The 144,179-nt window shown below is 39.9% G+C and overlaps 1 protein-coding gene across 2 annotated transcripts; it reads left to right on the plus strand.

Annotated features, from left to right (window-relative positions):
• Positions 1-28,951: 28,951 nt before the first annotated feature.
• Positions 28,952-94,707, plus strand: flrt2 (fibronectin leucine rich transmembrane protein 2). 2 transcript variants are annotated; one of them, XM_034161658.1, is made up of 4 exons: positions 63,563-63,586; positions 83,584-83,587; positions 86,394-86,600; positions 90,211-94,707. In XM_034161658.1, the coding sequence occupies exon 4, from the start codon at positions 90,663-90,665 to the stop codon at positions 92,634-92,636; it is 1,974 nt and encodes a 657-aa protein (XP_034017549.1). In that variant the 5' UTR covers positions 63,563-63,586; positions 83,584-83,587; positions 86,394-86,600; positions 90,211-90,662; the 3' UTR covers positions 92,637-94,707. The 2 variants fall into 2 exon arrangements, with proteins under 2 accessions (XP_034017550.1, XP_034017549.1); XM_034161659.1 differs by lacking the exons at positions 63,563-63,586; positions 83,584-83,587; positions 86,394-86,600 and adding an exon at positions 28,952-29,275.
• Positions 94,708-144,179: the final 49,472 nt, after the last annotated feature.

The following is a 144,179-nucleotide window of genomic DNA, read 5'->3' on the forward strand; positions in this document are numbered from 1 at the left end:
AATAACATTGGGGATTCATTTTTAGGGTTTAATTGTACATAAGTCTTACAATGGTCCTACAATGTTTGTACCATCATCTTGCAATAAATTTAATCTTTACAGCTCTTAGAAAATGTTGAGCATGATCAACAGTGGCCTTAAGATGATAAGATGACTCTAGGACCACTCTAGGAACAAATTATCCTGGGATGATTGTACAATCATTGTAGGATTTGGCAAAAAAAAAAAAAAAGGTCTTAGACCAGTCTTAGAAGCTCTTAGGATGGGTTGTGACTGAAGCGTTAAGCAGTTTTTATTTGTTAAGTTAAGATACGTTTTCTCTGTAAAAGGTCCCCGAAGCCCATTGGTGCCTGTATTTACCCCTAAATTCTGAGGATTGTCCGTTCTACACAGATTTACAGCTGTTATAGTCTTAATGATTACGTTAGTGATTAGATTTGATTCTTTGATCAGTTCCCTAGGTTGTACTTAATCACCTCTTCAGAAAGTAGACCATCCTGTTTGTTCTGTCACCACGCTGCAAACTTTGCCACAGTATGGACCATGCCAAGTTGGACCATTAAGACGATTGAAAACCATAAGAAAACACATCCGATCTTAGTTTCACTATTTCTGTGGCTTGTACTGCCTATAGAAGTGATGATTAGTTGAGTTATATTAACAGGTTCACTGAAAATATAAGCTGTTGGATTTAAACAATTTAAATGTGTACTCCAGTTGAATTTTTTAAGTTTCAGGGGGTTTTGGTGATGCTGATAGCTTTGTAGAAGAATGAAGTTCCAAATCTTGCAGGTGCCGTGCTTCCTGTCTTACTTTATGAATGTATGACTTGGATTCAAACCAGTGACCTAAGGCAATGACCAGATGTTTTCGATCCTCTGTCTCTTCAGAGGATCCTTGGATACAGCCAGAATGACTTGTGTCAAACAGCAGGGAGACTCAGACGAGGAGTATCACTTGCTTGTGAGAGAGCATCAGCTAAGACAGTTTGTCCATGTGGTGTATTTCTCAGTTTATGGTCCAGCACGCAGGTGCCTCAGTGTTGAGGACCTCAGCAGCTGGAGAAGGTTAAAGGGACTCGTCATGTTTCATGGCTGCAGAAGATAGATGGTTTAGTTAGGAGGAGGTGGAGATAGACTGGGTGTTTGCCTGGGTGGTTGCCAGCCAGAGCCCTATGTGCCTCCATAGTGTGGTGGTATTGTTTTTTTGGATTGACATTTTGAAGAGCATAAAATGAAGTAGGAATAACTTCAACTTTTCCTGCAGACATCATAGTAGATGTTACCCAACCTTGTTACACTTCTCAGAAACTGGACTGTCCACCCAAATGCCGGACATAGTAGTTCCACCCAAGTTGGCCTTTGCTGTGCTTGTAGTGCAAGCTTGGGTCTGTCAAACCAGGTTGTGCTGTTTTGGTCGATTTGCACGTTTCCAAACTGACAGCCAATGCTCAGTATGAGAATGTGTAGACAGAAAACCCTGCAGAGATTTTTTTTTTTTTTTTTAAATCATCCCCCGATGAGCTCTGCTGTGACTAAGACAGAAGATGGCGGGTGGAACACAAGATGGAAACTTGTCAGGACTCACGCTGAAAGGAAATCCAGAGTGGAGGAGGTGGAAAGCAAGTACTTGAATTAAGTACATCCAAAAGAAATACGGGGCGGACGTGAACCTGTATTATGAGGTCAAGGCAGTGAAAACAAAATACATTTTCAACACTCTTCTTCTGCACATAAGAACGGCTGAAGTGTAACAACAAGGCAATTACACCCTTATGTCCTTTACCACCCACCACGTAATGTCATTTGTCCAAATTTAACAAGTCATGTTAAACACGTTAAAACCAACAGATTTTGACCTCGGGGCTGTCTTACTCAAAAAGTACTGGTGTATTCTTTTTTAAAATGAACAAGAACACCTCCATTATTCCCCTGGAGCTGTTGAAATCATCTCCAGAAGGTTCACCTACTCCATTCAACTGGACGTCCTCTATGCTGCTGGATGGCTTCTTGTACAAATACCTGTTCTGAAAGCATAAATCGTATACATGAACCTCATTAATTAGCACTGAGCACCACAGAAGAGATTAATATTCGATAAACTGTAACCATGACGTTGATGTGAAATAATCCGCTGAGGGGAAACGTCTGAGTTAATTACAGTGTCGACGATTCCACTGAGCTGCCTTTCGTGCAGGAGTTTACACAATCACTGAGAAATGCAAAAGGTGAGCTTCCCTGAGGCTGAGTGACAGCTTCAACTCTCACTGCTATCAAAATACATCGCTTTTTGTGTGTGTGTGTGAGTGAGTGTGTGTGTGTGTGCCTGAGTGTAGGCTGACGGCTAAACACAAGGTAAAGCCGCCTGGCTCCGGCATGAAACACTATACAATAGCCAATAAATTTTGAACCTAAGCCTTGGCCTTAAAGCCTTAACGCATAAATGTAAAACGACCTTGCCTGTCAGGAAACACCCTTTTAGCGCTGCGAGTGGGTGGGTTGGTGGGAAGGGGTTGTTGAAGTCAGTCAAACATTTGATTGACTTCAGCTCATGAAATTTCCAGGTTCTTGGGAGTAAAACAGCTCGTACACCAAGGGTTCAATCGCACGTGGGTCAGGTCAGTCTGTGTCGTATTTATGTACCTGTCCAGTGAACGAGGAAAACCAAAAGAGACCAGAGGCCTGAATCAGTCGGGGCGTCCGAGTCTGTTCGTGCCACATGTGCCGTGAACTAGACATCAATGTGTGCTTTATTAGACACAGTTGGATTTACATGTGGCACGTGCAACAGTATCCTGCTACGCGCAGTGGTGAAGAGCGGTGTGGCTGCAGCTCCTACATGGATAATGCAGTAATTTAGTTAAACCCGTTGAATTAGAGCTAAAAAATGACACAACAAGCAGTTCTTGTGGTGTTGCACAGAGGCGACTCTCCAAACACCGTCACTGTCCAAATCCTGATGGACCCGACTGTATCTATCGACAAATATTTCAATTAGTCTTGTAAGATAGATAGGAGATTACAACATTACTGTTTGGATTATAAACTCAACATGGTTTGTGATTATGTTACAAGGGGAGCTATGACCACTACCTTTGCACCCCCTCCCCCCCCCCCCTCCCCAGGACTAAACCAAACCAATTGTTTTAGGTTCCTTAGATGACCCCAAAACACAATCAGGATGTTCCCAAAAATAAAAACTGGCCCCAAGACAGTTATCCAAGATGGCCGCCAAAATAAGTTTTTTTCACTTAAACACCAATGATTTCTGTCATTATTAAGTCTATTGTTTGTTATTCCTGCTATGTATTTTAATAAGGGTCTATTGGTGGCCATTTTGGACGCCATTTTGAATCTTAAACCCATGAATGAATTTAGTTTAGGCACAAATGAGTTTGCTGTGACCAGCAATGGTCTTCCCATTGAATCTCTGTGATATTTAAGTTGCTTATATGTTGTGTAAAGGTGTTTTAGTGAAAAAATAAAAAAAATAACTATTTTGGCAGCCATCTTGGATAACTAGTTTAAGGCCAGTTTTTATTTTTGGGAACATCCTGATTGTATTTTGGGGTTATCTAAGGAACCTAAAACAGTTGGTTTGGTTTAGTCCTGGGGGTGGGGGTGGGGGGGGGGGGGGTGCAAAGGCAGTGGTCATAGCTCCCCTAGTATGTTCTCATCAGATTAAGATTTTAATCCAGATTCAGACCACATTACATGTGGACAGTTGTCATCTGTCCATCTATCATATGCTTTTGACAAATGGAAAGAAGAATTATACATACTAGTTTGATCTTGATTGATCAATACTGTTATCAGGTTAACATTAGGAGTTTTTAAAATATGCAAATGCATGAAATTAGATTTGTAAATTAATGAATTAATTCAAATTGTATTGTAATTGTAGCCTTTGCCCTCTTTTGTTCCCTTGTCTTCCTTGTCCTTCTTGTTCTTCCCAGTCCTCCTCGGTTCTTTTTGTCCTCTTCTTGTCTCTTGCCCAGTCTTGTGTCTTGTTGCTGTAGTACTTAGTGACCCCTAGGTAGTCTGTTGTATTGTAAGTTCCTGAGACGTCCATGTGTTTTTATTGTTAATTGTTTGATAACTTTTAATTCAGCCTGTCAGGGACTACAGATGGAAATTAAATCTGACATATTTACATATTGTATATGTTCATTAATATGCACTGTCCCACTGAAATAAGGAGCTAATGTTGGGTAATGTTTGGACATTGCCAACAGGAAGAAGAAAGGAAGTACAGATGGAAGGGTTACATAACCCCCCGCAGGCTAGAAAATCACTAAAGGCCTTGGGCAAGGTCCTTAATCCCCAAGTTGCTCCCAGTGTGCAGTTAAACACTTTGCATGGCAGCACTCTGCCATCGTTGTGTGAGTGGGTGAATGTGAGGCATCACTGTAAAGCACTTTGAGCTCTGATTCAGATGGAAAAAGCACGATATAAATGCAGTTCATTCACCATTTACCATATTACTCTACATATTACTTTGATCTTACTTGATCAAAGTCCTACTTGAAACCCAAAATTCAGTAGAAAAAAAGGCATTTATAAATGACAGAATTGAATGTTTTTGGGGTTTTTTTTTGACACACAGAGCTTTGACCTCCCAGTATTAATTTATAAAATTTAGATTTTGAGAGTTTTAAGATACGAAGGTTTGCTACCAGATGTACAGAAGGGCTACCACTGCTTATAGTTTTTGGTGTGTGTGTAAATAACTTTTATTATATGTTGTGTGATGTACTCGTGACCTTGAGTCTAATCCTTGGTGTATGCAGATAATGTGGCTTTGATGAACACAGTAATACAGATAAAATCACAGTGGACATAAACACTACTGAGCCTGAATAATCATGCTACACACTGTTTCAGCATGTAACAGTTATAAATTTGTTGTGACAGTGGCCTGACCCCCATTTCAGCTGAGCAGCTGCTCAGTCTGTCAGGCTGTTCTCTGTGTGCCACAGCAGCAGCTGAGAGGCCATTTCGGGGACCGGTGCCTTCAACAGCTGGTGGTACAAGCCCAGGATGGGTGGCGGCGGAGGGGGCGTCTGTCTACTGAGCTGTGGAAACATGGGACGCGGAGCATGTCGGACGACAGGCGCGCAGCCAAACAGCAAAACAATGTTTACGGGAGGAGCAGCCACTTTGCGTTGCGTTTCCCAGACTGAGAGCTGACCTGCAGTAAAATCACATTTAAACAGCAGCTGTGCGCGTGTGCCGTCTGTCCGAATCCCGCTGCACGGATCTGACCCATATTAGGCTGGTTATGGGGGCAAAAAAAGAGGTATGCCTTGTTTCTTACAACGCCCCAATGTGTTACAGAAAGCCATGTCAGGTAAAAGAAAAACCTCTGCCAGTGCGAATGTTTCCAGAATATTTTAACGGATGACCTTCGTGTGGAAAGAAAGAAATCAAACTTCTTGCTTCACTTTAGTCCGTCTCTCCCTGGCAGAACCCGATGCTGTGTCAGGTGGTCTTGTGTGCACGGAGCATCAGAATGAAGTCGAAGATGTTTCATGTAAAGTTGTATTTTCAGATGTAAACTGCCGCGTGTCTTTGAAGCTGCACACAGAGAATCTCATCCAGCCTTTATGTTCCTCTCGGTGCCACCGAGCGCACATAGTCATGTCTTTCCGGCCTCCTCGCTCACATTCTGATTCATTCTGTTTTCTTTTGTGCAGCAAGAACATTTTATTTATTCTGCGAAATCAGAATTTTACAAAATATATTTCTGGGTGTCATCTTTGACTATTGTCATCAGCATGATTGAATTCTTTGACAAACTTAAGAGCAAACACATAAAAAAAGCCTGGCAAAGTACTGTAGTGTTCAGAATAATAGTAGTGCTATGTGACTAAAAGATTAATCTAGGTTTTGAGTATATTTGTTATTGTTACACGGGAAACAAGGTACCAGTAGATTCAGTAGATTCTCACAAATCCAACAAGACCAAGCATTCATGATATGCACACTCTTAAGGCTATGAAATTGGGCTATTAGTAAAAAAAAGTAGAAAAGGGGATGTTCACAATAATAGTAGTGTGGCATTCAGTCAGTGAGTTCATCAATTTTGTGGAACAAACAGGTGTTAATCAGGTGTCACCTGTGTAAGGATGAAGCCAGCACCTGTTGAACATCCTTTTCTCTTGAAAGCCTGAGGAAAATGGGACGTTCAAGACACTGTTCAGAAGAACAGCGTAGTTTGATTAAAAAGTTGATTGGAGAGGGGAAAACTTATACGCAGGTGCAAAACAATTATAGGCTGTTCATCTACAATGATCTCCAATGCTTTAAAATGGACAAAAAAAAACAGAGACGCGTGGAAGAAAATGGAAAACAACCATCAAAATGGATAGAAGAATAACCAGAATGGCAAAGGCTCACCCATAGATCAGCTCCAGGATGATCAAAGACAGTCCGGAGTTACCTGTAAGTGCTGTGACAGTTAGAAGACGCCTGTGTGAAGCTAATTTATTTGCAAGAATCCCCCGCAAAGTCCCTCTGTTAAATAAAAGACATGTGCAGAAGAGGTTACAATTTGCCAAAGAACACATCAACTGGCCTAAAGAGAAATGGAGGAATATTTTGTGGACTGATGAGAGTAAAATTGTTCTTTTTGGGTCCAAGGGCCGCAGACAGTTTGTGAGACGACCCCCAAACTCTGAATTCAAGCCACAGTTCACAGTGAAGACAGTGAAGCATGGTGGTGCAAGCAACATGATATGGGCATGTTTCTCCTACTATGGTGTTGGACCTATATATCGCATACCAGGTATCATGGATCAGTTTGGATATGTCAAAATACTTGAAGAGGTCATGTTGCCTTATGCTGAAGAGGAGATGCCCTTGAAATGGTGTTTCAAGAAGACAATGACCCCAAGCACACTAGTAAACGAGCAAAATCTTGGTTCCAAACCAACAAATGAATGCCTCGCAGATGTGAAGAAATCATGAAAAACTGTGGTTATACAACTAAATACTAGTTTCGTGATTCACAGGATTGCTAAAAAAGCAGTTTGAACATAATAGTTTTGAGTTTGTAGCATCAACAGCAGATGCTACTATTATTTACTAATAACCCAATTTCGTAGCCTTAAGAGTGTGCATATCATGAATGCTTGGTCTTGTTGGATTTGTGAGAATCTACTGAATCTACTGGTACCTTGTTTCCCATGTAACAATAAGAAATATACTCAAAACCTGGATTAATCTTTTTAGTCACATAGCACTACTATTATTCTGAACACTACTGTAATTTAACATTTATAGCAAATGTGTGGTTTTTTTTCGTTTTGGTGGAAATTATTGTGCTCTTCGAGGAATCTAATCTCTGAAACTCTGCAAGAATCAGAGCAGTATCAAAGTTCCTGTCAGTGTTGGCCAATCATGTGAACACTCCATCCTGCAAACATCCAAAGTAAAGTTCAAGTTACATAAGCAGGAGGTTGGGGGAACTTAAAACCGGTAGTGCACGTAAACCATACAAAATTATGTCTGTTTGTTCCCTTCTTTTCTCAGGTTCTTTGGCTGATTTCCACCAAATGTGATGTGTGGATGGCAATCAACTGCAAAATTGCCCTGAAAGAGTTTGTTTTTGGGAAATATCAAGATTATAGGTCATAACTCGGACTTCCACCAAACACACATGTACATACGTTGTGAAATCGCCCAGGTGAGGTCAAGTTTGCCAAAGTCCGATCACTTGGGTCAAGGTCATTAGATCCAAAGTTCAAAATTGAACATTTTCACTGCCTTGCACACATATGGAGGTGGGTTCTGCGATGGCTCAATGTCAGATTTACCAAAGGTCAATCATTGATCACTGATTTCTAACAAATTTGGTTGAACTCAAGAGCTCATTTTGGCAATGGTCATGGTTAAAGAAATTGATTTTCAACCCAATTCAGACCAAATCTAGGTCACATTTAGGTGGATTCAAGAACTGCCCTGACAAAATCAGCTAAAGGGCAACTGGGTGAAGGTCAAGGTCACTAAGATCAAATGTCAGGTTGCTGCAGCTCTTACTGTCTTCATGCCTTCAGGTACTATTATCTAGTGCATATTAAACAGAGCACCACATTGACCTCATGGATGATATGAATGGATGTTGTGCGTCAGATGACCTTGAGGTTGTAACTATGAATAAATAATAAAACACAAATGAAGCGACTGATGCAGATCAGTTAGCAGTCTTACATTTCAGTACTCTGCCTGAACTGAGATGTTTAATATGTTAAATATATTCTGCTTCATAGGGCAAAAATGTGTATGAAGTGGGTGTGTTGTTCAGTCTATCCTTTCTTCTTCTTTTGGCTGCTCCCGTCAGGGGGCCCCACAGCAGATCAATCTCATTCCTGTCCTCTATATCTTCCTCTGTCACACCAACCACCTGCATGTCCTCCCTCAGCACATCCATAAACTTCCTCTTTGTCCTCCCTCTTCTCCTCCTGCCTGGTTGGCTCCATCCTCAGCATCCTTCTCCTATATACCCTGGGTCCCTCCTCTGCACATGTCCAAACCATCTCAATCTCACCTCTCTGACTTTGTCTCCAAACCATCCCACCAGAGCTGTCCCTCTGATATGTTCATTCCTAATCCTGTCCATTTTCGTCACTCCCAAAGAAAATCTCAACATCTTCAGCTCTGCCACCTGTCTTTTTGTTAGTGCCACTGTCTCTAAGCTGTACAACATAGCTGGTCTTGTAAACTTTCCCCTTCACTCTTGCTGATATTCTTCTGCCACATTTCTCCACCCACTCCATCCTGCCTGCACTCTCTTCTCTGCCTGCACTCACGTCTCTACCACACTCTCCATTACTTTGGACAGTTGATCCCAAGTAGTTAAACTCATCTGCTTTCACCACTTCTACTCCTTGTGACTGCACTATTCCACCGGGGTCCTTCTCATTCACACACATGTACTCAGTCTTGCTCCTACTGACTTTCATTCCCCTTCTCTCCAGAGCACGTCTCCATATTTCCAGGCTAAACTCAACCTGCTCTCTACTCTCACTGCAGATCAGAATGTCATCTGCAAAAATTATAGTCAATGGAGACTCCTGTCTGATCTCATCAGTCCTTGTCCATCATCATTCCAAACAAGAAAGGACTCAAGAGCTAATCCTTGGTGTAATCCCACCTCCACCTTGAATGAATCTGTCATTCCTACTGTGCATCTCACCGTTGTCACACTATACTTATACATATCCTGCACTACCCTCACATGTTTCTCTGCCACTCCAGACATCCTCATAAGATACCATTACTCTTTCCTTGGCACCCTGTCATAAGCTTTTTCTAAATCCACAAACACACAATTTAACTCCTTCTGGCTTTCTCTGTACTTTTCATCAGTACTCTCAGAGCAAACATTGCATCTGTAGTGCTCTTTCTTGGCATGAAACCATATTGCTGCTCACAGATCTTCACCTGTTTTCTAAGCAACCTGCACAACAGTGACACTGAAAAACAGTTAAGGAAGGTGCATCCATATCAAATTGTAAATTTAATGTTTAAAGGCTACAGACAGTGCACGGTTTGTATGTGCACCCTGTTAATATTCATACTGAAATTGAATTAAAAACAACTATTAAATTAAATAAAGGCAATCAATCACAACACTTCACCTCAGGGAGCTTTGGTGGCCTCTCTCTGCTGTGACAGGTTAGTGCAGATCCATTAAGTCACTAGAAACATCAGTATTAGAGTTTTGTGCACTTCTTGAGTTGGACAGCTGTTAAATCCACCTGTCTTTTATATTTTATGCAAAGAGTCATGGATCCCAAAAATACGGCTACAACTCATTCAACTCAGTTCTTGTTGATTTTGTTCTTTGTGCAGTTAATTCGATTTTTGGTTCACTCCTGTTTCCATCACTTCAGCAGCCCCATACCACCTTCAAATGAACAGATCTTAGACGGGAAGACTTGTAACTTTTTGTTTAATTAAAATGATACCTGTGTGTGATCCTTCCAGTCCTGAACAATAAGTCATCTGCACATCTGTATTTGATGCAAAGTACTTTTTATGTAACTGACTGAAACATATGGAATCCTCCCTCATGGAGTGTTGTATCATACTGTGTGACAGTTCTAGATGTTTTTATTACTGCACCTTTCAGTAAAAGAGAAAATAATAAGTTCAACAAAAATAATGTAGATCCAATTTCTGCTGTTCAGCAAGTCCAATCAAATGGCAGATGTTGGCATTATGCCAGGAGAGACGGTTGCAGGCCTGCATGTGAGTCATGCAACACCACCAAAAGGACGCGATGAAATGCTAAATGCTGTGAATTTTCTAATCAGTTTATGCAACATGAACAAATTCCTTCCCATGTTTCTGTTTGAAGTGATACATTCAGAGCTTGGTTTGATAATTATTCACTGTGATTTGTGTTTATTACCAGCAGGTTACATAAACACTGCTGCCACATGCTTATTTGATGGTCTGGTTTTACCAAAGTGTGCCCGTAAATTTTTCAGCAGGTCCAAAAAGATATTGTTCTTGAGTTGGACATGTGCGGCATTTGTACCAGCAGTACACTGAGTGGCAGTCAGATTTTGCATTTTTAAAGAGTTAGACACAGTTCCTGTGGATTTCTGGCACTCAAACAATACGGCTCCTTTTGCAGACCTTACCGGATGGATCCAACAGAATAATTTTGGTGCTTCATTAACTCTGCTAATTGTTCTTTTCCATTAGAATTGTGAAGTTTCTCATATTTTCATAATAAGTGCCAAAACAAACAACCCCTGGTATGGAACACCGCTTCAGAATTATTGATGTACGTCTTTATTTCAAAATGATGGTTGATAGTTTAAATAAGTTTCGATTTTTCCTGAAATGCTTTGTGTTTGTAGCTGGTTATGATTCATAAAATATTTAAAATCATTATTTTTAAATTACTAATGATTAGTAAAATGAATTATTAGTAAATATGAAATAATCATTAAGTGTGTCTGGTCTTGGGCAAATGTTTTGTTATTTCAAATCTTATAAAAACATTTTGATTTTGCATACACTGAAAAAACTAAATTTTATGAAGTAGACTTGTCTAATTTCTAATCAAAATATCAAATTACAGTTAATATAAGACAAGATCACTGAACAGGTAAATTGTCGGTAAGATATAGGCACTTACTTTTAGACAACTTTTCTTAAATATTAGCGCCTGATGTTTTATGGACACTGTATCGGACCGTTGTGGTGATGAAGGAACTGATCCAGAAGGTGACACTCTCAATTCACCAGATGATCTGCACTCTCATCCTCATCTATGGTCAAGAACTTTGGGTCATGACTGAAAGAACAAGGTCACAGATAGAGATCCTGTGATGGGCATCTGGGTCTAAACCTGGACAGGGTGACAAGCTTGACTATCTGAGAAGGACTTGGAGTAGAACCGCCGCTTCTTCACATCAAAAGGAGCCACATCAGGTAGTTTGAGCATCTGGTGAGAATACCCCCTGGTATTCTCCCTAGGGAGGTCTTTCAGACATGACCAACTGGGAGGACACACTGAAGAAAGAACCAGGAACACCTCTGGATCCCCATGACAGGGATACAGGACTTTGTTGAGTAATAGGGAAGTGTGGGAGGAGCCGATTTTTTTCCGTACCTGGATAAGAGGTAGAAAATGAATTCATGAATGAAGGAATCTTAAATGTCTTGAATTTTCACTTGTTTCCCACTTGTTCCTTTGCAAAGTCTTGATTTTTATTCTTTACTCACTACAAGTGTTTTTAATTTGCAACAACAACAAAAAAAGTCTCTCTTTGGTGGCCTTGAATTGGTGAACTTCTCAGTTGGAGGCGTGTACACTAAGTGCTTGAGCCGCTGCACTTCTTGTATAGATTTGGGTTTGTCTTCATTATATGCTCTTTTAAGTTGGTTAAAGACTAAAATAGCGTATGTAGCACATGCTGCTGCATATTTAAACTTTGATTAAGGGTTACTAGGTTTCATTGTGCCCTATAGACGGGTTTAGGTAATAGTTTCCTCACATGGCTTATCAAACGATAAGCTCCACTTACAATTCTTGGTTTTCAGCTGGACGCCGTCGACCCACAATTACATAGTAGAGCTGAAGACTTGCCTTTAAGCAGCCACTGTACAAACACTTTGACGTAAACTACGCATGAAAGCGCTGACTTCATCCCCCAGCAGTGTTTAATGAAAGAGAATGCACAAAGAGGAAATGTGACACTGCACTTTCATAAAAACCCCTAAACCCTTAAACTCTATACAGGCTTAAAAAATGATAACAGTAGAATTGTTAAAGTGTGCAGCCAAGATCTTACAAGGATGTGCAAAACACAGCAGCTATTATTTGGACGTGAGCAGCACATCATCTTTGGCCTCTGATTTTGGAGAAAGCACCACTGATGACTTCCACTCGTATTCATGACAATACATCTTATCGTTGAATATCCATCGCTCTTCATGTCTCTCCCAGTGGACCAAACCGGTGTCATAAGTTCTCAGCCATGCATCATCTGTGGTTCTGCCAATTTATTTTCCATAACACTGTCAGCCGGGCACAAAAGTAATAAGCCAGCACGGTTGGTAAAGACATTTGCAAAGTAAATAAGGCTGCCTTTCTGAAACTGCAAATGTGCGCCTGACTGCTGTCGCCATGGCAGCCTCTGTCAGCATCGTCGTCCCTGGTGTCGTCACGGCAGGCGGCACTGATACTAATCATTTCTGCGTTTGTGGCTCAGTCAATTCGGGAACTCCAGGAGCAGCTACTGTGCAGGCAGACGGCCACCATGAAAAGTGAGGACAGAACTGAGAGAGGGGAGATGGGGACTATTGTTACAATTTGCTTCTGCACTGGTAACTTAAAATGTTGCTTGACCCCCCCCCCCCCCCCCCCCCCCCCCCCAAACACACACTTTTATTTTTTTATTTATTTATTTATTTTTTTTTGCAGTTGTAAAATAAAAAATAACGCAATGCTAAAATACCCTCAGCCTATGAGCATCGTGTTCGGTATAATTTGCAGTTGTTTAAGTAATTATTAGGTTCCAAAAACTGAGTTTGCAGTGAGCAACCAGAGTGTGACATCACGGTGCAACTCTACTCTGATTGGCTGTCACTCGCGTCACTCAAAAACTAAACTGAATGCTAACGTCTGCTAAATGAGAGGTATTAGTAGGTTCTAAAAACAGCGTATTCAGTTTTAGAAGTGTTTATTTCTTGCTAGCTGTGACATAATATATGACAAAGAGGTTGTATTTACACACAAACTAAACAATTTCCACCTAGCTAGCAGCACGTGACGTCACCACACTAACATCCGCGAGGTCATGCCGCAAAATTAGGTGCAGAATGTGACTTTTTAACCTCTTAAAATACCTCCTTAAAATAGGTCAAGGTTAGACTTCTTCGAACTTATCCAAAGTTTGTGTCCCAAGAATGTTCCCTGTGAATTTGAAGACTGTGGCGGTAACAGAACTGGACTTATGAATGTGCACAGACAGACGGATGGACGGACACCAGGTCTTTGCAATACCGATGGCCATATGTTGGCCTCGGGTAAAAATCAAACAAAAACAATGAATTCAACCAGAATCAAAAATGACTTTTTATAAACTGATGTCAAACATTGTCTCTTCCTCCAAGCCATGCTAATATAATACGCGGGTTGTAGCAATTGTTTGGAAAAAAAGAAAAATGGTTGCCATTTGTTGATCTTGAAATTGATGATCTTGATGTGAGCTGCATTTTTTGAAAAGTGCTATACAAATAAAGCATCATTATTATTATGTTACAACAGGACCCAGTCTCCCACACTCTTGATGAATATCTAATTTTGAGACATTTAATATATATTTTTTTTTTTTGTCAAATTTGCAATCCCCCTCCCATTTTTTTCTCCTTTCACATTGAAGGAGTCTTGATCTGTAGATGTTCATGTTGAGATCAAGTGGAATGCAGTATGTTTCTTCTCTCCATTGTCTTATTTCTTCTTCAGTTTAGTCTGTCTCTCTGTGGGGGAATCGAGCCACGTGTAGAACACATCTGGATCTGGCCTGAGCTGGTCTGGAAGTGTGACTTTGTGTTTGGTGGGGGGCCTACCTGCTGCAGACTGGGTATTGCAGGGTATCCCCTCTGTTTGCTTTCCCAGCAGCGCACGGAGCAGGTTGGCCATATGTTCTGCCCAGGAAACGGGCTTTATTAATACATTTGAGAGCACGCCGGTGACTTATGAGCCGTGTAAGCCAATGTGAAGGTGTATTGTCGGCAAACCTTTTGCAAATAAAAATGGAGGAAAAGGGTGGGGGGTGGAAACACAAAGAAAACATTCTCTGAGCGTTCCGTGTGGAGGAAGGGGACCAACCGGGCTTCAACCCTGTCACAGGCTGATTTAGCCCAGCCTGCGTGTTCCAGGTGTTGCTGTTTAATTGGCAATTCCGTGAGCAATAAAGCATTTCACTTACTTTCACTTGTAAAATGCTTTCATTCCATTTCTAAATGATGTAATTACGTGGCTTTCCCAGGCGATGGTGCGGCCGTCAGCGGAGGCATTTGTTCCTGGTGCAGCTCGTTCTCTCAGCACGAAGCCTGGCCGAGTGTTTCCTGGAGTATGTTTTCATTTAGGAATCAAAACACCATGAAGTGAGCCGGTCGTTTGCACAATAAACCTACAGTTTGATTTCATTTCTTCAGCTCTCATGCTCAATGTGTGTGTGTGTGTGTGTGTGTGTGTGTTTGTGGAAAAAAAAAATCCATTAAAAATATTTTCAAAAATGTAGATGCTTGAGCTTGGTTTGATGTATGAAAGGGGGGAGGGACATTTGTTCCACAACACAGATGGCAGCTGATTTTGTTTGTCCACCATTTGTCTTTTATTGGTTTTCATAAACTGGGATGAACATTTCCGCTCTACAGTTTACGTTTACGGTTTACTTCATTGCTCATATATTTAAAAGGGCCACACTGACCATTTTGGATGTTTTAGCCCCCCAAAAATTACAATCTGCATGCACATTAGTTTGCTGCCAACCGTTTTCTAACACATAACACATTATGTTCAGTTTATACCCGTACACCATTAAAACCAACTCGTCCTCCACTGGACAACAGGACTGAATCCAGGTGGGGGTTATTAAAACTAGTTAACAAATGGAGAAAAGCAACAGACCAAATGACAGCTTTAAAAGTGCAAAAAAAATAAATAAATAACAACAAAAAAGGGAAAGTAATTTGTAGGATTTTATGGTACAATTGGATAGGGTTTGAGGGTGAGGTTGGGGAGGGTTTCCCTGACAGGAAATGAAGCTGCTTATCATTGTGGCGATTCCCAGATGGGATTCTGCATCCAGGGTCAGTCTAGAGATGCCCATGCGTGGGATTGTTTAACATGGGAATGTCGTTGCATGCTATAAATACACGGTCCTTGACAGATCCTGGTCTGATGGCTGGGAAATCCCAGATGATTGGTGTGTGAAGACCTGCTGTCGCCTTCATCTGCCTTCACAGTTGTTGGGATAGAACCCATCACCTCCTCCACCTGATCTGCCATTGAGGACATCTTGTTTCACCAGAGCCCTGTTAGCCGTCTCGTCTTCAGGGTTCCTGTTGGGCCTTTGTGGCTACCGTAGCAGCCATGGAGCACACAGGGTCCCCACCATATTTCACCCCAACTGGGCAATCGCCTACTTTATGTGTTACCCAGGTGTAACGACACAGGAGAGGGGTTGGATTTTGACACCCCAGTTGATGACATCATAAACACACAAGTCCCGGTGTTGGCGTGATGTGTTGCATCCTGTTGAGTCGTGCCGTGTTGCACCAGCTTTCTGTAACTCAGATTTTGCAACCAGTCAGTCAACTCCTTCATATCTCTGTCTCCTGTGATATATGTTGCTGGGATGTATAAGGTTGTGTACAAAGTCCAGGGGAAGATGGAAGTAGAAACGCTGTAAAATTGGAAGTCCTGTTGTTTCCAGTAAGTTGTTAAATCCATTATTAAAGACATGAATATATGTGATGGTTGTGGTTTGATCAGGTTAATGTTCCCTTTATAATATAAGTTATGACTTTTAATTTTATCTCTTACATTTTTCTTTTGTTTTGTAAGAATCATTAGAACCCCTGCCGTTCTTTTGCTCCGTCCGTCGGCGCTCAGATCTCAGCAGATGCTCTGCAGATTTGGTTTGGTTCCTTGTTTTGATCCACCTCACAACAAATTTAGCATCACTGACTCAATATTATAAACAACAGACTGACTTCTTCCAGCTGTTTGAGTAATCATCAGCAGCGGTCTTTGTGTTGCGTTAATAAACTGTCAAAGTATTTTATTTGTGTGTCCTCTGTGGCCTCTGCTGAGAAGGTGATCGGCTGTAGCCTTCCATCTCGCCATGACCTGCACGTCTCCAGGACTCTGGGCTGAGCAGGTCGGATCACAGCTGACCCTTCTCACCCTGCACACGGTCTGTTCAAACCACTCCCCTCGGGCAGGAGGCTACGGTCCATCCGGACCAGAACCTCCCGCCATAAGAACAGTTTCTTCCCCTCTGCCGTTAGACTCATGAACTCCTCATAACTCAGTCACCTTAAGCTTAACTCTGTCACTTTATCATTTTATCACGGGTCACTTTAGACAATGTACTTTGGTTTTTAATTGCACTCCTCCCACTGCACTGTTTTTTCTGTTTCTCTGTTTTTCTGTTGCACACAGCCTTTCATATTTCATATTTCTTTTTTTTTATCTTATATTTTATCTTATTTTGACACATATGTTATATTTTATCCTAGCATTTTATCTCTTCTTAATGTTGCACCATTGTACTGAAACCGAAGCAAATTCCTAGTCTGTGAATCCTGTTCACTGGCAATGGCAATAAACTTCTTCTGATTCTGATTCTGATTCTGATTATTTATTTTTTTTATCAGAAAATTACTTTGGTAATTTGATCACTGATTAGTTTCTTTAATTAATTTTGATTACACTCCCACTCCACAGCCCGCCCACCCACCCCCACAATAGAAAGGTTTTGCGGTGCTTCTACCTTTTACGACATTTACACATGCGTTTATGTCAGCCAAATATTAAAGGTCAACACCTTGGCATCAACCAAGGCCCTGATTGGCTGCCGCCCACCAGTTACAGCCATCTATCTGCTGCACCTACATGAAGCGTGGGCGTCCTTCTCCGCTTGCTGAGGTTCGTTATATCACATTAGTGCAATAAACACTGCAAAGCGATTGGTCTGATGATGCATCCTGATGATAGCCATTTTATGAAGCTTATAGTAGTGTTCAGAATATTAGTAGTGCTGTGTGAATTAAAAGATTAATCCAGGTTTTGAGTGTATTTCTTATTGTTACATGGGAAACAAGGTACCAGTAGATTCAGTAGATTCTCACAAATCCAACAAGACCAAGTATTCATGATATACACACTCTTAAGGCTATGAAATTGCGCTATTAGTAAAAAAAAAGTAGAAAAGGGGGTGTTCACAATAATAGTAGTGTGGCATTCAATCAGTGACTTCATCAATTTTGTGGAACAAACAGGTGTGAATCAGGTGTCCCCTATTTAAGGATGAAGCCGCACCTGTTGAACATGCTTTTCTCTTTGAAAGCCTGAGGAAAATGGGACGTTCAAGACATTGTTCAGAAGAACAGCGTAGTTTGATTAAAAAGTTGATTGGAGAGGGGAAAACTTATACGCAGGTGCAAAAAATTATAGGCTGTTCATCTACAATGATCTCCAATGCTTTAAAATGGACAAAAAACCAGAGACGCATGGAAGAAAATGGAAAACAACCATCAAAATGGATAGAAGAATAACCAGAATGGCAAAGGCTCACCCATTGATCAGCTCCAGGATGATCAAAGACAGTCTGGAGTTACCTGTAAGTGCTGTGACAGTTAGAAGACGCCTGTGTGAAGCTAATTTATTTGCAAGAATCCCCCGCAAAGTCCCTCTGTTAAATAAAAGACATGTGCAGAAGAGGTTACAATTTCCCAAAGAACACATCAACTGGCCTAAAGAGAAATGGAGGAATATTTTGTGGACTGATGAGAGAAAATTGTTCTTTTTGGGTCCAAGGGCCACAGACAGTTTGTGAGACGACCCCCAAACTCTGAATTCAAGCCACAGTTCACAGTGAGACAGTGAAGCATGGTGGTGCAAGCATCATGATATGGGCATGTTTCTCCTACTATGGTGTTGGGCCTATATATTACATACTAGGTATCATGGATCAGTTTGGATATGTCAAAATACTTGAAGAGGTCATGTTGCCTTATGCTGAAGAGGAGATGCCCTTGAAATGGGTGTTTCAATAGACAATGACCCCAAGCACACTAGTAAACAAGCAAAATCTTAGTTCCAAACCAACAAAATTAATGCCTCGCAGATGTGAAGAAATCATGAAAAACTGTGGTTATACAAGTAAATACTAGTTTAGTGATTCACAGGATTGCTAAAAAAGCAGTTTGAACACAATAGTTTTGAGTTTGTAGTGTCAACAGCACATGCTGCTATTATTGTGAACACCCCTTTTCTACTTTTTTTTACTAATAGCCCAATTTCATAGCCTTAAGAGTGTGCATATCATGAATGCTTGGTCTTGTTGGATTTGTAAGAATCTACTGAATCTACTGGTACCTTGTTCCCCATGTAACAATAAGAAATATACTCAAAACCTGGATGAATCTTTTTAGTCACATAGCACTACCATTATTCGGAACACTACTGTACAAAAATAAACTATCAAACATGAATTAATTTGGCCAAATCAAAATAGATTTATTTGGCTCATTCCATGTTGGAACTATTCATCTTCTGTGTTTAATTATCCAACAGTGAAGCTGAATGTAAAATTCTGTTGTCTATTTTTTTAACCACAGCACATGAATGCATCATCAGGAAGTCATTCTCAGCTTGTTCTGCACATTTTCTTGCACTAAATACTGCAATTACCCAATTTAGAAAACCAACTTTAACACAGGAATTACTACTCCAAGAACATTTTAAATGTCAACAATTTGTAGAGTTTACCTACAGGAAGGGAATCCAACGGAATTCAGGAAACTGTATTAACTTATCAAAAAGACATTGCATATGCAAATTGGACATACTGGACTAAACCTTGTGATGTGGTCCTTAAATTTCTACTGTATTTACATCTATGCTATATTTACACTATAAACCAAATTCTGTGCAATAGTAGTTTTTAAGTTAGTTTTCTTTGCTTTTTTCCTCGTTGCCTCCAAAAAGGATGAAAGGGCTCCAATTACAGCTATGCAAATGAAGTCAGCAAACCTGCAAAGCGATGTTATCATTTGACGTTTTACAGGGAGGGGGATTTTAAAAAGTAATTTTCCTGTTTATGTAGTGTGGAATTCCCTCCGAGATACAGAAAGGTCAACGCGAAAGCCAAGCTCTTGTCAGCCAAGCGTGTGGAGACGTGTAACACTAACCTGAAGGTATTTGGCTAAAACAGATTTTCATGAACCACCTGAAGATTATGAACCCTAAAAAACAAGTTCAGCCTGTCGGCATGTGGCACGGACAGAGCACTGACAGAAAGTCCATTTGATCAACTTTACCCACCGATAAGTGAAAAACCCCGAATTTCACTGACGCCATGTGACCACATGACTCAGGGTGGATGTAGAAATGCAGATGGGAAAGTCAAAGGGAGAAGGCGAGGGAAAACATTCTTTGTGCATAAGACCTACCTGGCAAGATTCTTAGCATATCAGACCTCCCCAGTACCTGTCACCATTCCAGCACCAGCAACACTGCCAGGAAACACAAAAACAAGCTGTTCGCTACCATTGGCATTCCCATGGGAATAAGCCCATAGAGGGTGTGTGCCCGCGTCAACGCTCATTTGCACAAACAGTATGCAAGCCCACTCCCAGCATGCCACACAAACGGTGAGGGTGTGTGAGAGAGAGAAAGCCAAGCACACTTCAACACCCCACCCCAACCCCCTTTCTTCATGAAGCGGGGCCTCTTGCTACCTGCTATCAGCGTGAGCGATTAGCCGGCCCCGCTGCTGAAGAGTGCCATGAGGGGGGAAAAGGATCAAGATTCCTGAGATGTCGGGCCTGGAGTGCTCATTCGCACGCTTCCTCTCCTTAACAAAGACCACACATTCCCAGCAGCGGGAGCGGCGGTGAAGTGGTAGAACTGTAGTTCAAGGCTAGCTGAAGCGGTATTTCAAAAGTAGTGGGGGGAACAAACAAACTGCTCAAACAGGGTTTTGTTTCCGTTTAGTATGCAAGAAGCAAAGTACTTCAGAATTAGCATCCTCGCGGCTCCGCTTCATCACCAGTAACCTCATCAGTATTCAATCTACCTGTGATTGCCTTATAACTGACAGGGAGAGGGGTAACTTCCCATTTCGTCTACACCCAATTTGGACAGTTTCCCCATTTTCTCTACCTTTGTCTAAAAGTGCATTTTTTTTTATTTTTTTTTTCACTGGAAAATCTTTCATCCAGGTTGAGGAGAAGTACTCAGCTTTCATCCTTTGATTAAGCTTTGAGCAATAATTAGATGAAACACATAGGTGTGACTGATAATTATCACAGCTTATCAAATCACTTAACACCTCTAAGAACATGTTATTACAAAATTTTATATGGCAATGTCACTCCTCTTTGATTTATTTATAAGTTCAACACTTTTGGGTAGTAGACAAATGAGAATAGTCAAAATGAGTGTAGATGACATAGGAGTAGACCAAACCAGAATTTTGACTAGGACGAAATGGGAATTTCAGTGTAGATGAAATAGGAGTAGACCAAATGGGAATAAACCATGGAGAGGATCGCCAGTGTACTGTAAAGCAATGCTAACAGAGTCATTTCTAATCCTTAAACAGTAAGCTAACTGTGGTATTTGACATGCACCCATGGCCAGAGGTTTACATACACTCAATGTATTACATGAATACATGGTCAAAATTATAAATGTAGAACATTAGATGTTGGTTGGATCTTCCTTTGCAAGCCACCAACAGGCATCTGTGAGTAGTTTGTTTTTATATTTGACCAGTTTTGTTGGCAGAAATAGTAGAGTGCAGTTAAATTTGTTGTTTTCCTGGCACAGAACATGACTTTTTAGTCGCAGTCTTGATATTTTTGACACAGTTGAGGTTAAGAATTTGGGTTGACTGTTCCAAAAGCTTAATATCAGTCTTCATTCATTCATTCATTCTTTGACACTAATTTGGGTCCGGGTTGTGTTGGCAGCAGTCTAAGCAGCTTATCCCACACTTCTTCATCCTAGGCCAAGTCTTCCAGTGCTTCCTGGATGATCCCGAGGCATTCCCAAGCCACCTGCGAGATATAATCTCTCCAGCATGTCTTGGGTTTTCCGTAAGACCTCCTTCCAGTTGGATCTGGAAGATCTGACGAGGGAAACAATCATAGTTCAACCTCACCAGCTACCTGAACAGCCTCAGCTGGGACATTTTGATGCAATGTATCAGTGATTCTGCTGAGTCTAAGCCTAGATACCCGATAGAGGAATTTCATTTCTGCTGCTTGTATCCGTGACCTTGTTGTTTCGGTTATTACCCAAAGCTCATAACTGTAGGTGAGGATAGGAGCGTAAATCGAGAGCATTGCCTTCTGGCTCAGCCCTTTCTTCTTAATATCAGCCTGCTTTATTGACACCACAGCCAGCTTTGATGTATGTTTGGTGTCCTTTTCCTGTTATACAACCAAAGCATCTCCATGTTTCAACCATCTAACTACTGGTTTGAGGCTTTGTTGAAAAATTCTGACGTTCTCCTTCATCCTTATTCTGTCTACTTTCTACTTTTACTTTGTGTAGTGCATCAGTTTCACACACTCCAGATCATGACGTTCCCACCACCGTGTTGAACACGCTTGCTTTAGCATTCTTGTAGTTGAAAGTCTTATCTACACTCCTACAAATAGATCTCTGGTCAGTGTAGCCAAACAACTCATACTTCCTCTCATTTGACCATTAAAATTTCACTGGAGTCTCCCAAACTGTGATGCAATAAACACATTTCCCAAGTGGTGGCAGTAATGAACATTCTTACCAGCTTCCCCATTGACAGGAGAAAAAATTCCACCATCCATTTGCAACAATGTTCTCTCACAAGCATGAAAAAGGATAACTATGTGAACCTTAAAAGCAATTTCGACTCAGAGTTAATAGTGATTATTATTATCATCTGTTAGATAGGTTACAAATTGGAAACCATAACAGCACCAATGTATGAGTCCAGCAAACTGCATTGAGCCTCTACGTGCTACAGTAACCATGCATGCTGGTCATTGTAGAATCTCCAAATTATAATGTATAAGATGTTTTGTCTGATCTAAGCATATCAATTTTAAAGAAATTACTGTATTTTTTGGATGATAAGTCACTTTTTCCACTAATTTGAGAGGTCTGTTGACTTATATTCCAAAGAGACTTATTGACTCAGTTGCACATCCGGGAAGTTTAAGCATTGTGCTTGGCAATGTAGGTTGGTGTGTAAACAATCCATAGTGGACAGTGTAAGGTGATGCAAGTTTTTTCATTTTCACCACTGTTTTGTTTTTAATGCCTCAAGAATGTGATGCAGTGGGTTGTACCAACAAAGCTAAAAAGAATATTAAAATCTGTCATGAAACACCAAGAGGATTATATCAGTTAACAAGTTGTTCACCAATGAATATGGCTTTATACAAAAACCATACATGTATGGTTTTCTGAAGGGTGTATAAAGCCATATTCACTGGTGAAGAACTTGATAACGATTTTATCATATACCTATAAATGATAAATATTGTATGGTTTTCTGAAGGCTGTAAAAAGCCATATTCACTGATGAACAACTTGATAACGATTTTATCATATACCTATAAATGCTAAATGTTGTATGGTTTTCTGAAGGCTGTAAAAAGCCATAGTCACTGATGAACAACTTCATAACGATTTTATCATATACCTATAAATGCTAAATGTTGTATGGTTTTCTGAAGGCTGTAAAAAGCCATATTCACTGATGAACAACTTCATAACGATTTTATCATATACCTATAAATGATAAATGTTGTATGGTTTTCTGAAGGGTGTATAAAGCCATATTCACTGGTGAAGAACTTGATAACGATTTTATCATATACCTATAAATGATAAATGTTGTATGGTTTTCTGAAGGGTGTATAAAGCCATATTCACTGGTGAAGAACTTGATAACGATTTTATCATATACCTATAAATGATAAATGTTGTATGGTTTTCTGAAGGGTGTAAAAAGCCATATTCACTGGTGAAGAACTTGATAACGATTTTATCATATACCTATAAATGCTAAATGTTGTATGGTTTTCTGAAGGCTGTAAAAAGCCATATTCACTGGTGAAGAACTTGATAACGATTTTATCATATACCTATAAATGCTAAATGTTGTATGGTTTTCTGAAGGCTGTAAAAAGCCATATTCACTGATGAACAACTTGATAACGATTTTATCATATACCTATAAATGCTAAATGTTGTATGGTTTTCTGAAGGCTGTAAAAAGCCATATTCACTGATGAACAACTTGATAACGATTTTATCATATACCTATAAATGATAAATGTTGTATGGTTTTCTGAAGGGTGTATAAAGCCATATTCACTGGTGAAGAACTTGATAACGATTTTATCATATACCTATAAATGCTAAATGTTGTATGGTTTTCTGAAGGCTGTAAAAAGCCATATTCACTGGTGAAGAACTTGATAACGATTTTATCATATACCTATAAATGCTAAATGTTGTATGGTTTTCTGAAGGCTGTAAAATGCCATATTCACTGGTGAAGAACTTGATAACGATTTTATCATATACCTATAAATGATAAATGTTGTATGGTTTTCTGAAGGGTGTATAAAGCCATATTCACTGGTGAAGAACTTGATAACGATTTTATCATATACCTATAAATGCTAAATGTTGTATGGTTTTCTGAAGGCTGTAAAAAGCCATATTCACTGATGAACAACTTGATAACGATTTTATCATATACCTATAAATGCTAAATGTTGTATGGTTTTCTGAAGGCTGTAAAAAGCCATAGTCACTGATGAACAACTTCATAACGATTTTATCATATACCTATAAATGCTAAATGTTGTATGGTTTTCTGAAGGCTGTAAAAAGCCATATTCACTGATGAACAACTTCATAACGATTTTATCATATACCTATAAATGATAAATGTTGTATGGTTTTCTGAAGGGTGTATAAAGCCATATTCACTGGTGAAGAACTTGATAACGATTTTATCATATACCTATAAATGATAAATGTTGTATGGTTTCTGAAGGGTGTATAAAGCCATATTCACTGGTGAAGAACTTGATAACGATTTTATCATATACCTATAAATGATAAATGTTGTATGGTTTTCTGAAGGGTGTAAAAAGCCATATTCACTGGTGAAGAACTTGATAACGATTTTATCATATACCTATAAATGCTAAATGTTGTATGGTTTTCTGAAGGCTGTAAAAAGCCATATTCACTGGTGAAGAACTTGATAACGATTTTATCATATACCTATAAATGCTAAATGTTGTATGGTTTTCTGAAGGCTGTAAAAAGCCATATTCACTGATGAACAACTTGATAACGATTTTATCATATACCTATAAATGCTAAATGTTGTATGGTTTTCTGAAGGCTGTAAAAAGCCATATTCACTGATGAACAACTTGATAACGATTTTATCATATACCTATAAATGATAAATGTTGTATGGTTTTCTGAAGGGTGTATAAAGCCATATTCACTGGTGAAGAACTTGATAACGATTTTATCATATACCTATAAATGCTAAATGTTGTATGGTTTTCTGAAGGCTGTAAAAAGCCATATTCACTGGTGAAGAACTTGATAACGATTTTATCATATACCTATAAATGCTAAATGTTGTATGGTTTTCTGAAGGCTGTAAAATGCCATATTCACTGGTGAAGAACTTGATAACGATTTTATCATATACCTATAAATGATAAATGTTGTATGGTTTTCTGAAGGGTGTATAAAGCCATATTCACTGGTGAAGAACTTGATAACGATTTTATCATATACCTATAAATGCTAAATGTTGTATGGTTTTCTGAAGGCTGTAAAAAGCCATATTCACTGATGAACAACTTGATAACGATTTTATCATATACCTATAAATGATAAATGTTGTATGGTTTTCTGAAGGGTGTATAAAGCCATATTCACTGATGAACAACTTGATAACGATTTTATCATATACCTATAAATGATAAATGTTGTATGGTTTTCTGAAGGCTGTAAAAAGCCATATTCACTGGTGAACAACTTGATAACGATTTTATCATATGCTAAATGTTGTATGGTTTTCTGAAGGCTGTAAAAAGCCATATTCACTGGTGAACAACTTGATAACGATTTTATCATATACAGTGGTCCCTCATTTATCACAGTTACATTATAAAAATAACCCGTGATAGGCGAAATCCGCAAAGTAGTCAGCGTTGTTTTTTACAATTATTATAGATGTTTTAAGGCTGTAAAACCCCTCACTACACACTTTATACACTTTTCTCAAACAGGCATTAACATTTTCTCACTTTTCTCTTGTGTGTAAACACTCAAAGTTTAAACCTTAGTAGAAAAAAAAATAGAACGTTTTCCTAACTAATTTAATTTTAAAAATCAACCTACGAGGTTGGACACGTAAGAAGTTATTAATAGTGACTCACCAGTATTTCACAGTTCCTCTGACCGCGCCTCTTCATCGTGGCGCCGCTCCACTGTCCAGATTGGCTGATTACTCGGGTGGCATGAAAAATATTACCCGTCCGCGAAAAGGGTGTATTGCTATTTATTCTTTAGTGTTTTATCCAATCATATTGGCGTATCATTTATAGGTATATGATAATGCGTCACATCAACCATGTGTTACTTTGGGGAAAATAATCAGCAACTGGCCCCTCCTGGCGCAGACCAGCAATTCACAGTGCATATGTGACATAAATGATATAAAATACAAAAATACCCGGTGTGTCTATGAGGTAGAAATAAATATCAGGATATTCATTGAACATCTGGCCATTGTGTGGGATCATTTTTCCATCGTCCTGCTTCGTGTTGGTATGGACAAGATGCCAGTCCTGCCACTGCTAATTTGGTTTTATATCACTCCCCAGTGATATTATCCAAACCCTCTGAATAGTTAAAGGACACACTAAGGTCTCAACAACAGAAATACGAGGTCTGTCAATAAAGTAACGGTCCTTTTTATTTTTTTCAAAAACTATATGGATTTCATTCATATGTTTTTACGTCAGACATGCTTGAACCCTCGTGCGCATGCGTGAGTTTTTCCACGCCTGTCGGTGACGTCATTCGCCTGTGAGCACTCCTTGTGGGAGGAGTCATCCAGCCCCTCGTCGGAATTCCTTTGTCTGAGAAGTTGCTGAGAGACTGGCGCGTTGTTTGATCAAATTTTTTTCTAAACCTGTGAGACACATCGAAGTGGACACGGTTCGAAAAATTAAGCTGGTTTTCAGTGAAAATTTTAACGGCTGATGAGAGATTTTGAGGTGAGACTGTCGCTTTAAGGACTTTTCACGGTGCGAGACGTCGCGCAGCGCTCTCAGGCGGCGTCATCAGCCTGTTCAAGCTGAAAACCTTCACATTTCAGGCTCTATTGATCCAGGACGTCGTGAGAGAACAGAGAAGTTTCAGAAGAAGTCGGTTTCAGCATTTTATCCGGATATTCCACTGTTAAAGGAGATTTTTTTAATGAAAGATGTGCGGACGGGTCCGCGCGTCGGGATGCAGCCGCCGCGACGCTCCGCCACAGGAAAAACACCTCTGTTGAAAGCCTTAAGGACAAGTTGGAACATGTCCTGCCTGTTAAACAATTTCTCATATACTCACTCCACTGAAAGCCATCAAAAGCCGCCTGGATTTTACAAATGGTTATCAACACGGAGGTGTTTTTCCTGTGCCGCCGCACCGCGTCGGCTGCGTCCCGACGCGCGGACCCGTCCGCACGTCTTTCATTAAAAAAATCTCCTTTAACAGTGGAATATCCGGATAAAATGCTGAAACCGACTTCTTCTGAAACTTCTCTGTTCTCTCATGACGTCCTGGATCAATAGAGCCTGAAATGTGGAGGTTTTCAGCTTGAACAGGCTGACGACGGCGGCTGAGAGCGCTGCGCGACGTCTCGCACCGTGAAAAGTCCTTAAAGCGACAGAATCACCTCAAAATCTCTCATCAGCCGTTAAAATTTTCATTGAAAACCAGCTTAATTTTTCGAACCGTGTCCACTTCGATGTGTCTCACAGGTTTAGAAAAAATTTTGATCAAACAAAGCGCCAGTCTCTCAGCAACTTCTCAGACAAAGGAATTCCGACGAGGGCTGGACGACTCCTCCCACAAGGAGTGCTCACAGGCGAATGACGTCACCGACAGGCGTGGAAAAACTCACGCATGCGCACGAGGGTTCAAGCATGTCTGACGTAAAAACATATGAATGAAATCCATATAGTTTTTGAAAAAAATAAAAAGGACCGTTACTTTATTGACAGCCCTCGTATAACAAAATTCAAACAAATAATTACTTAAATCTGCAATTCTAGAGCAAATACCACTCCCCCATATACAATGTATCTCTGTGGTAAAACACGCTGACAGTTTCACACCAGCCACGGAAGTAAGCTGGCAGTGCCGTGGCCACAACCAAATCAATATGTCAAAAAATAGGTGTGAAACGATACACAGAAATCATGGCTTAGTACGTTTTCAGGACCGTGGAAACAAGAAACACAACATCAAAGATATTTAGCCTGCTAGGCTAAATATGTGCTAGGCTATTGTGTGCCTGAATAGTCTTTCTAGATTGTTGTTGAATTCTTGTGAAATATATTGATTCAAATAGAAATCATGACTTGTAGTCTGAAAAATACAGTAGACACTTCTTCACTGGAGACCCTCCAAAATCTATATTTTGCCTCTTTATTTTCCCACTTTTGTGTGCAGTAAAGCAGTGGCAAAACAGCTCAAAGTTGCCCCAACTTTGAGCTGTTTTGCTCAAGGACACTTTGGCACTCTGTCCCAATCAAGGATAAGACCTGCCAAGTCTTGGGGTACGAGAGACCCCAACCTATGAACTGAACTGTAGTTACTCTTTAACCTTCCAGTAGTTCTGTGAATTTCCACTGTTGAAATCTGTGTTTGCTGCCCCCTGCAGGTTGCATGACAGCTTTGACATTTAACACCCCTTCATGGTTTTTTTTTATGGTTCTAATGATTCCACGCGTTTTACTCTTGACAGACTTGTGTGTTGAGTGTTTGGGTTTTTTTGATCATCAAGCGCCGTTGCACATAGAAAAGATATTCCTGAAAATGGCTCTTATTCCTGTGGATTTGTTCTTATTTCAGCCGTGTATATTCAATCATACTTCATCGCTGACCTCACATTCTTTCAGAATGTGAAAACTACGGGGGATCAGGCAGGGTGGGAGGGGGCTGAATAAACCCTTTAGTCCCTTCGGGAATCATGTCCGTGTCAAAGTGAGCAATAAATCCTGCACTTATAGAAATCTTGCCTGTGTGTAAATGTACACAGTGACCCCGTGTCTACAGCTCCCAGTTCCTGACCCGCCAACATCCATAACCCCCGACCCCTGTGACTCCTGTTTTGTTCCCGACACTCTCAGCCTCACGGATGTCCCTCGGCTGAAACCCCTCAGGATGACAGACACCTCCTCTCTGTCCTTTCCACTCCTACCCTCTGACCTCCGCGACACCTCTGCCTCTCTGCGCGGCTGCCCTCGCATTCCAGTAAGGCGCTGAAACCTGAGCCAGCAGTGAGCTCATCGCTGGCTGTGGAATCAAGAGTTAAATGATACCAAAAAAAAAAAAAGAGAGGGAGAAAAGACAACAGAGTCAGCCATGGGTGTAAAACAGCTCCAGAACTGGTTCTGTGTTGGCTGTCTTGGGCTGCTCAGGGGTTAAGTTACACTTGAGAAAGCGAGAGGAGGAAGAGAAAGACGAAACTGCTGGCGTCTTTGAATCCTCTCTCTGCTTTGTCTGCCTGACTCGTCTCCACCGCCTGACTGCTGTTCCTCGCGAAAGTCTCCGGGCTGCCTCTCGTCCTCCTTCCACACGTTTGAGTTAACCAGCACCGTTTGGCTCGTCCTCTTGTCTGTGCGACAGCCCAAGGATGCGACTGCAATGCCGCTAGGTCACTGACCCTGCTGTGACCACCAAGTGTCTAAAGATGGTAAGTGCACCTCTTTAAAGCCTCTGGCAGCGTGCGTGCATGTGGCTGTGTGAGTGTTAAACAGCTTCCTAAATGTCACATCACTGGGATCAGAGTCTCGCATGGTGATGAGCGCCATTAACCCAGAAACGGAATTAAACCAATCAGCTTCTCTCAAGCTGAGATTTGAGGTTTTGAGAACAACCAAAAACACATAAAGATATTTTTTCTTCCCTCTTCTGTGCAAGTGAAGAGAAAATGAACTTTTGGTCTGAAAGTTTTAAAGCCGGTAGCTCAGCCTGGCATCCTTCTATGCATTATTCATCGCGGCTGTACTTCTTTCTAGTTTACTGCCTGTTGTTCACCGCATCTCCTTCTGACCTCCTGCACTTGTCTTGTCAACCTTTCGGGTGACAAATGCCTCTGGAGCGATTCTCTGAGCAAGGTTGATGATTTTAATGCATAGCCTAATGGAGACACTCAGTGCAAAGGTTTAGGAGACTTTACTTAGTGAAAAGCAAACAAAAATACAGTCCAGTGCTGATTTTTTTTTTTCTTTTCCCCCCACCTCAAAGGTTATATATTTTTTTTAATCATTCAGAGTGGCGTAAGGGCAAGTTTACACTTAAAAAAAATCTGTCACCTGCTCTTCCGTTCTCACTGAAAGCAATTAGAAAAATTGCACTAACTTTAAAAAATGTCTGAGGTGAAACGGGAACAAATATCTCTTTGTAATGGTCTCATTATTTAAATGGGGGTGAAGTGCTCCGTTGCTCCTCACAAGTAAACACACCACGGTTCCTGGAAAATAATGACATCTGCATAATCAAAAGTTTTTTTTAGCCAGTGAAAGCTGCCCCGAATACGCTCAATTTGCAGAGCTGTTTCACTCAACAAACCCCAGAAGACAACCAATTAGACGCAACTGTGGAGGAAACATTAGATAAAATAATGCAGCTAAACGTCACGATACTTTTTATAACACTCAAATATCTTTATGATCCTTTAATATCCTTTAACTAGTGCATTTCTGTACAAATGTAATGGAGATTTAAAGTTATTTAATTATAAAATTGACATTATTATTGCACTTGATTGGTTTTCAAGACCAATTATTCTGTCTGTTGTTATGATTATCATTATGATTGATTACTCCATTTTAAAGGCTTGAAATAACTTGTATTGACTTAAGAGATGTTTAGAGCTGTTTAAATCCCTAAAAGTGCTAATATTTGGTTTAAAACTCATTTAATGTACATATAAGTTGCAACAAGTTAGTCAGTGGTGTTAAACTTAAGTGAAAACCAGCTTTATCTAATTTAGTCAACTTAAAACCAGGCAAAGATGTTTTTCTTGTTGGTTTGTATTTTGGGGAAAAAATTGTTTCAAGCTGTTTAAAACATCTGAAGCAAAAATCATTTTTATTTTTTGTATGAAACAATAAAACTGGTCAAAAACAGTTTTAGCTAACTTTTTAAGCTGGGACTGACATAATTATTTTATTTCATAAGTTAATGAAATTATTAACTGTGAAAATAGTTTACATTGTTATTTATTTATTGGCAAATTGTTTTCAGTCTGATTTTAAAGACAATTACACTTAACTTACACTGCTGCAACACTTGGAAATTTTGGAGAAAATCTTAGTCCTGCAGCCTATTTATGTCCATAACTAGATCATTTAAATTGTTGAATAAGCTGTTCCGATTGTTAGCATTTGCAAAGTCGGACAAATGGAAATTGACAACTTATCACAAGCTGTCTTGCTCCAGCTGACCTTTGAGGAGACATAAGTTATGTCAATGATGATTACCATTTTAACAAACCGTGCAATATAATATCATACATTTGTGCTCTTTCAACCTATAAACATTTCAAAAACAGAATTTTTGATGTCCTGCAGGTGGCAGTCAGTTAGAAAAAAAAAAAAAAAAAAGATTGGAAACTACAAATAAATACCCAATTGAACTGTGTTGAGCCAACTAAATGTATTTGAGTGTTACCTTGCATCCATCCATTTTCTGAACCAATTTATTCCAGATAAGGGTTGTGGCGGGATCTTGGTGCCTATCTCGGCAGTCTTTGGGTAAAAGTCTATTGCAGGGCTGACACGTACAGACAGACAAACACAGTTGGATGCTCACTCACACCTACAGTCAGTTTTGTGTGATTGGATTCCTTGATACTTAAAATGTGTATTTAGCCACTGGAATCAAGATCCTCAGCCATCTAGAAGCCAATTTATTGGGAAAAAACTCCCATTTCAAACTATTTTTACAAATCCAAAATGGCCACCATGATGACCTGTGTGAAATTAGAATAATCTATTTTGGGTTTTTTTTTAACTTGGTTATTGAATTGTACTTTCAAAAAAAAAAAAAAGTTTAACTCATCTCCACAAAAATCCAATGAAATTCCTTAACAAACTTGACTATGCAGTGTTTTGTGAAGTGTATTGGTAACTTATTAACTTGGTCGCAACTGCGCTAGCAAGCCTAGCAATTTTGCTGCAATGATTCTTTGCTCTAGCTTAGCTCAGAATGTAGCTCATCTGTCCAGCTGTTCCCAACCAACTGTATGGTCTGCTAATATGCGTTCACCGTACTGTCCGCTTGGTGATCTTACTCAATACTGGGATTTGTCACATTTTGCACATAAAGATTAGCCAGGTTTCACAAGTAACCGCCAAGCTTTTAGCCTCGCCTGTTTTCACTTGAATGTGCAGACAAAATTTGTATGGGTGGTTGTTAATGTGACGGGAGCGCGAGTCGTATCGGAGCCACTTCAGAATGAATAAAGATCAAAACGCTCGCGCTGAGGTGAAAAGCCGTTATCAGCCGTCATTTTTAGTGCATGACTTGCAAAATGTGACCGGCGATGTCAGCAGAGGTGACGGCTCGACAAACTCATTTTGTAGACTTGGAGTTCAAGTGGTGAAAGTGAAGCTCTTTAACCTATAATTGCTTTAAGGGACAAGCAGGGAGCCCAAAGTGTTTTTAAAAAGATGCCAACGAACGTATTTGACAGCTGGAACGAGTTTTCGTGTGGCGCAGCGACACAGATTTACACATCCGTTAAAGTCTGTTTTGCAAACTGCAACACTCATGTGACATTATTTTGACAATAGGAATGACTCGACGTCTCAAAATATTTAAAGTTAAATTGAAATAAAGCGGAGCAGCATGTCTGGAGTTACTGCAGAGAAATGAAAAGACGATTTGTACACGTTGTTTCTCCTGAACTAGTCTATTTCTGCTTCTTATTGTACAGTGCCTGGGTGGAATTTGATGTGGAGTCAGATGACTTGTTGCAATGAATGAATGCATGAATCAGACGCTGCGTGCAGCGCTCAGATACAGGCAGGGGGCAGATTAAGTCGAGGCCTCGTCCAACTGGGACAGCCAGCACAAGGAGATGCTTGTTCCTGATGTCTGAGGCGCACGCTGCTGTGCCGTTCTCTGGGCATGTAACAGGAGGACATGGCCTCCCTTAGATGAAACAAAAACACAGTCAAATACCAGAGGATAACGTAATTATAGTCAAATACGAGAATGTGGCTTAATAGCCAAGTGTCCAATGAAGAAAGACTCGGTGTATCTCTAAGTTCACTTTAAACTGCACTCTGCCAACACGGCCGTCTTTAAAACAAACATCTCATCTGACATCGAACCTTCACCGAGTTTGACCCATCCTGGATGTTTGTGTTGGATTAACAACAATAAAGTGTGTTTATGGTTTCATTTATTACAGTACATTATCATTATTCCTGTCTGAGTGTATAGTTGACTGGAACAGATCCCCCCCCCCCCCCCCCCCCCCAAAAAAAAAACACTTTTCTACCAGTTATATCAAGAGTTTATTATAGATATAGATAAATGCATTATGTATTTAAAAAAAAAGTCTGTGTGTAACGTACATCCAGAAAGTATTCACAGCGCTTCACTTTTTCCATATTCTGTTATGTTACAGCCTTATTCCAAAATGGAGTAAATTCATTTTCCCCTCAAACTTCGACTCACAACACCCCATAATGACAACATGAAAGAAGCTTTTTGAATTTTTTTGTAAATCTGTTAAAAATAAAAAAAAAAAACTAAGAAATTGCACGTATGTAAGTATTCACACCCTTTGCTCAATACTGTGTTGATGCACCTTTGGCAGCAATTACAGCTTCAGGTTTCCTTAAATATAATGCCACAAGCTTGGTGCACCTATCTTTGGGCAGTCTGGTCCATTCCTCTTTGCAGCACCTCTCAAGCTCCATTAGGTTGGATGGGGAGCGTTGGTGCACAGCCATTTTCAGATCTCTCCAGAGATGTTCAATTAGATTCAGGTCTGGGCTCTGGCTGGGCCACTCAAAAACATTCACAGAGTTGTCCTAAAGCCACTCCTTTGATATCTTGGCTGTGTGCTTAGGGTCATTGTCCTGCTGAAAGATGAACCGCTGCTCCAGTCTGAGGTCAAAAGCACTCTGGAGCAGGTTTTCATCCAGGATGTCTCTGTACATTTCTGCATTCATCTTTCCCTCAATCCTGACTAGTCTCCCAGTTCCTCCCACTGGAAAACACCTCCACAGCATGATTCTGCCACCACCATGCTTCACTGTAGGGATGGTGCCTGGTTTGGCATCCACGCCAAAGTCAAAAAATTTGGAAAAAGTGGAGTGCTTTGAATACTTTCTGGATGCACTATATATATATATATATATATATATATATATATATATATATATATATATATATATATATATATATATATATATATATAGGGGGGGTTTACACACAATTTAAAGCCAGAATATTTCAGTAATATTTTAAGATGCCTAAGCTCAAAAATCTGTGTGCAGTTAGTTACCTTGAAGTTTGGTGTTTATGTAATTAACAAATTAAATTCAACTTTCAGGCACCATCATTAAGATTTTTAAACTGAGTCAACTCAAAAAGTCTCTGCAGCTGGTTTTATTTGATTTAAGAAAATGTAAAATCCCAAGACAACTGCACAGATGTTTTGAGTTTGTCATTTAAAGAACATAACATCTCACTTGTATTTTAAGTTGAGTGAAATAAAATATATATATATGGGACTGGGTGCCTTGAATTCTTCAGCACTGGGGGGAAAAAAAATGCAGAAAATGTAAAAACTCAAGAAAACCAGACTTTGAGATTACTCGTTGTAAAAGAATAATATCTTAATGGTGTTTCTTTTTTTTTCTTTTTCACTAAACTCAAAAGGCTATACAACTCCCTTGACTTATTTCTATATTTATTTTATGTTTTCCCTTTTTTATGGTATTGAAACATTTTTTTTTTTAAAGTGATGCGTATGAAAGTAAAGTGATAAAAATCCACATCCTGATTCCAGTCACCACTAAAGTTCCCCTTGATGAGTTTGAGCCTCTTCACATGTTTTGTGGACTTTTGAGAAATTGAGAGAGGGAAAAAAGAGATAATTTTCTTCTTGTGAAGACTAATTATTCCCACAAAATCCTGTGGATATTAAACCCGTCGTAATAAATTTGCAAACAGACACCAAACAGACAAACATTTCTGAAAGCAAAACCTCCCCAGCAGGAGAAAACCTTTGAGCTGTTGAATGTGTTTGTACGTGAGGAAAGTCAGATTTACAACCAGCCTGTAAATAACAAATAGCTTCTTTTTACAGCGTTAAATAATGGCTGTCACAAAAATATAGTGCTATTATAACATCATTTGTGAGTGAAATGATTGATTTATAAAAAGGTTTATAGGTTCTGTGTAGGAAGCAATGGAATGGTTTTACTTTCAAAGTTTAGTCTTTTGTTAAACATTTATGATCATTTAAATGCTACTTTATTTTAACTTGCTTTTATTTTGCACCCCTTGAGAGAAAGGTGATGCTAAATTCTTATTATTTTGGAATTTGCTTTCTGAAGATTGTTAAATATTTTAAGGTCTTAGTAAGAAAACTGAAGCACTTTCTTCTTGATGGCTGTTCTCGTTTACTTTGGCGCCTTCTGAAAGCAGCCAAAAAAGCGTAGCAGAATGGCAGCCAGTCTGGCAGCCAGTAGGCGTACAGCACACAGTGCAGAGCCCCACGCTTTGATTTTCTGCTCCAGCCACACTCAACGTTTAGCTGGTTTCATGCTGCTGAAGCATTTACCCTTCAACCATCCTACATCTACCCGCAGTTCCCCCCTTATTTTTATCTTAGTGCTTCCAAAATCAACATTTCTCAAAAACGGTATCACATGTAAATCTGTTATATGGTAACAGACTGCCAACAGTGTCTCATATCAACATTATGCTCGTGTTATGTGATCATGGTGCTTTTGATGGTTTGTTTCTGCGTTAATCTACATTGTTCTTGATTAGCTCATGTATAGTGTTAACTAAAGTAATATTTATCTCATATGTAGCATGACTTTAAAAAAAAAAAACAGACAAATGTATATCATCAGCAAACATCAGGCATAGCATAAAAGGAGAGAGTCTTCTCCGACGTAGCAGATTTTTGAGAATCTGCGACGTCGGCCAGCCTCAGACGCCTCATGTCAAAGTGCAAGTAACCTGTTGAGCCACCAACGGGAAGCCATATTAGCAAAACGCAAATGGTTCAACAATTAATCAGTACAGTTGGTTGTCATAACTATCTGGCTTATCAGAGCAATGCCCATAGCAGGCACTCTCAGTAGACCATTACGGTGCACCATGAGAAAAGTAACTGGTGAGTCTTCAAGATAAAGCACGATTAATATCTGATTGAAGCATCTGTAGAATATGGTACATCATTAGTCATCTGATTGGCCCACCTGTAAAATAAAGCGCATAATGAGGAATTGGATTGGCACATCTGTAAAATAAAGATCATGTGAGGAATCGGATTGGCACATCTGTAAAATAAAGCGCATCATGAGGAATTGGATTGGCACATCTGTAAAATAAAGATCATGTGAGGAATTGGATTGGCACATCTGTAAAATAAAGATCATGTGAGGAATTGGATTGGCACATCTGTAAAATAAAGATCATGTGAGGAATTGGATTGGCACATCTGTAAAATAAAGATCATGTGAGGAATTGGATTGGCACATCTGTAAAATAAAGCGCATCATGAGGAGTCTGATTGGCACATCTGTAAAATAAAGCGCATCATGAGGAGTCTGATTGGCACATCTGTAAAATAAAGCGCATCATGAGGAATTGGATTGGCACATCTGTAAAATAAAGCGCATCATGAGGAATTGGATTGGCACATCTGTAAAATAAAGATCATGTGAGGAATTGGATTGGCACATCTGTAAAATAAAGATCATGTGAGGAATCGGATTGGCACATCTGTAAAATAAAGATTATGTGAGGAATTGGATTGGCACATCTGTAAAATAAAGATCATGTGAGGAATTGGATTGGCACATCTGTAAAATAAAGATCATGTGAGGAATCGGATTGGCACATCTGTAAAATAAAGATCATGTGAGGAATTGGATTGGCACATCTGTAAAATAAAGATCATGTGAGGAATCGGATTGGCACATCTGTAAAATAAAGATCATGTGAGGAATCGGATTGGCACATCTGTAAAATAAAGCGCATCATGAGGAATCGGATTGGCACATCTGTAAAATAAAGATCATGTGAGGAATCGGATTGGCACATCTGTAAAATAAAGATCATGTGAGGAATTGGAATGGCACATCTGTAAAATAAAGCGCAATAAAGCGCGTCATGAGGAGTCTGATTGGCACATCTGTAAAATAAAGATCATGTGAGGAATTGGATTGGCACATCTGTAAAATAAAGATCATGTGAGGAATTGGATTGGCACATCTGTAAAATAAAGATCATGTGAGGAATCGGATTGGCACATCTGTAAAATAAAGCGCATCATGAGGAGTCTGATTGGCACATCTGTAAAATAAAGATCATGTGAGGAATCGGATTGGCACATCTGTAAAATAAAGCGCATCATGAGGAGTCTGATTGGCACATCTGTAAAATAAAGCGCATCATGAGGAGTCTGATTGGCACATCTGTAAAATAAAGCGCATCATGAGGAATCGTATTGGCACATCTGTAAAATAAAGCGCATCATGAGGAATTGGATTGGCACATCTGTAAAATAAAGATCATGTGAGGAATTGGATTGGCACATCTGTAAAATAAAGATCATGTGAGGAATTGGATTGGCACATCTGTAAAATAAAGCGCATCATGAGGAGTCTGATTGGCACATCTGTAAAATAAAGCGCATCATGAGGAATTGGATTGGCACATCTGTAAAATAAAGCGCATCATGAGGAATTGGATTGGCACATCTGTAAAATAAAGCGCATCATGAGGAATTGAATTGGCACATCTGTAAAATAAAGATCATGTGAGGAATCGGATTGGCACATCTGTAAAATAAAGATCATGTGAGGAATTGGATTGGCACATCTGTAAAATAAAGATCATGTGAGGAATTGGATTGGCACATCTGTAAAATAAAGATCATGTGAGGAATCGGATTGGCACATCTGTAAAATAAAGATCATGTGAGGAATCGGATTGGCACATCTGTAAAATAAAGCGCATCATGAGGAATCGGATTGGCACATCTGTAAAATAAAGATCATGTGAGGAATCGGATTGGCACATCTGTAAAATAAAGATCATGTGAGGAATTGGAATGGCACATCTGTAAAATAAAGCGCAATAAAGCGCATCATGAGGAGTCTGATTGGCACATCTGTAAAATAAAGATCATGTGAGGAATTGGATTGGCACATCTGTAAAATAAAGATCATGTGAGGAATCGGATTGGCACATCTGTAAAATAAATCGCATCATGAGGAGTCTGATTGGCACATCTGTAAAATAAAGATCATGTGAGGAATCGGATTGGCACATCTGTAAAATAAAGCGCATCATGAGGAGTCTGATTGGCACATCTGTAAAATAAAGCGCATCATGAGGAGTCTGATTAGCACATCTGTAAAATAAAGCGCATCATGAGGAGTCTGATTGGCACATCTGTAAAATAAAGCGCATCATGAGGAGTCTGATTGGCACATCTGTAAAATAAAGCGCATCATGATGAATCGGATTGGCACATCTGTAAAATAAAGCGCATCATGAGGAGTCTGATTGGCACATCTGTAAAATAAAGATCATGTGAGGAATTGGAATGGCACATCTGTAAAATAAAGATCATGTGAGGAATTGGATTGGCACATCTGTAAAATAAAGATCATGTGAGGAATTGGAATGGCACATCTGTAAAATAAAGATCATGTGAGGAATTGGAATGGCACATCTGTAAAATAAAGATCATGTGAGGAATTGGAATGGCACAGCTGTAAAATAAAGATCATGTGAGGAATTGGAATGGCACAGCTGTAAAATAAAGATCATGTGAGGAATTGGATTGGCACATCTGTAAAATAAAGCGCATCATGAGGAGTCTGATTGGCACATCTGTAAAATAAAGATCATGTGAGGAATTGGATTGGCACATCTGTAAAATAAAGCGCATCATGAGGAGTCTGATTGGCACATCTGTAAAATAAAGCGCATCATGAGGAGTCTGATTGGCACATCTGTAAAATAAAGCGCATCATGATGAATCGGATTGGCACATCTGTAAAATAAAGCGCATCATGAGGAGTCTGATTGGCACATCTGTAAAATAAAGATCATGTGAGGAATTGGAATGGCACATCTGTAAAATAAAGATCATGTGAGGAATTGGAATGGCACATCTGTAAAATAAAGATCATGTGAGGAATTGGATTGGCACATCTGTAAAATAAAGATCATGTGAGGAATTGGAATGGCACATCTGTAAAATAAAGATCATGTGAGGAATTGGAATGGCACATCTGTAAAATAAAGATCATGTGAGGAATTGGATTGGCACATCTGTAAAATAAAGATCATGTGAGGAATTGGAATGGCACAGCTGTAAAATAAAGATCATGTGAGGAATTGGAATGGCACAGCTGTAAAATAAAGATCATGTGAGGAATTGGATTGGCACATCTGTAAAATAAAGATCATGTGAGGAATTGGATTGGCACATCTGTAAAATAAAGCGCATCATGAGGAGTCTGATTGGCACATCTGTAAAATAAAGATCATGTGAGGAATTGGAATGGCACATCTGTAAAATAAAGATCATGTGAGGAATTGGATTGGCACATCTGTAAAATAAAGCGCATCATGAGGAGTCTGATTGGCACATCTGTAAAATAAAGATCATGTGAGGAATTGGAATGGCACATCTGTAAAATAAAGATCATGTGAGGAATTGGAATGGCACAGCTGTAAAATAAAGATCATGTGAGGAATTGGAATGGCACAGCTGTAAAATAAAGATCATGTGAGGAATTGGATTGGCACATCTGTAAAATAAAGATCATGTGAGGAATTGGAATGGCACAGCTGTAAAATAAAGATCATGTGAGGAATTGGAATGGCACATCTGTAAAATAAAGATCATGTGAGGAATTGGATTGGCACATCTGTAAAATAAAGCGCATCATGAGGAGTCTGATTGGCACATCTGTAAAATAAAGATCATGTGAGGAATTAGAATGGCACATCTGTAAAATAAAGATCATGTGAGGAATTGGATTGGCACATCTGTAAAATAAAGCGCATCATGAGGAGTCTGATTGGCACATCTGTAAAATAAAGATCATGTGAGGAATTGGAATGGCACATCTGTAAAATAAAGATCATGTGAGGAATTGGAATGGCACAGCTGTAAAATAAAGATCATGTGAGGAATTGGAATGGCACAGCTGTAAAATAAAGATCATGTGAGGAATTGGATTGGCACATCTGTAAAATAAAGATCATGTGAGGAATTGGAATGGCACAGCTGTAAAATAAAGATCATGTGAGGAATTGGAATGGCACATCTGTAAAATAAAGATCATGTGAGGAATTAGAATGGCACAGCTGTAAAATAAAGATCATGTGAGGAATTGGAATGGCACAGCTGTAAAATAAAGCGCATCATGAGGAGTCTGATTGGCACATCTGTAAAATAAGGCACATCGTTAGAAATCTGATCAGTTTTTTAACCACTTGACAAAATAATCATATTCCAATCTGGATGTAGCAGAAATCAGATTTGCATTTGAGTGAACATGACTTTTAATTAAGTTCAGTTTATTTTATTTAAATCACAAATCACAGCATAAGTTTCCCTGAGGAATTTTGCAAAGGATCAGTGTGCTGGTTTAATGCCTCATTTCCTTTGTATCTGCTGAGTGTCGTACTTTAACTTCTTTTTCACTCCTTTGCTCGCTCACTGACTCTTAAAAAAAAAAAAAAACACTATGATGTCATCGTCTATTCATAAAGTTGTGGTTCCAAAAACTGTGACTCAGTCATGTTGAAATTTTAACTTCAGCATTATTTCCAGGAAACATCACATGATGATGATGATGATGATGATGTGAAAGTTCACTGCTGATGAACACACTCATCGGCCACTTTATTAGGTACACCTCTAAGATTAGGGAAGAAGGGAGATTTAACCGATTTTGAACGTGGGATGGTTGTTGTTGCCAGACGGGCTGGTTTGAGTATTTTAGAAACTGCTGATCTACTGGGATTTTCACACACAGCCATCTCTAGGGTTTACAGAGAATGGTCCAAAAAAGAGAAGATGTCCAGTGAGCAACAGTTGTGGGGACAAAAATGCCTTGTTGATGTCAGACGTCAGAGGAGATCGTGCAGACTGGTTGAATGGGCGACTGTGTGATGCCATCATGTCACTACGGACCAACATCTCTGAGGAATGTTTCCAACACCTTTTTGAATCTATGTCATGAAGAATTAAGACAGTTCTAAAGGCAAAAGTGGGTCGAACCAAATACCAACAAGGTGTACCTAATAAAGTGGCTGAGTGTGTATTTTCATATGTGAAGAAAAATAACTGAAATTTGACCTTAGAGAAGCTCGTTTTCACCCGTGTCTTATTCAGTGTTTGTAGTTTGTTTTTATTCTGTATTAATACTGTATTTATTTATGAAAATCACAAATAAATGAAGTACTTTTAGCACATTTAATATCATAGGTCCTACTGCAGGTTTAATAAATATTTCAATCTCGTGGCTCAGAATACATCATGAAAAGTTTTTGTGCTTTTTTTAATAATAATATTAATAATAATGCTGACGTGGTTGGGTGTGACTGTGAACAGGTATAATTTCCATAAAAGGGGGCTCAGAAATTTGACATCTTTTCCTTCTTGTGGCTGAGGTGTGCACTCTGAGTGCCTCTGAGATTTCACTTCTTGTTTATGCTGCTTTAAAACCAATATTAGAAGATACGTTCTTATTTTCCGAGCTCCGTTCGTTAACAGGTGCACTCTCCGCCGGCTGCTGTAGATGCTTTTATTTGCAGGTCGACATAAATTGCTCTGCCGTTCTCTGTGAGCCAATCGCCTCTTGTCTACACCATTATTTCCTTATTTTGCATGCGGCCTGCTGAGTTAGCTCGCATTGTCAGCTGCCTGCTGAGTGATGCATTTCCCATCCATCTGAAAAGCTTTGCAGTAATTGCCCGGTAATTGTTTGTCCGCTAGTGCAGCGTCTCACACACACACACACACACACACACACACACACACACACACACACACACACACACACACACACACACACACACACACACACACACACACACACACACACACACACACACAAAAGAGAGAATTTTAAAAAAATATATATTTTCAGTTGTTTCAACAACTGGCTATTTCAAAAAACTTGGGATGTCACAAAACAGGGAGGATATTTTCTCCTGTGAAGCACACAGTTTCAGTTGTTGAAAGAAGATAAACTTTTCTCGGCTCAAGGAATCCAGCAGAGCAACATTCCTCTTCGTTAAGGTCTTCTCACGGACCCGGCCTGGAGCAAAAAATGTGCAGATCGTCCCTGAACTCACCTCTGACCACCCAGCCAAGAGCATTTAAAACTGTTCCAATCGCTGCTTCTTCTTCTTCTACCACATCTTCAGTGTTTTCAAGTTGGATTAACACTCACTCAGGAGCAGGACAAAGCTGAGTGATGGCATTCGATTGTGACCTTTAGAGTGCGCTACAATCTACTGCAAATGGTGATCCAGCTGTTGTGCAGCAAAGGCTTCAACAAAAGCTGGAGCCATTCGAGTTGTTATTGTTCTAAACTGTATGATAACCTGCTGATGAAGTCTTGGTTTTTGGACATCTAAAGTACATTTTGTGCAACAGCTAGATTCCTATGATGACATAGGAGCACCCAGCCAATCAGTGCCTTCATCCTACTGTGCTATTTTATACTTTAATCTTCCTATGTGAGGGTCCGACTGCACCCTTAGATGTTTTTTTACTTGTAAAGTACAAATGAAGCAGGATTTTGTGAACTAAATGATGCAAAAATATGTATTAACTTCCTCAGCACACATTAGAACAAAAAATAGCATGTTTTTTTTTCCTAGGATAAGACCTCTCTCTACAACTGTCACGTCCTCAGTCTGTGAAACAGATAGTCCTCTAAAATACTTCTCAGTGATTCTTCTACTGTGTATGTTCCAGCTTCACCTCTTTCAGACATGTTTCTCTGGGGAGACATACATGTCACATAGAAAATCTGTAACGACTTTAAAGTCATTTCACATATAAAAAAAAATAATAATCATTTTTGTTATATATGGCACACGGATAGACTGACAAAGTCATAAAATAGTCACCTGGTTTGACATATAATAGTTTAGTGACATAAAAGAGAATATGTCCAGGGTCCAATCAGACCCCATGTGGAGCAGTGGCATTTAAATAGCTTAAATTACTTTAAATTCGCAGTAAACTGGTTTCAGTCAAGTGAAATTAGAGGTAATTCACTTTTTAATAGTTTGATATCGGTCTGCACCAAAGATACATTGGTTTAAGTGACTTAAAGTACTTTAAATGGGTAGTAAACTGGAGTCAGTCAGGAGAAATTAGAGGTAATTCACTTTGTAATAGTTTCAGGTTGGTCTGCACTAAAGATGCATTGGTTTAAGTGATTTAAGTTACTTTAAATGGGTAGTAAACTGGAGTCAGTCAGGAGAAATTAAAGGTAATTCACTTTGTAATAGTTTCAGATTGGTCTGCACTAAAGATGCATTGGTTTAAGTGATTTAAGTTACTTTAAATGGGTAGTAAACTGGATTCAGTCAGGAGAAATGAAAGGTAATTCACTTTGTAATAGTTTCAGATTGGTCTGCACCAAAGATACATTGGTTTAAGTGATTTAAGTTACTTTAAATGGGTAGTAAACTGGAGTCAGTCAGGAGAAATTAAAGGTAATTCACTTTGTAATAGTTTCAGATTGGTCTGCACTAAAGATGCATTGGTTTAAGTGATTTAAGTTACTTTAAATGGGTAGTAAACTGGAGTCAGTCAGGAGAAATTAGAGGTAATTCACTTTGTAATAGTTTCAGATTGGTCTGCACTAAAGATGCATTGGTTTAAGTGATTTAAGTTACTTTAAATGGGTAGTAAACTGGTTTCAGTCAGGAGAAATTAGAGGTAATTCACTTTGTAATAGTTTCAGATTGGTCTGCACTAAAGATGCATTGGTTTAAGTGATTTAAGTTACTTTAAATGGGTAGTAAACTGGTTTCAGTCAGGTTAAATCAGAGGTAATTCACTTTGTAATAGTTTCAGATTGGTCTGCACTAAAGATGCATTGGTTTAAGTGATTTAAGTTACTTTAAATGGGTAGTAAACTGGTTTCAGTCAGGAGAAATTAGAGGTAATTCACTTTGTAATAGTTTCAGATTGGTCTGCACCAAAGATACATTGGTTTAAGTGACTTAAGGTACTTTAAATGGGTAGTAAACTGGAGTCAGTCAGGAGAAATTAGAGGTAATTCACTTTGTAATAGTTTCAGGTTGGTCTGCACTAAAGATGCATTGGTTTAAGTGATTTAAGTTACTTTAAATGGGTAGTAAACTGGAGTCAGTCAGGAGAAATTAAAGGTAATTCACTTTGTAATAGTTTCAGATTGGTCTGCACTAAAGATGCATTGGTTTAAGTGATTTAAGTTACTTTAAATGGGTAGTAAACTGGATTCAGTCAGGAGAAATGAAAGGTAATTCACTTTGTAATAGTTTCAGATTGGTCTGCACCAAAGATACATTGGTTTAAGTGATTTAAGTTACTTTAAATGGGTAGTAAACTGGAGTCAGTCAGGAGAAATTAGAGGTAATTCACTTTGTAATAGTTTCAGATTGGTCTGCACTAAAGATGCATTGGTTTAAGTGATTTAAGTTACTTTAAATGGGTAGTAAACTGGTTTCAGTCAGGAGAAATTAGAGGTAATTCACTTTGTAATAGTTTCAGATTGGTCTGCACTAAAGATGCATTGGTTTAAGTGATTTAAGTTACTTTAAATGGGTAGTAAACTGGTTTCAGTCAGGTTAAATTAGAGGTAATTCACTTTGTAATAGTTTCAGATTGGTCTGCACTAAAGATGCATTGGTTTAAGTGATTTAAGTTACTTTAAATGGGTAGTAAACTGGTTTCAGTCAGGAGAAATTAGAGGTAATTCACTTTGTAATAGTTTCAGATTGGTCTGCACTAAAGATGCATTGGTTTAAGTGATTTAAGTTACTTTAAATGGGTAGTAAACTGGTTTCAGTCAGGAGAAATTAGAGGTAATTCACTTTGTAATAGTTTCAGATTGGTCTGCACTAAAGATGCATTGGTTTAAGTGATTTAAGTTACTTTAAATGGGTAGTAAACTGGTTTCAGTCAGGTTAAATTAGAGGTAATTCACTTTGTAATAGTTTCAGATTGGTCTGCACTAAAGATGCATTGGTTTAAGTGATTTAAGTTACTTTAAATGGGTAGTAAACTGGTTTCAGTCAGGAGAAATTAGAGGTAATTCACTTTGTAATAGTTTCAGATTGGTCTGCACTAAAGATGCATTGGTTTAAGTGATTTAAGTTACTTTAAATGGGTAGTAAACTGGTTTCAGTCAGGTTAAATTAGAGGTAATTCACTTTGTAATAGTTTCAGATTGGTCTGCACTAAAGATGCATTGGTTTAAGTGATTTAAGTTACTTTAAATGGGTAGTAAACTGGTTTCAGTCAGAAGAAATTAGAGGTAATTCACTTTGTAATAGTTTCAGATTGGTCTGCACTAAAGATGCATTGGTTTAAGTGATTTAAGTTACTTTAAATGGGTAGTAAACTGGTTTCAGTCAGGAGAAATTAGAGGTAATTCACTTTGTAATAGTTTCAGATTGGTCTGCACTAAAGATGCATTGGTTTAAGTGATTTAAGTTACTTTAAATGGGTAGTAAACTGGTTTCAGTCAGGTTAAATTAGAGGTAATTCACTTTGTAATAGTTTCAGATTGGTCTGCACTAAAGATGCATTGGTTTAAGTGATTTAAGTTACTTTAAATGGGTAGTAAACTGGAGTCAGTCAGGAGAAATTAAAGGTAATTCACTTTGTAATAGTTTCAGGTTGGTCTGCACCAAAGATACATTGGCTTTAATCAGGCTAATTGAGAGGTAAACTGCTTGTTACTGATTTTATCTTGCCTGCACTGGCAGCACACTGGTTTAAGTGACTTAGTTATTTGAAATGGTTAGCAAACTTTTGTATTGGTCTGCATTAAGAACACTTTTTAACCGGCTCAGGTTAACTGAAATGGGCAGAAAACTGCCTTTAATGATGTGGACTTGGATGTAATCTGCTTTTTAACTGCTTTAAAATTGGAATAAACAAAGGATACACTGGTCTAACTGAATTTAAAATGCTATTAAGATGCTTTAAGCTGTTTAAAGGAGACAGTTTACTTTGTCCACAGTGAGAATAAACCTTTTGAAAGTGTTTTTAAGCTGCATTAAATTGGTTTGAAAAAAATCAACAGCTATAAATCAGTTGGTTTCATGAAGCTAAAGTTGAAGTGTTTTGACGTTTTTTTTAAAAACTAAATAAAAACGTTTTTATTTTCTCTTGTTCTACAATGAACACAAAAAACTGATGAGTTTGCATGTGCGCTTTATTTTTTGAATTTCCGAACTTGTCTTTTCCCAAGTTTGAGGCCAAGCCTTTCATCAAGTTTTGAGAAAATCGGTTCATTAGTTTTTGAACCAACAAACCAACAGACGTGAGCGAAGACATAACCTTCTCAGTGGAGGTAATAATGGTGGGAGCCGCAGCGATGCTAGCTTCTAAGTCAGGAAATGGAGCTGGCTTTTTTGCAAATGATGGCGTATGTTTGTATTAGGAAGGCAGAGAGACGGAGCCGCGCGGCACTTTAATATCCCCCAAAACGCCCCAGAAACAGGGCATCTGTTTGAGAATCCCACATCAAACGAGACGGCGTGTCAGCGGAGGGTTATGCATATATTTCTCTTGTTCTTTCCATCCAGCAGGAGTACACGAGTGTGCGGCGAGAGCCAATGAGCGGAAGCAGATACTGTTTTGATCAAGGCTGGAAAGTGAAGATGGAAGCAGACAAACAAATTATACGGGAGTAAATACATGGAAACAAAGTCACAACAAACGCTGTCGAAAAGCAGAACTCCCAAATCAATTATCTTATGTGACGGCTGCGCTCTTAGTCGGCGGTGGTTGGGGTAGCGATGTTATTTTCCTGTGAGGGCATCTGGAGGAGATTAGCGTCCAACCTGACACTGCCGCCCCGGTGAAACATGACTCAGGGATGAGTGGAGGCTTTTAGGCCAGTGTCTGTCTTCCCACATGTTGTTCTGCTATTCTTTATTTGTCCGTCACCCAATAAAACATGTGTGCCGTTATCTGATATCTCTGTGCTCGCTGAGCAAACAAGGTTCTGCCAATCTCATTGTCCTCCACCAAGGAGTTTTCACCGGCGCCCGCTGTTTAGCTTGACTCTTTGCGGCGGCTTTATCCAAACCGTTTTCAGCTGATTGACACAAACTTTAATGATCAGCATTATTAAGAAGCAGAATCCCTTCAATATTGGCGTCAATCATAATCTCGATGGGGTGTCTGGATTACTTTTTCCCCTTTCTCTTACATAGTGAAATGACTTTAAAAAAATAATAATAATAATAATGAATCACAGTTTGATTAGTTTGCCAAACTCTTTAACTAATCTTTGCAAAATCCGGTGTAATTAATAGTCTTTTGATGCTGATCAGGAATGAATCTCTTTCAAGATGAACAAGATGAAGACCACCATAAATATTGATGCTGTTCAGGATCCTGATGTTGATTATCAATTATTTCTTTTTTAAGTCATATATGGAGATCATGCATATTTATTTCTGTCAATTTCTCAAACTGTTTTAAGATGATTTTTAGGAATTGTTTGCTAATTTTTAGCTATATTAGAAGTAAGAAAAATAAACATTAAATTTAACAATGATCAGAATCTGGTTGTGCAAGATTGTTTTATTCATTCTTTCACTTGGCAATAGGGGCAGGTGATTTTATTTATTGATTTTGACCATTTTGAAAAAAATAAATACATTCTTCATCCAGTCTTCACCATACTTGATGGAATGATCACATTATCAATAGAAAATATTTGATTTTATTGTTCGGGGTCTGCATGTGGATTTTAGGATTTTATTATTATTATTATTTTAAATCCTGTGCACCAGTGGTACCATAACTGTGCATAAAATAACTTTTAAAGGGATGAGCACATTTTCACCCAATGTTGTAGGATTATTCTTTGGGTGAGTGTCTGGAGATTATTCATTTTTGGAACAGATCAGTTAAACGTTATTGAAAATATAGTTAAGAAAACATATTTTTCTAATCAAAACGTATGGGTGGTGTTATGTTACTATCACAAAGATGCCATGAAATGACCCTATAATTGTCTAAAAAATAACTTTTTCTATGATGTTTTTTCCTGTGATAATTTATTAGCCAATAGCTTCTATCTATCATCATGATGACATCAGTTAAACATCAGGAGATTATGTCTCTCTGTCTGAAACACACATTTATTATGTGCCTCCAATCCCAGTGCCTTCTTTTTCTTTAAAACTTACATTTCTGCTGGAAAAAAAAAGCAAATTGTTGGACCAACTTAACAAAGTGCTTAATTTATTAGCACTCGAATGAATGAGGTTGATCCAAATTAATTTAAGAAGTAATATTTACATAAAGTTGTTAACATATTGTGGACAAACAATTAATTTGTGTTACAATTTGAAACAATTTAATTAGGTTTCATTCTTTTCAGTGCGCAAAGCATGAGAGGGCAAATTTTGTACATTTTGAATGATTTCCTGAACAGTTTATGAAAGATTCTGGTTGATTTTATTCATTCTGTTTCATCAACTTATGTTTTGTCTGACATTCAGATTGATTTCATCTAAAGTCTTCAAATGATGTTAAGAAGCATGGGTTAGATGATCAATATTAAAAAGAGGAAGAATCTATTACAGTTTGTTACACACTGTTTTTTATTTAGGTTTTCTCAATTGTATCTTCTCAATGACAGAAAACCAACCAGAAGAACAACTGGAGAAAGCAGTTGATCTTCTTATTCTCCCCAACAGATATTTGTGACATTATGAGGCAAGAATTTCATAAAACAGATAAAAAAAAAAAAAAAAAATCTATGTTATACATAACTTAGAGATAAAAGGGAAAATTCTGAGATGGATTTGGATCATCACCAAAATGTAGACAAGAGCCAAGAACCATCTAATCTTCTAAAGACTTTGAGATATCGTGTCTGGACTTCAACAAGCAGATAGCAGCGATCAAATAACCTATGTTCTAGATTTAAATGACCCTCGACGTGCAATTCCAGCAACATAAAAAAAACAAAGAAGCAACAAGGCGTTGGGACTGGTGTTATGAATTTCACATCAGCTGTCCGCTCAGGCCATACATCACTGTGGGAGAATGTAAACTGTAAGGTCAGCAAATGTCTGTTTTTCCTCTTGTACAAGCAGCGACGCAAACCGAGGCAGACGGGAGAAGAGGGGGCGTGCGGGAATGTAAGAGAAGAACACGAGTTTAGGCACAGCCGAGACCAAATTACCTGCAGACTCCGTGTTCCAAGCTGATGTTTTGATACCGTCTGTTCGGCTGCGGTTTGGCTTCTTGTAAGATTCTGCGTTTCTACTTTCGGCTGAGGCCCTCTGACAGCTTTTATCTGGTTACTTCAGGGGCACAGCACTCTGGGGGGTAAGTTTGCCCCCCTGTAGGGGGACTAATGCATGTTACCGGTGCCACGTCGAGCTCGCCGCCACTCAGCCGGGCACTAATGCACCAGAAAAAAAAAGGTGGAGGGTTGAGTAGAAGTGAGCCGGCGTTACGGGTTGACGATGGACACAGTGATGATGGGTTGTTTCATATATTACGTTCTCACGTCGCTTTTCTGCAGCAGTTTCGCTCCAGCTGAAAGCTGCTGTGTTGCTTCGATAATTGCCAGAATAGGTGCTGCCACCGGCGCCGCTGCCGCTGTCATGCTTTTGTCTTGTTTGCTGTTTTATGGAGAGAAAATATGTGCGCTCAGGTAGTGACTCGACACATTAATGTAGAGGCGCGCATGCTGACACGTGCACAGCCTGACAAACATTCCCTGCGGCCCAGCGGATCCGACCGATTGTACTTCAACCCTTAAAAGCTATTTGAGTAAACACTGTTTATAGAGCTGCATTTTTAATTTCATACTGTTGGTACAATGTAGATTTTGATTGTGAATCATTTTTATTTGCTTCCTTCTAACAACAGGTTTTTGGACATTTTGTTGAATTTCTCCTCTTAAAAATGAATCTGTTCAACAAGATCTGTTGTGAATCATACAAATAAATGGTTGATTTTTAAAACAGTTGTTGATTGTATGGAGGTGTGTTTATGTTTTTCCAACTTTTTATAGGCAGAAAATGTGCAAAGTCGAGGATTTATTACAGTAGAGATGAATGTTGACATTTTGTTTTCGTTTCACTTTGGTACATTGTATATTTAGTCATTGTGTTGATCAAATCTCTGTTATTTCCACATATATTTAGTTTCCCTCACAGTGTTACCAAATATCAAAAACTCCTTCTGCTGGGTAACAAATATCTGTGCTGTACTGTGTTACTATGGTGATAAGCAATTACAATCTCTCTTTTGTCTTATTTTAATACATTTAGAGTATTCTATGCTGGTTAAAGATTAAACTATATTATGCAATATTGACGTTACTATATTTAATTATGGTTCTGTAAAAATAAAGATGTTGTCATGCAGAGGGAAAAGAAAAAATAGCTAAATTGTTTCCACTGGATTCTTTAAATGAGTAGTATTAAGTTAATCTGGATCAACATAACTGTTTTTGAGTGTTGCCAAGTGAAGCAGTTATTGGAGTTGGTCGAACAGTTTTTGTTTTCAGTGTTTAATGAACAGATGGGTTGGACTGTGATTCGTGGTCTAGAAAAACTCAAATCATTTTGTCTTTGCGATACAAAGCACTAAAGCTGTGGTTGCTTTGTTACTTGTCCTAGTCAGTAAGAAGTAATAGGTAGGTCCTAGTTATGACGTCAGTGGAAATGAAAATATCTTTGCAGGCGAGAGAATGTCCAAGTCTTTAGGGTCCTGGTGTTGCCTGTCTTGCTGTATGGTTTGAGAATTGGATGCTAACCAGTGACCTACGGAGACGAGTGTATGTCTTTGGTACGAAGTCTCTTTGGAGTATCCTTGGGTACACAGTAAATTCTGCAGAGTAAAATATACTCTGCCGGGATAGCATTTGGTCCAAGTCCAAATATAGTTAAATACACTCTATTATCGAGTGAAATCAGCACCGTCTTGTCAAATCACATTTTTCAACTCCAATAAGAGTCATTCACAGCATGATAGAGTTTATTTTATCACTGTGATAGTGTATTTAACTCTGTTTGGACTGGGACCAAATGTTATCCTGGCAGATTATATTTTACTCTGCAAAATTTACTGCATACTGCTGGAATGACTTTGTATCAAGCAAGCGATTACTAAGGGAGACAAGGATAAGGAGTATCACTTGTATTGTATTGTGAGGTAGCGTCAGCTACCACATTTTGGCCATGTGACCTGTTTCTCTGTGCATGAAGATTCAGTAGGGTATACCTTCTATTTACATTCAAAATCTAAGGTGGACCTCTACTAGTGTATACTAAAGTACATCTAAATATCTTATATAAAGTAGAGCCACTAAGGTGCCTGGTCTTGAGAACCAGGGATGGTAGGATGAAAAGCTTTTTAATCCCGTGGGAACTCTCCCTATCCACCGAAGCAGCTCAAGAATATATGGACAGCATGTATATAAGTGACATTTACACAATCAGGGCAGGAAACAACATATACAAGAAATATACTTACTACATAATATTGTAGGATTTAGCTCCGGAAACCTAAATGTTCTTACAGGAGAAGATTGTAGTATGTGTCTACCTAGTCTTTAGACTTGTTGTAAAACTAAATTATAGCTAGTAGGCTAAGCTATAAATCTGGTTATGTTATGACAGAAACAGAAGCTATGATGTAATATGTTTTAGGTTTCTATCTAAAGTTCATCCTGCTAGCTACATTATGGATTGCTACTATAAGAAGACAAATTCCATACTCTACATGTTTTCTAATGGAAACGCCAAACTTAGATACTATCTATTAATATCTATTAAAGAACCCATAAACTGAAGAACCATTAAAAATCTACACCATATAAAATAAAAGTGCAAATCTCAAAAGTAGGATAACTATAGCCAGAAGAGCTACCATTAATTTAGCAGTTATCTAGCCTAGCATACCTTGCTAGCCAACAAGGCTAAACAAAACCGGTAACTGGCGTATAAAGCATAATAGTGTTGCTTCACCGTACAACGGTGAACAGTGGCTGGAGAAGGTCAAGGTGACACCCATGTTTCATCTGGCTGCGGCAGATAGATGGTTATTTTAGAGATATGGAAATGACCTGGCTGTCTGCCTTGGTGGATGCCGCACAGGACCCACGTGGGTTCCATGGTGTTGTAGATGCAGCAAAGTGATTCTATAACGCAAGCTGTCAGACTTGATTTGATTGGCTGGTAACACTTCTAAACCAGTTGGTACTCTGGACCTGCTTTGTGCGTTTTAGTGTTAACATATTCAGCAATTTAATGACATGTTCTTTTGTTTACAGTGTGAATTTCAGGGAAATTTCACACAATAGTACCACACCATCTCTGCATGAAGGATTATAATTTTAATTATGGTCCAATAACCTCAAGAGTAAATAACTGGATTTTGTGTTTAACTACTGCATCATGAAATATTGATTTTGGAAGTCCAGCTCCTTTGAAACAGGTTTACTGATTTAAAAAAGCTTCACACAGCAGAAGGACTGAATGTGAAGACGGGCATGAAAGAAAATAATTCCACCCCCAAATCTTCAAGGGGAAGTAAACTATACATGCTATGGAACTTCACCCCCCCCCCCCACCACCCGCCACACCTCCAGCATCTGCTCACCCCCTTTTAATGAATGTTGGCTGAACATCCACCCTAAAATAAATTAATATCATAACCTCAACACTTCGTATAAAGCAAAAAAATTGTGAGTTTTCACTGTTTTTTTTTTCATCGCTTCGTCATCTTACCCATGATGACGTCATCAGTGTGCGCTGGTAGTAGTCGCATGTGAATGACATCAATTTGAGAGTTTGCAGTAAGAGAGTTGTGCAGGAGGTGGAACAGATCTGCCACTACACGGATGACTCATTTTTGGTTTAATGTATATATTTGTGATAAAATCAGACATTTTATTGAAATATATGGAGGTGTGGGCATAATAGTGGCCTTGCTCGTGCATCTGCCCCCCCCCCCCCCCCCCTCTTCGGGCAGAATTTTGCACCTAATGCACCAACTCGTGCTGACATACGAGTGTGGGAATTGGACTTTTGTTTAAATATATCTAAATATGAAGAGTTCAGATGCAAAACCCAGTCAGTACTTTTTTTTTAAATGGAGAAAAATGCAGTTGAAAATGGAGATTTAAAGGAAACCATATGCGGAAATGCACAGACTTTCCATCAATAACATGAAAACAGTTGGTTCAAATTCTTTCATATTTTGCACACTGATGGTCCCCTTGACAGCCAAGTACTGTACATGTTGGCCTCAACTCAAAGTTTATGGCTTTGGAGATACTAGGTTTTGCATCTGAATTCTTCATATACAGATCTGTTGGGCTCATGAACGTAAAAGTTGACCAGATTGTTAAATTGGGTATTTCATCACAAAAGATGAAATGCCCATATAAAAGAAATGAACGTGATGAATACAGCAGACTCACAGATCTCTCTTTTTGACACAAATCTCAGCCCAGTTAAGTGGTGAACCAAGAAAAGGATCACATGATTCATGGTGCAGAATGTAAACTATCTATAAGGAAAACCAGGCGGCTGTGGGCTCAGCTTTCTATATTGAATAAATTGGGGTGGAATTTGACTCATGGAATTATAAGGGTTAAATTAAACGAGTCAGAAGCACAGTATTAAAAAAAAACCTACTGTGCTGTGTTCTTTGAAATCAAGCCACCGTTCCTTCGTGAGCTGAGCTTCAATTTCAACTCCCTCAGCACATCAGCAATGCAGTTGCCTCCTGTTGCAATTTATTACAGGCAAATTGAAAGAGTCGTCGGTGTAAGTCAGTTTGTGTTGGCTCGAAATGTTCAGGACGGCTACTCGTACCGCTTCTCTGAATTTTTTCTCATCAGGCGGACTGCAGGTTGTCCCCATCTGGGTTTGTTGGACCTGTATTTACTGTAAGCAGAAGAAGGCGAAAATGCTGCTTTTCCAAAGCACAGAGTGTGATGGCAACGCGCCTATTAGTTAACCCTCAGGCCAGCTCTCCAGAGGCATATAGATTTACCGGCGTCGAAGCATAGGAGCCGGGCATCAAAGCATGGCAGCCGGCGGTGACACTGTGCTGCAGGACAGAACACTCCAACCGTCATTACCGTCGATCCCTCACATCATCTATTTATAATCAATTTTCCATTACCAAACACGCCGTGCCTCTGTCTCCCATATGGTGTGGATGAATGGGAAAAGAGAAACAGGGATCAGGAGGAGGAGGAGACGGGGAGCAGGGAGCCGGTGAGCTTCACGAACACAGGGGAGAAACGGTCCAACAGGGAGCTCGTATAAATGGACCCAGACGTGTAAAAGTAACAGCACTTTAGTGAGGCCATTTCTTTAAAGCAGAGCTCTGACTCCAAATAAAACCGCTAAATTCAGGCTGGGTCGCCCATCAGAACAGTCCCACTTTAAAGTAGCCAGTAAACCACGTCCTGCCGCATCATTATGCGCCGCTAAAAGCCTTCATTTACACAAATCTCACCAACAAATGACTAAGAAACTTTCTCAGCATTTTTTTTTTAAAGCCATCAGACTTTTTAGCATTGTTTTTTTTTTTCTTTCTTTCTTTCCTTTCATTGTGTCACAGTGTCACAAACGCACTCATGAGTGGAATTTGTTTTGGGTAAAGGTCAAAAAGCCGCGCTGTCACACATCTTCTCCGCCTCCCTGTGAGGATGAGATGCAGCCTTCTTGATGGAGGTGATGAATCCACATTCATTGTGTGTGCGTGCGTGTGCACGTGTTGTGTTGTGCTTCGTCTCTGGAGGCTGCTTGTGACTGTGTGACAGGGAAATATGACCAAACATGGAGACAATAGGGGTCAAGTGCTCTCCTCTTTCCTGCGTCCTAATGCCTGACGCTCTTTCAAGGACACATGGATGAGGTCGGTGGCCTTGTGCTGGCAATTTACATCCCACAATAAGCCTGGAAGTGTAACCAGTTGCAGGATTGTGAGTAGGTTAAAGGGAAAGAATTGGCGGCACCGGCCTTTTTTGTTCATCTCATTTTTCCTGCTCCATCTTTGCACAATAAGACGCACACCGCAAACTGTCACCGCCGAACCCTCCAAGTGTCGCCATTTTTAATTAACTTGAATCGTTTGTGACATTTCCTCTCTAATTCGCTGCACTGATTTGAAAAGCAGGCGAGCTTTTTGTTGCTTTTGCTGATATAAAATTGCTGTGACGAAAAGCCCGTGTTGGGGGGGGGGGACGTGATACACGGAAATTTACAGCCAGAATAACAGCAGATTTTCAGGAAGAGAAGATGAACTGGTGTAATTAACAGGAGGGAAGAGTCAAAAGTACAGAAACCCAAACGATGTGAACACAGTTTCAAGATGTGTTCCAGCACTTTGGCAAAATAGGAACTGAGGTGCAGTCGGTGCCGCTGGAGATATACAGTTACTAAAACAGAGAAGAGCCCAAAGTAAGGATTTACACTTTATCCAGCAAACGGATGCCAAAAAAATGTTGCCAAAGGAAAACAAAAGCCCATCATTTAAATCTGAGTGGAAATTCAATAACTGCTGTTTCATGCATCATCACCAGTATATATCATTCTGTGTGATCTTGGCATTTAATCAATTGCATCCAAAATTGAACCACTTTGTCCTTGATTAATTTATATCCAACCATATATATAATCCATATGGGCTCCAAACTGGTACTTAAATATGAGATTTCAAGGCCACCCAAGATCAAAGGTCATGTCGCCAATAGAAAGTGCTATATGACATCATATTATGGTGTAATAGTAACCATTGATGTATCTTTAATCTCCACATTTTTATAACTATTTATTCCAATTAAAGGTCACCGGGGAAGCCTATCCCAACAGTTGTATCTTTAAATAATTTGCCAAAATCGCCATTCTCTATATCCCCATATACAGTAGTGTTCAGAATAATAGTAGTGCTATGTGACTAAAAAGATTCATCCAGGTTTTGAGTATATTTTTTATTGTTACATGGGAAACAAGGTACCAGTAGATTCAGTAGATTCTCACAAATCCAACAAGACCAAGCATTCATGATATGCACACTCTTAAGGCTATGAAATTGGGCTATTAGTAAAAAAAAAAAAAAGTAGAAAAGGGGGTGTTCACAATAATAGCAGCATCTGCTGTTGACGCTACAAACTCAAAACTATTATGTTCAAACTGCTTTTTTTAGCAATCCTGTGAATCACTAAACTAGTATTTAGTTGTATAACCACAGTTTTTCATGATTTTTTTAACATCTGCAAGGCATTAATTTTGTTGGTTTGGAACCAAGATTTTGCTCATTTACTAGTGTGCTTGGGGTCATTGTCTTGTTGAAACACCCATTTCAAGGGCATGTCCTCTTCAGCATAAGGCAACATGATCTCTTCAAGTATTTTGACATATCCAAACTGATCCATGATACCTGGTATGTAATATATAGGCCCGACACCATATCAATCAATCAATCAATCAATTTTTTTTATATAGCGCCAAATCACAACAAACAGTTGCGCCAAGGCGCTTTATATTGTAAGGCAAGGCCATACAATAATTATGTAAAACCCCAACAGTCAAAACGACCCCCTGTGAGCAAGCACTTGGCTACAGTGGGAAGGAAAAACTCCCTTTTAACAGGAAGAAACCTCCAGCAGAACCAGGCTCAGGGAGGGGCAGTCTTCTGCTGGGACTGGTTGGGGCTGAGGGAGAGAACCAGGAAAAAGACATGCTGTGGAGGGGAGCAGAGATCAATCACTAATGATTAAATGCAGAGTGGTGCATACAGAGCAAAAAGAGAAAGAAACACCCAGTGCATCATGGGAACCCCCCAGCAGTCTACGTCTATAGCAGCATAACTAAGGGATGGTTCAGGGTCACCTGATCCAGCCCTAACTATAAGCTTTAGCAAAAAGGAAAGTTTTAAGCCTAATCTTAAAAGTAGAGAGGGTGTCTGTCTCCCTGATCTGAATTGGGAGCTGGTTCCAGAGGAGAGGAGCCTGAAAGCTGAAGGCTCTGCCTCCCATTCTACTCTTACAAACCCTAGGAACTACAAGTAAGCCTGCAGTCTGAGAGCGAAGCGCTCTATTGGGGTGATATGGTACTACGAGGTCCCTAAGATAAGATGGGACCTGATTATTCAAACCTTATAAGTAAGAAGAAGAATTTTAAATTCTATTCTAGAATTAACAGGAAGCCAATGAAGAGAGGCCAATATGGGTGAGATATGCTCTCTCCTTCCAGTCCCCGTCAGTACTCTAGCTGCAGCATTTTGAATTAACTGAAGGCTTTTTAGGGAACTTTTAGGACAACCTGATAATAATGAATTACAATAGTCCAGCCTAGAGGAAATAAATGCATGAATTAGTTTTTCAGCATCACTCTGAGACAAGACCTTTCTAATTTTAGAGATATTGCACAAATGCAAAAAAGCAGTCCTACATATTTGTTTAATATGCGCTTTGAATGACATATCCTGATCAAAAATGACTCCAAGATTTCTCACAGTATTACTAGAGGTCAGGGTAATGCCATCCAGAGTAAGTATCTGGTTAGACACCATGTTTCTAAGATTTGTGGGGCCAAGTACAATAACTTCAGTTTTATCTGAGTTTAAAAGCAGGAAATTAGAGGTCATCCATGTCTTTATGTCTGTAAGACAATCCTGCAGTTTAGCTAATTGGTGTGTGTCCTCTGGCTTCATGGATAGATAAAGCTGGGTATCATCTGCGTAACAATGAAAATTTAAGCAATACCGTCTAATAATATTACCTAAGGGAAGCATGTGTAAAGTGAATAAAATTGGTCCTAGCACAGAACCTTGTGGAACTCCATAAATAACTTTAGTCTGTGAAGAAGATTCCCCATTTACATGAACAAATTGTAATCTATTAGACAAATATGATTCAAACCACCGCAGCACAGTGCCTTTAATACCTATGGCATGCTCTAATCTCTGTAATAAAATTTTATGGTCAACAGTATCAAAAGCAGCACTGAGGTCTAACAGAACAAGCACATAGTAGGAGAAACATGCCCATATCATGTTGCTTGCACCACCATGCTTCACTGTCTTCACTGTGAACTGTGGCTTGAATTCAGAGTTTGGGGGTCATCTCACAAACTGTCTGCGGCCCTTGGACCCAAAAAGAACAATTTTACTCTCATCAGTCCACAAAATATTCCTCCATTTCTCTTTAGGCCAGTTGATGTGTTCTTTGGCAAATTGTAACCTCTTCTGCATTTATTTAACAGAGGGACATTGCGGGTGATTCTTGCAAATAAATTAGCTTCGCACAGGCGTCTTCTAACTGTCACAGCACTTACAGGTAACTCCAGACTGTCTTTGATCATCCTGGAGCTGATCAGTGGGTGAGCCTTTGCCATTCTGGTTATTCTTCTATCCATTTTGATGGTTGTTTTCTGTTTTCTTCCACACGTCTCTGGTTCATGTCAGGTTACTTCCCCATCCAAGGTCAGTACCCATTTACAACTGGGTGGACTTACACAATGTAGATTGTCTTGTCTTGTCCAAGGACACAGACAGGTAGCGTGATTCACGGGATTCAAACCCATGTCTACATATTGGCAGGCCAGCTCCTCCACCTGTTCTACTCTCCTCCTTCATGAGGAATCAGAAGAAAAAATGTGAAAGAAAACAACACAAATACAGTTTGTAGTTAAGGCTGAAATGATTGAAACCGACAGTGAAAAGCATTGTTGGTTTGATACCATATCTGGTAGAACCGCCCTCAGAGATCCCATAAATCCGCACGGGGAAGCACTGAGACGGACTTTTGAAATGTGAGACCAAAACACAAGCAGATACATGGACAGAATTACTCTATATTTGCGTGTTTCACAGACATATCCACAGTGATGTGCAGTTAAAATGATTTCTCACACTCTGAAGAAATTTTCCTGTCTTGTTTAAGGACATGTGGACATCCAGAGAGGAAACGAGGGATTGAACCACCAACCCTTCAGTGAATGGATAATGCCCTCTTTATCTGAGTCACAGCTGTTCCTTCATAAAAGGGAATTATATTAGCTTTCTGGGGGGAAAAAAAAATAAATTATTGGGTTTAATTAGTTCCACAGTTACACCTGTTATTTGATCGTATTTTTTATTTTGACACGGTACATTTTGTGCTTCTTCAGAGATTACATTTACACTATAAGTGGTAGATTAATAGGATTAATTTTCTTGGTTGCTCTCACATCCATATTTTCCATTCAAAATTCTTAATTATTGATAATAATATAGCTGATTGTAATTAGTCACGTTTCAGCCGTAAAAAACACACACAATAAAAAAAACCTTTGTGCTGTGACACGGTGCAGACGGGTTTTCCTGGTTTCAGAGTCCCCCCCCCCCCCCCCCCCCCCGCCCAATGTTCCGCCTCTTCGAAAATGAGGTGACTGGTAGATAAGTAGTTGTGTCATGTTGGACGAGTCCTTGGCACGAGTCCTTGGGTACCACTAGAAGACAATCAGAGTTCAGAGTTATTAGAAATCCCTCATTCTCACTCTGCTGTGTAAACGGCCCGACGGCCTCCATCTGAATGAGTCTGGAGGAAAAAAATCACTGCTGTCGTGCTGAAATTGGATCACAGTGGCGTGGTGGTGATAGTGTGAGCTGAATGTGGGGCGGAAAAAAATCGTCTACAAACATCAGTAACATGCTTCTGGAGGATAAAGTTTGGAAGGTTGTTTTTTTTTCATTAATAAAGAAGTGAAATTTTGACTTCATTAAACCTCAAAATTAGGACGAAGGATCCTGCTGGAAATACTGTACACCCAACATGTTTTTTTTTCTTTCTTAGTGCACTTTGTGTTTCAATTTTTTTTTTTTTAAGCAGTACTTCACTTGCAACTCAGCTTAAACATAAAAACGAAAGCAAGTATTGTAAATTCAACCACAAGATTATTCCATATATTAGATTTATGTATTCCAGAAGAGGTATTTGTTGACCCACATGGACAACATGAAGACTGATTCATTGAAGCAGCTACTCCTGTTCGGGGTTCCTGTTAGATCATCAGTCTCCATCTCACTCTGTCCTCTGCATCTTCTTCTGTCTAACCAAACCCCCTGCATCTCCTCCCTCACCACATCCACAAATCTCCTCTTTGTCCTGAAACTTCTCCTCTTACCTGGCAGCTACATCCTCGGCATCCTTCTCCCTATTTACCCTATGTTCCTCGTCTGTACATTTTCAAACCATCTCAGTCTCATCACTCTAACTTTGTCCTCACTTATCTCACCTCATCTCCTCACAGGGGAGGTGATGGTCTAGTGGTTAAGGTGTTGGGCTTGAGTCCAGAAGATCATGGGTTCAAATCCCCACCTGACTGGAAAATCACTAAGGGCCCTTGGGCAAGGTCTTTAATCCCCTATTGCTCCCGGTGTGTAGTGAGCGCCTTGTATGGCAGCACCCTGACATCAGGGTGAATGTGAAGCATAATTGTAAAGCACTTTGAGCATCTGATGCAGATGGAAAAGTGCTATATAAATGCAGTCCATTTACCATTTACTTATTATCTGGGTAGAGATTGCATTAATTAGATTACTTATAATTCTGTCTTGGTTCATTAGCATTTACCTTTTTTTAAACATGAGGTTTTTAAGAGCATTTGACAGGAAATTATGTGTTTTACTATAATGTGTAACATCAGTTGACTACTCAGAAGAAGTAAGTCCATTATTAATGGTGTTTACCCTGGGTTCTGTAGCATGAAGCTGTTCAGAGTCTATAACTCCCTATGGATTGGACACCGATCCAACACAGGTTGCTTCCCCAGGCAAGGCTAGTCCCCATTTTTTCCCTGGGTGGACTATGGACTGATGCATGTGACGTAGCTTGACAAGTCATGTGACAAGGAATCGACCCCACGTCTACATATTTGTGGCCCAACGTCTTATTCCACTGAGGGATTTTAGACGTATGTATGTAATGAAATACCAGAAGCGTCTGCAAACCTCTAGCCCCGCCCATTTAAGTTCACATGAATATAAATATTTAAATATTCAAGTTCACCTACAGTCTACACCTACAGTAAAGTGTCTCTGGACTGCGTGTACACGGGAAGTGGGCTTAATTGTATTTAAAAGAAATATCTCCACATTTACCCATTGAACAGTTTAAGTAAACAACCACGTTCCAGCAGTTGTCTTTAAAACTGCACATCCAAGCATCGTGACATTTTTGGCAGTGCTGCTAAATCGTGTTGTGATAATACTCATTACTTTGGCCTCATAAATATCTAATTCATGCGTGAAATGAAATCAGCCTTTGCGTAGATGGAGTGTAACTGTGTGATCAATCCTGTCTGTTATTTCACTTAATGGTTTCATGATATAAATGTTGACACTGGTGTGACTTCTTCACTTTTGTCAAGAACATTTTGTGAATTTAAGCTGAAGCTCTGAAGAAACACTGTCTGACATTTATCCTGCAAGTGCTGCAACTCACACATCATTCACTTATTCAGGTTATGACATACGGTGCTGTATTATCTGAATTCAAAAGACATCCACAAAATGGATGTTTATTTGTTGAATTTTTCTTCCTGGCTGTAGGAGTTTCACGCCGGGTGACTACGACAAACCCAGCAGCTTCATCCAGTAATTAAAAACTGCTTTCTGAGTGATTTTGTCATAAATCACAAGCAGTGTAAACTTGCTCACCTTTTGCAGAACTGGTCGCCATTTTGAATTTTGGCAGAAAATTCACATGTAATCACAGACATTCTGCGAGTTCTCATGTTGTAGCCACAGAAAGTAAAAACCAAAAATATTTGACCTACGTGGTAAGGAACTTGGACAATGACTGCATACGTAGCATAACATGCAACTAGGGTTTGCACGAATGCAGAATGTCCACGGAAACGTCTGGTACCTGAAAATACGATGAAGGAAAAATAAGCTATAAAAATATGCATTTAACTCCCCCCCCCCCCCCAAAAAAGGAGCAAATTTTTCATTATATTACCATTTATTAAACAGATTTCAAACAGTCAAACTTAAGAAAATTGTTTTTAAAATAAAAATTCCAAATAAAAAAGAAAAACCTCAGTTTGTGCATAATTCCAGCTATTTGTCTATGAAGGATTGCAGAGCTGAAATATAGAACTCCAAAGAGTTGATGTAAATTGAAATCAACTCCGCCAATAGTATCACTGGAAAAATAACTATTAGAGTTGAACAAGTTGATTTAACACTATGAAGGATTTGATTTCACTCTGAGAGTTATATAAACTTTAAAGTGTCAAATGTACTGCACTGCCAGCAGAGTACATTTTACTCTGCAAAAACAAACCTACAAACAAACTGTAAATATTATTTTTTGTTTGTCATTAAAAATGTGACTTTTTCATATTTTAAAAACTTAAACACTCAATCTAGTGAAATTATTGGTTCTAAAAATGTAAGTTTGTTTGGGGAAAAGGGAACTCAAATTGTCTGTAACTCTGAACTGCACTAAAAAAAGAAAATGTTTGAACCAACTTAAAGTGTTACAATTTGTAAAACCCTGAATGAATTAAGTTGTTTGAACTCAAGTTTGAAAGTTAAATCAACTCTAACTTACAAACTTAAGTTCAAACAACTTAATTCATTCAGGTTTTTGTAACACTTTCTACGTTGGTTCAAACATTCTCTTTTTTTCAGTGTGTTTGTTTTAGCAAAATTGCAGAAAAAATGTATAATTTTGTCATTCTGAATTGTATAGTTTGATCCAGAAGCAAGTGACATCTTAGATTTAGGCATTAACTCAATTTTTGCAGAATGTCCAACTGTTCCATAAAACATTCTACCAAATTGTTCCCATAATTTTTTCATGTCTTTTATTAGCAAACAGACGACAGTAAAAACATCCTTCTTAGTGAAGGTACAAACTTTTTCCACTCGGGAATGAGGCTCTCTCGAAATCCCCGCATTTACAAACACACCCACAAAACCATAGATTTGGCGAGGTGGAATACACCGTTTGTAATTACATTCAAAGTTACATTCTGCTTTACCTGCGTTTATTTTTCTGGGGAAATGTATTGAATGAAACCAGCAAACATACTCTTTAAACGTGATAATAAAGTGCGTAATTAAGTTGTATCAGGAGAAAATACAGTGCAGATGTGAGTGAGAAGTGATGGATTGTGTTACATGGTGCAGACGTGTGTGTTACGTTTGTGCAGACTGTTTTTAATGGATTTTTATTTTTTTTCATTAACGGATCTTGTGTTTTCCAGGCTTTAAATCCAAGCAGCAGATGGCAGCTTCTGACTGGTGTGAAAGACTCCAGCAGCTTTTGGGGAATTTTGGGTTGTAGGGGGTGATTTTAAAGACGTGCCGACCTACACTTTTAATTTGATTATAGGACAGTGATGGGCCAGCTTGGACTTGGTACTGTTTGAGAACGGGAGCTGCATTTTACAGAAAGTGTGAGTGTGCAGCGGTGCCAGCTCCAGAATCGAGGCTTTCATTGGCACAAGTCAACGGCTGAGGGAAAAAGAGAGAGAGGGAGTTACCCAATGCTGTTTTGTAATTAAATTCGGTCAAAAAGCCTTTTCATTTAGCCGGAGTATGCACCATATTCACGCCGCTTCTCCTCGTCCAGACGCCACGCCGCTCTCCTCCTCCTCCACTTCTTCTTCTTATCGATCATTGAGTTCAGTGATCTCAAACGTTCACGGTTTCTCTCCTCTCCTGGGTCTTCACATTCCTTTCACACATGCGTTTCTGTGCTCTCACTCACTGTCACATTTCCACACACGCACACCTGCACAAACAAAAAACACAAGATCTCCCACGTCTCCTCGCTCCTTCATTATTTTTTCCACATTTCTGGCTCACTTTCAGAATTGTTGCTGTTACAAAAGGTTGACTTTCCTCTTGCTGTGATTCTTACAAACCCTTCTGTGTGGCTGATGGTCATGAGATTGATTTTACAAACGTTCTTACACTTGAGAAGTGTTTCTAAAAGTGTTTCAACATACAGGGGTTATATTATGCACACTCCAAGCTAAAATAATGTGCCAGTGGACTAAGTGGCCTCTGTGAACGTGTATGTGTGTGGGTGTGTGTGTGTGCATGTGGCTTCAATCACAGACAAACTGCGGAGAGCTGACATTTGTCGTTTGGTACATTTATGTATTTTGGTTCAAGGATGAACGCTGCCAAAATGGAAAGTTGATAGAACTAATATTTTTGGAGAAATCAGGGATATTAGCTAACAAAAGTGAACAATGGATGTTAATAATTAAATGCTGGACTCACACACCATTCCAGAAAGGGGTGGTAAATCATCATCTATATAGTAAAATCCAAGTGTGTGGCCATGTGTGTGTGTACATGTACGTAACTTCAATGATGGAGAAACTAGTGAGAGCTGATATTTGTCGTTTGGTATGTTTACGTATTTTTGGTCAAGGATGAACGCTGCAAAAATATAAAGTTGATAGGACTCATATTTTTGGAGAAATTTGGGTTATTAGTTAACAAAAGTGAACAATGGATGTTAGTAATTAAATTCTGGACTCACGCGCCATTCCATCAAGGGGTGGTAAATCATCATCTTCATATTAAAAGCCAAGTGTGTGTCCGTGTGTGTAACTTCAATGTTGGAGAAACTGGGGAGAGCTGACATTTGTTGTTGGTATGTTTATGTATTTTGGGTCACGTATGAACGCCGCAATAATGTGTGGTCCTCTGTTTTATTGGTTTTGTTTTTATTTTGGTAGATTTTATTGGTTTTATCTTTTGTATGCTGTATGTATTTATTTATTTATCTTGCACATTTTAGTTAATTTTATTGTTAATTTTCTTATTTTTTATTTTTGACTACTGGGGTTTTATCTATCGTGATTCTATTGTATGTGTAGCACTTTGGAACATTTTTGTTGTTAAATGTGCTATATAAATAAAGTGGATTGGATTAAATTAGATAATGTAAAGTTGATAGGACTAACATTTTTGGACAAATTTGGAATATTAGCTAACAAAAGTGAACAATGGATGTTGATAATTAAATTTTGGACTCACGCGCCATTCCAGCAAGGGGTGGTAAATCATCATCTACATATTAAAAGACAAGTGTGTGTCCGTATGTGTAACCTCGATGATGGAGAAACTGGGGAGAGCTGACATTTGTCGTTTGGTATGTTTACGTATTTTGGGTCAAGGATGAAGGCTGCAAAATATAAAGTTGATAGGGCTAATATTTTTGGAGAAATTTGGGATATTAGTTAACAAAAGTGAACAATGGATGTTGATGATTAAATTCTGGACTCACGCGCCATTCCATCAAGGGCCAGTAAATCATCATCTTCATATTAAAAGCCAAGTGTGTGTCGTGTGTGTAACCTCAATGATAGTTGTTTGGTATGTTTCCATATTTTGGGTCAAGGATGAATGCCGCAATAATGTAAAGTTGATAGGACTAATATTTTTGGAGAAATAAGGGATATTAGGTAACAAAAGTGAACAATGGATGTTAATATCACCATTAATCAGTCGCTGGTAACCAGACAAACTCAGAAAAAAATAAATATCTCAACCTTGCCAGGATGTAAAACATGACATCAACAAAATGTGCCAAATAATAAATACAATTATTCATAAAACTTTCTCATTTTAATTGATTGGATGAGGGGTGTCTTCATCTTTCTTGCACTGACCACATGGCGTGTGGCCACAGCCTGTGAACCAGCCCTGTGGGCGTGTCTTTCAGAGAAGGCTGCTGTTTAGAACTTGAGTTAGAAACGTCTAAAATGAGCTGCTTCCGGCATAAAAGTTGCTGAGCACAGGTTAGTTTCAACAATTATTGATGAATAACTGCAGGATTCTGAGGATGTTTAACAGAAAACTCCAACGTTATTGAACTGTAACGGCAGATAAAAACACTATGACCCCTTTAATTATCTGACATTGATTATTATGGGAAAGGAGGCCCTGGAGAGGCCTCCAATCAGCAACTGGCTGTGTGCTTAATCATCTCCAGCACTGGTGCTGTTTGTGTTTATGTACCCGGCTGTCTCCTTGTCCGTGAGCCTGTTTGCATTCGTGTGTCAGTTGATTGGCTGATTTGCTAAGGTGTGTTTGTCTATGCATGTGTGATCCCGCTGATATGTGTGTGCGTGCGCATGTGTGTGTACAGCGGGAATAAAGCACCCCATTGATAAGAACAAGTTCTTCTTGTTAACGTATCAGCAGAACTGGACTTGCGCCAGTGTCAAAGTCCCGGCGGCTCGTTTCTACACAACCCCCGCTATGACACACCACTTACAACCCCAGACACATGGGCTAGATGTCCCCGCAATGCAACATGTGTTAACACTCTCCCTCCTAGAGATACATTGAAGAGGACATTGGGCAATGTTTCATCTTACATCTCTCTAGCGGGAGCCTAAAATGCTTCCATGTGCAGTCGTTGCATTCCAGCTACCTTTTTGAGGCATTTGGAGACTCTCCCCAAAGACACCTGATACCCAGGGGAAAGCAGATAGTCATGAGAAATACCTGCTAGCTCTGAGTTGCCATAACAGTTTTAAATAACAGAAGGGGGAATTTTTGCCCTTGTTTTGGCACATGTGCCAGCTATTGTTTTTCTCCTCCAACACACCAGGGACAGGGAGCCGCGGCTGCTTTATGACTGTCAGAATCGTCGCCCCTGGAGGCTGTAGAGGGGCATCGGCTCCAGTCAGCGCACTTTTTTCTTTTCTTTTTGTCAAATAAATGTGTGTGGATGAAGGTCGGCGGTAGAAAAAAGAGGTCCAGTACGTGGAACCAGCACCTCGCCGAGGTCGTGTTATGGTGTCTATTTGTTTAACCATTGCAGACCACCACCACAGAGCCAGTCTGCACACTCGTTTTCACGGCACGGATGATCACAGCAAATTTGTGCCGTGCACGGCCACACAATTTATCACAACAGTAGGTCGAACAAGTGCCTCAGTTTGACAAATGCATGTGGGTAGGTGCATGCTGGGAGCAGAAATGCTGCATTTAGTGGAAACACTGCACACATCAAAATTTCACTTAATGGAAAACAGGGTGCCTTTTTTCAAATGTGGAGTCAGCGAGCACTTTGTGTGTGGGAGGGAAGAATTGTTTAAGGACAGTGTTAATAGCACGTTTTGGTCAGGAGGGGAGACCGCGGACCCTTTTAACACATTCAGATCAACAAAATGAACAGGAAAGACCAGTTACATCAGCGTATGTCTGTGACAAGACATATCAGGAAAAAGAAAGAAGGAAGAAGACTAAAGCCTACACATCCCAATGATACAACTGCTCACAACTAGCAGCTGTTTTTATGACTAATCAAATCACTGGGCAAAATTATTTAGGCAAATAAAAAACTATGTAATGAAGGCAAACTGGTTAAACCATTGTGTGCTTTCACACAATGGTTTAACCAGTTTGCCTTCATTACATACTTTTTTTTTTATTTGAAGACTAAGGAGCAATCCCAATACTCTCCTTTGGGCTAAGGCCCAATTCCCAATACCATTTGGCAAAGACCCAGTCCCAATACTCTACCCTTCCCAATCCCAATACTCTCCTTTGGGCTAAGGCCCAAATCCCAATGCCCTTTGGTGAACACCCAGTCCCAATACGCTATCCTTCCCAATCCCAATACTCTCCTTTGGGCTAAGGCCCAATTCCCAATACCCTTTGGTGAAGACCCAGTCCCAATACCTTATCTTCCCAATCCCAATACTTTCCTTTGGGCTAAGGCCCAAATCCCAATGCCCTTTGGTGAACACCCAGTCCCAATACGCTATCCTTCCCAATCCCAATACTCTCCTTTGGGCTAAGGCCCAATTCCCAATACCCTTTGGTGAAGACCCAGTCCCAATACCTTATCTTCCCAATCCCAATACTTTCCTTTGGGCTAAGGCCCAGTCCCAATACTCTACCCTTCCAAATCCCAATACTCTCCTTTGGGCTAAGGCCCAATTCCCAATTCCTTTGGCAAAAGCCTAGTCCCAATTGGACAGCAAAGCCGCGTTTGAGGGTGGGCACTAAAGGGTTAAAATATAACGCATATGAGGCAATAATCCTCTCTGAGTTTTTGGGCAAAGTTACACGGCAAACAAACTGAAAATGTAAAGAAAAAGTGACAATGCAGCAAAAAGTTGCAGTTTGTTTGACCTGGATCTCAAACATGTTGAGGTGGTTGTGCAGGCAAGAGAACGCAGCTACTCTGGTTAGCTGTGTAGGATAACACTTACCGACCCGATCTCTCCCATTTGCCTCATCTTCCCTTTTCCACTGGGAACTGAAAAAAACTGCACTTTTCACGATTGCTTTGGTGATTGCAGCCGAAAACAAAACAATACACCATTTATCCATGTGAAGTGATGCTGTGTTTATATTGCACAATGGGAGGCTCCCCCCAGAAGTGGTCAAATCCCACGATATCACCCAGGGGTTCAAACGAGACTGTGCTGCCCTATAATCTCCCTTCCCAATCCCAGTACTCTCCTTTGGGCGAAGTCACAATCCCAATATTCTTCCTTTGCCCTAGCAGTTTGGTGAAGTGGTAGGGTGACGGAAGAGTATTGGGATTGGACCTTACTGTCTTTGAGTTATCATGTTATTCTGTTGGGGATGGCCTCATCTGTCCATCTGTCCAGTCACTGCATTTTATAGAGTACCTGCCTCTGCCTTTCCCAAGTCTAGGACCAAAAAAGGAAAGAGAACGAAAGCATCATTTCCACATGGAGCTGTGTACATTTACAGAAGGCAACCAACCAGCGATCACACTTGAGTTATTATTACATAGAAGTCCTGCATCACTCTGTTCACACCATACAATCATGTGATCATGTCGGCGCCGCTCCTCCACAGGTCGTCTGTGGCGTGGTGCAGATTAATAAAAAAACTGACATATTAAATAGAAAGTTGGCAGCATTAAACCCAGTCGTGTGTGTGTGTGTGTGTGTGTGTGTGTGTGTGTGTGTGTGTGTGTGTGTGTGTGTGTGTGTGTGTGTGTGTGTGTTTCTACGCGTGCATGTGTCTGTGTATTAAAAACAGAGTTGTGTTGTCTCTGTTTTGGTGTCTCACTGTCTCTCTGCTGTCCCACTCTATGACGGAGAGTCAAGATGAGCAGTTGCAATCAAAAACAAATAAAATTAAAGAAAATAACTGTTACTCTCAAATGGGACTCATTTGTTAATTTGGAGATTAGTTAAGAAGTCCCTCCTTCCTCCCCCCTTAAATAAAGTTGCTAGTTCAAGTCCGCCCACACCATGTTCTCCTTGTATATCAGGCAGTAGGTCAGGAAGGGCATCTGGCATAAAACAGGCCAAATTGATGTGTGGCTAACCTGAGTAAAACAAGAGGTGTCAGAAGAAATTTGTAGGTTTTGAAATGTGCAGACTGAGTTGTTTGATTCATGAGAGAGAAAGAACGACAGAGAGAATGTTGTAAAAACAAGCTGTTAGTTCAAAATTCATCATAATTTGCTATAAACTTTCTCATCTGTCACAAAGTAAAACATCCTAGGAACACGGGTGAATCCATAAATGTTTGGGGGTGGGGAGGTCATCTGAGCAGATTTAGTTAACTCATCCATTCATGGAATGACAACGTAATATTGTCACTGATATTTTTTTAAAAATCATATTTTTTTATATTAGTATTAAGCAACTCTTTCCATCATGAATAACAACATAAAAAGTCTAATTTGCAAAATAAAATATTCATTTTATTGTAAACTATATCTTTCATAATCACCAGTGAATTTTTGACAGATTGAACAGGAATCTCCAAAATCACTGTAATCTATAACAGTGTTATGCAGATCATAGAGGTTCATCTTAACTTCTATGGACAGATGATACAGTGTAAAAATTACTTCATATTGTTGAACACCGTGAGATATGTTCAGCTTTTTTTCCAGTGGACGATAATGACTAAGAAATTCTGGCAAATATTAGGTCAAACGTAACAACTTCTTTTGTTTTACTTTTTACCGCATTGCTTTATTTTCTATTCATATATTTTGTTTCTGTCAGCATTTGCTAAAAATTAAAAAAATAAAAATCCAAAAACTTATTGCAGCTGCTCTCGTGCATTAATCATATGACTCCATCGTACCTTGGCTGGTGGAACTGGTTGCAAGTAGTCTCAATCTCTCCAAGATCAGAACCTGCGAGGACGTTTGGAAATGATCAAAACCACAATGACAGACAGGGGTTTACTTTACCAAATCTAAATTTAACGCATCATCATTGTCAAAGTGATGTGACTTCCAAACACAAGCGTGATACGCTTTCGTCCACACTGGATGTTCGCTGGAAATTCAAGCAACAGTACTTAAAGAGCGTGAACGTGCTTTTAGAGGCTCTGGAGTTCCACATGGCTTTGATATAGATCACAGCAGTGTCGCCACATAAGCTTTCCATTATTGTGATTGTTTAAAAGCTTTACGTCTTACAGTAAATGTAAAGTGACAAATCCAAACGAGCTCACTCATGCTTTACACAAAGACGGGGGTAGTTCCGACAAATGGAATTGTCCCCAAGGGCAAACCACATCATATTCTGATCAAACCTGATACATCTACCTCTTGAGTTTTTAACCATGCAATCAAGACCTTCGCCAACTTGTTGAGTGAGCCTCGATCAGTCGGAGGATAAGAGCCGACCAGCGAGGAGCTGTAGCTTTGTTCTCGGTAGCTTTCAGACATTGTGAATCAGTTCACTTTTATAAATTCTCTGTGTAGAAATGATCTAAATTCTCATTTTACAGGAAGAAAATAATCTCGTAAATGATAGAAAGCTCAGTTTAATTCTCCCTGATGCTTTTTGGGGAAATTTTCTATTCCTCTTCAACGTGTCTCTGGAAAAATTTAAAATATACAATAATTTTCTCTCTATCAAGATCGTTGCAAACTAAAAGATTCTTGAGCAAAGCTTTGATCACCAGGAGAAACCATTTCTCATTAATAGCATGCAGCCAGATTTTTTTTTTTTTCCACGTTGACATGCTGTGCAGACCAGGTAGCTCAGTGGAAAAAGAGTTGCACGGTCATCAATGAGACTGGCGTTCACTTTCTGCCAAAACTACTTGTCTATATCTTTGGACAAGAGACTTTATTTGCATTGTTTCTGTCAGGCCAGCTGTAATTTGGTACTGTTCCATCCAGGGGAAGAATCCAGAGAAAAAAGTGGCACCAACTGGTCTAAAGGCCTATATAAGAACTTCTTCTTAGCTGTGGAAGTAACCCGTGAGGGACTGAAGTCCTTCCATCTTCACCCACTTCATGCTACACTGTCCATGTATATGTTCTGACACCAATTGGCTTTAGAGCGTGGATAGAATTAACTTCTTGGCACACTGTGGCAAACACATTTGGCCATGACTGCCATGTTTGTTCACTGGGGCACCTACTGGCCAGTTTCTGAAACAACACAAATGGCTGCTGGAGTGACATGAACATCCATCAGTTGGTGACTGGTCCAAAAACACAATGCACACAAAAGATCTGTGCTTCCATTCAAGCTTGTAAGAGTTTGATCAAGAGCTTCTCAGACAGATTTGCAAAAATGGTGAGCTACTTTGATGAGGTGCTGAGAAAGGTGCCACCTTGGAAGGCTTTCTGGGAATTTACTTTTACACTTTTCATGCCACAAAAAAAAAAAAAAAACTTCATACTTATATTAATTAGGGTTTCAGTTTGAGCAATAACAGACGTGATGACAACAAGAAAAAGGCCTCCAAAGGCTACAAGACAGACAAGTGTTGAGAGAAAACTGGTATAGTTTCTTCTTCCATTTGTGGCTGAGTTTTACCTTTGTCCATTTTTAATTACTTAATTAAGCATACTACTATATTCTAGGGCATATCCCTTTGACAACTGTTCTTCCAATTTTCTGGCCTGTAGCACTCTCTCAAGTTGTCCCAAGGTGTACCCGTATTTCTTGGTGTCTTCCTCTAAATCTCAGAACTAGGTGGACCATGACCGGTCCTTTGTCCTCTAGCCCTGCAGATTCTACAGGAGAGCTTATCTGGTGATGTTTGATGCTGGCTCATGAAGAGTGTGGCCAAGCTATCTTCATCTTTCTTTGAATTTTCAGTTCTCCTGGTGTTGTTGGTCTTCTGCCAAAAATCCTGATTGTTGATGGTGTCAAGTCAGGGTTTCATGTGTATCTCCCTCAGACTGGTGTAGATTTTCTCAATAGATACCTTAGATCAGCGCATCAACCCTGACTTGACATTGGTGTTGACCAGTCTGGTCTTAAAGATGGTTCCTTCTAGTTTCAGATCTTCTTCAGCTGTACAAGTGTTGCACTTGATTTGCCAGTTCTACATCGGCATCTACTTCTGACTGGGGTTGTGTTCTTTGCTTAAATTTTGAGAATCTGTCTTCACCTTGAAGATGTTCAGATCCAGTTGTGCAAACGTGGTCACCACATTGTCAGCAAAGGGTTTGGTGTTGAAATGTAATCTTCATGTGCAGTCATCGTAAAAGTTTGCTCGATATGTGGAAACCAGTCGTTCTTGGTAAAAACTGGGACGATGTGATGCAAAATGTGTTGGGATGTTGTTGGAAAGGTTTCACTGATGTCCAGTATTTCCAGTATCTCTCTTCCACATCGTTGCTTCAGGGTTCACATTGTGCCAGGGAGGGTGATGCTTTGACAACCTAATTGAGCAGCCTGGCAGGATCTTCTTGCTAATGTCACATCAAGTCAACATTTATTAGTCTTTGATCTTGAGCAAAAACACCTTGAAACCTTTTAATGGCCCTTCACTTCATCCCCTTCTTTTAATGCTGTTATTCTGGGCAGCGGCTCTTATAAATAGCTAATAAAGACTAAAGCTATGACGCATTTATCTTAATGCTAGGCAGCAACAGGGACAGGTGTGCCGGCTTATTCCTGCTTTTGTGAGACAGCACAATTAATCTGCTTTGTGCCAAGTTATGAGCAAAATGTGGAGTGTAGAAAAAGAGAAATGAAACACCAAAACGGAAAGTCATGAATTTTACAGTGAACTGAAACCAGAGTGCAACTGATCTTCACTGGATCTCTGACTTCATTCCAGTCAGTTGAGAAATATATGAATTTCTTTAAATATGGGGGAAATGTGAGGCAATGGTGTAAGTTCCCAAAATCTAAGTGGCTCGCTAGGTGAACCTGAAGTTTGGAGTGCAGAACAAACATGGTGTGATATTAGCCATATGTGATCCATTTACAGCAGAATGAATCAAGTAATACGGGCTGGGTGGCAGTTGCCAGGGTTGGGTCCAGTGCCACCTGACCAAGACAGGAAGAGCGATGTGCTACAGCGACTCTGTGCTGTGAGGGATGAGCAATGAAAATAGATCCAATCAGATCAATACAGTTACAGAGAAAAAAAGATGTCATCTGAGTAGAGATACACATCTTTTAAAACGATGACTTTTTATGGGTTACACACTTTTCTCCATAAAATCGTAAGAACTGTATCACCACTCCACGAACGTAAAGCAGAGTGACTACTGCAGGAGACTGACTGCCACACTAGACTTGAGGCTGTGAGCACTCCCTCATTCGTTCTTTCATTATCTGAGTCCAGGTCACAGGATCCCAAGGCATTTCCAAACCTGCTAGGAAATATAATTCCTCCAGCATGCCCTAGGTTTTCACTAGGGTCTCTTTCCAGTTGGACGTGCCTGGAAGATTTCCCTAGGGAGACAAACAAGGGGGTCATCCTTACCAGATGCTCAATCCACCTCAACTGGCTACTTTTTGATGTGGAAAAAGCAGTGGCTCTACTCAGAGTCCCTCCTGGATAGTCAAACTTCTCACCCTATCCAGAGGTGTAAGCCCAGATACCTGATGGCAGAATCTCATTTCTGCTGCATATCAACAACCTTATTCTTTAGGTCATTACCCAAAACTCGTGAGGATAGGAGCATAAATCAACTGGTAAATTGAGTGCCTCACCTTCTGGCTCAGCTCCTTCTTCACCACAATGGTCTGGTAAAGTGTGCCAAATCTACCGATCTCACACTCCAACTTACCCCCCACTCCTGAACAAGGGGCGTGACTCCATCTTTTTCTTGGCTTCCTTATCTGAAGCTACTTCAGCAAATTCCATGACTCACTCATTTTGTTTGCAGTAGTCGCAATTTTGTTCATTTCTTCACATAAAATCCTATTCAGGTGTTAGACAATGGAAAAAAGCATCAAACTATTATTTATTTACTGCGTAACCTGCAATTCCTGAACTTTTCCGTGACAAAGGGACTATCCCCTGTAATTTTGCTGTAATCCATTCACCAATTTTTGAGTTAGAGCTTTTGAAAACAGTGTTTTATCATGTAACCTCTACCCTCTTCTGTTGTTTGGCATCCGTAATTGTTGACCTTTCAGCTAATAATTAGTCACAGCTTCCACTCAGCTCAATGGGGCTCACATAGAAGCTGGTGGGGAAACTGTTGTATGGAAGTTTAGCCAGTATTACACCCAGCTACTGCTACTGTTGTTGCATCTGTTTGCTGATGGTATAACTCAGAACGTGGCTGATTAAAGTTTTGGCAAATTTTGCCAATGACTGGAATCTGCCTTACCTCTCATCACTGCTACTAAGGTGAAACCAAGCTCTCGTCAGGCATTACAAAATTACTCTGAGACGAGCAGCAGCTCTCGTGCAGGCGTGCATCCAGGGATACCCGTAGGATGTTTTTGTGAGACTATTTTCAATCTGGGGCAGCCTGCTGTGGCAGTAAGTGAAAGCAAAGGGGGACAAAGTGATGAGGGGCTAAACCACAGTGACCAGATGGAACCACAGATTATTTTAGAGGCATGACCGCCTCCGCCATCCATATGGGGCAAAAAAAAAAGGAGCTTTTTAGTAAAAATGTTTTTAACGACATGGTGAGCAGGACTGGAGGATCTTATATGCACAGTGTCAACACATGAAGGCTCATCTGTGGATCTCCAGGGCATGTTGTTGTGATGACTTTTACTCCATCATGTGAGCAATATGGCAAAATAAAAGCCCTAATAATGAGAAGTGTTAGGTTACAGTAAAGCTTGCCAAAGCTAACACTGTGAGGCTGATTATTACTTGAAAAAACAGTCTTAAAAAATACTGATGATGATGAATTAACCAGAGGAAGGAGGTGTATGTTAAGACGTGGGAGAGAAATACTATATTCTAGCATTTGATAGGAAAGACAAGACATAGCAAAGGATAAAATGCAGTATCTTAGCGATTGTCTGGCAACATAATTATATTTTCACTTTGAGTTTTTTGAGCTATTTCACCTGGCATCCAGTGTAATCTGGGTTTATCCAAATTCCTTTCTCATGCATCATGGAATTTTCCAACCGACTGTTGTAAAACTGGAAGACCAGCATTTGAAAAAGATGAACTGTTCAAATCGCCGTGGGGGCTTTTGACATCGTGGACTTTTCTTCCCAGTTGACTTTTGGCCATTAAAAGTTTCACAGAAGTGTAAAAGTAACTAGAAAATAAACACTCCTCATTCCACAAGTGTTTGTTTTGGGAAATCTCAGCGGAAAATTGAGATTTCTCATAATGATGCTGGCATTAGTTATCTCCTTTATTTTAATCATTATTACACAAATAAGCAAAGTCTGGAATTATGTGTTTCCACTACACTGCACCCATTACAGTCCCGCTTGTAATTATGTCTAATTAAAATGTAGTAATTAATAACTGTCTCAGGTCATGTGAGTGTAAATTCTTGTGAGACGTTTTCCACTCCGGCACTACTTTGAAAGCGCGCAATAATAAATCAGCTGGAGGGAAACTCTGTCAGAGACTAAAGGTTCAGGGGACCGAGCTGTTTGGGGGTTCACCGTTTAGTTAATTAGTTAGTCAACCGAAGATAAACACAGTTTGTCATTTAAGCACAGACGGCTAAACAGCTGACCACAGCTGGAAGTTCCTGATCACATCAAGGCTCCCATGACGAAAGGCCACGCTAGCGGGACGACGTACTTTCAGTCATTAAAAAATATATATATATTACTGTAATGTTTTCAAACTGTCACATTGATATTTTATGAAGGTTTTATATTGCTCGCTTTAAGGCGTTTGCCTTCTATGTCCAACCTGAAACTCTTTTAATTGTTGTTGTTGATTGAATTGAGATGAGATTTGTCTTATGATGTGCCAGAATATATTTACAGTGGTCCGTAGAGGGCACAACTCTTCCAAATTAAGACACCGGCAAATGCGGAAAAAAACGAAAATCCACCTGAGACCTTCAGCAGAAAGCATCTTGCAATATCTTGGAACACAGAGAACAAAAATGTATAATGGGCTCATCTAATTTGGGATATTTTTTCCCCTGTCATCTCAAAAGGTCAACAGATGATAACTTGTGGTTGTGTAGCGATGCAGATTTACTCATAAACATTCATGAATTTGGTACTCAAAATGAGCTATTCCACAAATGAGCTATTCCTGTGCAATAGTCCAGCAAATATATTGCCCCATTCCAAAAATCTGACCATATTACTATACTTTTTAGGGTGTATGTCACAACTGTCAAAACATGCCCCTTGAAAAGTAAAAAAACAAAGTTACACCAGCACATAAGTCACACCTTTTTTTTCTGTATATGGAATTCACTGTTTAAACACAGTATTTCGCTGGAGCAAGTTTAACGAAGGACAGGAACTCAGTGTAGCACCTGTGCACACCACAGCATGTGCTGTTACTTAACATAACCACTTTTACAGACTTTCACAGACTGCTGACCCACAGTGTTGGAAACACTACAATAAAAAATCCATTTGATTTATTTTTATTTTTATTAGCCATTTTTGTGCAGTATTGTAGCATTCTTTTATTAGTAGTTTTTCTTTTGTTTTGTGTATTGATTCCGAGAAAAGCCTGAGATAAATAGTTATTTGTAGTAGTAGTAATAGTAATAGTAGTATGTGTTACTATTGCATGATTTTTCAGTATATAAGTCACACTTGAGTATAAGTTGCAGGACCTCCCAAGCTAAAATAATAAATAATCTGCAACTTACACTTGGTAAATTTAGGTACACTGAAATAGAGATCACAGCATGACGGTGACGTCCCTTGGACAGCATGTCCTTTATCTGTGTCAGTCCAGTCACCATCATTGATCCATGATGAAGATGCTCTGGACTTTAGTTTTTTCCGTTCCCATATTAAGTGACTCATAGATTTATAGTACTTGTACAGTTTAGCCTGGGAGGCAGAAGCGTCTCGAAATCTCCTTCCACCCACCCAGAAGACTTCCTCTTTTCTCAATTCAGAGGAGGAAATTCAGCCCAGATGTGACTTCAAACAAAGGAAAAAGCTGCAGGGATTGGAGGTGGGATCAGGCCGGGCTTTCGCGTGACCCCAACTCCTGCTTTACCTCACATCTGTCTGTTTTCCTCCTCTTCTGTTCTTCCTCTCGTGATCTCTCTCAGGTCTTCTAAAACAGCGGCCTGTTTGTTGTTAGTGTGCGCCGCGTCACTCTTGCCTCGGCCGTACCTCACATCCTGGACGCGGCGATAAGGAAATCCCGATTAGCATCAAATGCTCACCAATTAGGATGAAATTGGTGGATTTGTGAAGGTCTTAAAAACACCCCCTGTTGGCTGTTGTGTGGGCCAAGCAAACACAGATTACCATAATTTCAGCTACCAATGACAGGGAAGAATCACACATCTTTTAGTCTTTTCCAACAACAGCAAATAAAACCCAGCTCTTCTATATATCAAAGACAAATTTCACCATTTTTACATTTCTGCTCAACAGGAGCAGTGTTCATGTGATCATCCCCTTTGACTGCACGATAACTTAAAGAATGATTTTAACAAAAAGTTGAATAGATGGGTCCTGGCTCAGGGAATAGTGGATTAAATTTTGAGACAAACCAAATTTCAAGTCGTTCATCTATTTTCTTTTCTTTTCTCTCCTCCCACCAATGGAAGGCAGCAACAGAAGTTCCTCCAATAAGTCCAGACACAAAAGATTTTATTTTCCTGTGCTGAGTTCTGAAAAGTGTTTGACGGTGGCTGTAGCGGTAATCCTGCCACCAGCCACCAAATGGACATGTCTGTAGGTTGGAGTACTATCCCAGAAGCAGATTAACATCTTGCCCAGGACAAATGAAAGTCCAACTCTTTGGGTCCATCCTGTCTCTTCTGTGGTGGTGAGACCCTTGGACAATCCTTTGGAGAATCTATTGGAGTCACTGGAATGATTTTAGTCCCATTTCCACTGCAGGAACTAGACCTGTAACCTTTGCGTGATTTCTCTACTGTCAGCCTTTTCCCCCCTACATTTCCTTTGCAGGAACATCTGTGGCACACTATTTGATTAGTTGTGTGGTCTGAGTAGTTTTTGTTGTTGTGGAGGTTCTCTTGAAGGTACTTCTAGCCCTGGTTTGAATTTTCCCTTTAATCTTGGCACTGCTTCAAGATCTGTTGCCTTTTTTTTCCTCCATTCTGCTCATTTCTTAGTTTCACTGTCACAAATAGCACTTATTGTTTTCCAATTTCTGTGCCCAAGTTCAACCAATCAGCATTAAGCCCCACCCATAGAATTTCTGTAGTAGTACCCATATCCATACCCATACCCATACCCAATATCCCATATCTGGAACTTGCATCGCTCCAAAAAAGGTTCAGAAAAATCTCTTTTCAGGGGAGGCTCCTGCAGAAGATAAGCACAAAGGTGTCGGACCCCTTAAAATGGCCTGCAAGTTCCAGCAGTAGGAACACGCCTTTGGTGTCCAATGAGTGTGTACATGAGGTGTCCTACTTGCATTGTGAGGTGTGATCAGAGGACCTTTGTGGCCGGGACGGCAGTGGGATCGAACCCCAGACTGCTCAAACTAAAGACCAGAACTCTACCAGGTCAGCCAACGGGGAATTCCCCATTAGCCAAGCCAGCGGGAACATCTTTTCAATCTGGACTTCACCTTGCTACATGAGGGAATGTTAGCTTGTGACCATGTAGCACGTTTCTCTGGGTATGACCTCAGTGTTGAAGATCCCAGCAAGTGAAAAACACCAAGGGGACACACACATCTCACCTGGCTGTGGCAGATAGATGCTTATTTTTTAGTGTTGAGGATAAACCGGTTATCTGCCACCCAAAGCAAGCGGGATGATGAAGTAGTGCACCGTACCAGCGCATGCATCCAGACTTGACTGCACATCAAAGCTTCAAGAGTGTTGCCATGTGGATGTTTCAGGAAATGAAGGTTCTAACACGTCCCAATCTTTGAGAGGTAGTTGCTCGGAAGATGGGACTCTCACTCTACTAAAGCGTAGTTCGGTTGAACATCTTTTGACAAGTTTTAAAGTATTATTTTTCAGTGCAGGGAACAGCACATGTCAGCCCAAAACAGCCACCATTTATCACGTCAATTAAACATGCTGCTAAGCAAGTGTCTTTTGTGTTAAACTCCTGAAAGGCAAGAATGACAAGAATTATGTCAGCCACACGTAGAAAATGACAATAATCCACAATCGTCTCGTCTTGTCCTCGTGAGTGATTTCAGACCTCCCCATCCCTTTGCCTCAGTCTTTTTTGGCCTCTGTAATCAGCTTCTCTCTCTGGGCAGAACTACAGGGCCTCGCTTGTTGTCAGCACGGTGTTTTTACAGCCTGACATTAGCACAGGGCAGCATTCAGCCGCGACCCGCGCTGACTCTCCCCCACCACCCCTAGTAATTCACAATGTGAGGATGCCCCGCCTTCCTCGCTACCGAACTGAGCACCGACGTGGGTTTTTTTTTGTTTTTTTTTTGACAGCTTGGCAAACCTTTTCACTCTTCATAGGGTGTGACGCTTTAAACGTTAATATTTTATGGATTTTAAGTGCTGCTGTAAGTCGCCGTCGAAGCGTTTTCTTGTAGTTCAAACATAACGAGGATGGAAGGTGGGGAGGTAAATGTTGTTTACACTCTGCCGGCTAATTAGAGTCCTGCTTCTTGTGGGTCCTCTCATTCCACGTTTACTCGTGTTTATTATGTATACCTGTACGTTGTGTTTTTTAATCAAGATATGTTTGCACTCACTCAGCCAAACGGCGAATACGAACAGTGGTCGAAAGGCACTGGGGCATTCCCTCAGCTCGCTCCTTGAGTAAAATATACCGTCTCCTGTTGGCATGCTCATTTCTCTCTGCTGTGAAAATGTACCGGCGTCTTCTGGGAGCCATGCTGTGACATTAGATGCGTGCAGATTAATAACCGATGGGGGTAAGCATAACTACATCGCCTTAGAAATTAATGAACACATCGATCGCCCACTCCAAACATAATCAGCATATTTTTCTTTAAGCACATTCTCGAGCACGGGTCCTGATTATATCAGTGATTTGCAATACGACCGTTTCCCACAGTTAGTTCTTTCAAAGAATGTGCCAATACTTGCGGGAAGCTTTTTAAACACAAATGTTGCCAACTTTGATGTGCTTCTTCACTGTCCAGATGTTAATTCATGCAGGAGAAATGTGATAAGTTAATGAGGTCTCGAGGGAACAGAGCAAATATAAGCAATGAATAAATATATCGGAATATCTGCCTGTATTTTTTTTTTCTTTCCCCTATTTAACGCTCTTTGTGGCCCAAACGGGAGCAGAGCAGATGGACAGATCGGGCTTTCATGTGGGTCAGTGTATCTGCAGTTTTATCGAGGTACAGAAGCGTGCAGAGTAAATATGCCACACCAAAACTCTGGTCTCTGGGTGAGACCGAAGGGGAATTTTTGAGATTTAAGTGGGTGAAGATGGAAATCTGAGTGTGTTTCCGTGCCAGGGGTCTCAAAGTGCAGGTTCAGGTGCCAGATTTGAAGTCTTGGCCACAAAATCTCTTTATATATTATTTATCCCCATTTTTTTTCAAAACTAAATTGAAAAATTTGTATCATTGCAAGAAGAGATGTAAATGAGTTTATTCGACACCACCCACCAGAAACTGTCTACAGGCTTTACAGAAACAAAGTGAGAGAGCCAAGTGTACTGTAATTGCCAGTTCATATAAACTTTATTATGAATTTGAAAAAAGAGTGACGGGTGGCTGTTTTATATTTTTGGATCTGACTGAACAAACCACTCACTCACTCATCTTCAACCGCTTACCCCAATTCAGAGTCACGGGGGGCTGGAGACTATCCCACCAGTCATAGAGTATAAGGTGGGGTTCACCCTGGACAAGATGTGTCCCCTACAGGTCAGTTCCTTAAATTCAAGAGGATCAACAATGAAACTGTTACTACATTAGTTCTATTTCAGTAATTATATCGCACCAAATCACAACATAGTGGCCCCAAGAGGCTTTACAATAGTGAGGTCTGACCTTACCCTCCCCTCTGAGCAAGCATGTGGGCAATAGTGATGAGGAAAAACTCCTTTGGGTGTTTATTGACTATAGGAAGAAACCTTAAACAGACCAGTCATACTGACCCATAGTCCACCAAAAGTGGTATAATAGTACATTTATATAGCACTTTTCCATCTGTATCAGATGCTCAAAGCACTTTACAATAATGCCTCACATTCACCCCGATGTCAGGGTGCTGCCATACAAGGCATTCACTACACACCGGGAGTAACTAGGGGATTAAGGACCTTGCCCAAGGGCCCTTAGTGATTTTCTGGTCAGGTTGGGATTTCAACCAATGATGCTTTGGTCTCGAGCCCAATGCTTAACCACTAGACTATCACCTCCCCAAGTGTCTGGGGTCTCAAACATGCCCGTCCAGTGGTCAGATCTCAGACTTTTATGGGGCCTGTTGTAAATGGTATTGTAATAATTGTTGCTACTGTAATATTACTACAATACAGGGTGTAAGTGCTCATTTGACTAGTATTGTAATTATTGTAGTAATTAATACAGTATTGGGCATGAATGCACAGCAACGTACATCCAGCAACTTTCACAGATGCTAAATCAAAAACTAAAACTGAAGTTAGGAATCCAAACAAGGATCTACAAAATATATTAAAAACTCCCCCAAACTTTTGCTAAGAAACAATGTTTCAATCTCAACTCTTCATGGGGCAGTTTAAATCCCCTCATCTGCGAGACTGTTTTTGGGAGCTTTTAATACAGTGTGCAGAATTATTATTATTTTTCCTATTTTGGCTTTTTTTTTTTATCTGGTGGCTTTATAATTTCATAACATTTCTAGATTTTTTTATGTGAGGATCATGGTTCCACGTAAATTATAATCGATAATGTTGGAGACGATGACGAAGAACATATTCTACATATTCATTGTTATCTTTGCATGTCATTGTTTGTGAGATTTGCAAAACTATTTGTATCCCAGAATTATCAAATATCACAAGCACAATGTAACATTAGTTTGTGAAATTGTTAACTGGGTTACAACCCCAAACCATGAAATGAACACATATTAATGGAATACTGCTGACGTTAAACCTTAACAAGACCATTATCAGGCTAACTACATGCTAACTTGCCAAGCTAGCTGGTGTGGCAAACCATACTGTCAACCAGGCTTGGCTAATGCAGTCACTACCCGAATAATACTTTAATTACTTCATGGAAATGTGTCTTGTCTCAGAAGTGATGATGAACAATCTCTCTGTTGCAGCACACTTTTTAAAACTACATTACGTAACACGGCTAATTAGCATGATAGCTTCCTCCATTCTGGATACTTTCCTCTATGTTTTTTTTTATTATTGTTCAGCAGGATCAATGCAGGTTAAATTTAGTACCAATACAAATAACATTAAAATTATTGAAAATCCACCCTTTACTGCCAAGAACTGAGTGTTTGTGAACATGAAAAACATCAGTTTTGCCAAAACTGTTGTCACGCACTTACACACAAAATCAGGGTTTTGCAACACAACCACAAGAACAAGAAGCATCATTGTGTTTTATTATTGTGTGGGATGTTTGTTTTTCCAACATTACTGTTATTCTTTTCTCTTCCCAAAATCAGAACAGACCTGTTTATTGCCCCACAGCATTTAAAATTTTTGTGGCGGTTCTTTTTTTTTTTTCCCAGTAATTTGTTTCATTTCCAAAATGATGAACATGATTCTCGGGGAGAACAGAATTTTCACTGTTGGCGCCCCCTCCCCCCCTCCCAAATAAATTAAATTAAGCTTGATTTAGGTTTTTATGTCCTAATCTAATGCAGCCAGTATTTGATTTACATCTAACTCATGCTTGGTTATTTTTGCTTGACAGCAATGAACAAATCACATCAACACCCTGGATAATGGCTTCTCTATCGTCATTTTAAGTGTCTGTCATTTTTTTCCTCATTTGCATGTCAGAACGATGCTCCATAATGGCTGCGTCTACCAGGAAGAGAGGGCCACTGCAAAACATGTCCATCAAGGAGAAAATAAAAATAGGCCGTTTCCCCTAAATTCATTCAATCAATAATTCATGCTCTGCTCAGAAGCTTGATTTATGAAAGAATTAAATGTTGTGGACTGGTCCTTGCATAACAGTCCATCTCTGGGATGTGACAGGCAAAATGAAACATGAAAGGCAAACACTGAGAACAACCGCATCATGTTGAGGAGGGTTGAAATATTAAATGGCCTCGATGGAAAACACCAGATGTCCTGACTGGACAAAATGCCACTGGTGATTTGGAATTATGCAATTTTTTGCCATTTGTACCCAGTCAGAGCAGGTGGCTTTGTAGGGTAGGGGTTGGATGGCCAATGTACAGACTTGGGTTCATTTCCAGGGGTGTGCATCACGCTACCTGTCTGTGTCCTTAAACAAGACGCTTCATCTGTGTCGTCCCAGTCCAGCTGTAAATGGGTCGAGGGATTGGCTGGGGGATGTAACCTGTGATAGACTGGAGTCCCGTCCAGAAGGAGGCTTAAACTCTCATCTGCTTCACGCTATGGTGTCTGTGGATAAGCACCAAACTGCCTCAGGTCCACGCAGGACTTTCTTCTTCTTCAATCCTAAAATTGGACCTTATTTTTGAGGATTTGCTCCTGCAGCCAAAAAAGGGGTCACGTGACTCCTGTCATCGGTTCTGACCCTGACTATAAACTACAAAGACCATGGCAGTGTTTGTATCTGTAAAAAAAGATTCAGACAGAACCACGCAGAGACCGAGATGACGTATTTCATTCTGAATTCCAAATAATTAAGTTATATTAGAAACATATTTCAGAAAAAACTGTGCTTTGAGCATTACCTACTTTCTATAATCACAAAAAGAAGCACTGCACATGCACTCAGTGCCAAGCTGGAAATATCCTCCACAACGCAGACTGTAAAGTGTCGCGTGTCGATGTGCTTTATTATGAATTTGAGAGAAAATCAAATAGCTGCATTATTGTCGTGGAGCTGACGAGGCAAAGTGAAGAGCGTAAAGAGCCTTTTGTTAATCACAGTTGGAATGGTGCACATAAAAGCAAACAGTTGGTCTCGCTGTTAGCTTGTCTGGCAGCCAAAGTGACCGCATATGTTGTCGCCTATATCCAAGCTGGTGCTGGTGCATCCAAATGAGCCAAAGTAATCAACTACGATGTGATTTACCTGATGTGGGTGGAAAGTGGATCGCTCGTGTCTCTTGACTCAAAAGCAGACGTTTGAGCAAATAACTCCAGAAGAAGCAGCGTGCATGTGAATGAGCAGGTTCAGCTCCTGCATATGAGCATTTTTTTTTACAGCAAATTCTCCAACTGTTATTGTGAAAAAGAAAAGACAACTGATGAGACTGACTGCTTTACAATTCTGCAACTGAACAAAATCGTTAAATACAACATGATTTGCTGCTGTGCGTGCAGGGTGGACTGCCCTTTGAGGTGAACGCCGTTGGCATGGTAATAAAAATACAAGCATTTACTAACAGGACACGTCCGTCAAACCGGATCCATTGTGCTCGATCTTCAGTATAACATATCTGCATTACAGGGAACAAGACATAACCACAGCAATGTGGGTGTAGCTGCTAAATCTATATTAACATGGAGCAATGGAGTCTGCTTAAATGTTTCAAATCATTAGAATAAAGCAGAAGAAGTAAAGATGTACGAGGCTCTGCTTTTCACTTGGGGCTAATTATCCAGCTGTAATTTAAAAAAAAACTGTTCTAAAAGATAGTAAGCGCTGTATTGGCTTACAAATATTCCAACTAGATAATTAAATCCCTTCAGGGACCATCGGTGACCCTAAGGATAAGGCTGCACTGTTGAAACTTGTAGAATATTAACTAGATGATAGTAACTTTATTTGGGAACTTGTTTGTTTTGAGATTGTGAGCTTGCTGGGGGGAGGGGGGGGGGTGAGTTCTGCAGGGCAGATTGGTGTACAGGTTGGTGCGCCCCCTGTTGGGTAGCCTTTAGAGACCTGTGGGCTGTACTCTCACAGTCTGGGCTCCTGCCCTTTTGGATGACCCTGTCCAAAACACATTCTTCTTTCACTCTGTTCTTTTTTTTTTCCTTGTGATTGTTGTTTGTTTCTGTGTTTCACTGAGGTGATCCGCCTCCTCTTTGACACACTGATTAGGAGTTGCAAATCCAATACTGTAATCTAGCTCTGCAAAGGGAGGAGGTATCAGGCCCCACACAGGCATGCATGCACGCGTGCACGCACACACACACACACACACACACACTCTCTCTCTCACACACACACACACACACACACACAGGCTTTTAAAAAGAAGCACATAATGGCGAAATAAAAGGTATTTGGTGTGTTTGGATCGTTTTACGCAAGTGAATAGACACATCATGTGTCAGTTGTAGAAAAAAAGAATAAAACTAACAACATTAAAGGAGCCTTGGTGATGTTTTTAAGTACAGGGGATGTGAATGCAATTCTTAGATTTCCTGATTAAAATGCAAATTAAAGTTCAGACGTCGCACGGTGAGGTAGGTCACATAAAAACTATTTTCTGCAGCAGGGAGGAGAATGTGTGGCTTCAGACCGTCGCGGAGCAGCTGGAGGGAGGGAGAGGGAGGAGAGAGGGAGAGCGAGAGAGAGAGAGAGAGAGAGAGAGAGAGAGAGAGAGAGAGAGAGAGAGAGAGAGAGAGAGAATGCGAGCAGAGCGCACACATCGCGCCGATTCGGTCTGAAGAAACCCACTGGCACGCAGTCCGGATCTGAGCCGCGCGTAAAACCAAGTTTTGGTGCTTCCACTGGTCGTCGCGCGGGACGCCGGGCGTCATGGCCCGTCACGGACACTTCAGCCAACGCGTCCACACCGTTTACACAGAAAAGAACCGGCGCGTCGGGCGCCGCGCCGCGATCATCCAGCCGCCGCTCTCTGCGCTCCCCGCGCGCTGCAGACGGTGCTGAGTTCCAAAAAGAGAAGGAGGGGGAAAAAGAACAGAGAACGAAAACGGGAGGGGAAACGGAGCTGATTGTCGTTGCTGGCGCGCAGATATCCGGACGGCGGTGCGGACTGTCATGCAGGCAAACATGCGGCTTCGCACAACAGCGCATTTAGAAGAAGAACCGAACCGCACGGACCTTTACGCACCGCGGTGCCGGACGCAGGCTTGAAGACGGGAAGAAAAGTTGAAGGCAGCGGCGGGTTTGCTTGAAGGACTAAAGCTCCGTTAAGGTACAGTGGAGTAAATTATGGCATTTTAAATTCAGATTTTACTTCTCAGCTGAACAAGAAAAATATTTTCCGCCCAAACATGCATGCGTTCCAGATGATGAAGATAAGGGTTCTTGTGGTTTTGTGACTGAGATGATCGCCGCTCACTGGGCAGCTTTTGAAGTGAACCTGCCTCTTAAATCCACTTTCAACTTTTAATTGCGTTTCTCTCTCTAAATCCTTTTCTAATCCGATTCACTTGATCGCACATTTTGCGCCTCTTCGACTGGAATTTTTTTTTTTTTTTTTTTTTTTACAAGAGTGATTTATTTCATTTATTTCTAAAGTCCGCCTTAAATCAATCAGCCACTTTAAAGTCTTTGCCATTAATTGACGTTTTCTCTGTGCAGCTGTAATTTTCTTGATGCCGCTGCTGCTGCTGCTGCTGCTGAACATTTTATCGACTCCTGCGGTTGCTTTATTCCCCTCCGTAGCTTATTTGATTAAATTCAGCTCTTTCAATTTGGAAAAGTAGATCACAGATGTGTGTCAAAGGATTGCTTCTCATCTCAGCTACAAAATAAATTCAGTGCAGGCGCCATCTCATCAGCAAGCACTGCAAGGAAGCATAATGCCCCCCCATCTCATCTCTTTTTAAAATGTATTCTTTTTTTATTTGCCAATCCATGAATTCCTGTCATCATTCTGGTAATGATGTGCACACAGTGAACACAAAACACCTTAATCCACATGCCTCTCTGCTGCTTCACATCCTTCCTGTTATTGTCATCCACAAGCTTCACTTAAGGTGAAAGTTCACATCACATCCTCTTTCGATCATGTGTGAAAGCTGTTAGATAGGTAATACAAATCAGATAAATGGATGTTGGGTCCACTGTAATCCGGTGGCCTCCTGCAGAAAAAAAGAGCCCGCCCAGATTGATCCTTTATTGCATGAGGACTGACTAAATTATTCACCCATCCGCTATTTCTCTGTGTGGTGCAGGTGCTGGTCTGCAGTGCATCTGAAACATTCAAAATATAACTAAATATTTCAATAACTATCATTTAAGCTGTTTACCAAGAAAAAAAATGCATTTTGTGATTTGTTCCAGCTCATTTTATAAAAAAATATTACCAGACATTTAAACTTATTGTAAAGCCTATGTGTTGTTTTGGATGTTTGAACCCAAATGACACAAAATTACATTTTTGAAACCACAGAGAAGACATTCAGCTTAGTGCCATTAGCTCCATTTGATTTTAAAATCAGCCTATGATATGAGAAAGTGCCTTAGAGATTCAAGCCACTCAAATGGTGTGTGTGCAGATTTTCTTTTTTCTGTTTTAGTGTGTTTAAAGCCTTATTTGCAGCATAGCGTATTCAGTGTCATAGGGTGCCCCATCCACTGCGCCGCGTTCATCACTGCCGTAAAAGTTTGATACACTCAGCTGCATTTTAAGGATGATGTGAAACTGAGGACAAAAAGCTAAAACGTTCTCCAAAAATGTGTTTATTTTTGGTGGATCAGTGTGAGTGCAGCAGCTTCCTGTCATGAACGTGTAACTTTTCACAAAATAAGTTCCACTGCAAATGATGGTAAAAATCCAAATGTCAGAAAAATAAAAACCTGTGCAGGCACATTGTAGACTTTTTGTTACCTCTTTGAAGACAGTTTCAAATATCAGGGAATTAATGTTACACCAGAATGGAATGAAACCAACAGTACCCAGGAATGACAAAAAAAAAAAAAAAACTGCCATTCCAACACCAGTTACTTGTTCAGCAAAAGTTGGTACTCATTCACTGCTGAACTGGGCTGATACCAATAAAGGGCCCTATCTTATATCAAAAAGTTGTGCAAATGTTATTGCTAGTTTCCATCCAATGCAGTTGTCATTTTGTCACACGGCACCAGCATCCTGTCAATAAGAATACCACCTATGCTCCTGTGGGTGTGTTTGCCTAAAAATGAGTCTGTTTGCCTTCACATATCATCACCAGCCTCCTGCAACGGAGTAATGTGTTCACTGCGGGCAAAGAAAAAAACGCAGCTCGAAGAGGGTGAAGAAAACTTATTAGCTCTCTCTCACCCTCTGAGATACGGTGCATGATACGCATAAAATACATGATAAAAGTGAACTGCAAATGCTTGCAGAATGAAATAAGAGTACATAGTCATGGCAAAAAAAAAAAAAAATTCCTGCTTCAGTGCTTCACCTCAGGGAGCATTGGTGGCTGCTTTGTGCTATGCACGCTGACAGGCTTGAATTAAACTGTTAACACATCTGAAATCTTATTTGTATCCAGTTCCTCAATACTGTAGTGCTGTGTGCCAGGTGTGTCCAGTTTTTTGAGTAGGCAAGTGCTACTCTGATTGGTTGATATCGTGTTTGGATAACAATACGGCAACGCCAAAAAGCACAGTAAATCCTGTCCTTTTGCATCCTGCACTCAGTTGTATGCCAGTATTTCACCTTGCTTAAATGGCAAAATACACTGGGACATGCCCCAAATGGACATGTGCCCACCGTGCTATTCTTTTTTGCACCTGCTTATCATTCATGAAATAAGGTGATTTTTAAGAATTATATGATAGAATTCTGGCCACCAGGGGGAGGTATTGTGGACATAGCCAACCAGCAACAAAGAAGAAGACATGTATGAACTATTTCCTGATACTTCTTATCTTATTGAAAGCGAACATAAACTGCTTTAAATTAGTTTCAAACCACATAGTAACTGATTTTGAGTTCATTTGAAATTGGAATCTAGTTTCAACCAGCTAAAAATGAAAATCTGGTTTGGTGGGTTGTCACAAACTAAACATGTATATTTGGTCAAAATGGGAAGATATGGCCTCGGGGTTGTTGTTCTGTATGTTTATTTGCTTTAGGTTTTGTGATGTTTTATAAAATAAACGGTTCATTGAAAAAACAATAATTGACAGGTTAATATATGATGAAAATAATCCCGAGCTGGAGCCTGGAGGCTCAGTTCATCGACTCTCTCCACCTCTAATTCAGGTCTTCAGGGTCGATGATGGTGCCTTTTGACAGACACGTAATAATGCCTCCTCCTGCTCCTCCTCAGGCCACTTATAAAACGCTTCTATTTACTGTAAACCCTCGTGCGTTTATCCTCTTATCTGTTTTCAAGCACAAACAATGAGACAGTTGTAGCTCGTCTTGTCTTTATGTCAGTCTGTTCTGCTTCGAAATGAGTCAGACACCTTTATTAGCATTTTCTCTTTTACAGCATGTTTTTCCATTAAGCTTCAGCTTCAAACCTCTGTGAATTCACGAGCACGTGTCCTTGCAGTGCACCTCCATTGATAGAGCGCGAGGGATAAAAGCTTCTTTATGGCTCTGAAACCGGATGCACCAGAGCAGTTCTCAATAATTATCAGACGCTTAGATTTTTTTTCTCCTTTTTTTTCCCCAAAGCGAGTGAATAATTCAATGTATTTTGTGTCTTTCTGTTTGGTAGAGAAGCAGATTTGGTGTGTGTGTGTGTGTGTGTGTGTGTGTCGGGGGTGCATGTGTAAATAACGGGACAGGAAGGATGTGAGAACACGAGACAAACCTTCCCCTTGAAAATACTAATCCCAGCATTTCTGTTTTCCTGCAGATCTCTGCATCCAAATGTCACCCCCCTTGGACTCCACCCCAGTCGGGGACCATCAGTGTGTGACAGACAGGCGACCGGAGCCGGCGGTGGCTCTCGACTGCGCGGCTTCAAATTGGCCCCGGCTGAGCTCTGCATGGAGCTCCGAGTGAAGAGCCCGGCTATGGTCTGACGTCTCAGCATGGATGGAGTCGGGCAGAGGACTGGCCGCCGCTAATGAGACCATCACTCTTCAGCTGAGGACTAGCATTTACGGGATTAGTCTCACAGCTTCCTGCTCTTTTCCCAGCTAAACTGCATCATTGCCAAACTCTCCTAAGTGGGCATTCTTGTTTTTTTTTTTTTTGGTTTTTTTTCTTTTTGGTTTTTCTTGCTGGATATATATTCTTCATGCCTTTCTCATTTTCATATTTTATCCCTACGTAGTTTTTATTGTTGGTTTCCCTTTTTCCACTATGGAGTTTCTGGTTGGACCCTGGAATAAAGATTGGGCTTCATTTCTGCAGTTTTGGTTGACTGTCATTTTAAGCCTCCAAATGCAATTCAGCCCGGGTGCCTCCTGCCCGGAAGAGTGTCGTTGTGACAAATTGTTTGTGTACTGCAATGAGCGCAGCCTGACATCAGTGCCTCTGGGGATAGAGGAGGGCTACAAGGTCCTCTTTCTTCACAACAACCAGATCAACAATGCTGGCTTCCCTCTGGAACTTCACAATCTGGCCTCTGTGGAGACTGTTTACCTCTATGGGAATCAGCTGGACGAGTTCCCCATCAACCTCCCCAAAAACACCAAGGTGCTGCACCTCCAGGAGAACAACATCCAAACAATTTCCAGGGCAGCCCTGGCTCAGTTGTCCCAACTTGAGGAGCTGCACCTTGATGACAACTCTATCTCCACAGTCGGGGTGGAAGAAGGGGCCTTCAGGGAAGCGATCAGCCTCAGGCTCCTGTTCCTCACTAAGAACCACTTAAGCAGTGTTCCCATCGGCCTTCCGGAGGACTTACAAGAGCTGCGGCTGGACGAGAACCGCATCGCTGTCATTGCAGAGGAGGCATTCCAGAATGTGACACGCCTGCAGCGCCTCCTGCTGGACGGGAACCTGCTGACAGACGAGGGCATTGCACCAGGCACCTTCCAGGGTCTGACTAACCTCCGTGAGCTGGCTCTGGCCCGGAATTCACTCACCTTCCCCCCTCCCCTCCTTCCCACCCAGTCACTGGTCAAACTCAGCCTGCAGGAGAACCAGATAGACAAGATCCCTGTGGATGCCTTCTCTGGCCTTCACTGGCTGGAAAAACTGGATATCTCCAGCAACCAGCTTCAGACTCTTACACAAGGTGTGTTTGACAGCATGTCGAGCCTGAAGCAGCTCACAGTACGAAACAATCCCTGGCGCTGTGACTGTGCAGTGAAATGGGTGGTGGTGTGGCTCAAGTCATTGCCTACTTCCCTCAACGTCCGAGGGTTCATGTGCCTGAGTCCAGAGAAGGTTCGTGGCATGGCAATCAGAGAGCTCACGCTGGATATTATCGAGTGCCCCGACCAACCGATATGGCCCACTCTACGTTCAACACCCCCTCCACCACTTACCACCACCCCCATCACAACCATGATCTCCACCCTCATTACTACCTCCATCCCCTACTACTTTGAGTCTCCCTCCCCTCCCTTACCCCCAGTCTATAACATCCCTTCAGGGCCCCTGCCTCCTTATGAGGACCCCCTTCAGATTTCCTTCCTCGTTGTTAATGCAAGCTGCATTGAGGTGAGCTGGGTTTCCTACTTCACCGTCACAGCCTATAAGGTTACTTGGGTCAAAAGGGGCCAAAACCAAATAAATGAAGGGATGCAGGAACGGACGGTTAGTGGGGATCGGCGGCACATCAGCCTCACCAACCTGGAGCCCCGGTCCATGTACCGGATCTGTGTGCATGTGCTTGATACTGTTAATTCCTACAGGCCAGGAGAGGATACTATATGCTCAGAGGCTAGGACCAAGTCTGCTTCGTCTACAAAGTCACCCGGCTCTGAGCAGGCGGCTCAGGAGGGCTTCAACTCCACCTTGCTAATGGCTGGGATCATAGGTGGGGCGGTGCTTATCATCCTGGTAACGCTACTCAGTCTGTTCTGCTGGCACATGCACAAGAAGAGCCGGTCGTCGTCAACCAAGTGGAAATACAACCGGGGCAGGAGAAAAGACGACTACTGTGAGGCTGGAACCAAGAAGGATAACTCCATTCTGGAGATGACTGAGACCAGTTTCCAGATAGTGGCGCTGAACAATGAACAGTTGCTCAAGGGAGATTTCCGCATTCAGCCCATCTACACACCCAACGGGGGCATTGGATTTAGAGATTGTCACCTCAGTAACAACAGCATAGCCTACTGCAAGAGCAGTAATGTACCCAGTACAGAGTTCTGCCACACGTGATGCAGACGCGCAGACAGAAACACTTAATGCATAATCACACGTTTGTGTAGACAAGAACAACCACAAAATCTAGTGAAATATACCTGTACTATATATATTTCCAAGTTCTGTCCAAGATGTAATTTATACTGTGGATAATAATGTGGGATATCTGCTATCTTTTTTATTCTTAGAAGAGGAGATACAAGCATTTCTTTTTTTATAACCAGCAGGGTTTTGAAAGTTGTTTTCACGGTCAGTACTGTACACGAACATGGATTTGTACAATCACGGCACCCTGAGTGTAGCTCGGAAATATTGGGCGCTTACAGAGGGCTGGGATTCTTTGCTAACCACAGAAGCAAAATAAGTTTTTTTGTCCCTGTTTGAAATACTGCAAACGGCACCGACGAAATACAAATAGTGCTTGATTAGAGAGTCGTGGCAATACGGCACTGCTACATTGGTGGCATCATGTCAGAAAAATAAGTCATTGAAGTGCACTTTATTATTAGAGCGAGCGAACGCTGGTGGGAATCACGTGATCGTGTGAGGTTGCATCTGGAGCAAATCATCATAGAGGGATATTTCCCAAATGTGCCAAAGTGCAGCTTTGTTCTGTTGAATTTAAATAGAACAAAAGTAGGCTTAAGCCAAGAGAAGCGTTTGGAAATCCTTCCCCTCCGAAGAAGAACGTGTCGTTTTCTGCCAATTTGTTTATACAATGAGGGGAAAATGTCTTTAAAATAATAAGTGCAGTACTTAACGGGAGCCTAAAAAGCAACAGAGGATTATTTTTCTAATGAGGATGTGCTGAGGCCTGAAAATCCTTTTAAAGAAATTCCCAATTTGCTCAGCTTTACTCATGATTATGTCTCAAAAAAGGACCAATTCAGGAAAAGCATAATATATTTGCGGGCGTTCGTCTTTCTAATCCAGGATGAATAACAAGGAGCGGTTGGATTATATTATTAAATGCGTGTAAAGGAAAAGGGTCCTCTTTGTTCTTAAAGGGGTCGTATGGTTACAAAAAAATTGCACTTAAGTATGATTGTAGTTTAATGTGCACAAAGTTCCTCAACTCTAAAATCTGTGCATGTAGAAACTCCAAAGTTATCACAAAAATTTAGGCTTTAAGTTACTATTTTTCTTTTTAGAGGCTACTGTGACGTACGTTACAGAAGTCCATATCTGAACTCCTGCTTGCTGTAAGCCACGCCCACCGAGCCAGTCTGTGCAACACACCCACATGGTCTGTGGGAGACACAAGGACACCCTTGGAAGGGAAAGGGGATATGGCCAGCAACAGTACATTTTCATTTAAAGCAACAGGCACAGAAAGAAGCTGTTTCTTGTAAAACTATGTAATTTGTTTTAAAAATTCATAACCTCAATATGTTTTACTACAAACTTGAATATCTGGTTTTAAAATGAATTATTGGCTTGTTAAAAATGTGAGTAATATGACCCCTTTAACACAGTTAAAATCTACAAAAATGCCGCTTTTAGTTGTGCACAAACCAAACAGATGCTTTAAATGATTTATGCATTTATGCAACAGTGCAAAACCCAAAAATATTCAATTTACACAAATAATACTGCAAATCCTCAGGATCTGAGCAGCCGGAACAAACATTTGGTATTTTTCCTTAATAAATTACTTAATTGATTATTGATTATAGCAATAATTTCAACTCAAAAAGTGAGTTGTGATTATTAATCAGTCAAAACTCAAACTGCACTCTTAGAGCTTTTAACCCTTTTAAAAACCAATAAACTTTGTTTGCCAGATTTGGATTTAACGTGTCATTTAGTGTGTTGCTGGTGTTTAGATAAATATTTGAGTGGCTCTTACTGAAGAGGTTAGACGACAGCCCACAAGGGGGCAGTTTGCCTCAGCGTTGTTTGTGCGGAGGACAAAGAGCTGCAGAGATTACCTCCATCATCCACCCCCCGAGTCCATTACCCTGATGACATTACTCATGCTCAAACGGCATTGTTGCCACTATTATTGCTCATCGAGCTACTTAATGATGTGGAATCTGGTTTGTGTGTCGGCTGGCTAAACGAAGCGGAGTTTCACCACATCGCATGGGGAAAAAATCCGTTTTCCAGCGTCTGTGAGGCCCAGAGAGAGATGATGAATTTTCACAAGACTCACTAACACTAATTACACAAGCACTTTTTTCAACCTTAGCCCTGCATTCATTAGCCTCGGTGATGAATTAGGAAATTATAACAGAGCACATACTCCGCCCATCAACCTCACACCGCGTTGCAGCTCAGCTGGTTTCATAATTTGTCCATTTGGGGACATTTATCAGACTGTCCACTTCATTTACCTTTTGCTCACCTGAACAATACACCTGCTGAAGGGCTCGAAATATTTGCTTAAGAAATATCAGGTGTTTTCACGCTGAGTTCTGTGCTGGTGAACTTTGACACATCGTCACAACTTGATGCCACTGACCTTTGTAGGGAACAAAAATTAAAACCCTCCAAAATATGTCCAGATGTCACATTTGTTTGAGATGTCACATACATTTTTTTTTATTTTAGTATATTGAGATTAAAAATGGTCTCTAAAATATCTCACAGTAATCTCCACTCCGTTGTAAATTAACACAGTAAAAAGATATTTTCAGTTCATGATGCATCAATGAAAGTAGATTCTCCAAATGATTCTGTGAAGGCTTTCAGTTGTCCAGGTGGTTTCCATAGTAGAGAAGCTTGAATCTTCGACTGGACTTGACGCGAGGACGTTTCGCTTCAAATCGCAGACGCCTCCTCAGCTAAAATTCTTGCTCTGGTAGTCTGACTTCTGTCTTGACTCTTGTAGAGAAGAATAACAGAAGCCACAAAAGCTGGAGTTTTAAACCTTACCAGACCCCTTCTACGAAGAGGCAGACTGCTATAGGCTAGTGACTAAACAATTGTTGTAATTAGCACCTATTGTGCTCTAGTTAGCACCCTCCTAATGACAGGGCAGCTGTCCCTCCTAACGATGGGACTGACGCCTCTCCTGACAACTCTCCTGATGATGTGAATGACTCATTACCATGAACAAAAGGCTGAAACTGCTTTGACCTGAGTACCCCATTGTAACAAGAGACAAAGCGTGTCTCAGACCCCCTCCCCGGTTAAGGCTGAGTTTCAACTGTTTCACATACAATGCCTCCTTCACTCCTTTCTCAAACCATTTCCTTTCTCTGGGTAAGATTATATATATATATATATATATATATATATATATATATATATATATATATATATATATATATATATATATATATATATATATATAATTCTCCAAATTAATACAATAAATCTGCAAGTTGCAATACCCATTTCAACCACAGGGGCAGCACACACAGAAAACACAGTACAGTACACAGAAGAAGAACATGTAACAATGTTGCATGCAGCACTAGAAAGTGGATAAACTCTGAAGATTTTGCACTCCTGAAACTGGCCACCATTTTTGGAAAGCCATTGTATGATTCCGCATTCATAACAAGGCTCTGAATCAAGATCTAGGTTGCCTAGCAACCTTGCAAATTACTTTTCTTATATAGTTGTGGGTTAAGATAAGGATAAGCTTAAGTTTTCTAAAATACATAAAAAGGCTGTAAATTTGAACAATGTTTCCATATCCGGGCATTGGCTTTGACTACCGGAAATCTTGCCAATTCTGGAATTTTCTACCTGCATACTGTGTAGTGCACTGGCGACAAAACTAAAATGGTTGGAAACAAGTACATCAAAAACTAAAAGACATTTTATGGAGAAAAAAGTATGTCAACGGTAGTAGGCTACATGCAAGGATGTGAACAAATTCTATTATGATGCACTTAGCATGCTTAGCACAATTAAATGGAAGTATGTATTTGTTTCTTTCAATATACAGAGTTGGAAAATTCCAGAATGGAACCATATTATATTTAAATTCTGTTCACAAATTCAAGCTAAATCCCACGTCTTATCCTAACGCTAAACTGTTTCAGAAAACATAACGTGTGATGTTGCTAGGCAGATTAAGCTTCATCTTAGTAAGAGATCATTCCAAATCTTCCAAAAATGGTTGTCAGTTTCAGAGCAACCCAGTCTCATCTTCACATACTGTGCTGAAATATTTTTATCTTTATCGTACAGGTAGCGCACGAGCAACCTGGCAATCTAGCCAGCCTGCTACAACAGCTTCACAAGCCAGCTAGCTTAACTAGCGCTAGCTTAGTGCATGTAGGAAGCTCTAAAACAAGCAAGTTGAGCCCTTTACAAGCAGTTCTTTTAATGTGTCCCAGTTTAAATTTGTACACACAAAAAATTTGAAAGTTTGCTGTAAATTTATCAACCAAAGACTGACAGCACACAGCCATGTTGCTAAAATGACATTCCCAATCCCAAGTGTGTCCATGTAGCTCTGTATTTGATCCCTGCATGAGCTCAGCTTTCTGGCTCACGGTGGCAGTTAGCCCTTTGCGTGCGAGCAGCCGGTAAGAAGACTTCATTATGCCCTTCTTAAAAAGACGATATTTGATTTGACAAGATTGTATTTTGAGGGGCCAAGCTTAAAGAATTCCCACTGTCGAAGCCTCGGCTCCCCCCCAACCCTTCTCCTCATAATCCTCAACCAAAAAAGGCAGGAAAATATGCTGACCTTATTTTCAGTTGGCTGCGTGAAGCAAGGAGAAAGAAAGCACAGGGAAAAGGAGCGCATTAATGGATTGTACGCTGCACAGGACTCAGCACAAAGTACAAAGAATATGTAAAGTAATGTGATTTCTAGGGGCTTGTCCGGCAGTTATCCCGAGGTTATCTCTGGAAGGATTTGTCCTCAGCTAATAGCTGCTCTTACTGGAATTCCAGCAACAGCACTAATTACAAATTACGAGTCCAACCCAAAGTGAAAAATTAGCTTCATTAAAATCAATACGATCAATACAACCTCAGTTACCCATTTTTGTTTACGATTTTTGTAAAAAATCCCAACTTTATGGAAAATTCAGGAAGAACAGTTCATTCATAAAATACTGTGAAGTATGTCCCACTTAAAGGACCAAATACTTTTTAATTTAATTTTTTTTTTTTTATTGCACACGTCAGTGTTTGTGCTTTTATAAAGCGTTTTAATAAACTTGATCAGGTAACAGTAGCCACTCAATGTTGGCTTTAAATTAAGTATCAACGTAGCTCATTTCAAGATGCTTGTAGCTTCACTTACACCTGCTCCTAATTTCTTTCATACATGCGATGATGAAATTATTCCCTGCAACAATCCCAGACATATCCAGCAGGTGGCGGAACAGTATATGGTATATTTTACAAGCAAACCACAGAATATACATGTTTATCAAGGTTGCTCACATTTGAAACATTTTAATCTTCGTTTTATGCTCCTTTAATTTGGAGCTTTAAAGATGATGCCGTTTATTATCACTTATTATATATCACTGATATATATGTATATCACTTATTGTGGTAACAGATTGGAGGGGGTGGACTTGTTCATATATCCTCCTTACTACCAGGGCTATATATAAATATATATATTTAAAAGAGTTAGATTTTTTTTAAAATTAACTAACAAAAACCGTGTGTAATATTACCATTTTAAGAGGATATTAAGTCTTAAAATTAATACGTAAAAGCAGAATTTTTCATGTAGATCCCATATATGAAGCTATTAAAATTACATAATATTATAGAAATATCTTTATTATTGACAAACCACATTAGTGGGTGATTTATATGATCCTGGATTGCTCTTGGCAGAGGAATTTGATTCGCTTTAAGATGATTAGTTTTGATGATTAATATTCCCATGATGGGCTTTATTGATCTTCTGTGGTTATCAAAGTGTCTCTATTTTTATTTTTTACCCCTGACTAATGTCCACATATCACTGCACCCAGTACACACGATCCATTCCGGTACACCTGACCTGCACTTCGATTGGCTCTGATCCACAAACAGTTCATCTTTTGGGTGTTTTACAACACACCGCACCAGCATGAACTGCAATCTCACATCGTAACAGTTCAACACTTACATCTGATTTTGAGCAGCTTGTTTGTTGGAGGTAAAAGCCCTATTTTAAGTCACTAATTAAAGGCTGATGAGAAAAATCAGGTCAAGCTTTTCGACATATAGTGTCAGTGTGAATGTGCGAGTTGGATAATTGCCTTACCTTTTATGCAGAACTAAATGCTTCAGCCCCGCGACCCGATCCCGCATAAGCGGCTAAAGATGAGATAAGACGCTTCAGAGGGCGAGGATGACGGGAAGTAGGAGCGCAGAAAGCACATTTCTGGAACAGATTGCATCAACAGTATTAACTGGAAATAGAACACTGAGTGTGACGTACAGTACGGTAGCTAACGAGACTGTTCATCCATAGTGCCACAGCTGGACACAGCGCACAGCTATTAACTCCACCTCACTTCTGCAGCACGCATTACTCTTAATTTTCTGCTCATCTGATGGAAGAACGCGGCTGTAGCCCCCTCGACAAATGGATTTACGCAACTTGTTACAGACTCAGTGGGCAGTTACAACAGGAAGTAGCAACAAATCTGCACTACGTAGTCAAGCAGAATAACCCTACGGTCACATTAGCTACAAATGACGGCAGCAAGCAGTTGGCTTTGTAACTTCATGGGCGTTCGTGGAGTGTGCACGCTAACATCTCTCTAAGATGTCTTGTAAATCCCTTCAGAGGTGTTATCTGGCTACAAAAACAGCATTTTTAGATTACCAGGTTTAGTTCTCACTAACACTAACAAAATGCATGACAAACATATTAGAGTTATACAGAAATACAGTTTTTTTTTAGTGTATTCCACCATCTTGGATTATTCGAACAAACAACCAGCTGTATTTTGTGTTGATCAGCATTTGCCTAAAATAGACTTCTGGTCTATTTTCACTCTGGCTAGTTGGCAGCAGAGTGACTGCAAAATGGACACTCTGACTGGAAATGAATGGCAAGTCATAGCTTTTCCTTTGTCGCTTGCTATCGCTTGTAGCTAATGTGACCATAGGCTCAGTGTGAAGAAGCTTGGTGACTTTGGATCTGAGAGCTGATTTTCTCAGTTTGTGGCTATTCATCATAAGTACCCTACAGTCTGTTTGCAACTTACCAAATAAAGTTTCTAGAAACCAAGAAAACATCTAGAACCAGAAGTATTAATTAAGTTGCGTTAACTGAAATTCAAAGGTCTAATCAGGCAGATGTGCTGATATGTATAAGATTTTACAAGTAGATCACATTGTCGCTAGCATTTGCTGCTAACTTCCGGGAGCTGTTGAGAGGTGCTATTACTGTAAAAATGTGGATTATTGGAGTGTATCTTACTCTATGGCTCTGTCTACAACTAGAAATCTGTCCACGACGTTAGCTAACACCAACAACAACAACAAAAAAAAAGATCTTGGAACCACCTCAAAATCTCAAGAAATCTTCCTTGAGCCAAATGCCACAATTTGATCTAAATATGAACCAGTCCTACTTTGATCCTGGTGACTGCTGGTAAAATCCCGGTGACGCCACCCACTTCCGAGTGTACTTAAACTAGAATCTATGGAACACTGCGACTGATGTGGATCTGTTGACCTGGAAGCAAATTCTGCCCAAAGTCAGTCGCCGTTGGTGCTAGAGTCTTAGTCCATGTTCAGGGTGCCAAGAAGTAATTTTCCTGAAAGCTCATTTATTCATTGAGCGCTCACGTCAGAAATAACAACAGTTGTTGAACGGGAATTAAGTCACATTTTGTAACTCCACGCAGACTCCACGGATTTTGCATGACTGTATTTAGCATCATAAGCACCCATTTCCATGAACTTCTCACCAAGATTTAGACTTTAAAATATTTTTCTGCTTGTCACCTGATGGAGATACGAGCGTCTGCCCCGAATGTAGGCTGGAAATTTACACTGCATGTCAAACAGCTTTCCATCCTGACACGGCGGCGTTCCGTTAGCGACCCACACCGAGACGTTTGTTAGCAACCAAAGTTAAATTTCTGTTCTCATGATGAATTATTGATGTTGTTCCATGTATGTGCCTTGAGGTTGAACTTACAATGTAAAGTCCTTGAAACCTTTAAATGTTTTTGCACAAAATGTAAATACTTAAGTGAAACTTTTTGAAAATAAAAGAGCCATTGGATTTGAGTGATCCGTCCTTTCTATGTTCAAACTCTAAAGTTGTGTTTACTCTTGCTGTGGTGATGGTGATGATGATGATGATGATGATGATGCATCTTTTGCCCGGATCCATTTTTGGGTCAAACACGAGTAATTCAGATTTGTGCTGCATCACACCATGCCAACTTATCCTGTTATTTCTATACTGGAAGCTCCAGCTCGGCCACAGCAGCTTAACGTTCGGTTGGGGAAAATCCAGGATATTCTTTCATTCCACGTCCATGGCACAAATAATTCCCAAAACAGGCTTTGTGTCCAAATCCCTGCGCTGTACCAGAGTCTACTTTGTCTTCCGTCTCTCACCACATTTCAATGTTTGCAACGCAGAGTTTACTGAAAGCCGCATTGACCGAACTTAATTCACTGCAGCAATTAACCACAACTATTTGCCTGTAATGTAACAGGATTTTCCATGTTGGTGTTCCGAGTGGAAATAATGTGGTGGAATTGCACCGCAGAGCAAAGTGGAGAGAACAAGTATAGGCTCCACTTTGTTCTGCTCGTTTGTTTTTAACGTGTGTGTCGGGGGGCAAATGTCACATCAAAACAGTATCACAGGACTATTTTACTCAGCTAAAGTTGTCTTAAATTTATAGTCAGGTCCAAAAATATTTGGACACATATCCAGGTTTTTGGGTTTGTTTGTTTTTTGTAATTTTGGCTCCATGCACCTCAAGCGATGGAGTTGAAGTAAAATGGTCAAGATGTGCTTAAAATATTTAACAAAATTTATCAGCTCAACTATTTCAGAATTACAACAATTTTCATGCACAGGTCCTCCAAATGAAGAGGCCATAAGTAGTTGGAGAAATGAAATACAATGATTGTTGATAATCACTTTTACAGACAGTTTACTTTTGAGATGTCAGGGGATGAAAACATTCACACTTCCAAGTCACTGAATATGTCAAATAGTATTATAAATCTGTCTAATCAAATCAAATCAATTTTATTTATATAGCACCAAATCACAACAAACAGTTGCCCCAAGGCGCTTTATATTGTAAGGCAAGGCCATACAATAATTACGGAAAAACCCCAACGGCCAAAACGACCCCCTGTGAGCAAGCACTTGGCAACAGTGGGAAGGAAAAACTCCCTTTTAACAGGAAGAAACATCCAGCAGAACCAGGCTCAGGGAGGGGCAGTCTTCTGCTGGGACTGGTTGGGGCTGAGGGAGAGAACCAGGAAAAAGACATGCTGTGGAGGGGAGCAGAGATCAATCACTAACGATTAAATGCAGAGTGGTGCATACAGAGCAAAAAGAGAAAGAAACACAGTGCATCATGGGAACCCCCCAGCAGTCTAAGTCTATAGCAGCATAACTAAGGGATGGTTCAGGGTCACCTGATCCAGCCCTAACTATAAGCTTTAGCAAAAAGGAAAGTTTTAAGCCTAATCTTAAAAGTAGAGAGGGTGTCTGTCTCCCTGATCTGAATTGGGAGCTGGTTCCACAGGAGAGGAGCCTGAAAGCTGAAGGCTCTGCCTCCCATTCTACTCTTACAAACCCTAGGAACTACAAGTAAGCTTGCAGTCTGAGAGCGAAGTGCTCTATTGGGGTGATATGGTACTATGAGGTCCCTAAGATAAGATGGGACATGATTATTCAAAACCTTATAAGTAAGAAGAAGAATTTTAAATTCTATTCTAGAATTAACAGGAAGCCAATGAAGAGAGGCCAATATGGGTGAGATATGCTCTCTCCTTCTAGTCCCCGTCAGTACTCTAGCTGCAGCATTTTGAATTAACTGAAGGCTTTTCAGGGAACTTTTAGGACAACCTGATAATAATGAATTACAATAGTCCAGCCTAGAGGAAATAAAAGCATGAATTAGTTTTTCAGCATCACTCTGAGACAAGACCTTTCTCATTTTAGAGATATTGCGCAAATGCAAAAAAGCAGTCCTACATATTTGTTTAATATGCGCTTTGAATGACATATCCTGATCAAAAATGACTCCAAGATTTCTCACAGTATTACTAGAGGTCAGGGTAATGCCATCCAGAGTAAGGATCTGGTTAGACACCATGTTTCTAAGATTTGTGGGGCCAAGTACAATAACTTCAGTTTTATCTGAGTTTAAAAGCAGGAAATTAGAGGTCATCCATGTCTTTATGTCTGTAAGACAATCCTGCAGTTTAGCTAATTGGTGTGTGTCCTCTGGCTTCATGGATAGCTAAAGCTGGGTATCATCTGTGTAACAATGAAAATTTAAGCAATGCCGTCTAATAATACTGCCTAAGGGAAACATGTATAAAGTGAATAAAATTGGTCCTAGCACAGAACCTTGTGGAACTCCATAATTAACCTTAGTCTGTGAAGAAGATTCCCCATTTACATGAACAAATTGTAATCTATTAGATAAATATGATTCAAACCACCACAGCACAGTGCCTTTAATACCTATGGCATGCTCTAATCTCTGTAATAAAATTTTATGGTCAACAGTATCAAAAGCAGCACCGAGGTCTAACAGAACAAGCACAGAGATGAATCCACTGTCTGAGGCCATAAGATGATCATTTGTAACCTTCACTAATGCTGTTTCTGTACTATGATGAATTCTAAAACCTGACTGAAACTCTTCAAATAGACCATTCCTCTGCAGATGACACTGTTAGCTGTTTTACAACTACCCTTTCAAGAATTTTTGAGAGAAAAGGAAGGTTGGAGATTGGCCTATAATTAGCTAAGATAGCTGGGTCAAGTGATGGCTTTTTAAGTAATGGTTTAATTACTGCCACCTTAAAAGCCTGTGGTACATAGCCAACTAATAAAGATAGATTGATCATATTTAAGATCGACGCATTAATTAATGGTAGGGCTTCCTTGAGCTGCCTGGTAGGAATGGGGTCTAATAGACATGTTGATGGTTTGGAGGAAGTAACTAATGAAAATAACTCAGACAGAACAATCGGAGAGAAAGAGGCTAACCAAATACCGGCATCACTGAAAGCAGCCAAAGATAATAATACGTCTTTGGGATGGTTATGAGTAATTTTTTCTCTAATAGTTAAAATTTTATTAGCAAAGAAAGTCATGAAGTCATTACTAGTTAAAGTTAAAGGAATACTCGGCTCAATAGAGCTCTGACTCTTTGTCAGCCTGGCTACAGTGCTGAAAAGAAACCTGGGGTTGTTCTTATTTTCTTCAATTAGTGATGAGTAGTAAGATGTCCTAGCTTTACGGAGGGCTTTTTTATAGAGCAACAGACTCTTTTTCCAGGCTAAGTGAAGATCTTCTAAATTAGTGAGACGCCATTTCCTCTCCAGCTTACGGGTTATCTGCTTTACGCTGCGAGTTTGTGAGTTATACCACGGAGTCAGGCACTTATGATTTAAAGCTCTCTTTTTCAGAGGAGCTACAGCATCCAAAGTTGTCTTCAATGAGGATGTAAAACTATTGACGAGATACTCTATCTCACTCACAGAGTTTAGGTAGCTACTCTGCACTGTGTTGGTATATGGCATTAGAGAATATAAAGAAGGAATCATATCCTTAAACCTAGTTACAGCGCTTTCTGAAAGACTTCTAGTGTAATGAAACTTATTCCCCACTGCTGGGTAGTCCATCAGAGTAAATGTAAATGTTATTAAGAAATGATCAGACAGAAGGGAGTTTTCAGGGAATACTGTTAAGTCTTCAATTTCCATACCATAAGTCAGAACAAGATCTAAGATATGATTAAAGTGGTGGGTGGACTCATTTACATTTTGAGCAAAGCCAATTGAGTCTAATAATAGATTAAATGCAGTGTTGAGGCTGTCATTCTCAGCATCTGTGTGGATGTTAAAATCGCCCACTATAATTATCTTATCTGAGCTAAGCACTAAGTCAGACAAAAGGTCTGAAAATTCACAGAGAAACTCACAGTAACGACCAGGTGGACGATAGATAATAACAAATAAAACTGTTTTTTGGGACTTCTAATTTGGATGGACAAGACTAAGAGTCAAGCTTTCAGAAGGCCCAGCGGCATCTCTACTTCTCTCTACTACTACTACTCTACTTGATGAAGGCAGTTTTTAAAAAGTGAGGGAAGCCACCAAGACACCCAGCGCTGAAGGAGTTATATACTTCTGGGGCTGTGATTGGAGAAATGGTACCCAGTGCAACTTTTATATATTGGTCCAGCAGTTATACAGCTTCATGTGGGACTGGAAGAGAGAAGGAAATTTCAGCTCCAGTTTTCCAGGAAGCGCATAAACAGCCTGAGCCTATATTTGATCCATTTTTTTTAATTAAAAATCCTCTGTTTAATGAGAACATGATGTTATGGCCGGTGGTCCAACACTTTCTCCAATCACAGACGCAAAACCCTAAAACTCCTTCAAAGCTGCCACAGGTGTCTTGGTGGCTTCCCTCACTAGTCTAGCACATCTTGATCTCTTCATTTCAACTGGTGGTGGTGGTGTGAAGAAGCAGAATTACATAAATATTATAGTCCAAATACCTACAGAGCTGTTGGATAAAGACTTTTTTAAATGTGGTGACACTCATATTCAATATGGAAGCAGCTGAAATGTGGAGTTTTGCTTTTGCTCAGCGAACAAGTGCACTAAATGATTATTCTAATGCTGAACACAAGAGCTGTCTGTTCTATTTCATGATCCTCCTTTAATGAGCTTCAATCTGGAGCAAAAATTAAAAGTTATTAAGGGATGTAATTGAATGCATTCAAATCTACATTGAAAATATCACCATCTGCCTGACATGGAGTTGAAGTTAACAAAAAGCTTATCCATGCTCTCCTTCAGGAGATTTTAATTACAGATTGAAGACAGCTGAGGCCTCTCTTCCTTCTTCATTCAGGATTGTTTGCTGTGGAAGCTGAAAGTTATGATGTTCGCTCTCCAGCGCTCTTATAAGGTATGGAAAAATAATCAACAGGAAAATATTGTGCTTTCTCACTAACTTTCTGTTGTTTTTGCAGACAGGATTAAAAAAATTAGACGTCATGGATCACTGTAGGATTGTGACAGAAAACAATGTTTAAAGCCAAAATCTGGTTTTGCATTTCCGTTGTTGTTCAGTGCGTAAAAAGGAAAATAACATTTGTCAGGACTTGCTGCTGCTGCTTCCTGAGCGTGCACGTTTTATTTGATGCAAGTCATTAAAATTGGATGTTGCAAGCTGAAAAACACCCAAAAACACAGAAATAGTTTCACTTCTAAATAACTAAATCTCCTGAGTGAAGCGAGATGCAGAACAAAGCTGAGCTGCAAATAAAGATGCAAAAAATGAAAATATTTTCTCGTTTGTTTGTTCTCACAGAGAATCCAGGATCATTATTTGCTGAACACTGAAATTAATGCTTTGATTATTGTCTGAAAAATGTTTGTCTGCAGGAAGGCTGGGTTTTGTTTTCAGTACAGACAAATCTTGTAAACAAAAAGAAATTCTAAACTTTACTGTGTGTGTGTGTGTGTGTGTGTGTGTGTGTGTGTGTGTGTGTGTGTGTGTGTGTGTGTGTGTGTGTGAGTGAGTATGATATATGCACACACAGAATGTGAATGCAGGTCTGTGAGTTGATCAATTGATTGTCTGCATTTATGTGTCAAATCAAGTTCTTGTTCAAAACAGCTCATCCTGACTGTTTAACACTGGACTCAGCACAAATTTTTAAATTACACAACTCAAAAACAAACTTAATTTTGGCCTTATCAAAGATATTGAGAAGTTCACAGTTTCCCAAAATCAGAAAAACCATACCACTGTACCTACAGGGAGGTGATAGGGAAGACCGACTGACCAGTGTACTATGAAAAAGTTTAGGCACATTTCATGCATCATAAAAGCATTAAAATTATGAAAACCTGACAAATAGTCATAAATAAATGAAATGTGTGATAAATTTCAACTTTAATGAAAAGCAGTATAAAATTTACACGTGATTTTTTTTTTTTTTTTTTTTAGTATAAGTTGCAGGACCTCAGAGTATTTTAAGAAAAACACACCTTAAAGTATGAGTAACTGTGTTTCACGATCATTTCAACATTGCATCATCATTTGCAACTGTATTTGTGTGGGATGCTACTGTCCAGCACACTTACAAAAAAAATATATTATTATAAAATTAAATATAGTTCATATTCACTTTTGTTGGGACTGATTTTGTGTTGATGTTCCAATTTAAAAAAAAAAAAAAAAAAAAAAAAAAAAAAGTGGGAGGGTGCATCAAACCCTACTGTTGTTATAACTCTGGGATTCCTAAAAGTTATTTGCACACCACTGTATGTGGAAAACCATCCAAACTGTCTGTTAAATTCCAGTTTTAACCATTAGGACTGGTGTAAGGATTGGTTAATTGGGTGTTTTTTTGTTGTTGTTTGTTTGTTTTTTTCTGTCAGATTGCGCTATTTAAATATTTTTCCAGATGTGATGACGTGCATCTGCAGTTTTTTTTTTTGTTTTTTTTTAAATAAGATTCCAGAATTTTCCCACAACCCTTATATTCAACGACTGACCCCTCACGGTGTCTCCAACTTCCACACCAGTACAAGTCCTGGAACAAATCCTGTCATTGTGAAGCTCATAGCGGCTGGATTTTCTGTCAAAGAGGCATTGATTCAGCCGTGGAGTTCAAGGTTGGACTTTGTGGTGTTGGGCTGTGCTGTTTGAAGGTGTGTGTGTGTTTAGGCCAGTGGTCTGAAACTCAAATTCCATGAGGATGGCTTGGTCTAGTTAAAGTCCTGACAAGGGTGTCACGTTAACATTTGCACAAGTTACGAAGTCTACAAAAATGTTCAGATGTGAGATAATTTGCCAGAATTTTCTCCTGATTCTCCGTATGTCGCTTAAATGATTCAAGATGTATGGGTTGATCCAGGATTGTCTTATCTGCTGGTCCAAGTCTGGTTAATCTGATGATTTTGGTTTTTACAAAAGCAACTGAGAATTTTATCAGGTAAACTGTTCATCTAAGATGTGGTTTTACTGACCAGGCTGGAAACCATCATCAGCAACTCAATGATTGGACGAATATTCAAAAAGAGGGGGTTAATTTTCAGGGGAAAAAAATTGAGGGCAAAAAATGAGGGAGGGAAAGTTTTAAAAAAAGTCGACGACTTTAACATGGAAGTAATAATGTTTAATGCAAAGAGCAATATTTAAGCTGGAATGGACATTTGAGTGATGACAATAGAGAAAGAATAAAAAATAAAAAAGCAACCTTTGAGCCCCGTTCCCACTCTTACGGAGATGCACCTCAGAACCTCACAGATTGAAACCTTCGTAGGTGCGGTGTGTGTGTGTGTGTGATGAACCAGGATACTCCATCATCATGCTGAGGTCTTGCTTTAACCACGGCAGTGTTAGAAAGTTTCTTTTCCATCACAACCTTTGACATACTGGTACTTCTGTAATCCTTTGTACTTCTGCAGAGCCTGTAATGTTGTCGTACAAGCTGTGACATCCCTGGGAGGTTTTCCAAAAGTGCCAGTGTGCTGAAGTTCTACTACCAGTGTTTGTTTTAATGCACATCAGGTGGAATACTCAGAAGCTGTGATCTTCACATGCTGGTTTGTCACAATGGTGAACTGTGACCTTCTGGAGAGCGGAGCTTTATTATTGTTGAAATTGAAATTCTTCCAGATTCTGCAAAAAAAAAAAGAAAAAAAAAGGCATAACTGCAGTATTACTCCAAATTTTTGAAGGACAAATTGTAATTGTGAGATGCTGAGACCAGTTGTTACATTTACTTAACTGTGTTTGGAGCTGTTTCATGTGTAGCTGGAGCTGAGGGTTAAATGAAGAGTAGCTGGTTTATGGGTAAGAAGTTGACCTCATGACTGGTGGATCAGTTCCAGGAGTGACCACTTGGGGGTACATGTCTGTGTCCTTGGACAAGACACTTCATCTGCATTGTTCCACACCACCGTGTCATAAATCCCTCTTGGCTGATGTGTGACCTGTCATGGACTTATGTTCTGGTCACGGGTAGCCCCCGGGTAGCCCCCCCCCCCCCCCCCCCCCGAAAAAAAACGTCAAGGTTAAGTCTGGTTAGGTTCAGGCTCAGGCTGCATAGGTTACAGTGAAACCCAAATGGCTTTCGTTGAGGTTAAATCTGGTTGGGCTCAGATTATTTTAGGGTAAAATCAGATATCTTAGGGCTAAATGCTGATAGGTTAATGTTAAGGTTAAGTCTTATTAGGTTCTGGCTAAATTTGGACAAGTTAGGGCAAAATCTGAAGGTTAAGTCTGGTTAGGTTCAGGCTCAGGCTGGATAGGTTACAGTGAAACCCAAATGGCTTTCGTTGAGGTTAAATCTGGTTGGGCTCAGATTATTTTAGGGTTAAATCAGATAGATTAGGGCTAAATGCTGATAGGTTAAGTCTTATTAGGTTCTGGCTAAAGTTGGACAAGTTAGTGCAAAATCTGAAGGTAAAGTCTGGTTAGGTTCAGGCTCAGGCTGGATAGGTTACAGTGAAACCCAAATGGCTTTCGTTGAGGTTAAATCTGGTTGGGCTCAGATTATTTTAGGGTAAAATCAGATATCTTAGGGCTAAATGCTGATAGGTTAATGTTAAGGTTAAGTCTTATTAGGTTCTGGCTAAATTTGGACAAGTTAGGGCAAAATCTGAAGGTTAAGTCTGGTTAGGTTCAGGCTCAGGCTGGATAGGTTACAGTGAAACCCAAATGGCTTTCGTTGAGGTTAAATCTGGTTGGGCTCAGATTATTTTAGGGTTAAATCAGATAGATTAGGGCTAAATTCTGATAGGTTAAGGTTAAGTCTTATTAGGTTCTGGCTAAAGTTGGACAAGTTAGTGCAAAATCTGAAGGTAAAGTCTGGTTAGGTTTGGGATCAGACTGGGTGGGTTAGGGGTAAATCTGGATAGGTTTGTTTAGTCTGTCATTTTAGACATAGATCTGGGTTATCTGTCTTTGTAGTGTGAGGCATGTCTGACGATTGGGGAGGTTGACTTTAGGTCATGTATCCATGGATAACCTCATCAGTCATGCTGAATGCTGTAATCTTCTGGGCCTTGGGCCACCAATTTCAGACCTCTAATTTGGGCTAATGTTTAGTGTTACAGTACTTAGTACCAGGATCAACTTTTAACATGAAGCAGATCCACAAAGATGAAAGCGCTGCACTCAAGATCAGACTCCAAACAATCCAGCCAAAACAGAAGGCCATTAACAAACTGAAATAAAAAAAAAGAATAGAACTTTGAATATTTCAGTCAAGACAAGCTGTGAGCACATATCTAACATTATAAAGAGACCTTCATACAATTGATATTGGCGAAACTGGAAGATGTTCTCCATTAGCCGTCAACTGTCCAGGTTAATCTACAACCTCAAACGTTGGCGACATGTTGAGTAAGAAATGTTTTTTCCATCCTTTTATGTAAAAAAAAAAAAAAAAAAAAAAAAAAAAAACCCAAAACAGATCATTTTTCAGACGTGTTGAGTATTTGTGCTTCAGAGTCTCAGGAAGCCACTGTCCTTGTGCTCTTGTCGCACTGTCCAGTCTGCAATGTAAAACTGACAAGCTGCCACAAGTTCAAACGAACAGTGACAGAAAATGAGGAACGCTACTTAAACATGATACAGAAAATCTAATCTGGTTTCCAAAAATATATATTTTCGCTTTACACTCTCCCAAATGCCTCACATTGTCATTTATTGTGCATGGTAATGGTGCAAATATCTTCCAACAAATTGGAATGTCTGCAATCTGTAGAGAAATGGGTCATGAGCGTCATTTTTGGAGAATTTGAATTTTTTTTTTTAAGGCACCTCAGTGTCTCAGATATTTTTGACTGCAAACATTAGTAACTGATTTTTTTTTAAGTCTTGCCAACCCCTTTAATATTCATCAGCTATCATTAATATCAAGGAAAACGGTAACATCAATGGTTATTTGATTTGCTTAATTTTGTAACCAATTCAAATAATTGCTTATCGCTTTACTGTGTAAAAAGCCGGTTTTAATCTTTTGAAAGTTAAATACAGTTGGGATTCAACCTGAAAATGGCGCAATATCCAGGCAGAAGCAACTCTTCTTCAAGCCGAATTTAATTCTGGAAGTGTCTCATATTAGACTTGTGCAACGTGTTTTGCGTTGCTTCTCGCCATGGATGCAAAGGCACATTTCCGCTTTTGTGCATATGTACATTTGTAGCTGTGAAAGTATAAATGGGTCCCTTTTATACTTTTGTCAAAGCAGGTTCACTTATTCATCTTTTTTCTGATTATATGTGAAGTTACATCGAGTGAAACGTGTCTATGCCAGTTGGTCGAGGATGTATTGAAGTGTTGGGTGAGTGATCTCTCGCTGAATAATAGAGAATTAATTTATCTCGTTATTAGACGATGTCCCGTCTGACTCTTGATGTCTACAGCGAGCAGATTTGCACTTTGACCAACCGCCTCTTAAATGAACAATTCAAACCTACACATGGTCTTATAGTGTTGAAACAAGAAGCTTTCAGATCCAATTTGTGAGACAGCAGTTTCATATACGCATTAAGTTCTTGCTGAAAGTTTCATCATTTAAAAAAGTCATGTGCCTAAACCAAATCTGCATGTCGCGCTTTCAATAATTAAAGTGCCACCTGTCAGGGAATCTTGGAGCAAATTCCCCAATAGCTGCCAGATTAAAGTTTAAAGTTCTCCCCAGGACCACATGGAGCATGGTAGTACCTCCATATGTGCCGGGCCAGAGGGTCAAAGGAGTCACGATTCCAGGTGGGACAGAACAGCTGTGACCTTGGGTAAAACTCGCCGTCTGGTAAATCCCGTAATGAATGAAGACGATGATGAATAGTGAAGGCAAATAGGCTCCAAGCTTCTGGAGGTGACCAGGAGAACAGTTTCTCTCTTCTTTTTTTTTGCCTGTTAATATGCTAAAGCATGTTCTTGGGAAATCTACTGGCAACACTAAAAGTAAAAGTCAACCGTATAATGAGGTGGATGTTGGACAACCTGGTAGACGGATCACCTTCACGGTTAATCTGCTTAATGAACAGAACTTTAGTGCGTGGTCATGTTTGGCATTAGCACTGGAAATGTTCTCTGAGGTCCAGCGGACAGGGTGGGGCTGCAAAGCTTGACACTGTAAATTCTTTCCGGATGTGCTGTGACTATTGTGCTGTCAGATAACCTTTGAGTAGATATACCATATCACAACTGCACTCCATCAACTAGGCAAGACTAGTTAGCTTGGTAACTAGTTTAACCCTATTCAGCACTTTAGTGAGCACAATGTCCAATGGACCCCAAAAGTCCTGAATAGGGTTAATCATGAATTGAATAGACAAGTAAACCATAGGCCTACTGGCACCAGTGCTTAGCCCTGAATTCCATAGCATGAAGCAGATGAGTGTCTACGACTCCCCCTGGACGGGACACCAGTCCACCACAGGTTAATTCTCCAACCAAAGCTGGTATTCTTAACATCTGGGTGGAGTGGGACAGTGCAAATAAAACGTCTTGTTCAAGGACACAGACATGTAGTGTGATGGGCAATCGAACCCTGGTCTGCATATTACTGGCCACAACCTGCTCAACACTAAGCAAAAAAAAAAAAAAGGTAACAAACACATGGAAGCTATTTGGATTTTATGAGCTTGTACTATGTTGGCTAAACTGTCTCAATCTTTAGGACATGATTTAATTCCATTAACTCAAAAGTCATCAGGATCAATTTGTTAAAAATTCTGAGTGACATAATTAATTCAAAGTGATCTAGATTGAAAAAGCTTCCTGAATTATTCAAGGAAATGATTGACTTTTATTTCTGGATGACTTTCACAATGCCTTTGTGTTAATGCGCACATGAAAGTGCTGTGCTGACCAGGAAAACATGGCAGCATGATGACTTAGCAAGAAGGTCGTCCGTTCCCACCCCTTCTTTGTGGAGTTTGCATATTCTCTCCATGTCTGTGTGCTCCCATATCAAAAAACATGTTTCTTGTTTTTTTTTAGGGTCTGCTCCTTTCTCTGCCCCTGCCCAAGGCATCATCTCTGCATCTGGAGTTGGTTCCTGGACTGTGGCTCCCCACTGCTCCTAGTGGTGGACTGTCTCTAACTATAATTTGAATTGGTTAAAAGCATAGGACAACTTTCATCATATGTATGTACAACAACAATAAAGGCTCTTTTTCTTCTCAAAGCACTTTTTTTTTTCTTTTTTTTTTTTTGTACATCTCAACAACCAAGAGACTTGGATGGATCAAAGTTGGCCAGAATATTATTTTGATAAATATCTAGAGGTGAGAATTTGGATGATTTTAGTCAAAGGTTAAGGAAAGCATTGAAAAACACCCTTTTTTGGAGGGGTGATTTGACAGTTTAGGAGCCTTTGTTCAAATCCCCCGTCAGAGCAGAATTACTCAGGGTGCATGGGCAAGGCCATTAATCCCAAAGCTGCTCCTGTTGTGCAGTTGAGTACCTTGTGTGGTGACATCGGTGTGCGAATGGGTGATTGTAAAGCACTTTGAGCTTCTGATTCAGAAGCGCTTTATAAATGCAGCAAATTTACCATTTATATTTCAACAACCAAGAAGTCTACACAGACCAAACTTGGTGGGACTATTATTAGGATTAGGATATATATATATATATATATATATATGTGTGTGTGTTTAATATATCTAGAGATTAGATGCTGGAGTAGTTTGGTGAAAAGTCATGGAAATCATTGTCCAAAAATACCTTTTTTGAATATTGCAACAGCCGAGAAGCCTAGATAGATTATTGAAAGCATATATTGATCAGCAAAATATGTGATTTTATTAGTATGGCTGAATTCATAACGGTCACATTGAAATCATAGGATGATGGCATACATGGTAAATCACCGTGCATCCAGAAAGTATTCACAGCACTTCACTTTTTCCACATTTTATTATTACAGCTTTATTCCAAAATAGATGAAATTCATATTTTCCTCAAACTTCTACACACAATACCCCATAATGACAATATGAAAATAGCTTCTTTTTTTTAGCTTTTTTTTTTAAGATTTTTGCAAAGTCATAAACAAAAAAACTAAGGAATCACAAGTACATAAGTATTCAGTCTTTGCCATGAAGCTCAGAATTGATCTCAGGAGCATCCTGTTTCCACTCATTATCCTTGATGTTTCTACAGCTTAATTGAAGTCCACTTGGGGTAAATTCAGCTGACTGGACATGATTTGGAAAGACACACACCTGTTTACATGTAAGGTCCCACAGTTGACAGTGCATGTCAGAGCACAAACCAAGCATGAAGTCAAAGGAATTGTCTGTAGACCTCTGGGACAGGGTTGTCTCAAGGCACAAATCTGGGGAAGGGTATAGAAACATTTCTGCTGCTGTGAAGGTCCCAATGAGTACAGTGGCCTCCATCACCTGTAAATGGAAGTAGTTCAAATCATCCAGGACTCTTCCTAGACCTGGCCGCCCGTCTAAACTGAGGGATGGGTGGAGAAGGACCTTAGTCAGGGAGGTGACCAAGAACCTGACGGTTACTCTGTCAAAGCTTCAGCATTCCTCTGTGGAGAGAGGAGAACCTTCCAGAAGGACAACCATCTCTGCAACAATCCACCAATCAGGCCCGTATGGTAGAATGGCCAGATGGAAGCCACTCCTTAGTAAAAGGCACATGGCAGCCCACCTGGAGTTTGATAAAAGGCACCTGAAGGACTCTGATTATGAGAAACAAAATTCTCTGGTCTGATGAGACAAAGATTGTGTTACGGTTGAACCGATAAATGATTTGAACCCAAAAGGAGAGAGCTGTGGTGAAAACAAATTAATTTATTTGGCAAAGGAAGAAATTAATATTGCATATGATTTTGGAGGAGGAACCAGAGCAAAGAGAGACAGGCTTGACCAGAATGCGATGTATAGCAGAGGACCAGAACCAGGCTGCCGCAACGGACCTGACGGGAGCACAAGAGACAAGTCAAAATAAAGCAAACACGGAGACATTAACAAACACTGAAAACTGCTATTTTAGAAGATATACAGAGGCCAGGTACCACAGACAGGGATGAGGAGCACCGCAGAGCAAACACCAAGGCAGCACACAGATTGAACTCCTTGGTGTGAATGCCAGACGTCATCTTTGGAGGAAACCAGGCACCATCCCTACAGTGAAGCATGGTGGTGGCAGCATCATGCTGTGGGGATGTTCTTCAGCAGCAGGAACTGGGAGACTAGTCAGGATTGAGGGAAAGATGAATGCAACAGTGTAGAGAGACATCCTGGATGAAAACCTGCTCCAGAGCTCTCCTGACCTCCGACTGAGGTGACGGTTCATCTTTCAGCAGGATGATGACTCTAAGCACACAGCCAAGATATCAAAGCAGTGGCTTCAGAACAACTCTGTGGATGTCCTTGAGTGGCCCAGCCAGAGCCCAGACCTGAATCCGAGTGAACATCTCTGGAGGGATCTGAAAATGTCTGTGCACCGACACTCCCCATCCAACGTGATGGAGCTGGAGAGGTGCTGCAAAGAGGAATGGACCAAACTGCCCAAAGATAGGTGCAAGAAGACTTGAGATAAATTTGCAAAAATGTATTCACGTTGTCATTATGGGGTGAATAAATGATTTTACTCTATTTTGGAATAAGGCTGTAATAATAAAATGTGGGAAAAAGTGAAGCTCTGTGAATTCTTTCTGGATGCACTGTGTGTGTGTGTGTGTGTGTGTATATATATATATATATATATATATATATATATATATATATATATATATTTACTTGTACTTTATATCATGGTGTGTAGATTTCACAGGGCATGTGTCACCTCGCTGATGTTTGATTTGTGATACCGAATGCATAAAATGTTGTTGTGTTTGGATGTGCACATTTTGTAACTGAAAGCTTCTTATTGAGTCTCTCTTTTTTTCTTTTTTGTATTTTGAAAATTGTATTTTGTTAATGCCTTTCCTGTTTGACTGTCATACACTGGTATGATTTCTGGAACATCAGGTGCGTTTTTCTTGTAGAATGTCTGATATTGTCTAATGAGGCAAAACCGTTCTCATAAGAGGTGAGTGTGTTCACCGTGTGGAGGTTTGTGATCTCTGCCTGCAAGTGATAAAACAGGAAAACTAACGTTGTTTGCTCTCCATCGACTGGCTGACAACATGAAACTGGTTTTCGAGACTATTTTTTTTTTTTGACTTGTTGGAAATTTGAGAGCCTGCCACATTCGCTTGAACTGCAGCTTCTTGTTTCTCATCTCGTTGAACCTGCATTTCATCTGAGAGGAAACAAACTCTCGCAGTCAAAAACAAACAGCTCGGGCTAAACCGAGAGCTCATTAAAGTGGCACGCATCCACCGAGATGGCTGAAAACGAAGACATTATGAATCGATTCCGCTGTATCTCCACCATAAAAGCCCAGCTCATTAGCATTGGAGAAGACAAACGGAGATCAACAAAGGGGCGAGAGTGGAGATGAATTAGTCATGTTTAACAAGCTGTTAACAGCTGTCCTCTCTGTCCTAGTTGCTCTTCGTGTCTTTGCCTTGTTTTGCTTTTTCGAAAAGTAACCGGACAGAAACCAGCCTCGAGAGCGAGGTCCCAGGAGGAAGCAGCCGACGTCGAGGTGGTGACAGTTCACACGGCGAGAGCGGAGAGCGGCCCACCCGAGACAAAAAGCAGACGTCAGTTGTTGCGCTGCTGGGGAAAGTGTGGTTTAAGCTGTTTAAATGTTACTAAGAGCGGCTCTTATGAGCCCCGCGTCCGGCGTGCACATTACACGTTAATGGTTTGGAACACTGACGGCACTGCAGACGCTCAAACTGCCAGTTAAGCATATGCTGCCGACTCCACTGGTGTGCAGACACCACCATCTGATAGCGCTCAGGCTTGGCCTGCAGATCTGATTCTCTTCATGGAACGTGGAGGCCGTCCAACGGTGAGTCATTAGCCACAGTTATCCCTGAAAACCGCAGAGGAGGACCAGCAGACCTGCTGATTGGGTAGCACTCATTCGCCTCCATCCGCTGGTTCTCGTTGGCTTTTGTTGCCCTCACTGATGAATTGAGCCCTCCACACGACAATGATATTGGAGCAGTTTGAGCTGACAATCTGCCCTCTGGTACTTTTCAGTTTCATCGACTCGAATGAGCGACTAAAGAACGGCGTGTTGCTGTAAATCTCACACGGATGTGGAAAATATTGAGTCTTCCCTGGAGCAAGCAACTGACAAAAAATGTGGCCCAATTCAGGAGCATCAAAAACTGTTCTGTCAAAACCTATAGAATCAGGAATGTGATGCTTCAGGTGTTCGTCCGGGTTGACGATCGGCTGGGGACTTGCAACAGTACAGGCGTAGGATATGTTGGAACTTTTGAACCCGGGAACTGGCTTTGGTCTATGATGAGGCAGCTTTGGGAGAAGTCTGAAGTACATCTGAGTTGAGTGAGAGTTGTGGGAAAAGTCCGACCTCTGTGACTAATCTGGCAACACTACAATCGCCAACACCGATTTGCACCTCTTTATCTCTACAACCATCTAGTCGGTGTGAAAATTAATTCATTTCTTCTCTGACGCTTATCCGGGTCCAGGTCATGGTGGCAGCAAACTTATCAGCTCATCCCACACTTCCCTATCCTGGGGTCAGGCCCTTGACCTCCAGGGTCAGTGGTTGTTCAGCTGTTACATTTCTGTTGTTGTTCTTGTGATGGACGAAGCAGACCGTCGTCCCACTGAGTCTGGATGGTTTGAGGTTTCTACATTTTAGTCAAAACACCTGAGGGGAGTTTTTTCTTCTTTACAGTTGTTAGCAGTGTGTTTGCTCATGGGGTGGGTCAGGTCAAGACCTAACTTGTGTATAATCTAACACACTTTTTTTGTACTAGTTTGTGAGGTTCTGCAATTTACACTTTGGTGCAATTATATCCTGAAAAATCACACATTTCTTATTAATAATAACATTATAGTGACTATTTCTGTATTATTTCTACAAGAGTCAAAGCATTAATCAAAACGAACTGTAATGATAAAAGATTAAATGCAAATAATAAAAAAATACACAACTGCAATGTACAAAAATCCCAAATTAGATGATGCAGAAAAAAGGTGCATCTTGTGCTGAGATGTAATTTACTATATAAACAGAATCAAATTTATTGCCGAGTAAGTTCTCACAAGGAATTTGATCTGGTGTTATTGGTGCATAAACAATAAGGGAAAACAAACACTTCTGTAACAAGTAGAAGAGTCAAATAGGCAAAACTATATTCACTGTGAAATATAATGTAACCGTTATACAGTTAAACCATCAAACCGGGATACAGGTGTGTGTGTGTGTGTGTGTGTGTGTGTATATGGGGGTTTTCTCTTCAAGAGGCATTTTTTTTTAAACAAATGCATTTATATTCCGGAAAATATGGTAATTTGGCAGCGTATAAATAAATGTAATTGACAAGACCTACAGTAGGCACCCCTGATTTTTAACTGAAGAATTTAATGTTCAGAAATTAAGAACCAATTTTGCATAATCAGTGGATTCATTGAAGATGGACAGTTATTGATGAGACACCGCGCCCATCCTCAGATGATGACACCTCCTCCATTATCCTCTTCTTGACTAGTTGTACTCGCATTTGGCCAGAAATGCTGATGCTTCATCACAGATGTTGCCTTTTCATGCAAACGTAAGACACTGATTCATGTAGTATTTCCAGTGACGGGCTCATATTCACCAATTAAAACCGACTCCACTAACCAAAATACACCAATATCCTCAGCTTCATTGGTGTCAAGCAGCTGTAAAGTCCAGGTGCCTCCCCGTCTGCAGTAGGTATCGTGACAGTGATGCAGAAGCCTGTAAGTCCAGTACGTGACCAGACTGCTGCACCTGGATGATCACATGTAGCCGAGTGCCTCAAGTCCGGAAAAGATGACCTTTCTTGGCCAGCAATACCAAGGCTTCCAATATTGTTTTGGGTCGGTACTTTGGGATTGAGACCAGGCTTGAGCAGAAGAAGGGCGGGGAAAAAAAATCAAATCGTCAGTTTGAAAAGTTTTTCTGTTTCTGTCACTTTTGATACTTTTTTGTCTTTTTATTTTCCTAACTTTACCCTCCGAACCTCCATATAATTATAAAGAGAGATTTAAAAAAAAAATCACAATTTCTAGTTTGTGTAACAATATTGGCTCATGGTTGGTGTAATTAATATATATATATATATATATATATATATATATATATATTAAAAAAAAAACACAATTTCTAGTTTGTGTAACAATATTGTCTCATGGTTGGTGTAATTGTTTGTTTGTTTTTGATGGGCTTTTAGTTTTTTGGCTGGCAAATCTAAGTGAGAATAAATTTCCACAAACTGTCTCTTTATTTTTCTAACTTTATCCTCCAAACCTCCGTATAATTATACAGACACACACACACACACACATATATATATATATATATATATATATATATATATATATATATATATATATATATCACAATTTCTAGTTTGTGTAACAATACTGGCTCATGGTTGGTTTGTTTTTTTGTTGTTTTTGCTGTTGTTTTTTTCTTTGGATGGGCTTTTAGTTTTTTGGATGGCAGATCTAAGTGAGAATAAATTTCCACAAATTATTTTTATTTTTCTAACTTTACCCTCCAAATCTCCATATAATTAGAGACATATATATATATTAAAAAAAATCACAATTTCTAGTTTGTGTAACAATATTGTCTCATGGTTGGTGTAATTGTTTGTTTGTTTGTTTGTTTGTTTTGATGGGCTTTTAGTTTTTTGGATGGCAAATCTAAGTGAGAATAAATTTCCACAAACTGTCTTTTTATTTTTCTAACTTTATCCTCCAAACCTCCATATAATTATAGAGATATATATTCAAATTTTTGTTGTTGTTTGCTGTTGCTTTTTTTTCTTTGGATGGGCTTTTAGTTTTTTGGATGGCAAATCTAAGTGAGAATAAAGTTCCACAAATTTCTTTAAAAAAACAAAAACAAAAAACAGAGCTTAAAATTTAAATGGATTTTTTTTTAATCTAAATGAGAATGTGAACTGAAACTGTAACACCCCGAGCTGATCCCTTACTGTTTGACTGCTGTTCTGTGTGCATACTTGTGAAAAATAAAAGGTTTTTAAAAAGTGGCACACAAATTCACCCACAGTAACTTTCTGTTTGGTGGAGAACAGCTCAGGAGCTGACTGTTTGAACCAACAGTGGGGAAAAGGAGGGGAGGAAAAAATCAATTCCTGCCACAAAGTCTTGATTGGCTTGAGGTCTGAACTCTGACTTGGCTTCTCCACGAAGACATTGTTGTTGTTTTCTTCATGCTGCTCCTGTGTAGCTTCGGCTTTGTGTTTATCTTCTTCCAAGTCACAGTTGGCTTGCAGGCGGCAGCGTGTTTTGCTCCAGGATTTCTCTCTAGTTTCCCTCCTGGATTCGTTATCTGCTCTACCTTTGCATGCCTCTGGAGGTTGCAGCAGAGGAAAATCCCGACGTGAAAACGCTGCCACCACCAGGCCGCGCGGTGTGGGGCCAAACACAATGTTGAAGCACTTTTATTCTTTTCAAAATACAAAACCTTCCACTTTTGTCTCACATGCAAACATGAGTAAATATGGGCTATTTCCTCTTCTTTTTCCCCCATCAGCTCCTGTGATGCTGCCAGAAACCTCTCTGTGTCTCTCACAGATTTGAAGTAAACTGAATATTTATTAAATTGCATATCTTTCTACATCATTTTGACCATCTTGCAGAATTTTTCTTTCTCATATTCTGACATTGCCACACCGTCTGACTGCTGGGGGGCTCCAGCCCCCCATGACCCTTAATAGGAGTAAGTGGGTATAGAAAATCAATGGATATTCTGACATTATTGCAGGTTATACATTTAGAAAAAAGGTTTGATCCCTGCAAATTAATTTTTTCATGTGTCTTCGAGCAAGTCACACTGAGCCCCTTTGTTGTTCCTTTTATGTAGGTCTGTTGGCATGATTTTTAATTATTTGGTGCAGTTGCCAGTGTTAGCCTTAAGACCAATGCTGATTTATATACCCACAGTTTAATTTATTTGATTTACACAGCGCCAAATCACAACAAAGCTGCCTCAGGGCACTTTAGAATAAGCACCCAGGTGATATTGGTAAGAAAAAAAACTCCTTGGGTGATGATGAGGAAGAAACCTCAAGCAGACCAGACATGCAACCTTTTTATTTATTCATTGTTAAATCAGCAGCATATATGATGCATCTGGTTGTCATGACAATGACATGATGAAATGAAAGCAGGATGTTATCGTTTTGACTTTTTCTTGAAATTGTACGTGGATGATTCTTTAACTACGGGCACTATTGGCCTTGTAAATGTAATTTCCACCACACCATTGCCTTACAATATAAAGCGCCTTGGGTTAACTGTTTGTTGTGATTTGGCGCTATATACATGTGCTCTGATGTCACTGTTTATCTCCATAGAAACTACCCAAACAATCTTTCATACAAACTGTTTAGGGACATTAGAGTGTTGTGGTGGAAATTACGGCAATAGTGTGGGACAACTACATTTTGTTTAAAAAAATCACAACAGTTATGTTTTGATTATTTTACTGACATTTTATTCAGAGATATTTTAAAACATTAGAAAAAACATTTCTTTACCATTCATTTTTATCATTGAAGATCAAAAGTCTGGGTGTGGGACAAGCACAAAACGGCAATATTTGCATATAATGATGCTGAAAAAAGGTGAAAAAGTCATCATAGACTACTAGAACAAATTTCGTAACACACTTTCATTGTAAAGATAACTATAAAAGTGTGAAATTTCCCCTTTTTTCTGTTTTTCATACAATATGATCAAAGGACATAATAAGTGCCCGTAGTCTAAGAATCACCAACATTTGTCTTTTGCGGTTCCATCCCCCCACCCCATCTTATTTTAAGATTCCAAACGGAAGCTTGGTGAATAAATCCAAAATTACCTTCTGTCATCCAAAACAGAACAAGAGGTGTTCAGCAGAGCGAGCAGCGCACAACTCCTGGACCTGAAGAAGCAGAATATCTTAAGAGGACTGGCGTCTGCCTCCCGGGTCCTGAACAGACGCCCGATCAACATGGAAACTACAAACCCTAACCTCTGACATTGGTGAGTCAAACATGTTTTCTTCAATAGCATTGCTTGTTGACATTATGAGGACTAATTAAGCAATTAATGCAGCTCAATTACACACACACACTTATGGTGAGACAACTGCTTTACACTTGGGGTCATAACCATCAGTCAGTCTTTTTTAACTATGAAATAATGACAAATATCAGTGACAGAGGGAACGGGGACAAACATCTTGTCGCTTTTGGGGCTTTTTGTCAAACAAAGCTCAGAGCAGGACCTCATATTGTCCTGTTGAAAGTTGATTTTCTCCTTGATATGCAAGCAGCAAAATCAACAGTGACATTTCCATTTTCCACATTCTGCGACTGGTCCCCCAGTCCTGAGCCTAAAGCGCACACATCTGCTGGTATTTGCGTCCACACACCACGGAAAGTTGGTGCCAGAAGCAGTTTGCACAGCATCTCTTTGACCTTGGTGTGACTGCCTGTGAGGCACTTTAATTTAATCAGCCTCCCCGAGCTTGAAGCTGCGCTCATTGTTAAGGAGTGCAGGACTCAAGAATGCTCTCCACACACATGCACACTCGCGCTCACGCTGAGGCGAGGTTAGCGACACACCAAAGCTCCAGGGACCTCAGCCACACACTCGCACAAAGGCCGAGAGACGGATCAGTCTGCCAGGCGTCTCTATCAAACAGGCCCATCTCTAATTATGTCATCAATCAAGGACAAGATGATGGGCAGGTACTCAATTAACAGCCTTTGGAATGCAGCACCGGGTCTTTGGGCAGCCGCCATCTCTGTCATCTTTGACAACAGGACATACACGTCAATGCACTCGGAAAATGCATGAGGCCATGGCCAAGGCAAACACATGCTGCCATTGTACAAGTCTCAAAGAATGGTGACACCACACTGCTGTTGAATTTGATGGTTTTTTTGCAAACTCTGCCAGATCTTGGGTCCCAGTTGGATAGCAGGGAATATATAACAGATTAAATGAGAGAATTGGGGAAGGTTATTTAATAATGGAAGAAAAGTTAAATCAGGTTTGCTTAAGACGCAACACAAGTAAACTGTCTTCATCTCATGTGCTGGAATTTAAGATCTTTGTCTTTCTAACATGGTACCAGATGCCTTAAATACTCACCTGTTTTATTCCTGTATCATTCCTGTTGTTTTGCTTTGGAAGCTGTTGGTATATCCATAGCCTTTAGTTGTCAACAAACTAGCAGAGGAGAATAGAGGACATGTGATGGCCACTGTCCGTTTGTGGACAAGTTTTGTCAAAGAAGTACCAGAGGGACTGCAAGGGACTTTTGTGGAGTTTTTGCTCAGTGTTGAGTTCATTGGGATCAGGATCGGGGGGGTACTCAACCATTACTACATGGGTAACTAACACATTACTGCAAGTAGAGAAGTTTGTGTGCAATTATTAATGATGGGTGAAACTGCAGTATGGATCTGCACCAGGTACTAGCTACTCCTTTATTTTAACCTTTCAGTTCACGGAGTTGGTTTGTACATATATCTATATATACAATGTATATTAGTTTTATTCTTCCATAGTGATTGTTATTTTCACAATTGTGTTTTATGTATTTTGCCAAGTTATTTTTAAGAATCTTAGCAACTCGGAGAAACGCACAAGAATTCCGATTTGCTTGTACTTAAATCATGCACCAGTGCAATTGGTAAATAAATTTATTCGGTTCCCATTGCTGCATATTGCTGTTGGTTGCCATTGCTACTTGAAGAGTTGTTGGTGGACTGTTGCTGCTGGTAGGACTCTAGGTTCCTGTTGTTGTTGTTGTTGTTGTTGTTGCCATGAATTGCTTTTTATTTAACCAGGTAAGTCTCACTGAGATTAAAAACCTCTTTTGCAAGGCAGTCCTGGCAAAGTCCTGGCCTATTGCCAATCCAGTTTGGTACACATTGCTGCTCTTGGCTCTCACTGGAAAAATAACCAATTACACAGATGCATTTCAGTAAGTCAATACAAAAAGTTTATTCACGAGTGAAATATTATGTTAACTGTTCCTCATTTGAATAATTGCATCCAATCAAGAATGCAGACTCGTACAGAATTCAGATAAGTTTTTTTTTTAATCGCAGAAATGGAAAACACCATTAAGTCATCTCTTTTTATTTTAACATTCCAGAGCGATCTCAACGGGATTTTGATCAGTGATTTGGTTCCAAAATGAATCGCACTGAAATTGATGTTCAATTACTGTGCTTGCCCACTTGTGAGATGCTAACTGCACTCATTAGCCCCTGAACTGGCCAGGCATGAAATGGGTGCCCACATTGTGTCAATGCACGTGCACCGCACAGCAATATCAGCTGCTGTTCACACACAGTCGGCTGCAGAAATGCACTTAAACCCTTTCATTTTCATGAGCGTGTGTATGTGTGCAGGTGCATATGTGTTTGTGAACAAATATTCTTCAATCTCCATCAATATAACATCTTATGTAATTGAGTTAGACCAACAGATTCTCCAAAGGAGTTATTAATACATTTTTGCAGCAGCAAATAGACTGAACATAGTTTTGTTGCTTCTTCAACATCATCTCACTTTTAAGTTCAAGACAGTCATATTTGCTTTTTTGCAAATAAAATTTTGTCACTTGAAATGTTGCACTAGCTTCAGCTGGACTAAGAGGCAACAAGCTGGCTTATGGAGTGCAGACCTGGCAACCCGCTCAGGGTCAGAGGTAAAGGTGTAACAAGGCACCGCTAAAGAGGCCACAGAACAAAAGAAATGAGCTGTGCCCTTGACCAGACATGATTGAGCTGTTCAACTTTAAATTTTTACCCTGATGGAGTGCGATTAAACAAGTTTCAAGCCGTAGTCACTACAGATACCCTGTTTAAAGAAGTTTGAACATGACTCAAGCTGTTAAGACTATAAATATTTTCAATTTATTTATTTTATATAGCGCCGACTCACGACAGCGTCGCCTCAAGGTGCTTCGCACATAATTCAAAAACAAAATAAAATGAATTAAGATTAAAAAATCACAATTAAAAGATTAAAAAAGCACAGTAAGTAAAAAAATTCCCCAAAGCTATCATGTAATATCAGCAATTTCGAGAATCTGGATCAATTTTTTTTTTTTTTTTTCCAAAAATTAGATCCAAATTTTGGTACAGATGATGGATGTAATTACTACAAATACCACGTTTGTTCAAGATTGCCAAAGATGGATCAAGCCGTTACTACGTGTATAATGCTACAAAAAGCATGTTAATTTGTTATTCAGGATTAAACAGGAAGGAACGACGCTCGGTGTAATTGCTTCAAAAACAAAGCATCCCTCCTCAGCCATTCCTTTCCAAACCTCCCTTGTTGGAGTCTTTTAATAAAAGCTTGAATGCCTCTCCATGTGGGAAAAGCCAGACATGTGTTGACGCCAGTCCAAGCAAAGTCTTGGTCTGAGGTATTTTTAGCATCTAAATCATTTGGGGGGGATTTCTGGAATGTCACTACGGTCTGATCTTGAATGCAGCAGCAGTGCTGCCATCTTTTTATGAATGTAGGGAGGGGCAATGGCTTCACAGGGCGTGACCCTCATGCACTAAACATACACGTGCGACCTTCCCAATTATGTCATGAATGTACATCAACACAAATAAGAGGAGTGTTGTTTCATTCTCTGCACCGGATGCAGTTGTGCTGTTAAATCTCAACAAACAGTTGTTGGCTCCTGTGTTGTTTCTAAATTCAATTTTGTGCAGAGTTAAAGTTAATGCTATAGAGTGGTAAGCTAATTAGCGCTATGTTAACAAGATAATACCTCCAGCAGGACTGACAAAAAAAAATCCATATTTTTAATCCACTGTGCCGCTTTTTTCTTTTAAAAAGAATGAATGGCGGAGACAACAGAATTTATGAAGGAATAATTCTTGTCTGCCAGAGGTGTCTCGGTGAAACAAAGCTGATGCCGTTGTGGAGAGCTGTAGGTGTAATCTTTTTTTCCACATTATTAAATCATCTATGAGCATGAGTGATGTTCTGAAGCCACTAGGAAGCGGGTTACTGATGGCGGTACAATTTTAGTGTTGTGTAGAGAGCGATCTGTGTTATACATCACACGCGGCGAGGTAAATGTCGGGAGAAATCTGTGAGAAATCACATTTGTCTTCAAGACTCTTGAAATCCCACTAACTGATAATAACACACATCAGTTTAACGAGTGGAAGCTCAGAAAACATGCACAGGAAAAATTAAGTGATCTTACAGAGGAAGTTTAGTTTTTCCTAATATGTTTCTCTGGGCTTTATGTTTCCACACAACTTTCCCGATGAAGCTGATTATCTTCATATTTCTCGTCTGGGTTCATCTGTGTCAACAAATAATGGATGGAGGCCACTTCCAGTGTAAAGGATGACATGAAGACTGTTACTCTGACCTTTAATTACAGCCTGATAGTACAAAGTGATGAAAGATGGCCCTTCACGGACATTAATAACTTATGCTTCCAATTACAGCTCTAACTGGGTCTTCACAACACACACAGGCAGAAACGCAAAAAGAAAAACACGGCAGGCTTGATGTGAGACGGCGCTCCATGTTATCAAGTTAACACTTGATATTATAAAGTGTCAAATGGTTAAACAGTTATTTGTCACGAATCCAAGTTGTTTAGTCATTTTCTTGGCATTCGGTAAAAATCAGTGTGGTTTTAAAAGTTTCTACTTTGAGTACTGGAGGTATTATCTGACAGAGCCCCTGAAAGGACATGAAAACAAACTAAATAAATACTTTTGCGAGATCTTGTGACAGTTTGTGCAAGATCTCGTTAAACTACATTGAGTGCGTTTTCTGCCCACCTTGTCTCTCCTCATACGCGTTAGGGCCTCGTGTGGGACCACTCTAGAGAGCAAGAACTCTTCCATGATTTCACAAGTTAGTCTTCTTCATGACCTGTCCAGACTGCACTGAACCATGAAGGACCTAAAATACAAATTGTACAATTATGCAGTTGAAAAATCAACTGGTAGTCATAATCTATATATTAAAAGCCAAGTGGTGTGTGTGTGTAACTTCTATCACGGAGAAACTGGGGAGAGCCGACACTTGCCTTTTGGTGTGCTATGGTATTTTGGGTCAGAGATGAATGTAACCAAAAGAGAGCATTGATAGGACTAATATTTTTGGAGAAATTACGGATATTACATAACGGTGAACAAAGGACGTTGATATTTACATTCCGAACTCACACGCCATTCAAAATCATACAGAAAAAGTTAGCTACCTATTTTATAAATGCTACCCAATCTAGAGCCCATGGATCGCCACAACCAATGTGCTTGTTTATATTAAAAGTTGAAATGGGGGCTGCATGTGTGCCATAATGTTGCATTAAATGAATGTAGTCTTATATAATTGATAAGTTAACAGACCAAAAGCTGGATGACTGTAGTTGCCCGTTGCAGTCGAAGGTAAACAAACTGACAGATTTTGCTGCTGAGCCCAAAGGGAAGTAGGCAACACCACCCTCATGAAAAATGATGCAAAAACCTGCGCGATCTGATGCAAAAACTCTTTGTTGTTGTTTCTTTGTTTTGCTTTAACTGTTGGATTCTCATGAACACTTGTAGTTTAGCTGTGACTTTTGCATCATCATATATTGTGAATTTCCTGCAGATTTTTGGAAGTTAAGTGTTTAATACTACAACCCCTGGCAAAAATTATGGAATCACTGGCCTCAGAGGATGTTCATTCAGTTGTTTAATTTTGTAGAAAAAAAAGCAGATCACACACATGACACAAAACTAAAGTCATTTCAAATGGCAACTTTATGGCTTTAAGAAACACTATAAGAAATCAAGAAAAAAAGATTGTGGCAGTCAGTAACGGTTACTTTTTTAGACCAAGCAGAGGAAAAAAATATGGAATCACTCAATTCTGAGGAAAAAATTATGGAATCACCCTGTAAATTTTCATCCCCCAAATTAACACCTGCATCAAATCAGATCTGCTCATTGACATTGACCCTATGTGTCTTTATGCAAGGAATGTTTTTGCAGTTTTTGCTCTATGGCAAGATGCATTATCATCTTGAAAAATGATTTCATCATCCCCAAACATCCTTTCAATTGTCCAAAATATCAACATAAACTTGTGCATTTATTGATGATGTAATGACAGCCATCTCCCCAGTGCCTTTACCTGACATGCAGCCCCATATCATCAATGACTGTGGAAATTTACATGTTCTCTTCAGGCAGTCATCTTTATAAATCTCATTGGAAAGGCACCAAACAAAAGTTCCAGCATCATCACCTTGCCCAATGCAGATTCGAGATTCATCACTGAATATGACTTTCATCCAGTCATCCACAGTCCACAATTGCTTTTCTTTAGCCCATTGTAACCTTGTTTTTTTTCTGTTTATGTGTTAATGATGCCTTTCGTTTAGCTTTTCTGTATGTAAATCCCATTTCCTTTAGGTGGTTTCTTACAGTTCGGTCACAGACGTTGACTCCAGTTTCCTCCCATTCGTTCCTCATTTGTTTTGTTGTACATTTTTCGATTTTTGAGACATATTGCTTTAAGTTTTCTGTCTTGACGCTTTGATGTCTTCCTTGGTCTACCAGTATGTTTGCCTTTAACAACCTTCCCATGTTTTTTGTATTTGGTCCAGAGTTTAGACATAGCTGACTGTGAACAACCAACATCTTTTGCAACATTGCGTGATGATTTACTCTCTTTTAAGAGTTTGATAATCCTCTCCTTTGTTTCAATTGACATCTCTCGTGTTGGAGCCATGATTCATGTCAGTCCACTTGGTGCAACAGCTCTCCAAGGTGTGTTCACTCCTTTTTAGATGCAGACTAACAAGCAGATCTGATATGATGCAGGTGTTAGTTTTGGGGATGAAAATTTACAGGGTGATTCCATAATTTTTTCCTCAGAATTGAGTGATTCCATATTTTTTTCCTCTGCTTGGTCTAAAAAAGTAACCGTTACTGACTGCCACAATCTTTTTTTCTTGATTTCTTATAGTGTTTCTTAAAGCCAGAAAGTTGCCATTTGAAATGACTTTAGTTTTGTGTCATGTCTGTGATCGGCTTTTTTTCTACAAAATTAAACAACTGAATGAACATCCTCCGAGGCTGGTGATTCCATAATTTTTGCCAGGGGTTGTAATAGTTTCAGCATTCTGTCAGTCAAATGAAAAAGTGCAAATTTTCTCTTGGATAAACAACTTTCAAGAAATAATCAAAATAGAGGCTGTTTTTTCCCCTTTTGACAGCCTCGTTGTTTCAGGGAAGATTGATATTTTTGCGACATAAAATGTCCTGAGTTGACCATCAGAGCTTGGCGTCACTGCCTGCAGTTTGGATAAATGACAAATTTGGGTGTCACGGCTCGTGACCACTGCCTGACCGATGGCTTGCCTCTGTGCTGACTCAGCTCAGGAATTATTGATTATTGATGTCGGTGTCAGATGCTGTACAGTGTGACTGAGATGCTCGGTGAGGATGTTTCCTATTATGTCCATTTAGCACATTATCACAGGTAACTGAAGACGGTGTAGAAACCGGAAGACAGTTAGAGAGCCTTTCACTGCTTAAACTTTAACTGTGTGGTTTGGAAAATTAACTTGGTGCAGTGTGTGAAAAGTTCAAATTGTTTTATGTTCCTAACGATCATAAAGGAAAAGAAATTTTGCAATATGTTTTGTGTACTGCAATCACATCCTATCAACATTTGTTGGAATAGTACAGTTTTTCAGCTATTCCTGCTGAGTATAAAGTCCAACAAAAATTAACAGCTAACATAAAGTAGCAGACAAGTGGTGCAGGCGCGGCTGATTGTGTTACTTGAGAATTTCGGCTTGTGCATCACCACCTAATTCAACCAGTAATATGACATTATTAGTAGTAGCAGCAGTAGTAGTATTTGTTGTAACCTTTGCTATTGTGATTTTTATTATTATAAATGAGTGTTATAAAATGGTAATGTTGCTTTTGCCCCCCCCCCCCCCCCACGCCCCCCATTTCATGTTTGCATAAGCCAACTGAATATTTCAGTGAAAACACGTTAAACATTCTCTGAATATGGTTGTGATTATTAATTTTGTTACCATTATCATCACCATTTTGATGTTGTTATGACTCTAAAATATCAAACTGATTTTGGTTGAGCGGGAATAAAAATTGTAACTAATATTTCCAGTAACATATTTAAATACAAACAGTTCAACTTGAAACATGAAATGTATAATTTCATATGGATGCACATTCTTGAACTGTCCAGCAGGTGACAGTGTTCAGCATGTCTTTTTTGTTTGTTCTAACTCCGGAACAACTTTCAAAAACTTGTTTGAAAACAGTTTGCCATCATTAATTCTTGGTACAGACAGAAAATCATAATATAATTACCAGCCACACTTTGTATCCATTCAGTAATTATATTTTATGCTGTATTTGACTGTGAAGTGGGCAGCATTTTTCCCTGTGGTTGTTCACTGACACTCATGAAGGTGGGTGCTGGTGCGCGTTGGCGAGTGCCCAGCGGGTAATAGACTATATATATGCAAGTGCTACAGTTGTTTGAATGTTTCATAATCCAGCCAGCATCTTGGCACACACAACATACGCAAAACAAAGTTGCTTTTTTTGATTGATCTGGTGCACCAAACTTAACCCCAAACTAATCATTACATCCTGGTTATGCTCTTTTAATTTGGCGAGTCACAAGATGAACACTTAATGTTTTTTTAAGTTATTATTGACTGAAGCTGGCTAGGAAGGACTACCCACCATCCTACTTATCTTCATTATGACCGCAATCTTTCTCACCTCAGCAAATTCACATTAATTCAATGCATTTGTCATATTGGAGGTAAATGTTTATTATTTAACACTTATTTTTGAGGAATAATTCTAAATTCCATGCATGTCGCTGTGCCGTTTGTCCGATGGCTGTGCACAGCTAATGTTCTGGATGTGGGCCAAAAGTAATGCGACGGTAGAGGCTGATGAAGGTTGACTGGGTGAAAGAGCAGAGTGGCGCCAGGGAGCTCGCCTGGCCTCAAAGCCTCCAGGGAATTCCAAAAGACTTGAAAGTAGAGGAGATCATGGCCCTGCCACTCTCCGATACCCTTTAAAAAGGACAGACATTGTCAGGGCCGCGTTCTGATGCCTGAAAATAAACAGTCCTCCAGGCAGCTGGAACTGTCGAAGATTCCAGTGAGGAACGTGAAGGTTCTGGTGATGCAAGGTTTATGTCATTGGAACAGGAACAAAACATTCACGTCTCATTTCCTTTTTATGTTGCTGAATCTGTATATGAATATATTAATTTGTATGTTGAAGACTTTGTTAGAGGAGTTAATGTAAGTACTGGCCATTTGTTTAATGGTTACTTTATTGCAGACTTGGTAGATTAATATTTATAAATAGAAAAACCAGTTCAGTGTTGTTGTTGATTGGGTTCTGGATGTTTATTCATCAAACATATCAAATAAAGGCATTTTACATTAAATTTCTATCAACATTTTTGCCCATGTCTACAAAATTGGGTGGATTGATCAGTGCTGTCAAGAACAACAGTCCACTTCATTTATGTGTTTATCTTGATCCAGATGTGGATTTATTTTATTTTGTTTCATGATTTATTATTTTTTTTATTTGCAAAATGTTTCTCAAAAAGAAATATACTGAGCACATTTACATATGTCTTTCATACATGTGTCATTACTGATAATTGACAACTGAAATGTTACTAAAATCCAGAGGCAAATCTAGCTATCGTCTGTTTATGCTGATGAATAAATAGGACCCTAAAATGCAAACAACCACACACTGACTAGGTGAAAGAAGTGATTTTTATTTACCAAATGAGTGGAGTCGGAGTACAAAAGCTAAGGATCTGTCCAAAGTGCACCACAGGCATAGGAGGAATGGGTGGAAAGGTTGGGTGTGGCCAGCACAAGAGGTGCATGAATGAATTGGGAAGGAGTGGATTAATGAGCCGGTGTGTTAAACTGTACAGGAGTAGATTACTGATTGCAGGTGCAAGAGGCAAGTAGGTCAGCCACAAATACCCTAAGACTCACAAGACAGAAAAAGTTCAAATCTTCACAAGAAAAAATAAAAGGGTCAAATCCTCAAACATTTGGATAAATTTAAAAAAAAAATCTTAGATAACTGAAAATCTTTAAAGAAGTTCTCATTCACTTACATTGAAGTCTGATTTTACAGCAGGAAAGCAACATGCCTCGACTGTCGAGTTTAATCCAGTTTGGCACAATGGGAGATATTTATTTCTTTAAACATGCTTTAGATCATAGGTGTCAAACTGATTCCAGAAAGGGCCAAGAGGGTGCAGGTTTTCTTTGTAACCACCAACTCCACCAGGTGATTGCACTGATGAACTTTTCCCATCTGCTCAAAGTGATGTTCATCAGTGAAATCACCTGCTGGAGTTGGTGGTATCAAATCAATTTTATTTATATAGCGCCAAATCACAACAAATAGTTGCCCCAAGGCACTTTATATTGTAAGGCAAGACCATACAATAATTACGGAAAAACCCCAACGGTCAAAACGACCCCCTGTGAGCAAGCACTTGGCAACAGTGGGAAGGAAAAACTCCCTTTTAACAGGAAGAAAACTCCAGCAGAACCAGGATCAGGGAGGGGCAGTCTTCTGCTGGGACTGGTTGGGGCTGAGGGAGAGAACCAAGAAAAAGACATGCTGTGGAGGGGAGCAGAGATCAATCACTAACGATTAAATGTAGAGTGGTGCATACAGAGCAAAAAGAGAAAGAAACACTCAGTGCATCATGGGAACCCCCCAGCAGTCTAAGTCTATAGAAGCATAACTAAGGGATGGTTCAGGGTCACCTGATCCAGCCCTAACTATAAGCTTTAGCAAAAAGGAAAGTTTTAAGCCTAATCTTAAAAGTAGAGAGGGTGTCTGTCTCCCTGATCTGAATTGGGAGCTGGTTCCACAGGAGAGGAGCCTGAAAGCTGAAGGCTCTGCCTCCCATTCTACTCTTACAAACCCTAGGAACTAGAAGTAAGCCTGCAGTCTGAGAGCGAAGCGCTCTATTGGGGTGATATGGTACTATGAGGTCCCTAAGATAAGATGGGACCTGATTATTCAAAACCTTATAAGTAAGAAGAAGAATTTTAAATTCTATTCTAGAATTAACAGGAAGCCAATGAAGAGAGGCCAATATGGGTGAGATATGCTCTCTCCTTCTAGTCCCTGTTAGCACTCTAGCTGCAGCATTTTGAATTAACTGAAGGCTTTTCAGGGAAGCTTTAGGACAACCTGATAATAATGAATTACAATAGTCCAGCCTAGAGGAAATAAATGCATTAATTAGTTTTTCAGCATCACTCTGAGACAAGACCTTTCTGATTTTAGAGATATTGCGCAAATGCAAAAAAGCAGTCCTACATATTTGTTTAATATGCGCATTGAATGACATATCCTGATCAAAAATGACTCCAAGATTTCTCACAGTATTACTAGAGGTCAGGGTAATGCCATCCAGAGTAAGGATCTGGTTAGACACCATGTTTCTAAGATTTGTGGGGCCAAGTACAATAACTTCAGTTTTATCTGAGTTTAAAAGCAGGAAATTAGAGGTCATCCATGTCTTTGTCTGTAAGACAATCCTGCAGTTTAGCTAATTGGTGTGTGTCCTCTGGCTTCATGGATAGATAAAGCTGGGTATCATCTGCGTAACAATGAAAATTTAAGCAATGCCGTCTAATAATACTGCCTAAGGGAAACATGTATAAAGTGAATAAAATTGGTCCTAGCACAGAACCTTGTGGAACTCCATAATTAACCTTAGTCTGTGAAGAAGATTCCCCATTTACATGAACAAATTGTAATCTATTAGATAAATATGATTCAAACCACCGCAGCACAGTGCCTTTAATACCTATGGCATGCTCTAATCTCTGTAATAAAATTTTATGGTCAGCAGTATCAAAAGCAGCACTGAGGTCTAATAGAACAAGCACAGAGATGAGTCCACTGTCTGAGGCCATAAGAAGATCATTTGTAACCTTCACTAATGCTGTTTCTGTACTATGATGAATTCTAAAACCTGACTGAAACTTTTCAAATAGACCATTCCTCTGCAGATGATCAGTTAGCTGTTTTACAACTACCCTTTCTAGAATTTTTGAGAGAAAAGGAAGGTTGGAGATTGGCCTATAATTAGCTAAGATAGCTGGGTCAAGTGATGGCTTTTTAAGTAATGGTTTAATTACTGCCACCTTAAAAGCCTGTGGTACATAGCCAACTAATAAAGATAGATTGATCATATTTAAGATCGAAGCATTAATTAATGGTAGGGCTTCCTTGAGCAGCCTGGTAGGAATGGGGTCTAATAGACATGTTGATGGTTTGGAGGAAGTAACTAATGAAAATAACTCAGACAGAACAATCGGAGAGAAAGAGTCTAACCAAATACCGGCATCACTGAAAGCAGCCAAAGATAACGATACGTCTTTGGGATGGTTATGAGTAATTTTTTCTCTAATAGTTAAAATTTTATTAGCAAAGAAAGTCATGAAGTCATTACTAGTTAAAGTTAAAGGAATACTCGGCTCAATAGAGCTCTGACTCTTTGTCAGCCTGGCTACAGTGCTGAAAAGAAACCTGGGGTTGTTCTTATTTTCTTCAATTAGTGATGAGTAGTAAGATGTCCTAGCTTTACGGAGGGCTTTTTTTATAGAGCAACAGACTCTTTTTCCAGGCTAAGTGAAGATCTTCTAAATTAGTGAGACGCCATTTCCTCTCCAGCTTACGGGTTATCTGCTTTACGCTGCGAGTTTGTGAGTTATACCACGGAGTCAGGCACTTATGATTTAAAGCTCTCTTTTTCAGAGGAGCTACAGCATCCAAAGTTGTCTTCAATGAGGATGTAAAACTATTGACGAGATACTCTATCTCACTCACAGAGTTTAGGTAGCTACTCTGCACTGTGTTGGTATATGGCATTAGAGAATATAAAGAAGGAATCATATCCTTAAACCTAGTTACAGCGCTTTCTGAAAGACTTCTAGTGTAATGAAACTTATTCCCCACTGCTGGGTAGTCCATCAGAGTAAATGTTATTAAGAAATGATCAGACAGAAGGGAGTTTTCAGGGAATACTGTTAAGTCTTCAACTTCCATACCATAAGAACAAGATCTAAGATATGATTAAAGTGGTGGGTGGACTCATTTACATTTTGAGCAAAGCCAGTTGAGTCTAATAATAGATTAAATGCAGTGTTGAGGCTGTCATTCTCAGCATCTGTGTGGATGTTAAAATCGCCCACTATAATTATCTTATCTGAGCTAAGCACTAAGTCAGACAAAAGGTCTGAAAATTCACAGAGAAACTCACAGTAACGACCAGGTGGATGATAGATAATAACAAATAAAACTGGTTTTTGGGACTTCCAATTTGGATGGACAAGACTAAGAGTCAAGCTTTCAAATACATTAAAGCTCTGTCTGGGTTTTTTATTAATTAATAAGCTGGAATGGAAGATTGCTGCTAATCCTCCCCCTCGGCCCGTGCTACGAGCATTCTGGCAGTTAGTGTGACTCGGGGGTGTTGACTCATTTAAACTAACATATTCATCCTGCTGTAACCAGGTTTCTGTAAGGCAAATAAATCAATATGTTGATCAATTATTATATCATTTACTAACAGGGACTTAGAAGAGAGAGACCTAATGTTTAATAGACCACATTTAACTGTTTTAGTCTGTGGTGCAGTTGAAGGTGCTATATTATTTTTTCTTTTTGAATTTTTATGCTTAAATAGATTTTTACTGGTTATCGGTGGTCTGGGAGCAGGCACCGTCTCTACAGGGATGGGGTAATGAGGGGATGGCAGGGGGAGAGAAGCTGCAGAGAGGTGTGTAAGACTACAACTCTGCTTCCTGGTCCCAACCCTAACCCTAACCCTAACCCTGGATAGTCACGGTTTGGAGGATTTAAGAAAATTGGCCAGATTTCTAGAAATGAGAGCTGTTCCATCCAAAGTGGGATGGATGCCGTCTCTCCTAACAAGACCAGGTTTTCCCCAGAGGCTTTGCCAATTATCTACGAAGCCCACCTCATTTTTTGGACACCACTCAGACAGCCAGCAATTCAGGGAGAACATGCGGCTAAACATGTCACTCCCGGTCCGATTGGGGAGGGGCCCAGAGAAAACTAAGAAAACCTGCACCCTCTTGGCCCTTTCTGGAATCAGTTTGACACCTATGTTTAGATGATTTTTTTTCTGCCACTAAATGTTCAGCTTGCATCAGACTTGAGAAAACAAAGCTAGCCTTCTCGGCCACTCCTCCCCAATTATGGATAGGTTTTAATGTATTTTGATATGAGAAAAGTTAAACAGAGGTATTTTCACAATTTTCAGCAACAATACTGACTTATTATACAAAACAGAATATTCAATAATGCCACCTTGTAACGAAACTTGGAAATGGTCCAAAGAGACTGGTTGGAGGAAGAGACAACTGCACAAGAAGTGTTTCGATGATTGCCGTAATCAAAGAGAATGTGTCTGAATCAGCCAGAGTAGCTGACTCAGAAGCTTGACCAAAACATTTTGCAGAATGCAACAGCTGCTGTCTCTGAATGCAGCAGCTGAAGAGATTTACATATGCAAAATGGGTGTAAATGCCTTCCATGAATCAATCCCAGCGACAAATAATTCCACATGCAATCACGAGCTGAGAGGAGATTGGCCACGCCAATGAGATCCTGGAACACTTGTCAGGTACATTTAAGAAAATTGCAGAATAATGTTATAGAGCATGTCCACACTTTCTGCTGTTTGTACATTACTCCTCTTACCTATTTTGTAAAGGGACACTGAATGCCATCCATCAGAATAAAGATATACACATTTATGAATTTACCACTCCTCCTCCGCTCCCCTTTTCTCTCCATGCCATATTGGGCCATAGATCTCCAAGGTCTGACACTTCGATGAGCCCATTCCAAGAGAGTGATATTGCACCATAGATTTTAACAACGTGACAGAAACACCAATACAGCGCTGAACAAAGAGGCATTAAAGGAAAGATAAACCTGTGTGAAAAGCACATAAATCTAAAGGGGCCTGGTTTAAAGATTGAGCCTAGAAGGGTGATGGCTACTCTTAATCAATAAGAAGCTCAAGAAGGTTTCCGTCACACTGATGAAACTTGCACGATGATTAGGGAGGAGCTGTGCTGTTAGAGTGCACTTGGTTTCGAGGCCGTATTTATTACTGTTTGTGCAGCTGAGAAAACGATTACAAAAATGATCAAGTCACGCAATTGTTGAGAAAGTCAATCTCTCAGTGTAAAGTCATCAAGTGGATTCGGAATCTAGATCATTCTACTGTCACAAGGGAGTCTCTACAAATAATTTTCTTAAAATTGATGCATTAATCAGGTTTTGTAATTATTCAGGTGGAGTACAGAAGTTACAGGATGTATGCAGACGTGTATTTGGAAACACCCCCCTTGTTCTGTTCCCATTGTGTCTACTATGGTCTACTGTGATTTATATGGTCCACTACTTTCATGGTCTGGTACTACTATGGCAAGTCAAGCAATGACCTCTTACAGGCGTGTTTGATAGCCAAGATCAGTACTGGAAGGTCCAGGGTGCTTGTTGTGCTGTTTTCTGTGGATGTGCAACAGCGGTGGCTGTGATTGGGATCCATGACATATGGCCTGGTGGTCTGCAGATGTGTTTACCAAGAGAGAGGCCCACCTTGAACACAAGGATTCATCCACTAGAAGTGCCAGGACCTTAGTGACTGTTACACCCATTCACCACCTGAGACAGCTGATCTGACTGCAAACACATCGCTGACCTGAGCTGACCTTATCCCCTTGGATGAAACAGGAGGGCATGATGAAAGTGCAGGAATTGGAAAAAAAAAGGTGCTGTCAAATGACACGCCATGTGACTCGTTGATAAGAACGATGAAGATAAAAATATGTTTGTGTAATCTCTCCAGTCGGATTAAATTTCACCTTTCCCACAGAGGAGCAGCGGTGTTGCTCCATATCACCGTGCCATCGCATATTTTTGTCTGGGTTTCTCATCTTTAGATGTTAAATCCCACCACGCCTGCATAATTGCTGTCTCAGAAGGCTGTCAAGGCACAAATCCAGTACCAACCAAGAGCTGGCAATGAGGTGAATGTAATGGGCTGAGTTCTCTGCGATTAAATGGAAAATATTTCTGTGTGTGTGTGCATGTAAGTATAAGTTAGTCATGTTTCATATGCTATTACCCTTTAATCTGAATATCTAGAACACAGTCTCCCACTCATTTCCGACTGTCTGTCAAACGAGCTCACACTCTTGTGCAATAAATCACTCCTTGACGCACAATGTAATTTGCAGTGCGATGCAATGAAGTGTGATGCCCAGTGGCCCAGTTCTTAAGGCAGCTGTCAATTTGCTGGCCAGCACATAATAATTACTGCGTTTCCCTCCTGGCTTTCAGGCCGTATCGATAGCGATCCATCTTTTACATTCATGCAGTCAAGCACCGTGCACACGGCAAATACAGTCCTTCCTCCAGTTTCCCCTCAGCCTCTAATTAATCTTTTTTTTTTTTTTTTTTGGGACGCCCTTTCACATACAGTTTTTCTTACATTCACATTTGCAGCTTTGTAACGTGAGTAAATGAATGTGAACATCGCGCTTTCTCGTGTAAATTAAACACAGTGGCTGAAACAGGCAGTAAGTGGAGATAATTCATTTTGAAACATTTGCAGCTATCAAATCTGAACTTTAATCGTCACTCATGAATCCTCACGGTAACCTTGGGATGAGCGAATACTGCAGATTTAATCTATAATCAATCACGGTGCCGTATATGGCCAGCTCCCAGTCATCACATTAGGCTCAATCATTTTCCCTTGATGACACATTTTGAATATTCAAAGGACAGAAATGGTGTAATCAAAACCTCATGAATAAAATAGTGCACCATTACGACCTCCTGAAGACTGTAATTTACTTTTGGTGATGAGATATCTTAAATGATAACCGAGGGAAATCTTAAGCAGTCATCATCTATACAGTAAGTGTGTGTTCCTGCTGGATGTGGGAGAATTTTTTTTTTTCTTCTCCCTTTTTTGGCAGTTTTGTTAATCACATCTCTGCTAATATTCTTGCTTAAGGCTTTTCCCATTACATGCTTTCATTGTGATCTCACATTACTCGTAATTTATTGGTTATATCTTGAGGTTGTGGCTGTCAGGACGATTTGAACGTCGTCAGTCACAGTGATCCTAATAAATATACTGTAGGTGGAAGAGACGCTCCGTCATAACTGCTAAAGTGCAAATCACTTCTCCCAAATTGTGGTCTTCATCCTCATAGTGATATTTGTAATATTAATGTTCACTTTTTCAACTAACGCCAAAGCGATGATGACTAACTGCTAGGTTGCTTTATGGCTCACTTATTAAATACGACTAGAAATAGTTGTGGGATTTTCTTCTATCTTAACATTTATCCTGATGAAGGTTGTTCCAACAATGTACAATTTGTATATGTTTGGATGAAAATCAACGCAAAGACATCCTGATAGGAAAAAGTGTCCAAATCATTCGATGCGAGCAGACACACATTTTATATGAAAATTAGTTGCATAGACGCATGGAAGAAATGCTTCTAATGTGTTAAAATGATTTTTGAAAACACACTAACTGTTGTAGTGAAGAATACAAAACAGAAGCTGTTGTATTTTCTTCTCTTTTCCTAAACTTCTGAAGAATATTTGTTCAGCATGATCAATCTATTGTGGGATGTCCAAGGCACACCTGTGCAATAATTGTGATGTTTACCCATGATGCACCAGCCCAGATGGATGGATTATCTTGTTGAAATGCTTGCTAACAGTGATTTTTAGATTTGTGAACAAAGGGAAATGAGCCGTTTCTGTGCACAGATGAAATGTAAGCTCTTTTTCTTCAATGCATGAAAAATGTGCACAAATATGAGTACTGTATAAGAGGTGCATTCAAAAAGTATCCAACCTTAGTTTGCTCCCACAGAAACAAAGCGTGCAAGTTGTTGTTTAGTGGGGAGAGGGTTTTTTTTCCCCGCCTGTAGAGTGCATCAGTCGCTAGCAGTCAGCCTTAGAAAGCACGTCAACTGGGCACCTGTCAGATTCTCAAAAGCTTGTTGATCCCCAAGTGGAAACCGCTCACAAGATTCAGTAGGCTGTTGGTGATCTCATGAGCATAACACAAATAAAAAACACAAATAAAAAAAAACTTCTGTTTTTCTTGTCTTCTGTTTTTCTAGTTGATTAATGCTGGCAAATTATACAGTATTTTTTGTCTTTCTGATGCCCGATTCTGTTTTTTCTCTGTTTAAGGTGCAGCTCCATCCAGAGATGGGAGTTGTGTTTGTGTTGGCGACCCTCCTGTCCTGTGCACCAACAGCAATTCTTGTATATTCGTCCGTGAATTATTCTGTGAATTGTTTCTGTAATTTATGTTTGTTGCATGGCCCAAGCAGAGGGTCACCCCTTTGAGTCTGGTCTGCTTGAGGTTTCTTCCTCGGAGGGAGTTTTTCCTTACCGCTGTTGCTCTGGGGGTTGGTAAGGTTAGACCTTACCTGTGTGAAGCACCTTGAGGCAACTCTGTTGTGATTTGGTGCTATATAAAGGAAAATAAATTGAAATTGAATTGAAAAAAGTGGTATAGCCATTTCAAAAAATGAGTGCACATCAGTTGCGAGCATGCACATTCCAGTAGACCACCCACAAGCCAAAACAAACAAGCGATTGACAAAATTCAGGCTTTGGTCATGGATAACCAACGTGCCCCATCCAAAAGCTTGCAGAAAAGGTTCAAAAATGGGTGCACATCAGTGGAGAGCAATGCACCTTCTGGTAGACCATCTACAAGCCAAAACAAACAAGCAATTGACAGATTTCAGACTTTGGTCATGGATGACTGACATGCCTCCATCCAAGAACTTGCAAAAAAAGGTTGGGGTAAGCACAGGTTTGGTACATTCCATTTTGGTGAATGATTTGGGCATGCAGAGGTGCCAAATGGCACGTCCATCTTGACAGTGCACCCGCCCATTCTATTCAGCTGTTTCAGGCTTTGCTAGCCAAACACAACACTCCAGTGATTCGTCAGGCTTCCTACTCTCTTGACACCTTGCTACCTCTGATTTTTGGCTGTTCCACAAGATCAAAATGACACAAAAAGAGAACATTTGAGTCATGCGAAGACATCACACAGAACGTGATGGCCCAGCTTGACACCATTACAAAAAAGCCCTTCCAGAAATACTTCCAACAATGGCAGAACTGCTGGGAGAAGTGTGTATAGTCCCAAGGAGACTACTTAGAAGGGGGTTAAGATTTCAGACCCCCAGGTGAGTAATTGTATTTTTACAGCCCACGACCTGATCCCGGATAAGCGGTTGAAGATGAGTGAGTGAGTGACAGCCAAAGGTTGGATACTTTTTTGAATGCGCCTCGTGTTCTGTGTGTATACAACCCCTGGCAATAATTATGGAATCACCGGCCTGCGAGGATGTTCATTCAGTTGTTTAATTTTGTAGAAAAAAAGCAGATCACAGACATGACACAAAACTAAAGTCATTTCAAATGGCAACTTTCTGGCTTTAAGAAACACTAAGAAATCAGGAAAAATAATTGTGGCAGTCAGTAACGGTTACTTTTTTAGACCAAGCAGAGGGAAAAAAATATGGACTCACTCAATTCTGAGGAAAAAATTATGGAATCACCCTGTAAATTTTCATCCCCAAAACTAACACCTGCATCAAATCAGATCTGCTCGTTAGTCTGCATCTAAAAAGGAGTGAACACACCAAGTGGACTGACATGAATCATGGCTCCAACACGAGAGATGTCTATTGAAACAAAGGAGAGGATTATCAAACTCTTAAAAGAGGGTAAATCATCACGCAATGTTGCAAAAGATGTTGGTTGTTCACAGTCAGCTGTGTCTAAACTCTGGACCAAATACAAACAACATGGGAAGGTTGTTAAAGGCAAACATACTGGTAGACCAAGGAAGACATCAAAGCGTCAAGACAGAAAACTTAAAGCAATATGTCTCAAAAATCGAAAATGCACAACAAAACAAATGAGGAACGAATGGGAGGAAACTGGAGTCAACGTCTGTGACCAAACTGTAAGAAACCACCTAAAGGAAATGGGATTTACATACAGAAAAGCTAAACGAAAGCCATCATTAACACCTAAACAGAAAAAAACAAGGTTACAATAGGCTAAGGCAAAGCAATCGTGAACTGTGGATGACTGGATGAAAGTCATATTCAGTGATGAATCTCGAATCTGCATTGGGCAAGGTGATGATGCTGGAACTTTTGTTTGGTGCCGTTCCAATGAGATTTATAAAGATGACTGCCTGAAGAGAACATGTAAATTTCCACAGTCATTGATGATATGGGGCTGCATGTCAGGTAAAGGCACTGGGGAGATGGCTGTCATTACATCATCAATAAATGCACAAGTTTACGTTGATATTTTGGACACTTTTCTTATCCCATCAATTGAAAGGATGTTTGGGGATGATGAAATCATTTTTCAAGATGATAATGCATCTTGCCATAGAGCAAAAACTATGAAAACATTCCTTACAAAAAGACACATAGGGTCAATGTCATGGCCTGCAAATAGTCCAGATCTTAATCCAATTGAAAATCTTTGGTGGAAGCTGAAGAAAATGCTCCATGACAAGGCTCCAACCTGCAAAGCTGATCTGGAAACGGCAATCAGAGAAAGTTGGAGCCAGATTGATGAAGAGTACTGTTTGTCACTCATTAAGTCCATGCCTCAGAGACTGCAAGCTGTTATAAAAGCCAGAGGTGGTGCAACAAAATACTAGTGATGTGTTGGAGCATTCTTTTGTTTTTCATGATTCCATAAGTTTTTCCTCAGAATTGAGTGATTCCATATTTTTTCCCTCTGCTTGGTCTAAAAAAGTAACCGTTACTGACTGCCACAGTTTTTTTCCTGATTTCTTATAGTGTTTCTTAAAGCCAGAAAGTTGCCATTTGAAATGACTTTAGTTTTGTGTCATGTCTGTGATCTGCTTTTTTTCTACAAAATTAAACAACTGAATGAACATCCTCCGAGGCCGGTGATTCCATCATTTTTGCCAGGGGTTGTAGCCTTATAAGGAATTACAGGATATTATTTATGATAAATCTCTTTCTTCTTGGAAACACTTGAGGTTTAGCTGCATTCAAGATATTTGCACACATCATTTCCACAGTTTTCAGAATGTATGAGTGTTTGCAGAATCTGTCATGGTGTGATCTTCTGGAATGATCATACTTATGAAAATGTTTTTGCATGAGGCCAATTATTTGATGTACTTTGCACATTGTATCAATCTTTGCATGATCAAGTTGCAGTCATTATCATACTAGTCTTCAAACCGGCAGGATTATTAAATTATATATTGTGATAATTAATGTTGGGCATGATTTTTTTTAAACACCATGTTGCCTATTTACTCTGTTGTTCCCACTGAGGGTGCTATCAAAGCCGTTCCCCCGCTTTTATATTCCTTTTTTTTTTTTTTTTTTCACAGCTGGTGCGACTTACGTCTGAGATAGAGGTCAGAAAAAAAGTCAGTGAAATCGAAACTGGAACAGAAACAAAAGGAGGGAACGATGTGTGGGCTTTTTGGCAAACATCAACAGTTTGATTCCTGTGAGGTTTTTGATATGTGACAGTTTGACAAGCGGAAGCCTCTGGGGAGATGTCTCGCATACCTCAGCAGGAAATAAATTATGGATGTCAGGAATGACACCACTGACCAGTCATGTATGCCACAGTGGCTGCGTGCACGTGCAAATGAGATGCAACTGGATATTTTTGTGCATCTGTGCAACCAAACTGTTTTTGTGAAAATCCTCAAACAGGTCAAACCTGCAGCTGTAGAAGGACAGCAGGAACAGCTGTCGGGCTCGATTACTGTGATTATTTTATTATGTGAGCTGAAGGACTGAAAGTCTTCAGTTTAAAGTGCTGCTGCAAGAGTTCCAGGGAAGGTTTTAAAAATAAGTTTACTCTATTTTTTAACATTTATCTTTGAAATCTGCAAAATAACCTCTGTCATTCAAAAAAAGACAAGAAAACAAAAAAAAAATTGACCAATAAAATAAAATACAGCATCGCAGCAGTTTGGGATTTTATTATTTGGCATTATTTATAGTTTGAAATTTATTTATTTTATTTTCTATCCCAGTGTCCCCAAATACACACTGAGCTACACACATTT

The sequence above is a fragment of the Thalassophryne amazonica genome, chromosome 21 (genome assembly GCF_902500255.1).
Source record: "Thalassophryne amazonica chromosome 21, fThaAma1.1, whole genome shotgun sequence".
Classification (NCBI taxonomy): Eukaryota; Metazoa; Chordata; class Actinopteri; order Batrachoidiformes; family Batrachoididae; genus Thalassophryne; species Thalassophryne amazonica.

Coding starts and splice junctions, on each gene's coding strand:
- flrt2 (XM_034161659.1), top strand. CDS start 90,663: ATGGAGTTTCTGGTTGGACCCTGGAATAAAGATTGGGCTTCATTTCTG.